Source organism: Telmatherina bonti, assembly GCF_933228915.1.
Source record: "Telmatherina bonti genome assembly, chromosome: 17".
Classification (NCBI taxonomy): Eukaryota; Metazoa; Chordata; class Actinopteri; order Atheriniformes; family Telmatherinidae; genus Telmatherina; species Telmatherina bonti.
The window spans coordinates 12,774,684-12,918,862 of record NC_136615.1 but is presented as its reverse complement, the minus strand read 5'-3'; the positions used below and the strand labels follow the sequence as shown (position 1 = coordinate 12,918,862).

Sequence of the window (144,179 nt, the reverse complement as noted above, 5' to 3'; positions counted from 1 at the left end):
ACTACTAACCTTTTTCATCTTTATTTTTTTTCCATAAACCAGTTTTGAACTATTAAGGTTTAGTGTGGTTGACTCTGCTCCCCATGATTTTTAAAAGGACCAAGGTGGCTGGGAGGACGTTTTTATTCTTTATTTATTTTATGTTTTAACATGCCTCGGCCACCATGACACACATTAAAAGTATAAACCAAACTACATGTGTAAATCATGCCAATGAAAGGAAAGGTTTTGGACCAGTGTTCTTTAATAAGTATGTTTCTATTGCAGAAATTTCCACAACAGTTACCAAAAAGTAAAAATCTGATGGAGCAGAGTAGATCTTAGACAAGCAGATCACATCTTCAGCACTAGAAAATATGATGGAGAAATTTTTCTTGTTTGTGGCAAAGAAGCTTCAAAACTTGAGCCCATCACCTTTAATTCACCTGATGATGAACTGCTGTGTATCCTGCTGATATTGTCTCTATTTGTCCTGGACACACTAAGTCTTTGATCAAGCAGAGACCCTGACATTTTCCTGTTTTTATAAGCATTCACACCTCTCCGAGTCTCTGTGACATACTTTTCATCTTTCTATGTTGTACCTGGAGGGGGCCCAGGCTGGGGAATTCATCACCCTAATACACCGTGTATAAGCACTTGTTAAAAACCCCCACGCTGCATTTTTTTTCTGTATTCATTATGGTTGTAATATTTCTGCTCTGGGCGCCTGAGGCAACTTCTGTAGCCAGCCAAAGAGCATCAATGAAAAGCATGAAATCAAGCAGTATCTGGTGAAATTTCCATATCTGAAAGAGGTGACTGTTCAGGAACAGTGTTTTTCGCTGGATGAGACGGCCAATACACACACAGTGTTTTACACTTGTAGAAGCACTAAAATATATTCAGAAAAAAATTATTGTTGTAAAAGAATAGTTATTTTTTTTATCTATTTACTTAAATGTGTGGAAAGAATCAGTGTCAGTTTTGTCTAGAGGAAGAGTCAAATTTTTAGTTTGGAGACATTAAACAGTAGACTCAAGTGGTGTTAAAAATAATACCTTGTCTCACTGAACACTGATGAAAAGGGTCATCCACACTCTTAGTATCAACAGTAAAACTAAAAGTTGGATGATATGATGTATGGGATTGTAACTGTGCATTTGAAAAAGGTAATGTACACTTCCATGATGATGAAGAATGTGACAATGATGACTTAGAGTACGTTTGCAAGCAGGATAAGACGAAATAAGACTAAATGTCCTAATTATTTTTCTGTTTGTGTTCTTTTCTTAACCACTTTGTCTAATTCAGGGTCAGGGTGAGCCCCTCCCAGCAATCACTGGGCGAGATGCAAGTTATACCCTGGACAGATAGCCAGTCCAGCACAGAGACAAATTACCATTCCCGCTCAAACTCAACTGAGGGACAATCTAGAGTAACTAGTTAACCTAACATGCATGTCTTTGGATGGTGGGAAGAAGCTGGCGTACCCAGCAAATCCCACACAGAAAGGTAAATGTTCAAACCTCCCCCATTCAAGGCTCTAACCAGTGACCTTTTTGCTGTGAGGCCACTGTACCAACCACTATTCCACCATGCAGCTCTGGACACAGATAGTAGGTTAAATATCAATAATACGATTAAGAAACTATATTTTTTAGCAGTTGCAGGGTGTAATCTATTTTTGCTTTAAATGACTTCTCATGTTGACATTTATTATGAGAGTGAATTGTTTGACCTGACACCTCTTGGTTTGAATGCCGCTGAATCTTCAAAAGGGTGTCCAGGGATGTCATACAACAAGGGACCAGTAGTAGCTATGAGGTCTTATTCGGGATATTTTTCCAGCATTTTATTCTCAAGCTTGGGCTGATCGAGGTCTCTGGAATTCTAAGGCCAAGTCAAAACCTTCAAATCCTCATCATATGCTTCAGTCCCTTCCTCTACAGGTCTTGCAGTGTGGGTGGATGGGTTATTCTGCTGAAAGAGGCCACTGCATGCCAGGCCAGCACAGATGCAGCATGCAGTTTAGAATGACCTTGCTAAAGCATGTAAGGCCTTTTCTGCAAAACACGGGAGCAGACGTTGCTCTGAAACTGTTTTTCATCTCCAAATTATGCTCTTTTTTTATGCTTGTCTTGTTACCTGATGGTCTGCTGTTATAGTCCTGCTCCACTACATGACTGTTGTCTTAGGCCCGGTCCAAAGCCTCGATAAGAGGGTTGCATCAGGAAGGGCATCAGGCGTAAAACGTGCCAATTCGCCTGTGCAATAATTTGCTGTGGCGACCCCTTCAGAGGGACAAGCTGACAGGGTACAACAACGTGAAACTCTCTGGTCCACTGACCTAAAAGAGCAGGCTTCTGTGTATGAGTGTCGCTGCTTGGTAAGATAAAATGAAGCAGATCCATTACATGACCGAAAAGACAAATGATCTTTTTAAATGTAGTTAAAAAAAACAACTATTAGCCAGTGAAGAGAAGTCAAAATGTGTGCTTAAACTAATTAAAAACCTTTGGTCAAGCTATGAGATCAGGTTGATTCCAAAAGAAATCCATCGTAATAGTCAAATTGAGAGGTAATAAAAGCATGAATTACTGTTTCAAGGTTGCATTTGGACAACGGCGGCTTAATTTAGACACTAAAAATTGATACTGTAATCAGTCAAAACGAGCTACTGAAAATGACTGACAGTTTATGAAATAAAGAGAAGCTAGTGGCAGAACGCAGATTCACTGCATTAACTCTAAATATGAAAGTACTTGTACGCCCTGCAGGTTTTTTTCCTCCCATTCTGTGCTTTTTCATGTTACATTTATCATACAGTCACTTTGCAGATTACATTTATTAAGAAAGCACATCGGCAGCGACATTCGTTGATTTTAGAAATGCAATATGAATTGCTCAGCCTGCAGACTAGCGTGGACTGTCAAACCTTCTGAAGATGGGTCTTAATTCAGCTGTAATACAGCATGCCAGCAACTACACACTTATCTGGCTCGAGGTATCAAACAGTTACAATTACTCCATAAAGTCACCACCTATTTATTATTTCAGGAGGCTGCACAGTGAAGAGAGTAAATCACCATAACCCTCCAGAGCTGCCTTCTGACAACACATATATATTTTATTCATTTTATAGGGGGAAGTTGTGGGTATCTTACTGACATCTCTATATATCAATGCTGTCTGTGAGCAGAGTGCTCGCCTGACTTAGATTTGCGTTGACAGATTCACACCGTGTTAGAGTGCACCGCTGTGCAGATGGCAGGGAACGGGTAGATGAATTTTGCTCCAACTGGACATAGTAAATTGTTTTATTTTTATTTTTTGACAAAGAAAGGGAAAAAAAAAAGCCATTGTTCTGTAAATTTGATAACATGAGAACAAGGTAGGGAAGAATTGATTTTGATGTGTTCACAGAATCACCTCAGATCTCGTATCCACAGCATGCAATATTAAACCACACAAATATTTATCAGAATTTTGCTCCCTCCAGCTGGCAGGGAGGGTTAAATAGTAAGTGTGATAATGAGCTGGCCAAGCTCTGCAAACTCCTCATTGTGAAATAGAATTAGTAATGTAATTTTAGCAAACATCCCCAGGCTTTAATATGATATCTTTCTGTGTTTGACTTTGTTTCGGAGTGTTAAAATAAATGAATTTGAGCTCCATTGCAGAGCAGAGAATCAATCCAAACATAGTTATGTCTGATTTTTCCACGATCCATTCGATGCGTAGCCCGACAGCAGCAATGGATGAGTAATTTGCATCATCCTGGTCATTATTAGCAGCCTTAAAAGTCTTCAGACTGAGAGAGTGCTGTTCCCCTTTTGAATGAGAAAAGTCTTTTTTTCCCCCAAACTTTGGAGGCTACTAAAGATACAATAACTTCTGCTACGGCTGAGATGATGTTTCCTTTCGTTCTTAATCCATCTCATTTCAGCTGGGGATCCGTTCATCAGCGATATGCAGCACTAAAGCTCGTGGCGCCCTTTTCATGCAACCCTTCATTTTCTTGGACACATTTCTGTGTGCCACAGTTGCTTTTCCTGTTCAGCTTTTTATTCTAGCTGGCACTACACATACGGAGTCCAGAGCTGATCTACTACACAGTGAAGTGGTATTCCTATGCAATACTTTTTCATGTATATTTAATGTTCCACACGCTTAAAGGATGCATAAAATGAGACAAAGACATATGTTTGTTGTCAGTATTCATTTAATATCATCCTGTGCAGCAGTAGCCGATTTCATACTTATTAACTGGATGTATTCAGCGGGAGATATTCGTTTCCGTGCTCTCGTTTTGATCCCTGTAATCTGAACACGTTGGCATATTTAGTGGGATTCTACGGAAGAGGGAGGAAGGCAAGTGCTGTTTCAGTGGAGGCTGTGAAGAATATAAATGCCAAGCAGCATGTTCTTTTGGGAGATCATGGTCTTAATGATGAAAGGATTTGAGCTGCTGGAGCAAACAAAGCAGAGGTAAACGATGAGGCCAGGGCCACAAAGCATCTCACACCAACAGATGTTTAAATATGAAGTTGCTCAGGTGGATTAGGAGGTCGCAGATGAGAGGATGCAAGCGCTTGTTGAACCAGAGCTTCATGCCCATTTCCCTGAGGGTGATGAGGTTTAAAAGACGGAAGGAACAATATCAGTCTTCCAGGTCACGATAATACTAAGAGCTGAAATAAAAGACAACTGGACCTTTTCCTTTGGAGAGAACTGCATCACTGCAACAAAAGAAATCCAGCTTCTTTTCTTTACATTTGTAGTTGGATTGCAGTCAAAAATTCAGTGATCTCCAAGCTGGATTGAAACTGAATCTAAAAATGCTATTTAACTAAATTTATACTCAAAACTTTCTGCAATTTGACGGCGATTTATTGAAAACTCCAATCAATGGCAGATATTTACTAACACTGTTCGAATTCATCTCAGTGCATCGTTTCAAATAAACTTGGCAAAGCATCTTAACCACCAGGCCTAATTTACATAAAAATGAAATTCAGGCAAAATCTTTGTTGATTCCTTCATAAACCTCCATCAAATGTTCACATGGACTGAAATCAGCACTAACATCAGCTGCTGCTTTCAATTTCAAACGGTTCAAATCCTTCATGTGGAAAAGCTACATTATTATTTTGCATTGCGCAACATTTTAAAAGAAAGTCAGTGATTTTCATACTGCTGGTATGTTGTCTTTCATAATTTAGTTTGTTTTAAGTTTAGGACACAAATCCCAACCAGTTGGACACGTGCAATGACTTTACCTCACACATGTGGAGACTTGATAATTGGTTTGGCTTGTCGACTTTCAAAGCACGTTACATGAAGCAAAAGGTTCCTACATGTGATACTGATTCACCAAATGCAAGCACGCACAAAAAGCATCACATATCAGCAGACAATAACCACTCCCTGCAAGTATCACCGTTTGAGTTCAACACTCACAGCTGTATTTATGTATTTTGGCTTGACAAATTTAAAAGCCCGTCTTTCTGTCACTTCTCCAAACACGTTAGTTGAATGAACATGTCACCGTAATATGAAGCAGTCCAAATTTTGACAGGCAGGCTGTGCTTATACTGGAACTAAGCTGTGATTGGACAAGCGCTCTTCAGAGGGATTTAGAAAAAGCTCGATAAGTATGCAGAAAAGGTTCCACTCCAAACAGAAATAACAGTAGTTGGTTGACTGTGCATTTCTTGGGGGAAAAAAAACAAAAAAACCTGCCAATCATTCATCCCCCAAGCTGAAAACTTTTACACACGTATACACACTGACAGAGATGAAGATGGTGTGAATGCTTTTCTTTATCATCCCGGACGATTGGGTATTTGCCTAGAGGGTTGAAAGGAGTAAAAATGAGGATTTGCCTGGAGTGAGAGTGGACAGACTATCCGCCGCCTTAGGGAAACTTGAGATTTCCCTCTTTGCTCTCAGGACGATGCAGCTTTCAACCAAGTTGTCTCTTATATTGTGTTTCCCAGCAGGAGGAAACACCGGCCATCATTTTGCTTTGTGCTAATGCGGCTCTCAGCAAGCTAATAGAGGCACGTGACATCACTGTAAATGAGCGCTTCAGCTAATGCTGTCTGAAGGAGAAATAAACATGTTACAATAAGAAATGCTTCTTCTTAAAAAAGAAAAAGCCAGAGGTTGGTTCTTTTCTGTCCGGTGGATGTACATTATTAAAGAGCTGTACCAGTGGTTGGCAGAACTGGAGTTTTGTGCATCATCACAGGATGATCTTTTTGACACAGCTCTCTAAGCCTGTCAGGTCTTCTCAACACCATCAATAATCAAAAATAGTAAACACAGCTGTCCTTGTCTTGAACAGTCTGACAGGCAGAATGTGAGAAAATGGATAAATAATGGTCATAAAAAAACACATAGCAGTTCTGGCGCATATGAGATCACCTCGTCTCCTGTCACACTCGTTTCTTTTGACAGCTCTGATTTGTGCTTCCTGTTGCTGGTCATGATCTCTAAAAGTCAGTGAGAGCACTTTTACTGCAAAACATGGTCAGCCAATTAGAGATCAATCCTTTCATGTCTGTCTAAACCTTATATAACCCTTTAGACTGGGTGCCAGCCAGGGTTTAAAAGGGCTTTGTCCAGAAGTAAATGTGCTTTCCTTTGTCCCATGGAGGGAGAGAGATGATGAAAGTAACACCTCAAAAAGCTTTCACCAGGCTTGTACTATCCCCAGTTTATTTTCTGGGCTCAGCAAAGTATCTCCACATCAGCAGCTTGGGCAAGTTAACTTCGGAAACTAACAGAGAGGCTTCTTTTTGAAACGAAGCTGCCATGCTTTTCCAGGTCAAAAAAATGCAATTTGTTGTAACTCAGCTGTTTTTGTTTTTGTTTATCCAGGATGTACTCTTTCCATTTAGTTGATGTGGTACGCTGCATTCCAATATCAAATGCTCATTTGGCCGTCTGAGACAGACGAAGCCCACCCGAGCAAAGGAAAGGGCAACAAAATACACAGAGGAAAGCTGAAAATCACAAGTTATGGAACATAAAAGAGGTGTGGGAAGAACAAATGATGGCGGGTGCAAAAAACTGCAGACAGGGGAGGTAAACAAAGACACAATGAAGTGGAGAATATGTAGCGCAATGGTAGAGAGACGGGGTTTAAATTCAGTGGAGCTATAAATGTTCACTGGAAGACAAAATAGAAAAAGCACAAAAATTGTGTGAGTCAGGGTGGAGGAGGATGGAGCGATTGAGCAGAGTTAATGGGAAAAAGGAGATGAGTGACAAGGATGGAGCGTACCAGCACTGTTTTTCTTTGCCACCCCGCCTGTATCAAAACATGATAGATACAAACACACAATCGCATGGTGTCACCTTTATGACAGTCTGCGCTGAGCCAGTGATGAAATTCAGAGTGAAAACTAAAACAGACCTCCTCTCTGCATGTTTAAATTAGATGACCGTAGCATCAATAGAATCTGTTCAATATTTCAGGTAAAGATATTCACCATTCCATGCAGTAACAGCAAACTTAACACTGATTAGTACGGAAGCCGAGAGAGGTCATTTTCCTCTGGTTTTTTTTTTTTTTTCCAGCAATTATCTCGAGATACCAGAGTGTTTTCTCATGATCCCATGATCATGAACAACAAAGTTGGTTATCCCATGGTAACAAGATCATGTTTTTTGTGATGGAGATAACGGTGTTAAAATAAATATACAACCACGACCGCTCTAGGATTATACATTGGACGACATTATAGTACCATAAACAGAAATATATAAAACCTGAAAATGTTTAACCTAAGCAATAAACATAGCCACTCTGGTTTTTTTTTTTTTTTTTTATTTAGTGCAGATTATTTGAATGTTTAGTTTAGATTTAACGTTGAATGACATTAATCTATAGTCATGAAAGAAAAGCAAATGAAGTCAGTTCAAATGAAGAAGATTGTAAAAGTTTGTGAAGTGATTGAACAGATACTTCAGTTTTGGGAGAGTTTTATCACCTTTACTTAGACACCTTAATGACACCTCATGATGGCTTAAGGTAGATGTTTTAACTATTTTATGTGTCTGTCTGTCTGTCTGCCTGTCTGTCTGTCTGTCACACACACACACCTGTCCAGGGTGTACCCTTCCTCTTGTTGCTGCGACAGGCTCCAACCCTGAATTGGATTAAGCAGTTTAGAAAATGGATGGATATTTTTTTTACTAAATTTAATGAGAATGACTGTTTATCACTCCAAAATATATTAGTAAAGATATGTGTGATAAATAACTTCTGTATGTCTTTTAAACATCAAATCCCTTCCTGACAAATTTGCTATCGAATCACTCATCTACATGCTGCATCTGTTCTGTTGCCAACTACAATCCTAAAACAGTATTTGTATTGACATCTAAACTGTGGCATTGGACACTGATGGAGTGGCTCCCTCACTTAGCAACAACACTACTATATAAACTGATACATATTTTGACCCAACTGAGAGGGATCTAGCTGTGCTGTGGGAAGTTTATTCAAATTTCTGTGTCAAAGGACTCTGCACAGTTGCAGGTCAGGATGGATGGGAGCAGATCACTCTATTATTGAAGGTGCTCCAGTCAGAGCTACAAGAGTGGAAACAGCTCCCTTTGTGCATGATAGACTCATACATTTAGCAACTCTAACTGGCCATGACTGACCATTTACTCACACAGAGAGGATGTAAAGCAAAAATTAATAGACAAAGACGTGAAAAAAGGCAAAGAAAAGATTGAAAGCATTTGCCGGTTTATTTGATTACTTACTGACCAAAACTAAAATTCTACTATAGTAGATGTTTATCAGACATTACAAAATTTAAACAATCAATTGAATAAATTTTTTCACCTCTACCATGTGTTAGCATGACTGAGAGTCCCCCTTTAAGCTTTAGTCCTGCTCAGATTGATCAACATGCTGATACTATAATAGCTTCAATGCGTACAACCTTGGATAATGTTGCCCCCCTAAAGAAGAAGAAATTAGGTAAGATTATGAAGGCTCCCTGGTTTAATTCCCAGCTTCGAGCTCTAAAACAGGCGTCAAGGCGTTTGGAAAACAGATGGCGTTCATCAGGACTAGAGGAGTCTCGCTTAACCTGGAAAGAAAGTTTAATTGTATACAAAAAAGCCTTACGTACGGCAAGAACAGCTTATTATTCATCATTGATGGAGGAAAACAAAAACAACCCTCGGTTTCTTTTCAGCACTGTGGCTAGGCTTACTAGGAGCCGGAGCGCTGTGGAGCCATGTATTCCTTTCTCACTTAGCTGTGATGATTTCATGTATTTTTTCAGGAATAAAATTGATACTGTTAGAGATCAAATTCACAATACTCTTCCTTCTACCTATAATGTTGAGCCTGTTGTGGTCTCCGAAGCATCCTTAGAACCAGGATCTGACTTGTGTCTAAATAGTTTCTGTCCTGTCCAACCCTCTGAATTAACTAAAATAATAGCTTCATCTAAACCATCCACCTGTATCTTAGACCCTCTCCCAACGAGCCTCTTTAAGGACATTTTCCCTTTAATTAATACATCACTACCGAATCTTATCAATATGTCTTTAGTGACAGGATATGTACCACAATCATTTAAAACTGCTGTAATCAAGCCTTTACTTAAAAAGCAATCTCTGGATCCAGAGGTGATAGCAAATTATAGACCTATATCTAATCTCCCATTTATGTCCAAAATTCTGGAGAAAATAGTTTCAACTCAGCTACATGCCCACCTGAGCAGAAATAATTTATGCGAGGAGTTTCAGTCAGGATTTAGAGCTCATCATAGTACTGAGACAGCACTGGTGAAAGTTACTAATGACCTTCTTATGGCCTCAGACAAAGGACTTCTGTCCGTACTTATCTTGCTTGATCTTAGTGCTGCATTTAATACAGTCGACATTCAATACAAGTCTTTGTAACAGAATGTTGCAACAGGTGATTGGAATTACAGGTACAACGTTAAGCTGGTTTAAATCATATTTATCTGATAGACTTCAGTTTGTTCATGTAAATGACAAGTCCTCCTCACAAACTACAGTAAGTCATGGAGTTCCTCAAGGTTCTGTACTTGGACCAGTACTCTTCACACTATATATGCTCCCTTTAGGCAAAACTATTAGACAGCATGGAATAAACTTTTATTGTTATGCAGATGATACTCAACTATACTTATCCTTTAAACCAGATGAAACAAATCAGCCCGATAGGCTACAAAATTGTCTCATAGACATAAAGACTTGGATGTCTAGAAATTTTCTCCTCTTAAACTCAGATAAGACTGAAGTAATTCTCGTTGGATCTGAAAAACTCAGAGCTAAATTTTCCAGTTTTGTAATGAACCTGGATGACATTACTTTAGCTTCCAGTGCTACAGTGAGAAACCTTGGAGTAATATTTGACTCGGACCTGTCCTTTGGCCCACATATTAAGCAGGTTACTAAAACAGCCTTCTTTCATTTACGTAATATAGCCAAAATTAGGGACATTCTGTCTCGGAGTGATGCAGAAAAACTGGTTCACGCTTTTGTTACTTCGAGACTAGATTACTGTAACTCTATTACTGGGCTGTCCTAAATATGCCTTGAAAAGCCTTCAGCTGATCCAGAATTCTGCAGCCAGAGTCCTGACCAGAACCAGCAGGAGAGATCATATTTCTCCAGTTTTAGCCTCTCTTCATTGGCTGCCTGTTGAATCTAGAATAGAATTTAAAATCCTTCTCCTTACATATAAAGCCCTCCACAACCAGGCACCACTATATATCAAAGACCTCATTGTTCCTTATATACCAACCAGAGTACTTCGTTCGCAGACTGCAGGCTTACTTGTGGTTCCTAGAGTCTTAAAGAGCCGAGCAGGAGGCAGAGCCTTTGGTTATTAGGCCCCTCTCTTATGGAATAAGCTCTCAGTTAGTGTTAGGGAAGCAGACACCCTCCCCACCTTTAAGACTAGACTGAAGACTTATCTTTTTGATAAGTCCTATAGCTGGGGATGGTTAGCATCCCTTAGTTATGCTGCTATAGGTTTAGACTGCTGAGGGACATTTCCTGATACACTGAGCTTCTTTCTTTTTCTCTCTCTTTTACCCCCCCCCCCCCACAATAACAGTGTTGCATCATTAACATGTATGTCTCCTGTCTCAGCAGGTCTCCCTGGCCGGGAGTAGCAGTTCCTGTTGTCTGTTGTCTTTCTGTCCTCTTCCCCCCACACAGCAGAGGCAGATGGCTGCCTGTCCTTGAGCTGGGTTCTGCCGGAGGTTTCCTTCCTGTTAAAAAGGAGTTTTGTCCTTCCCACTGTTGCCAGTGTGCTTGGTCAGGATGGGAGATTGAGTTGGACTCAACTCAATCTGTTGGTTTCCTTATATAGGCTATAATGAATTGGCTTTCATTATATTTTCCTCTGTCTGTAAAGCGTCTTGAGATGGCATTGCTGTGATTTGACGCTATATAAATAAAGTTGAATTGAATTGAACATAACTATAAAATTTTTTGGTCGAATTTACTGGCATTACTTCAAGTCAATGTAAACCAGCCCTTCAGTCTGGTTTTGTGAGTGCACCCAAATTTAAACAAAACATTTTGTCTGGTATTAAAAAAAAAGTGATGAAAAAGGATCCAAAACTACCTAATAAAGAGCAGGATATGGTTGGAAGCTATCCTTCTTGCCACAACGTGACATCTGTCAGACTGCGAATATTTTTCAGTCATCTCAAATAAAAGCATTTTGATAATGAATTAATGACTCATCTGCTATCAATCTGATATTGTCCTGATGTCACCTCCTGTCAGAGCAACTCTGCCCAGCCCAGACACTGGGCTTTTGAAAGTGTCATGTGAAGACTGCCAGTAGGACCGTGGCAGCAGATCCTCAGATACTAAAACAAAAATGCCAGATGCTCAGTCAGATTGGAATCAAGGGATCAACAGAGTTTGGAAGTCAGTACAGTGCATTGGACTCATTATATTCCTGAAGCACTTTATGTCCTGTCGTGGAGGCAGCTGAGGTTGGGGAGTGATGTTTCAGTAATAATGTTCAGCAGTGTTGTCCAGCAGAACTCTGCAAATGATGCCAATCAAGTGCCACAACTCTAAGTTTCCACTGGAAATTAATTTTTTATGCTACCTGTCAAGGCAACCCTGAATGAGTACAGTACGTTGTGATGGATTACAGATTACAAGCCCTTTTGCATTGTTCTTGGCTAATGACATACTGAAAACAGCCCTGCTGGTGTTCTGCACTGCCTCAATTAATTTTTTCCTTGTTGTTTTTGCCTTGTCTAAGATGGCATCTCTAATTAGAAGGAGGATTAGATGGTGAGGATAATGTGTTATCAGCTTCTGTCTGCCTGTGCTTTTGTTAGCTCCGCTCATCGTCATCTTGGATCGGGAAAGAGTTGGGAGGCAGATGTAAGTATTGATGGATTAATGCACTCTCTCTGAGACACATTGAGGTTTATGCAGAACGAAGTTAAAACCAATGTGCAAATTAGTGCATGTTTCAAAAGCCATGATGATCTACTTAGTATAGTAACCATGACTGGGACGTCAGCTGCAAAAAACAGCAGCACAGGATGTCCAACACCTCAGACGCGTATGACGTTTGGGTGGGGGAGGATTTGGAACATGGTGGGCAAAGTGTGACGGCTGCTGAATTGAAAATCTTTCACATTCTCATTTCGTGACATAATAAATGATCTGACGGCAGGAAGTGTGAGTCACAGCCAGCACCATGACTAGCCCCTGACAGCTGTTTTGGCATCGTCTCAGGGTCTAACATCTCCTGTTCAGTCGCAGGTTTCATGGAGCAACATTAATCCTTGTGAAACATTGCATGTTTTGGCCAAACGCCTAAGGAAACACTGATACACTAGTGTGTGCGGTGTTCTGCCTCTCTCTCTCTTGCTCTCTGTCTTTGTGCATGTTTGTACCATCGTTACTGCAGTCCTGCCATCTGTCCAAGCTGAGAATCAGGTGCTGAATGCTTTGTGACTTGGCTTCCAGCTAATTCTATGTTCCCCAATCTCATAGCCTCTCTGAGGCCAGTTTATGCCTAAATGAGCCCAAATGAAATGACATGGATACCATCGCTGAGCTGCATGTGTCTAATGTGTATACTGGAACGAATCAGTGTGTCTGAATGCAAATGTATGTGTTTGTCCAAAACTGTAATGTAGAACTCTTCAGCTGCATCTTTTGCCTTCAATACATTTTATTCTGTGCATGAATAAAATAAAATTAAAAAAAAAAAAAAAAAAAACAATTTGCATAAGGAAAGATATTGTTTACATGAGTTCAGATATGAAATAATAAATGCAGTATCAAGCCATCGTCAGTGTGTGGCATTTTGTGTCCTTGCTCATCCTGTAGCTACTGGACACTTGCAGTGTAATCACAGTATCATTAATAATGCATTGGCTGACAGTCATGTGCCACTGTGCAAAAGCTATTTTTGTCTGGAAAAAAAAAAGTCATATTTATCTTTCATATACAGCCAAATTTGAGAACAAACAGCCCCAGATCAACTTTCTACTGCCTTCAGCTGCTGTGCTCTCAGCATAAATGCTTACAGATCATGACATCAATACGAAGAGGGTTTTGCCGTTTACAAGTTTATCTTAACTCAGGATCTGTTGTTACTGGTTTAGAATCACTCCCACACAGTATGCTGCTCAATCAGTTACTGCCTCCTACATATAAGTTAGACTTTATGGCTCCTGCAGCCGGTCATCATCTTGCACAGCGGCTCAGCTGGGCTCTCTTCTCTCTGTAATGACTGATACCCCACCTCTTTGCACCGATCTACTGTAATAAATGACATCACACAGCCTACACTCGTTCCCTCTAGATCCAATTTCCTTCCTCTGTAACCCCAGGCTATCTGACTGCTGTGCAACTAATTCCCCCAACCCTGTGCAAATCATCTCGCCCCCTTCTTCTTCTCATTGAATCTGGCGTTAATGGGTGAATGCCTGCGAGTTGCATCAGGTGCTGGGGCCCATCATTGAGGAGAAACGGCAAATTAGAGAAAGAGGAGAGAAGGAAAGTGGATGTATGGGAGGAATGAAATGAGTCAAAAAAAGACAGATGGCAGGAAGACAGCCAGACCTCCTACTTCCAGAGCCATGCCTGAATTTCAGAACAGACTTTTTCTGCTATTAGTGTGGCTGTGGATTACAGTGACCCCTCTCCCTTTATTTAAGTTTGTTTTCTCGAGCATGTTGTACTCAAGCTGTTTATCACAGGAACACACAGTTGCACAAGTTAGTACATCGATGTCCACACAAAATAATGTTTAACAAAAATGTGTTTATTGCTCAGTGTATGGCTAATTATAACCATGGTTGTTATGTATGCTTTGACACAGATTTTTTTTTTCCCCTCTGTAGTCACAAGAACATTTACATCTGTTTTATTTAACTCAAATAAACGGGACCATGATGGAGCATCCAAAATATATTGTACAAGACTAAAAATGAATAAAAGTATTTGATTACTGCATTGTCGTCATGTCTTAAATCATACAAGATCACAAAATCTGTAATTAATAGTTTGAGGTTTTTTTGTTTTTCCTTTATTCTCAAAGTACTGGGAAGCTCAACAATAGTACTGTTTCTGAACACAAAGCATGAATGAGTTAAACTTTATCTCCATTTTGTTTCGATCTTGAGATGAATAATAATAATATTCAGCAATAACTCAGTTAGGTTTAAAGTCATCATCAGGAATGAGACCAATTCCTTTTCACTTTTAAAAAGGAGTGGTCGCACAACAATAAAGCTGTGGCCAAAACCTTATTTTATCTCATGAATTACTCATTTCTACAACTTTTACACTCCTGGATGTCCAGTTATGGTCGCCGTAGGCCACTGTCTTCTATGTTTAGAGGTTTCTCTGCAACACACCTGAAATTAAATGGATCCATTAACTGAAATTAATGAGTCATTAGCAGGCTTGTGCAGAACTTAATAAGCTTTAGGCAAAATTAATTTAATTTAATGTGTTGGAGCAAGAAAGCATCTAAAACCTGCAGGACAGTGACCCTGAGGACTGGAATTGGATGTCCTCTTTTTGTCACTGGTGACCAGTATTTCCAAGCAAGCTCCATATAATTTAACCTAGATTCAACCTTGAGGTAAATGTTTATGCCTTTAACATGAAGCAGATTTATAGTTTGCTTAAAAAATACTAGAGTGATAAGGAATCTTGCTTTTCCTAAAACACTAACTGATCTCTTATCACAGCATAGTTGTTTATCAATGCCAAAACTATGTAACTGTAAGATAAGATCACAAATATAGGCTTTCAAAGTTGTGGGAAATTTATAAGAGGCATGGATGAATTGTTCTCGTGATGGTGACTGATGAGCCCAATGCTCTGGGAGTGTATGAAAATATACTGAGCTACATGTCTGTACTGAGAAATAATCACTATTAAACTGACAAATTTAAAGAACCAAAACAATGAACATGTTGATTTTAATTTTTTTTAAATATTTTTTATTTAAATGTCTTCTGACCTCTGACCTCTTACTTGGGTTTTATTGTTGTTTATACCCATTTTATTGTGTTTAACCTGTTTTCATAGTATTTTCTTTTAAGTCAAAGATATTCTTTATTGATGTTATCGGTATGCAAACTTTTAACTTGATTTAAATTTTGTTCAGCACTTTGGGCAAAAGAGGTTGTGTTAAACGTGCATTATAAATAAAATTTGAACATGTTTCACAACAATGTTGAACATAGCAAAAAGCCAAAAAATATTCAAACTAGGAAATTGGTACATCCGTTTTCTGTGGCCACTTTATCCAGTAAGGGTTTCTGCTGCCTCTGTACAAGAGGTAGATCATAAGTTCATTACAGTAGACATTCAAAGACAAACAACCCTGTATGTTCACACTTATGAGATGTTATTCTCGAAGAGGAATATATATACACATATATACATATTGTATATACATATTGCATAAACACACACAATGTACAGTATATACATACACACACACACACACACACACACACACTCTATTTGTTTAAAATAAATAAATACATATGAATAACCTCAGTGCGCTGTCATGATCTTGGCTGGTATTACTTTGCTGCATCTCTGCCGTCCCCTTTTCTCCTTAACTCATGTTTTTAGAAAGTTTTTGTCTACTTTGTTGTGTGTTACTGACAAGGAGTGGCGCTGTGCCCAGACCCAGTAAATACACTGCTTTAACTAGTAGGGTACTTCTCATTCTTCGGCCAGCTTTGAACCGTGCACCGAGTCTGTTTGTCTTTGTGACTCTGTTTAAAGCCAAACTGTTCTCTGATCAAAAAGAACTCAGCTTGTCAACCTTCTCCAATCCTGCACTGTGCCTCAACTCGAGGCACAGAAGTAATGTGGACGTGACATATTCCTGGTTTCTAGGAGAACAAAATGACCCCCACCCCCTTCGCAGTGACTAGACTTCATTAAATGATAACTACAGATTTTAAAGTGAGAAACTCAGGTTCTGGATGTAATTATCTGGCTATTTTTGGGGACTCCTTGCAGAAGTTCATTTAATGTCACCACATATTATTTTTACATCCATCTTTTCAACTCAAACCGTCCAGGGAGAGATTACGACTACATTTGTCCTAATATGTATTGCCATCTTGTACATTTGAACAGTTCTCATTAGATTCTCAGCTATCCCCCCCCCCCATCACACAACTCTAACTCGCATAGTGAATGCTTGACCTGGACACAGGAGGTCTTAAAGACAGAATTTGTTGTAAACCAGTGATGTTTGGAAGTAATGCACAAACAGTTTTCATGGTCACGGCTATCACTCTCAAAGCTCAAACTGGGTCTGATTCCATCCTGTCAGCAGTTGCACCAGAGCAAATGCTGTAGCTACCAGCCACTGCTGGAAACATGGCTCCCATAATGATCCCCCCCCCCCAACTGCTGCAGGGTTTTGCTCTCATCAAAGCTAAAAATCCCCCCAATGAATTGGATGCAAGGTACCGAGGAGGCCTGGCAGCTGTGGATGAATATCATGCCAAGCTACACACTGTCTGCTAACCCTGTCAGACAGGTGGAGTGGTGGAATTTTAAAAACTGGGTTTAGTAATATGAAGATCTATTAGATCTAGATCTTTTATCTATATTATAAATTGTTTTAAAGTGAACTTTTACTTTGGGTATAACTTTGCTCGCCTTGTTTTAAAAAGTTTGTGCAGGTTTTTTAGGCCTGTGGCTCTTAAACTCCCCAGGTAATGTTGCCTTTTTTATTATTTTGTTTTCCTTATGATACATTCTACTCCTTTGGCGAAGTGACACGCATCAAATTTCTACTTGTTCATGGTATTTCAAATTGTAACTTCAAACACTACCCCCTATATTGACCAAGCAAAAACAACTCCTCTGCACATCCTGTTTTTTCTTAAAAAAAAAAAAAAAAAAAAAAAAGCTTTTGAATCATGTTTGTCTTCTGACACTTTTAGTGAGACATCACAGAGTTTTTGAGCTGTCAGAGCCGTTCTGCATCTGCCTCCAGTTGCCAACTGCACACCTGTGCTGGCATCTACATGTCAGGCAGGCATGAATGCACTCTTCTCTCTGAAAAGCAATTGAATTGAACAGTTACTGACAACAGCAAATGGTAAGGAGGGATGCTGAGGCACGGAAACACATCTGGAATTTGCAAACAATCTGCCACTTCATGATAACAAATGACTAACATTTTTTTCAATGTAATGATTAGCACTTAAAATAAAAAAAAAATTAAAAAAAAAACATGCTTGAACACATTTTTCTTTCATGCAATAAGAAAATAACTGAGGAAAAAAACAGGAAAATCTGAATGATTTTGTATGATATTATAATCCAGCATAACGGGACACAAAGCGAGCTTCTTTACACTTCTTATGTTGGAAAATACAAAAATTAATGGATTTGTGACCAAGAAGAAAGGGAAAAAAAAAGAAAAAAAAAGAAAATCACTAAAAAAAGATAAGATCAAAAATTAATTTGCAAACGGAAGAATCTTTTAAGATTGTGCAGATAACACGATATGGACTTTCTCCACTGCTGCTTTTTTGTTGGAGATGTTTTCTTGCAACATCACTAAAAGTAAAAAAAAAAAAAAAATTGTATTCGGGTAAAGAAGTTGTTGCTTGCGTCAAAAAGAACATGCAGATATACATACACACACACACACACACACACACACACACACACACACACACACACACACACACACACACACACAGAACCTAACGTGCTAGATACAGTATAATGTTAAAATGGTGTATGATTGATGTACTGCTGAATTCACACATGAATACTTGCCATTTTCCCGGACTTCTGGCTCAGTGGCTGTCTGGGTAATCTCCATAACAAGTCAGGAATGAATATGAAGACATTTGCATTCCCCACATGCAGCCTTTTTGCAACATGTCAACAAGTAAATGCTCCAATTTGCATAACCAACCAAGACTTGCATAACTGAATGGACAAATGTCCTTAAAGAGAGTTTCTCTGAAAGATTATTGGCCTTTCCATCCGTCTTGCATAAAAAGCTGCAGAGCACCGTTCACTCAGCTTGAAAGGAGTATATGTTTATGTTAAGGCCAAAGCTAAGTAACTTTAATCTTTTATCTTGTTTAAAGTTACTATGAGACAAAGAAATTGGTCTTAAAATTCACAAAATTCTTCAGCAACAATGATTTAAGAGATATTTTGAATGATGAGATTAAGATGTTTTCCCATCTCATTTCTTTTCTCTCTTTGAGCACCATAACCCAAATGCCATATCTAGCATAATCCCCTAAATTCAGCAATTCAAACCGAAGCAACTCAAGAAGTAAACTGGTGGAAAAACATCTGTACATCGCTTTCAAAAACTGATTTTTTTGGTGTGTTGCAACATGACCAAACTGCTGTTTAATATACATTGTGTGTTTCGCACAGCCCTGCATATAAAGCAGGCCAAATTAATCTGAATTTAAATTTGCTGAGTGGTCATTTGAAGATGTGCATTAATATTTAGCAGGCAATTTGTAAGCATAAAACTGGAAAGATATTCAAGCTACATTATGATACATGGAGCATTTTTAGGAAAAGACTTCACAGCAGGTTCTTTTCATGTCTAACATGACAGTAGTCAGAGTAAATGTACATGTGCCAACTCTAATGGTTAACTTACATTTTCAAGTTGTATGCACAGGATGAAAGATTTGTCCTCTAGAGTTTGCTAAAGTACTTGGAGATAAATGGCTATTTTAAATAGGTTAGAAATTAAATAAAAGGTCAACATGTAAAACACTCCAAATTCTTACTACAAGAGTGTCACAGACTGATAACCCACAGTGTGAGATGACCTAAGATTATTTAATCCTTAAAAAGTTAATCTTTCCTGCTACCTTTGGCAACTTAAAGATTCATCCAGCTGGCTTCTGATGAAGCATCTTTGTTTTACTTTTAACAAGGTGTGCTATGCATTTCCTAACCCTGTTGTCATTTTGGGTGTGAACAAGCAATGACAGCTCCAGCAGGCTAAGCAAACATGAAGTCAGTCATTTGACTGATCAGAGTCGTAAGTTACTAAGTGGAGACATTTTCAGTCTTTCACTCAGTGCTCAGTAAAAACACACAAACACAGCCTAACAGTTCTCAGACTGTGGTTTTTATACATTTATCTATTTTGCATATGTGAAACATTGTCAAATAGATGAACTCTTGTGCAAACCCTGAAAACTAGGTCAGATACTCCATTGAAGTTTAGGCAAAGTTGAGTGACAGGATAAAACTGGTGTTTGGAAGTGCAATAGTTTCAGTCTGCATGTGTAAACACAAGGGGAGCCAACAGTACAGGCTCCTGCTGTTTGTTTCAGGGAAAACAGCTGATGACACCGGCAAGTCATGTCAGCTCAATACCATTAGATAAATTATTCACCCCATCAGTCAGTCTGGCTTTGGACATTATGTAACTCAGGCTCAACAAGCTGCAGTCCACTAGGTTGGGCCTCACCGCTCTTCTCAGAGTGTCACTAATATAATTCCAGTGTACAAAAAGGGAAGCATTTCCCTTTAGAATAGGATCATTTTGTGCCACATTCACCAGTCACCATGTCTGATGCATACAGTAGGAAGAGAAGCATGCATGTCAGTTTATCTCTGATTAACATCAATTGCACATATTCTCAGCATTAGTCCAACAGCAAACATGCTTGAACTGAATCAGCAGCAAAAGTATGATATCCAAGCAAAAACCTTTTTTTAACAGAGTAAGGGAAAAATAAAGAATGTGCTGGAGAACTGTAGAAACACTGTAGAAAACAATATGGATGCCATATGCCACCGTAGTTAGATTACCTCTTAAAGTCCCCAAAGTCTGTTCAAACTCATTTTCAACTAAACAATGTTTTAGCACAGCACGAGTATTTGGAGCCAAGCTGACAAAATGTTGCAGAAGTTACTCCCGAGTCTCAGTTGCTTTCACCTTTGCTATGCTAGAAAAGAAACAAACATCGAGTTAGTCCACTTGGAAACCATTGTTTTCTGAGCTAATAAAGACCTCTTTGGCATCTTTGGTTGGTGTAGATAAGTTGAGAATGCAGGCTCACAGAAGTCTTTTTTTTTTTTTTTTTTAGATAAAACCTAAAGATAAAAACCTAAAGAACTTTTTTGGTAAAGTTTCCAAAGCTCTCTAAAAACAACTCCACACAGCAACAAAAAAAGACACTCATGTGGTAAGGAATGAAAGTAGTGAAATATGCTCTGTAGTTTTTCATTTGTAATTAGTGCACAAATTCAGCAAGAATCCCCAGAAATCCAGAATGTAACCAAACTGACCAATCATAAGTGAGTATGTCTGCGTAAACTGGGATGCCTTGTTGGGGTGCATGTTGGGACTGGAAAAGGGCCATATCATACCACCATGGACCACACGGTGATCCCTATGTAGACATGGCTTGAGGATAAATTCAGCTTGCCACCAAACAGGTGACTGGGAATCAGTAACGGAACGAAGGTGCAGAATAAGGACAGGAAGCAAAAATACAAACAGAATGGTTGATGAGCAAAAAGTTCAGATTCAGCAGAAAAACAAACAATCTGGTTAAACAGAAGAGTTGTACATCAGACAAGTCTAAAATTCAGGAACCAAACTTCTTGGAATCTCAATTGCTGCTATTTTTGCAACGGGAAGCAGCAAAGTGTATCTTTAGTTGATCAACCTCGTAAACCGAACTTATATCTTTAAATTAGTTTTCTTATCTGAAAAGATTTTTCATTTTTCAAAATCCAATAATAAAATTCACATCCGTTCATAATGCACTTATTACCTTTTGGTTAAACAAAAGCATTCATTAAAGTCAAATTGTTGTTACCGTCTTGAACCTCATTAAATTAGCTAAATGAAGCTCAAGGAAAAAGTTTAAATCATTTGAATGGTTGTAGTTGTAATTTTTGAAAAGACAACCAAGAAAAGCAGTGTTTTCACAACATGAGCAATGTCCTTTCACTTGTATGGACATCTGACTCATTTTGCAGACAGCAAAAGAAAGCCACGCTGCAGGGTAATGATGCTTCACTGGTTTGATTATATGTGACATTACTGTCTTCGGTTGATGTTTAATCAGAGGAAGCTTTTTGACCTGTTGTTGAGGTGTTGATGTTGAAATGACAGTGATAAATTACCTCCATGCGCTGTGACCTGAGGTGGTATATTTGCACTTCGGTAATTCAATCTTTTCCTTTTTGAGCCTACACCTATTTTTGGCAGGATGCAGTGAGGCTGGATGAATCCAGGTGACTCAAATCAATGACAAAATCAAATTTGGGAAGGTTGCTCTTTGGCATTTTTTTTTAAGATTTGAAAAAGGTACAAAAAGCTGTCAAACACTTGTATGAAAAATATGAAATAGACATTGTGATATGACTTGAAAACAGAATAAGTCAGATGCACGTACAATCAGTCTAAATACGGCTACAAGGCCCTTTTTTTTTTTTTTTTTTTTTTTTTAAAAGGCATATGAGGGTTGTGTTTGGTGCCTGCAGAAATCAACAGAAATATACATTGGCGTTCGATTTGGAAAAGAGTTCTGTGATTTACACATGCATGTGGATGTCTATATGTTAATGTATGCACATGTTATAGTGGCCCAGTTTGCATCTACAAATCAGCGAGCTTTGAATTAATATTTTGTCGTCCCAGAAATGATTTAATGGAAAGTGAAGGCACAGGAGGTGAATGCAGGATGGCGTCGTTTGATTTTAACACCTTCATGAAATATTCAGTTGAGTGCACAAACACTGAACTGATTTTATCACTTGAGCCATTTGAATCTGTCGGACATGTGGCGATGCAGGATGAGAGATGTGGCATCACACCCAAGGAAAACAGGAAGAGCTGATGTCTGAATCAAAATCATATATTCCAGCAGGTGATGTTTTGCCTGGTTTGGAATGATTGGCCTTTGAGCAAACTAAACAAGCATTTCTTTCTTTGCTTTTCTTTTAAACACAGTATTATGTTATGATTACTCAAGCTGGGTGGTTATAACTAAATTACATATGATGCCATTAGCGACTGCAATTATTTCAGTATCAAGAATACAAATGTGTGATAGGTCAATTTTTCCTAATATTGCAAAAATTTAAGTTTTTTGAGATAACCAACTTCAATCAATAACGAGATTTGCTTTTCAAAATCAAGGTGATCAAGACAAGTTTTTAAAAAAAAGTGTTTATTGGATATAAGCTTTTGATTTAATTGTGTTTATTGATCATAGGGAGAATTAATGCTACATTTTTGATTACTCAATATGTTTATATTAAAATTTAGTATTTATAGAATATATTCAAATGCAGTGAAAGTAGAAAAACAGTTTGTTTCCTCGTTTGGATCTTTATTGTAAGATGAACAATTGTTTTAGCTTTAAATGGAATTCATTCAGTGGTTACACTGGAAAATATATGCTCACAACATAAACACCAGTCTAAAGATGCATTAGTTTTATCAATTAAAAAATATAAAAATCGATAAATCGATTAAATTAATGATGGATTAATTATGCCCATGTCTAGCTTTTGTTTTTAAACTGTTCTTATTAGACCCAAAATTTAATGCAAACTCATTATGTTCTGACACTTTGAAAAAGCCAGCTCTTTAAAAGTTCATAATGTCATCACCTTATGAGCCGATGCTAGGTCTCCTGATGTTGCTAAGCAGCACTGATACTGTCGACCAAACAGCCTTTATTTCTTGCTTGGAACATTTTCCAAGTACTTTCCAGACTCGCTTTAGGTTGTATTTGACACACAGCTTCTGTTATGGCTGGTGATGCTTTGCCATCATGTGTCTTACTCTCCTTGTGGTGTACCACAAGGCTGTATTCTTGGCCTCATTTGGTTTACTTTATACATGCAGCTGCAAGGATCGGTCATAAACAAACGTAGTCTGCTTATTGTTATGCTGATGATTAGCATGTTTGCGTATGCAGCCCAGTAAAAGTGTGATATGTAGCTCACTGCTATCCATCATAGTAAGATAAAACTATGGCATTCTAAAATGTTTTACATCTGAGTAATGTGCTGTCTGAATGCATCACATTTTCTGCTCTTCACCTGTCGTGCTGTCAAAATGTTGGTTTTCTGTCCAAGTGAAAAATCTGATTTGACAGGTGCATGGAAATTGATGAAAAGATTGAATTTGTTGTAATAGCAGGCTTTCAGGTTCTTCTTCTGGCCAATGTAAGCCTTTTCTCACTGTTTGCAACCTAGAAAAAGGACATTCAGACTTTTACAAGTCCCAGGCTTGATGCACTTTGTCCCGTGTTTGTCTCCAGTTAAGACAAACAACTGCACTCCATCTTTTAACAAACTTATACTGACTAGGCCATATCACCCCAGTGCCCTTATTGTCTCCCAGGTAACTTTATAGTTCTGTTGAATGTTTTTTTAAAAACCAAACAACCGTGCTCCAACTACTCTGACAGAAATTTTTACTTTCCGTAAACACAAGGGCGCTCTGAGGTCATTGGATCAATATGCCCTGGAAATACCAAGGTCTATGTATGAACAGTGAGCTGATTGCTATTTTTCTGTTGATCCTTCCATTACTTGGAACTAGTTACCCCTAAGCATACACATGATTGATTTTTTTTTTTTCCTTCTCAAATCTGAACTTGTGTATTTATTCAAATTTGGCTTTAGTACTTTGTAGTACTGTATTACTTACTGATTTTATTTGTTTTTACTAGGATTTGTATTATAATCTGTGTTCAAGTTATGTAACTTGCCATTTAAAAAAAATAGACAATCAAGTGATCATATATCAAACAAATATAGCTTATTTGTCTTGCATTTTGTTGTTAGTACTAGTTTTTACTAAGATTTTATGCAGAAAAGGAAATGATGGCTCCAAAATATTAAAATATAGACTTTTGACAGTTTCAACTTTAGCCAAATCTTGATTCACACTTCTTCACATTCTACGTGTCTCGTCTTCCACTGCTCATATAGCCATAATACCTCCATCATGTGTGTATCATGTGGGCTTCCAGCATGTGGGAAGGATAATGGCATTTGCGATGACAGAAATAGTAGTAAAATAAAAAAAATTAAATCTGCCACAAAGTGAATAGAAATTTATGTGTTTATTAACTTTCAATAGGAGACCTTCCTCAGTATACATCTCCATTTTTTACTCTTCTTACTCAAAATGTCAAGCCTCAAGAGAGCTCATCTCCTTCCCAGAATCCAACACAAAACCTTCTTCTCTCTAAGCTTTTGCGTCAGCCTCTGGAGAGACTAAAGATTAAGGGGGAAAAAAACTCCCATGAATTAATTTCACTAAGATCATATCAGTCTTTTTGTCCCAGTCTTTCCCCTGATAAATAAACATTCATAGGTGCCTAGATGCCTTAGTTTTCCTGCAGTTTTTCAGGATTTGGTCACAATAATATAAACAAACGCAATAATAATGTCATGCTTTTCCTGCATGAAGCAGTGCAATCTTAAATCATATTTTTAGTGAGTTATATTGAGTTTTTGGAGTCAAAAATATAAGATGGATCTGAATCAGAGTTGAATGAGCATTTGCTGGCCAAGGTATTTAAACTAACATTTTTATAGCGTTTGGGTTGAGAAACAACTCAGAAACCGAACAGCAAAAATGCATCTTTTTACTAAATAATTTACTCGGTGCTCATTTGTCTCCCTTGAATGACATCAAGAGAGAGTGAAAATAAATAAATAAATGAATAAAGACACTGTCACACTGAGTTTAGGAGAAGTAATTAATGCTGTTGATGTGGGCCTGTCCTTGGCTGTTGTTTGGATGCTGTATCACACTGGTCTGTTTGACCCCATCTCTCTACAGGGGAGCTCTGGCATGTGGAGGAGAAGCCCGAAGCTTCAAAGCTGATACTCCAGGAGCCTGAAAATAGAACAGAGCTTCTATATGTGAGTGAAAGGGAGGGAGAAAAGTGCAGGACCATATGCTCTTCCTTCTGGACGTGAAACAAGATGATCTAATTAAATCAAGTGCTAAGTTTTTACATGAGTGGGACAAAGCTTTTCCTGCTGGGAGATTGTTCAAAGTCATATTGATAGCTCCTTGGAAGCTAACTACATCATTCCTTCTTTTTTTTCTCTCCCATCTAGCCTTATCGCTAGCTTTACCACCTCTATAACTACATCATTCCAATACCGAGGATTCTTTCAGGAAGTCATCCCATTTCAGATCTCCTCCACCGAAACTCAGATGCAGTATAAAAACAGGTTTTCATGTTAATGTGGAAGTCTTTAGTATTTCTAATTTCATACTTTGAATGGTTTTAATTCTGAAGACATCTGAGCATTTCCCCCCCCAGATAATCTCATCTTCTGAGAAACTGAATTTAACAACATCCCAGATGTTCTCATCCCCAGTGACAATAGATGAGAGGAACAAAGGACGGTGATTCTAATTCAATCACAGCATGCTAATGATATCTGCTGACACTTATTAGAATATTATTCTAAATGTGAACCAAAACTCATGCGTTATTCACCTGCATGCCTGCAGGGAAAACATCACTGCTTGTGGTGAATTCACACATCAAACACCCCCCCTTGCTTCCAAATGACTTCTTTCCCTTTTTTCTTTTTTTTTTTATTCTCTCCCATATAGCCTTATCGCTAGCTTTACCATCTCTTTAATCCTTTTATGCTGCATTTTTTCCATTTTCTTAGAATATTACCAACCAATACCACAACACATCCTCTACCTCAGTAATCTTATTTAATAATCTCAAATTTACATCTAAGTAAATTTCGACTTTTTTTTTTTTTTTTTTTTTTTTAACATGTGCTTTAGTATTTCTAGTTAAATTTGAGTCTTGAAAAAATAAGACTTCTGCACTGTTATGTGGGCATTTACAGTGTTTAACATCTTCCTGTCTACACTGGCAGTTTTGTTGCTCCTCTGAGATCCTTTTTTTTTGTATAGACAAGGAAAATAGTCTCATTTCCCTCCCACAGAAAAGTCTTTTTCTAAACTGCCTGAAACACCTTGGGAGGAGTTCAGGCTTTTCTTCCTTTACTGAGGGCATCATAATAGAAAGTATATTTGCATAAAACCTGCCTCGAAATGCAGTTGAAATTCTTTAAAGCCCTCAAGGTTGAAAAGTTATGCAATTAGTGCGGCTACGTGGACTTTCTACATTTATTAGCAGATCGCCCGAAACCATATCAAAGGATTCACACACATGCATGCATTAACGGTGGTGACAGTCTGAAGCAGAAACTGTCAGGCATTTGAACCAGTTTGTTGTCACAGAAACCAGTGATTTGCAGATTTGTGGAAGCAGAAATACAGTAATAGTCTGACATGCTAAGTAACTCTTCGTTTTGTGGTGCAGTTGCTGCTAAAAGAGCAAAATGAGTGAGCACTGGACATCATGGGGACACTTAAAGCATTGATATAAAATGGAGCCACTTCAATAGAAAGGGACACATTTCTTCTGGACTGAGCATGTATTAAAAGAAGCATGTTAATCTTACATCTCAGACTGGTTAAGACCAACCCTGGGGGCAAATCCTTGTGATTAAACCTCATTAAGCAGGGTTTTCTTTTTTCTTATCTGCCTAAGTAATTAAATGGGAATGATACCAGAAGCAGCTACAGTCCAACCAAATTTTGGAGTGAGAGGTCAACAATTTAGATAAGCTTCTGCTTTATTTGAAAAATAAGACATCCGATACCATCTGATATTGTCCCAGCAAAATGGTTTTGGATATTTTTTGGGACGAGGAAAGTCATGTGAATGCACCACATAAGTATAGTGTGGTTTTCATGTGCCAAAACATGCCAAGCGATCAGATGTAGCAACCATAGAACGGTTTGTGCTTTCACTTATTTCTGTGGGAACAGGTTGCTTGCAACACAGTTGTTGTGGGTAAGGTTAGAAAAAAGAATTCAGTTTTGTATTAGTCATGCTCTGAGCCAACTAATGTACCTCAAAGTACACAATGAATAGACTTTTTACCCAAATAAACCAGTCACTTTTCTTAAAAAGCCATTTAAGGTATAATCTAGAGACGAAACAAACAAAAAAAAAAAAAAAAAATAAGCTGGAGGAGCACCAGTACTTCAAGACTGATGGGGAAGAAGCAGGTGGGGAGGGTTTAGGGAGCTTTTAACCACTCTTCTCAGGTGCAACCAATTAAGCTTGTTAAGATTAAAACCCTCAGATAGAGACCACAGTCCTTCCCAGTGCTTCGCTGGTCTTAATTGGCTACATCTGTAAAGGTGTGAATCTTTCTTTTTGTTTGCTTGTTTAAATACAAAAGGATATAAGTGCTGTAAATAGATAAATGAATAAATAAATTAATTAATTTAAAAAAAAAAAAAAAAGCCCTTTATTAGTTTTTCTTTTCTTTTGGTAATAAGTCACTCATCATGCAATTCTGAATTTTCAGACATTTGTCACAATACAATTGGAGAAAAAATAAAAAAGAAATTGGATTTAAATCAAAGCCAGCTACGATTCAGGTACATATAAGCTACGTCCCATTTCAATATTCCCAATACCCAAAATAAATTCCTGGCAAAATGAATCTTATTTGTTCCAGGATGACTGATGTCAGTATTTTACATTTAGTTTCTAACAGTAAGAAATTATATTACAGACATCAGCTTTCCATAAAAATGTTGAAGAAGATTTATATACTGTAGTCGCCGTTACTGATACTGAAGTTGTGTCCCTGATACTTTTAAAGAACAGTCTCATGGTGGTATTGGAGTTGCTCTCAAAGACTTAAATTATCTCAAGTTTCCTAAACTCAGGGCCACACGCCTGTCAGCTTTATTAATAAATATACATTTTTTGTTTTGTTTTTGTTATTGAATGAAACCATAATTTTTAAAACACAAAAAGGTTGTTCTATAATTTGATGGTCTGCTTGCCTGAATGAGCTGTTCTTGTTCTACATAATGTCAGTGATGAGTCAGACTGAGGTACACTCAAACTGGCCTTTTGCATGATCTAATTGAATCAGGTAATGACTGAAGGCTTGCAGCTGTGAGATGGTCAGCAGTCAGTCAAAGAAATACAGAATGCAAAGACATTACTGAAGGCTGATATGAGGAAGCGCTTTATGTTTACCAACTGAAAGGGGGGATGGCTACTAAACTATTATGTCTTTACTCTGTTAAGAGGGATGCTTTTGCAGTCCTGTCATGATTGTTTTTATTAAAGAACAGAAGCAGACGCGTGCTTATTTTGATAAATGTCATTCGTTGTACGAAGGTGATTATGTGGCCCGAACTGCAAGCGCATACAGAAGTGGGGTGATATTTGAATGGTGCAGCCATGCGTTAATGTTTGTGTGGCTCGCTCTAATCACATTAGAAAGCCAGCAATTTGAACTACAGCCACTCTTCAATCTTAAAGTCTATTAGAGCAGAAAAGCCTGGTATTAATTTTCCAATATGTCAGTTCCTGTGTTGTAACACGATCTCTTTCTCTCTCTATCTGATTCACATGTAAGTAGGTCAGTGGTGCCGGGGCCTAGCGATGAATGGGCTCTGTTAGCTGAAGATCCACAGGCTCAAAGCAATTACACATTAACACAGGGGCTGTGTCCCAAATTTCCATTTAAACGTCTGGCACTCGACCCTTCAGCTCCTCCCCGACAAGCCCAGACCACACATTAACAGCACTTTTTCCACACTTAATAATTAGTCTAATGTGGACAATGAGAGGTGTGCTTTTATATTAAAATGTTCTCTGAAAGACCCTTTAAGTGTCGTTAATAGGATAAACCGTGCTTCACATGCAAGCTCCGTCATTCCTAAGCAATCACATGAAGGAAGTGTGAGCAACACTCATCAAATTATAGCAGCAGGGAGAGGTTTCCTTTTATGACCATGACATTCAGACACACAGTGCACTGCGTGTCTGGGGTCTGACGGCTGTCCTGAGGAACAGGATGATTCTGAAATGACCAGCAGTATTTCCAGACAGAGACATTCTTTGTCCCTGAATGACAGGACATCAATATAAACCCATGACACATTCATGGTTTGACCCAGCCGTCTCTCAGCCGATTTAGTTTATGGCTAGCTACGTATCTTTCATTCATCACATGGTTTAAAGCTGGGGTTGGTAATCTTGTTCAGAGATATTTTTTTACTCAGGGTGAAGTGGTTCCTCGTTCTGATAGTAGTCTGTACATTTTATAATCATGAACAATTAGAAATATAGTTAGACCCCTCAGTTCACTATAAATCTATAAAAACTCTGTACAATCCAAACATTTGGACTGAAATGGAGTGGTTAATTTCTTATATTTCATAAGCTTTTTCTCCCGGCTCCCCTCCTCCCCCTTGTGCAGTGCATACCTGATAGCCACACCCTGCATATAAATAGCGTGTTAGGATGAAAATACAAAGTAGGGAAGAAGAAACTCGGAAGGCAAACATGGCTGAGAAAATGCAGGAAGGATTTCTCCACCCCGGCTCGGTTTATTTGCCTCCTGAGTAAAACCAGAGGGGGAGGAGCCAAGACAGGGCGCTACTTTCAAATATCGCTAACATTACCTACTCCAGCTTTAAACGTCTGGAGAGATGACCGATGACATTTTGCACAGCAAAACTCATGTCTTTGAAATCTCTCAATTTACGGCTGGTAGCAAAACGTAACTTTTTTTTTTTTTTTACAGCTGAAATGTTTCAGCATTTATGCAATGCGCGCTGTATGTCAACTGATTAAGATATATAAGTGAACTTTCAATTTAGATGAAATTTCAAGCTGGACTTTCTCTAATCATGAAGTGAAATGGTCACAAACAAAAATTTTTTAAAATGCATGCAGCTGAGTTTATGTTAACACTGTTATGTTTTTGTTCATAACTTTTTCTATTGGGTGCAGATGTTTTTTTTTGTTGTTGTTGTTTTTTTTTTAAATTATTTTTAGATTACAACAAACTGTCACCGAAAATGTCCAAAATCTCATTTTGTCTCTTCCCATCCACCTTTCATGACCCTGTATGAAAAAAATCAGGCAACATAAATGTGTGAGGAAGGGAAAATATGGCTGTGGCATAAAAGCATCCTATACCTCATACATGACTTATTTACATAACTCCATGTTACTGCAGATGTATGATGATGAATAAACTCTGACCTGGCATTTTGGAGACATATTCTGTAGATTCAGGGCAGAATTCATGGGTGGCTGATGTTACTTGTGATTTTTCTTGTAACACTGTGCAAAGTTTATTCCTCAAGCATTCACAGCAACAAAATTCTGATGTAAATGTTTGCCTGCTATTGTTACTAATTAAAAGTATTTCACCAGCTCATATATGGTCTATCTCCCCAATAAAGATATATTTCCCCTCTAAACTTCTCAAATTTTTTTTTTATTTAGATCCAGGATTTTATTATTTATATACACTGTTCTGATAATATCTATTTAAACTGATTTGGCATTTGATATATGTAATGTTCAAATGAAGGATTTTCGCTGTGTAATTTGGGATCATCGTACTTCTTAGATCTACCGCAGAGCTGTTTGACTTCAGCTTCTCAAATCTTACCCGGCATGCTTTGATATTCAGGGAAACATTTCCTCCACTTTGTAAAATGATCTCTTTTCCTCATCCTGAATCTCAATATAACCTGCATCTGCCCTCTGCGAGGTATCTCTCTTTTGATTTATCACCTAGATTCGCAGTTAGAGGGAGCTGAATCCCACCTGTTTCTCCCTCCATATCCAACCCACTTAGATGCCCCACTTATCACTACAATTGTCAAGTATTTCTGTGCTTAAATGAGGAATTAGCTTTGGTTTCTCTTTGGTTTACTCACCCAGGATGCTACCTCGTGCACTGCGGTTGTCCCATATCCATCCTGTAAACACTGCATTAAATATTGATCATGGTATCATGCAGTCAACTTTTTATATGTTTATTTATCTATTTGCTGTGCTGGGCTTAGTGCACACTGTACAAGGTTTTTTCTCCTAATGAGACCCTTGAAGTGCTGCTAGTCATCTTTCCCCAGCACATATCTGATCAAAGCAGATTATTGAAATTATTGGTGCACAACAGGGTTAAAGCACATCTTTTCTTTTAATGATCAGTGGGGAAGACTTGCAGGAAATGCACACAGCGGGTCGTACTGTTCACATAAATACATATTTTCTGCTTATCATGATAAACTGCAGGCAAAGTAGAAAAATGAGCTGGAAGTGATGGAAATACATACATAATTGGTCCACAAATAAACCCAAGAAGATCGGATGGAAGCATCAGCAGGGACTTGTCAGCAGATGGATTGCTGGTCTGATCACGAGATGCAGTCTGTGATCGCCCCTCTTGTGGCGTATCTGTGGATTTAGAATTGTGTCACACTTTTATCACATATTGCAGGTCACTCGATACGAGTCTCAACCCCATGTAAACATGTTAAGAAGACATCCAGTCATTTGGTTAGCATTGACAGCATTAAATTCCCCTTTATGCACACACACACACACTGATTAGAAACAAGAAAAAGAAGATTACTGAGATGACTTTCGATCAGCACATTGAAAAATTCTCCATTATTAGGATTGTTTCCACCACTATGTAAAAGAGCATTTTCCTTTCCCATGGATATGTAAAGAGGGGTCCTCTTACACTTACACTATGGTATCATTTATTTTTTTTATTTTAAATAATACAATAAATATACTACAAATGGACATTGGCTTTTAGCAGAGTTACAAGTTCATCATTTTCTCTCCACTTCACAATATTGGACATGACTGTTTATCATCTGTAGCATTATCCTGATGAATGCAGCGTGGACTGGAGATCATGTGGCTCTACAAACTCATAACAAGAGAAAAAAACTTTACAATTTCATGCATACAGATAGGTTTTAATGCTTTAAAAGACATACAACAGTGGATGGCCACAGTAAACTTGAATTTATTGACATAAAGACCAATATAATCTTCTATCCTCTTATCCTTACACAGGTTTGACAAGACTGTGAAAACAAACAAGACACAGAGACGGAAATCTACAAAATAGAACAAAAACAATCGCAGCATCATGCTGGTTCTGGAAATTTACAAAAGAAAAAAAAATGTTTGTCCATTTTATAAAGAGCAAAGTGATACGTTCGGGTGTACTGCAACGCAGTGAGAAATAAAGCCAAAGAGCTACAAGCATTTTGGGTTTACAGAAATGGTTCAAGTCACATATTTGAAGAAACAAAAAAATTAAACAAAATGTACGGAGAGCGCTAAAAACTCTATGGGAGATACTAGTGGTCATAAGCATATGGAGTGCATAGTTCCAACAAAGAGCATTATTACATGAAAAAGAAAATAAGTAGGCCAACAAGCAAAACTTTTACGTTGCATGAACAACTTCTCCGTCTGGCTACTTTGGCGTCTTTTTAAGCTGTTTCCAAGCAACTTAAAGCTATTTGTAATATCTTTGGTGACAGCTCAGGGTCTCATGCACCAAACAAAACTCTCAACTGTATCCGTTCGGCCCCGTCACAACATGTCCACTTTGCAACTCCATCAGAATGATGTAGTAGACGATCCAAATGCAAGAGCCAAAAGAACCGCAGAGTCACTCTGCAATAATATGCAAACCCAAAGACGCCTTGCTAGTTTCTTTTCGTCATCCCAACATTTGGTACAGACAGACTTTTTCTATCTGCGCCGTCTGCTGAAGCATAGGGCGACATGCAGAACTGTTCTGACAGTAGATATGTAGAGAAATGACATGCAAAAAAACAAAACACAGCTGACCATATAAAGAGAAATCCAAAGTGGATGCAGCACAGATCCACCTGCATCAGAAGGGGGCGGTGAAGCAGGTTCAAGGGGCTGCCGAGGATGGAGGAATATCACCACAAAATGTTCTTCCATTCAAACAACACAAACTAGAAATAATACATAGCACCACAGAGGAGAGGAAATAGCACCTGGGTTTTGATTTCTTTGTGTTTTCATTAAAATGTGACATCATCTCCCACTGCATAGTCAGACAGATGAGTATGTCAGGAAAAAATACACAAGCTGTTTATTAAGTTAATGATATCGCCACCGAGGTGGATGTTTGGTTCAATGGGGACCAAAGAAGGAATGTTTTGTTTTTTTTTTCTTAGCAAACCAACCGTCACATAATATCACAGAGCAGGTTTTCGTCTTTTATTTCCATTCTGTTTTTAAATTACAACAAAGTGTGCTACGCAGTCAGGACTTCCCAATTACCGGCGGTACTTCTTTTTGTCTCTCAATTTACAAGTCGAATATCCTCACCTCTGATATGTTTCAACAATTTCGATGTTCCATGGTCTCCTACCTCACAATTATTAAAGTCACATGCATGTTTTGAAGCCAGAATACAATAAACATTAACAGGAAAAATATACAGAATGTACTTACAAACATTAAAATCATTTATATATATTTATATATATATTTATATATATATATAAGGTCCATTCCAAGAGAATGGTGAAGACAATTATGCACAAACAAAGCTCCTGTAGTGGATGAGAAAACAAACCTACAAAAGTGACAGAAAGCAGGGACAGAAGAGGAAACATGAGATAAAAAAAAAAAAAGAAGCCAAATCAGATGGAGTCCATGGTAAGTACTATGACCGTCTGGAACGGCTGTAGCTCTCAGGGTTGCCTTTGTTGTTTGGGGCCAAAAGTCAAACCAAAAAAAATAAAATAAAATAAAATAATAAAAAAAAAAAAAATATATATATATATATACATATATATATATATATATATATATATATATATATATATATATATATATATATATATATATAAAATCAAGGCTAGGTTGTGTGCAAGGGTGTTTTATAAGAGGAAGGATCTGACATCCAGTTTCAAAACTTGCATGTGATGGAGAAGTTTATCTCTACATGATTTCATTTTTGTACTTGTTGCTTTATGGAAAAAAGTTTTTTTTTTTTTACAAACAGAATTGTCCTATTGTTTTTTCAATTGTTTTTTTTTTCTGAGAAAACAAAAATATGCTTTTTTTTTTCTCCATCTGCACAGTGGAAAGTCTTAGCCGATGAAACAGACAGGCCCCACTTCGAATCCGAATTTCTGCGTGGACCCGCCAAAATCGTTGAACATGATGTCCACAAAAGGCACCTGCTCCACCTTTGGTGTGTTGATCTCAAGTACTGTCTTTTCATAGCCCTTTTTCAACTGTCAAAGAGAGGAGACACAGGCGGGAAGGCAAATTAGTGCGTGGAAACAAAGCAAAGTCCGAAAATGAAACATCACAGTTCAGAAACAACAGAAACATAGTTTCCTGGCAACGCACATTCGTCAAGCATCCGTCAACACGCTCATTCAATCAACTCACCGCACAGCCATCAACCACGGCACGGATGAAGGGGTTGTTATCATAAGACATCTCCTCGTCGTTGGAGCCCAGGAAGCGGATGGCCTTGTCGTAGTTGTCCTGGTCCTGGTCGTACCAGGCCACTGACTGGTAGCAGTTGTACGTCATGTTCTGCCGGGCTGCTGCACTTAGCAACCGCAGGAATGTCATCTGGACCACGCCGATGGGGTTCCCCTCAGCATCCACGTAGGAAAGCTGCAAAAATCAACAGAAATAAGGTTGAGCATCAAAATTTGACACCAAGTGAGTGGAGGATAAAAATGAAGGGAAGAAGAGGAGAATATTCTGGAAACACGAAGCATTTTCTGACTTGTTGTCATGACTATCCTGCACACTGACCTGAGTCAAACTAAATTCATTTATGGCTTTCAGTTTCTCATTTTTGCCATAGTGGGATGTGTAGGACATATTTACCATTGACGGGAGTGTCAATAAGAGTTGCCATCTCAGGATCAAGAGTTAATACTCGAGCATGTCACTGACAGAATGAACAGAACTTCATTTGACAACATAAAGCTGCACGCTGACTGAATCCCTAAAACATCAAACTGGTTTTCATCGACTATCTCATAAAAAGACCCAGTATCACCTTTTCTAATGTTTTCTACATTTTTTTTCTGCAACTTTTCATCTTCTGCTGCGGTTCTGAGGCAACTCAGTGTAGAAGTAGTGACATCACCTGTTTCATCTTGATCTATAAAATTTCCCATTTTCAACCCAACACAGTTTGATGAGAATTTTTATAATAAAAGACATGAATTTATGAGAATTTAAAGTTAAACACCAGGAAGTACCAAGACGTGGTCATAAGTTGGCTTTAACCCAAATGCAAAAACTGGGCTTATTGTTTTGGTTGAAGGTGTTGAATTTGCAGAAAAAAGCAGCACTGATTAAATAATTATTACAATTATTTAAAAAACAAACAAAAAGCATCACTGCACTGTCTTGCACTTGGCAAAGACATTTGCACTACTAAGTTTAGTTTATTTCACATCCACTGGGTGGGATCAGTTTCTAAACTTTAGAGGGAAAACAAATATAAATCTTTCATTGAAAATAAATATCAAAATATTTACTTTGTTATTATGAGGATGAGTTTTCTGTGCATTACTCAGCTTTTAACTGCAGTGGCATAAAATGAACAGATAACATGCTGAAATAATTGTCTGTATGACAACTGATCTGCACTAAAATATCAGGATTGCGATACACCTGTAAACTTTTAGCCAATTAATTCCATAAAATGATGAAAATCTTAGAGAAAAATTGGTCACAAGTGTCTAGTCTAACAATTTAAAAAATTTTTTAAAAGAAATACTTTTAAAAGAAATACTTTTATTTCTTATAAAATTATATCAGGTCTTCCATCGGCTTTTAATCACTTTACCTACTGGTGCGCCAATTCCAAGGTTTGTTTTAGTCATTTATGAAATTTCCTGACATGTGAACACCAGTAAGTAATGTGTATGTTCATATTTCTAAAAAGCCTTGAATAGGAGGCCTGGTGTTGAGAATAACCAAACTTCCAACACCTGGAAGTCATTATAAGGCTTTAAGACTTCATGTGAAACCTCCAAAGCATGGGAAAGGGAGCGCTTAATACCTCATTTGAATCCTAATTAAGTAACTGTGTAAATTATAAAACCAAGATGAGAAAATTATCATAAAATAATAAAATATAATCCCCAAATCAGGAAATATGGGGGAGTAATGATTTGTTAATTGTCTGATAATTAACCTAGAATTCTGCTTTTCATGCTCATATTACAGAAAACTGAGTTATATCCCAGTAAGCTGATTATAATGCTTAGTAATCCTGACTGATTAGACATATTTGGAACCAGTCCCAGTTTATTTCAATGCTCATTAATGACAATCTTCATACCAACCATCAAGAATCCATTAGATCCACACGGCTGCTTCGCCTTTCAAACAGGACTTACTGGGAGTAAAATGCATGCAGAATCTTTGCCATGCAGCTAGAGCAGCAAACCTTTGGAGTCTGGATATGTTCTTCCTCCAGTCATTCTTGCACATAAGCATTTGTGCATTCATGCATTTAAAAAAAAAACAACATCACTGACACTTAAGGTTAACATTAACGGCGCATGAATCCTCACTTTCATATGTTTGTGCACCAAGTTGGTGTCATGAACTGGTTTACCAGGTTAATTAATCACAACATAGAAAGTCTGTCTTATATTTTCTAAGTGCCGGTGATGTGGTTTGTCTTCAGTGGTGGCTGGGCAGCCTCATGCGTTCTACGTTTTCCCCACCAGTCTTCATCTCTTCACTCCCTGCTCCACACACTGAGAGGATGCAGCCCCACATCTCCCCAGAAACATTACCTCTTCATCATTATAGTTACAAGTCAACAGTGACTGACAACCCAGAAGCCCCTGGGTGGTGACTGAGTGCCTGGCCTGTTTGACTCTAACACACTGAAAAAGCGAGTGCAGCAGAGAGGGAATCTGTTGCTCTGTGTAGGGGGGATAAATGACCTGCTGGGGCAAGAACTTATTGGGGGGAAAAAGTGTAAGAAAGAAGTTTTAAATGATGAAAGTTTGAAAATCTTTTTCTCACTCTATGAAATTTTGAAACACAATCTTTCTCTTTGAGTCACGGGAGTCAAGGCACCCAGTCACGCTTACGAGATGCTCTCCTAATGCAGCAGAGGTATGATAGAGTTGAAAACAGGGCCAGGAATTGGTTAAACTCCATTGGATGCCAAATACATTCCTCCACCACATTCAATCCTTGCCTTTTGGCTCCACAAACCTCTTCTCCATTTCCTTGCAAGAGCATCACCCACACGTAGCTGGACTGGATTTATATCTGGCTGAATCATGCATCGCAATAATGTAACAACCCACAAGCAACATGCCAGACTTAATACATACTTCATACTGCAGAACCAGAACCATGCAGAGCCTCAGGCACACAGAGTCCCGACCTCAGCCAAGACTCTGGAACCACAGGCAAGGCCACTTACCAGGGAACCTCTCTTGTAGTGACTATACCATGTGCCTGGCGAGTCTTTGGGCCATTTTGCCATTTTGCTCTGTAAAATATGAAAGGCATTCAGGAAGGGAAAGGGAAGCGGGGAGTTCGGCTTACCAATTTACCACGTTTGAATTCACTGAACCAGGAACCGGGGTTCTCCTTTACCCAGGATGTCAGCCTAGCCTGGGGGCATGGATTGACAAAAAGGCAGAGGAGGAGGAGGGGAAAAAAAGTTGTGTTAAAGGAAGGAAAGAGATTTGACATAAATCCCACACCCCTTGAGCTTTTTTTTTTTTTTCTTTCTTTCGTGTTGTCCTCTGTGGAATCCTCCCCACCTGAAACAGTATTCAATGACATCAAGTAGACCCGCTAGACCAGGGCAGAAGATTTTCTTACCCCATTACACCATTTTATACAGTACAAACTGTAGCTGGCAGCTAATTGCTGCTGAAAAATTCATCAGTACACAGTGATTAATTAAGAAATAATCGCCTGCAAGGAGTTCCTATACTGCTGCTCAGTGTTAGCGCTGTGCAGCCGGGGGTTTACTAACTGTTTTTATGCCATTAAGAGCTGTGACTTGGCCTACGGGACGCAGCTCTAATGGTCTCCGCCGTGACAATGATGAATTTCTCTATAATTAGAAAGCAGGGTTTGATATGAAGCTGTCATCAATAGCTTAATGTGCTAATGAAGGATGGGCCGAAGATGGCTTATCACTAGGAGATGGCATACATTAAACCCATGCTGCCTTGAAGGTAACCTTCACTTGTTTTCACCGGGGAGTAGCAAAACAGATCCTTGCTTTGACTTTCTGCTGTTCTGGACTCCAAAACAGCATCTGTGGCTTTGTCTTCGAGTTTATTCAGCATGTGGACAGTCGAAGTATGTGCTCTTATAATAACCCTTCCCATCTCAAAAACGCATGTGGGAGTGTTTTTTAGTCTCAAAGCCAAAACTGACAGCATGGGCTATTCTTTCTACGCCTGACACAAATGAGAGCAGCCCATCACCAGCACGCTATAAAAAGTCAGCTTCATTATTCCGAGCTTAAGCAAACCCCTGCTCCTCTGAGGCTTGGTGAGTGGGATCATTAAAATGGCTGTAGCACTATGCTATTACACAACCCTTGAGTTGTCAGAGGCAGTGTTTCACCAGTCTGCTACTCTCCTTTCTTCTACACACTCGTGCATAATGAACCAAAAATCTTCTCAAAGCGCCTGTCACCTGCCAATTTTTAAAAAAAATTTTTTTTTTTTTTTACATGCAATAGAGCTCTTGATATTCGATCTAAAAATAGAGCTGAAACAACAGAGCGTGGATAAGTTAGAGTGAATGTTTGCACTTAAACAAGGAAGCTGTCACCCTGCAACTCCCATCGAAAAATAACACAATACAGCATGCGATCACATGGAGCCTAATTATGTTGGTTTACGAGCGGTGCAGCAGAGTAACCGTTGCAAATCTTCGTTCGGGCTATTTATACAGTATGCACAGCAGTTACTCCCTTATATGAGGGGGAACAAAATCAATAATTTACTTATCTGCAGTATCCTGCACACATTGCTTTAGTGTCAGGCTGAACACATGAAATTTTGTTCCCAAATATTTGAAACCTTTCTGCATACAGTGTTTTAAACTGAGCCTTGTCTTGTGTGTGTGTGTGTGTGTGTGTGTGTGTGTGTGTGTGTGCGCAAGTGGTTGTGCTACCGCGCATGCAGCCAGACATACCCCTTCTGACTTCTTATCTGGGAAGATGCAGCTCTCTCCGCCTGCTGTGAAGTTGCAGTAAACCTTGAAGGAGTCCCGCGAGCAGCCCTGGTTGGGATCAATCCAGTATTCACCTACAGAGATAAAGAGAAGCAGGAAACACAGAGAGAAAGAAGGCACAGTTACAGAGCGACTTTTTTTTAATGCCTATTATGTAGTGAGACGGGTTAGGATGTTGTCCAACGCTGAATGGCGTGTGCGTGGGCATCAACCATAAAAATCACATTTTCTTTAACACATACTGCGTCTGTTTTAAAAGGAAAAAGGAAAAAAAAAAGAGGAGATTTATCTCGCATATATTCTCATTCAGTGACAGACCCAGAATGATATATCAGTGAGATTATCATTATCAGATGAGTTTAATCAAATTACCTGTGATTTTTCTGATTACTTACATTCACTGAGCTTCTTATAATATAAAAAAAAAAAAAAAAACATTCTGGGATGGTTTCATGTTTGATGATTGATCTTTGATTAATATGCCTGCTGTTTGATATTAAAATAGTCCAGATGATGCAAAGAGAAATGTGAATACTTAAGCTAACTAACCAGTGAACCGGTCCATATGTTAGCAATTCCAAATGCAATCTAGCCATGATGGATAAACTGCAGATATGTCTTAAGATGCAGCATGTTGTGATGATTGATGTTTGACTTCAGGGCTGCAGCTAATTAGCATTCTCATTATAAATAAATCTGTTGATTATCTTCTCAAAACAATTAATCATTTGGTGTATAAATTGTCAGAGAGGATTATCTTAAGCTTCAGGGAATGTTAGAAAATAGCCTGTTTTGTCTCAGTAACACACAAACAACTGCAACTAGTGACGCTTTTCGTCTCATACCAATAAATTACTTGCTTCTTCTTCTCTAGTCAGAACAAACGTAGTTGTACCTCAAAGTTTTGTTTCCTGATTTTATATACTGCCAGTTGCATCGCTGGCACACCTAACCAGTTTATTATAAAATATTCTCAGCATTACTGGTTATGCATGTAGTTTTAGCCCTTTTGCTCTTTAAAATCAACTATGAATCCTCTTCAGTTAGAAATCACGATGCACAAGTTAGACAAGGTTTGTCTCATAAATACCTGGTTGGTGATATTTTGCTCTGATTTAGACTTCTCACATAAAGCATCACATTCACTCTCCTGTGGTTAAGATCATTTGAAGCTAACAGATTTTTTGTTTCATAATTCAGATTCACAGTTGCAGCTGCTTTTGTGGTACATCATGTTTTAAGCAGTTTCTCCATGAAGCTTGAATAAAAAAATGAATCATCTAATCTAAAACTGTTCAAAGATGATTGGTCAGTCTGATCGAACATGTTTCTAATTGCTCATAAAAAACAGGATCATACTTATGTATGGCATTATGTCAGATTTCTGACATGTACTAGATGGTAAGACCAACTCCCTCCTTAAACAGAGGATTTGAGTCCCTCACTGTTAGTTTATTAGTTCGACTTACTCTTCATCAGTCTACTTTGGTACTTAACATGGGTTCAGTGTAGTCATTTAAATGCCATGCACATGCATTTGTAGGTTGTATAATGGTTGGGGTATGAGCTGGGAGGATTATATCCATGTTAAAATTGTGTGTATGTGTGTGGTTTTTACTCCTTGGACACAACTAATGTAAAGAGGGAAAGCAAATTTAGCCTTTCTGGCATTGCCATTCACTATTACAGTGCAAGTCACGTGCTAAAACTGTATATTTATCATTAAACTCCCAATTTTCTTGCGTTTAGGTTTCCACTGATACTCTAAACTGTTTGGAGTCAACTGCATGTCACTTTGATGCACCTGCACAGCTCACTTTACCATTTAGTAGTGTTTATTTAAACATTTCTAGTTGGATGGTTTATAGCTGATAATTCAAGAGGAAGCAGAGAACATGGAACAGGGTTTGTCCTTTAAACACAATGTGATACAAACCATCAGGGAAATCAGGGTGGCAGAGCTGCAGGTCCTTGCAGGTACGAGCAGGGTTGCTCTGAGTGCCCAGTGGGTGCTTCATCTGCTCGATCTCCAGCTTAAGAGAGTTCAGTGAGCCAAAGATTTCCTCCATGCCGTCGTCGTAATCCTTATAGTTGGCATCCACAGCTGCATCGTCCACCAGTTGGCTGGCGTCGATGTTCCTACGCGTTCTGCCTTTGACGGGAGCCACGATGGGGAGTGGGTGGATGACATCACCAGGAGGGCCCTGTAAGGCATAGATGGATTAAAATGAAAACAAGCTATAGAAACTATGAGGTTTACAAAAAATGTCATAAAATAACAAGGGGATAAAGCAGATAAGATATTTGCTTACAGGAGGACCAGGAAGTCCAGGTGTACCAGTCTCTCCCTTTGGTCCGGTTTGACCCTGAGCAAGACAAACCAAACACATGCTTAGTTAATGTGACCTGATATGTAACTATTATTGTTTCTGTTTCAATATAGCTTTTAAAAAATCACTTACAGATGAACCTTTGGCTCCTTTGGGACCCGGAGGACCCTAAAAATGCGAAAATAATCAAATAATTGATTCTGGATCATAAATTACACACTGTCTGTTGTGCAAAAGCTATACATGAGACAGACTTACAGGTAATCCAGGAGGGCCAATGGGACCTAGTGGACCTGTAGGACCGGCAATACCCTAAAGGATAAAGGAGAAAAAGCAAATCTATTGTTGGCAACAGAAGAAGCATGTATTTCATCCCTGACTGATCAAAATTGTCAACAATGACAGATATTATCAGAAGTTGATACTTACTAAATTAGTTTAATTGAAAATAGTATATAAAAAGCAGCTCATTTCAAGCACTGCTATTTTGTTTTCTTCCTTTTTTTTCCCCTTATCTTTTGCTTACATTGTCTCCTTTAGGACCAGATGATCCTGGAGGACCTGGAAGACCTCTGTCACCTTTTTCTCCCTGTTCACCTGGGGGCCCAATAAGACCAATAAGACCTGGATGGCCCTGAGGGAAGAGAACCACATATGAACAGATTATCAATACAATAGTCAATAATGCACCAGCACAAACATTCATGCATCAACCTGGCACACAATCCAATCATTAGGGTACTGATTTAACAGCCAGAGTCAAACACATTTAATCAATCAGTAAACAAGTTCATTAGATTAAATATTAAGTCGATGCTCTGAGTCATTCAGGTCAGTGTGATGCATGCCAGAGTGACTCACCTTTTCTCCTTTAACACCAGAGTCTCCTTTTAAACCAGGCAAACCAGGAGGGCCCTATGAAAGAAGTATGAAAATAATCTTTCCTATCAAATAACTCATAAAAATATATATGGGAGATTAAACGCAAGAAATATCTACCATAGGTCCAGGAGGTCCGTCTGGGCCTGGAGGACCAGGCAGTCCTTGTTCTCCCTAAAAGAATGACCAATTATCTGCTGTTAGGCCCAGCTGATGCATGTAAACACTATCGATCATTAACTGGAAAAGGTTTGAATTAAGATTGTGAGAAGCACGCTACTTACAACAGCACCAGGGATGCCTCTAAGCCCCTCAGAACCAGGCTTGCCAGGTGATCCTTGAGGGCCAACAGGGCCCGTCTTTCCTTGAGGTCCTTCTAAGCCAGATTCTCCCTTTCAGAAAACAGCAATCCCACAATTTTTTTTTAAATTGACCTCCATATTTTATGGTACAAACTGAACAAGAAAAATAGAAAATCTTTGGTCTGGTTACCTTGGCTCCCTTTTCTCCTTGTCTTCCTTCAGGTCCAGGTGGTCCAGGAGGGCCCTGTTTAGGAACAGTGAACAATCATTAATATCATGGAAGACAATCATTTTAGCATTGTGACACTGACTGTTCTTGTAAATATAAGACAGAAAAACATAAGGCCGTACTTACTCTCTTCCCTGGTGGTCCAGAAGGACCAGATTCTCCAGTAGGTCCAGGTGATCCCTGGTTAAAAACAAAAATGGATCAATATACAAGCTACTCTTTGTTCCTGTTATAACACTGGACTGTGGAAAAGCAGCACAAACACTCACAGGCTGACCAGACTCTCCATCGTCTCCCTTGTCGCCAGGTGGACCGTCTAAGCCCTGCATTACAATGGAGCACAAACTCAGCATAAAATATTTTAAATTAAAATATGGTAAACACAGGGAATTATTCACAAACAAAATGACCATTTGTAACAAACTTACAGCTGGACCAGGCTCTCCGGGTGGGCCAGGGTCACCAGGGAATCCGCTAGGACCCTGACAAGAAACAACAACTGCATTAACGGATTTAAAACCGTTGGGCGGTACTAATTTGTTTGCTGATTTGCACCAAAATATATTGCTGGAGCTAAAAAGGAAGAAGGAAACTTACTGGGCTTCCTTTGGGACCATCATCTCCTGGGGGGCCTTTAGGGCCAGGAGGTCCAGCAGCACCAGCAGGACCAGATTCTCCCTTTTCTCCACGCTCTCCTCTTGGGCCCTAGAATTACATGCATAGTTGCAAGCAAGGGAAAAATGCCAGAGGGAGCCTCAAAGAAAAGTAAACAGGCTGTTCTTTCCTCATGGCCACTATAGGTATACTCATTAATACTTCAGCTTTTGAGCATCAGGGATTAATTCTCTCCAGCTGAGAAAGGATTGTTGGTATCTACAATATCCTCACATGCTGTAAGTTCTTCTCATGTAAAATGAAAGAAAAGAGAAACAGATGACTCACCGGTGGGCCAACTTCTCCCTGAAGTCCTGGCTCTCCTGTTTCTCCAGCATCGCCCTGAAAGAAAAGGTCGGGGAAAGGTATGAGTGGCCAGGAGAGAACCCATATATTACCAGTAAGGGGATTTGTTGATCCAGCGTGGTTCTGAAAATCCCATCATTTGCAGCGGCCCCCTGCTGTCCTGGTGCCCTTGTCCCCCAAATGGGAATAGAAAGAGATGACACTAGAGATTTCAATCCATCAAGTGCAGGCAGATTGGGTGGCTAAAGCAAAGAGCGCGCTGACCTCACTGTTCTCTCTGGACCCTGCCCATACATCTTGTCCTGTTCCTCTTGCCTTATTGAATAGTTGGCCTGTTGACTCACCTATACACCATTCACTATCATTATTCATTGCCACATAAGCCTGCTGTCCTCCCTGCTGGGGTTTACAGCAGATGCAGTCTGCCACACCTGTCATATTAGCCCATGTCATGTTTGGAAGATGAACAGCAAATCTGTAACACAGTTCTGCTATAATGTGTTATTAGAAGCATGCCCAGAACCCATCAGCCATGAATATCTACAGTTGTGTTCATATGTATTCATCCCCTTTCATTAAAAAAAAGGCTGAAATTTACAACAGTCACTCAAATAACAGGAGACTTAAAAAAGGAACAATAACTAAAAATTTGCAAAAATATAATTTAGTAATATAAGACATTGTTTTTTAAATTTAATTGAGTTAAAGAAAAAAAACAAACAAACAAACAAATGTGTCCTGGACAAATTGGAGCACTTTACTGTTGAACAGTGGGACAAAATACCTGTCAACAGGTGCAGAAGTCTGACTGAGAGGAACAGAAAACACCTGACTGTAGCAGAAACATTAAAGGACTGTTCAACAAAATATTAGTTTATGAGTGATGTAATATGTAATAAATTATTTTATTTGTTTGCTTTTTTTAAAAAAATATTTCTATTGAACCAGAATTAGAAAATAATGTGATGATTTTTATACAGTTTTCATTTATTATTACTTTAGTCAATTTCAGCTTATTTTACAGGCAGCTGTTTTTTTTTCCTTCTATAATGAAAGTATATGAATAAATATGAGCACAACTGTATGTATTTTGGACATGAGCACTGAATTTAAATTAGTGTTGGGACATTTTCTCAATTTTTCTTTTTTTTTTTTAGAATATAGATCTGTCAAGATCCGTATTAAACAGATGGCATGACCGACCCCCCGTGTTTTAGCAACCCACACTATTTTTTTATGCCATGTTGCGTCTGGGAATATAGGCCTCCACTCCATCCTTTCTGACAACTTGCTTATGTCCACCCAAGGGTTGCAGGAAAAATCTGCTGAGAACGGTAAAAGCAAGAGCAAGAAAGACAGCTGCTCATCACCGATACATGAGGGGTGTCTTATTTAAAAAAAAAAAAAAAAAAAAGAAGAAACAAGAGCCCTGTTCCTTGCCAGCTTTCTGGGCTGGCTAATAAAATGCCCGATCAGCTGAAGTGCGATTAGCCCAAAGAGCATTGTGTATGTTTGCATGGGGGGAGGACAGGCTACCCTCAGGGAGATTATAAAGGAGCAAAAGGTGATTCTATTGACTGAAGCAGATAAAACAAATCACAGCATCACTCCACACAGAAAGTGATGAGAAAGCACATTGCACTGCCTTCCAGCAAGCTGCCAAAGTGGGCATTTTTATCATAAAAACAGCAGCAACAAATAAGAGCTGCAGCTGATTTTATGAGAGCCACCTTTAATAATGCATTCATCAACATGAGGCCTTCGACTATTTATTCATGCTCTCTGTCCTGTTGGAGACGACAACCTCTCCATTAGATTTGCTGTGCATCCGTCACTTTGTGGTAGGAAAAATAATTGCGCCCCCTTTTTAAAAGAGTATCACTTAGATAGGAATGTGAAAGATTAATGGTTGCAAATGTAAAGACGTATCTATTAGATTCTTTACTAAAAAAAACCGCAGAACATGGTTCTTCTAAAGTGATGCAAGGCTAAATTCTCTTTGGAAAAAAAATGCTCAAAAACACAAACAAGCTAACCAGAAATGTGGTTTGATAGGAGTTAAAGTTCAGTATTCTCATGAGGTGTTAATGTTTTTACTTTAAATTTACTCCATAATTACATCCATAAAACTGGTTTGTGGTCGATGAAAAGACAGGACAAAGTTACCTTTTCTCCAACAGCACCTGGATTTCCAATACCACCAGGAGGTCCTTGAGGGCCATCAGCACCTGGAGGTCCCGAGGGACCTCTTGGACCAGGGGGGCCAGGTGGACCCTGTAAGGGAAGAGAAAGGTAAGTTTAATTCAAATAAATCCATTCTGCTTGCTGTTTTTAATCTGATATGCTAAATATTGAAGGCATGATTAAAATAAGCTCTTACCATTTGACCGACATCTCCGGTTTCACCTTTCTCACCAGGTGGACCAGGCAAGCCCTAAAAAGTTAGCAGAAAACTCAATGATGTTGCTCTGGTGTCGACTAATGAAAACATCCGACCAGTGTCATGGTCTCTGTTCGTCACTGTCGTCCGCACCTGCAGCCCGACTGGGCCTGGAGGTCCGGGAAAGCCTCTTGACCCTTCATCTCCCTTCTGGCCAAACATGCCCTGCTGACCTCTCGGACCTGGCTCACCGTCTGCACCCTGAGGGAAGGAGCAGATGTTAACCAGTAGATACATCACGTAAAAGCCCTGTAAAGTAAGCTAAGACAAGGATAGCCACAAAATGTACACTTACAGCAGGACCTGGTGCTCCAATTGGTCCTTGAGGTCCAGTAGGACCAGGTGGACCCTGCAGAGAAATCATCAAAATCCCTTTAATTTAACTCTTCACAACATAAAACAAGAATTTTACAATAAAAAATGGTTATTTTAAAAACTCAGGATGTGGAAGGATGAACACAATCATGACTTTTTTTTTTTTTTTTTTTTTACAATGTCCCAAAGACAAACAACTTACATGTTCTCCTTTGTCTCCTTTACTTCCTTTCTGTCCCGGCTCTCCAATCTCTCCCTGTGAAGGTGAGAAAATAACATTATGTAAAAAAAGATAATAATACATTCTTCAAAGGATACAATCTGAAAGTGAAGGATACTGCAACATCATCAAGCATTTCCAAACACAACATGGCAAACTAAAGCACTCGTCACTCAGCTGTTACATAAACTACCTCTAAAAAGAGATTTTTGAAGGCTAGCCTTTGGATATTTGATTTAAATCTTGCATCCTCTGACAAATACATCTGAATGGACTTCATGAATCACCATCAGCCAAAACAGAAAAGATGATTACTCCCATCTGAACCTGTTTGCACCAAAATATTTTTAAAAAAACTAAGACCTCAGAGGCGTTTCTTCAATGCTTCTCCATGAGAAATAATGCTAATAACTATCAAAGCTGAAGGCAGTTACTTTTGGGTTTTAGTCAATGCCCTTTGTCTCTTAAAGAAAGCCCTCAGAATTCTCCATTCCCCACAGACTGGACTTGTAATGAGGAAGTGTATGAATGGGTGTAAACATTAGCTTGTAAGATCCTTTTTAATCTGCATTGCCAATGCAGTCAGTATTCACTGTGTCCGTCCGTCAACACTGCAGGGACCGTTGTAAGGCCAAGTTAAGAACTGAGGCATTCTTCAAAGGATAAGAGCTTATCCTCTGAGTATCTCTGTGGCTGATCTTCCTGCAAATGTTTTTGGAGGGGATGAAAGGGAGTTGGTTTTGCTTCTGCATGCTTAAGTGTCACTTCAGTGATTCTGTCATTGCCACAGAATTCTACCGCTCTCCTCTGTCTGTTTGCACAGAGAAGCAAAAAGCAGCAACAAGGCCGGTTAGCCTTTTAAAGCTCCTTTAATCGATGCAAACTCTGTCAGACAAATTCCCCTTGCAGCGTTTAAGGTCACAGAGGAAGAGACCAAAGGATTGGCCAGCTGAGATCTCAACTGCAGTGTTTAGTTTGAAGTGATGAGTCTGCAAATATGCGCTTTTTGTGTGAGAGGCGAAGAGATACAGACTGCAGAGAGACAACTTCAAAGCAGATTTACTGAATTGCGTTAAAAAATTATTCCCTTCAATGTGATCAAGAAACTCACCTTGTCACCATCCTCTCCTGGGGGTCCAGGAGGTCCTCCAGGTCCTGGCAGACCCACAGGTCCCTGAATACCGTCTCTTCCAGCTGGGCCTTGGGGTCCTTTCTCTCCCTGAGATTGTTTTTTGGTATGACATTGTCAGGCAGGCGAACATCACAGTGCACTTTCCAAAATAGTTATTTCTGTAATGTGATCTTCTTACCGGTCCACCTTTCTCCCCAGCAGGGCCTGGAGGGCCCTGAGGGCCGGAACGTCCAGGGGGACCTGTTGGTCCAGCTGGGCCTGCAGGACCCCGCTCACCAGGAGAACCCTGCATCAGCACCACACATCAATGTTAGTTATCCTAACAGCAAAGCAAAAATACACATCAAAGCTAAAGCCTAACATCAGGCACATCTAGCCTATCAAATAGGTCAGAGCCTCTTATGTAAGCAGCGATCCGTGCATATCATTATATTACGTAACAGCTGAGGATTAAAAAAAACAACTTTCCAATGAAGACAATTTCTAGAGATGGAGAGAAAATAAGAAATTGTGAGGTTGAGAATGCATTAAAATGTACTCACAGCAGGGCCAGGTGGACCAGGTGGACCCTCATTCCCTTTCAGGCCGTGAGCCCCCTGCAGAGCAAAATAAAACAAAGGCTTCAGAAAACAAACACATTTGTTGGGGAAGCACACATCCGGCCTTACAAAGGACTCCGTATCTTTAAACCGGCTCAGCATGCGGCGGAGAAGCTGCGGAAGTCTCCAGAGCAGATGCCGAGCAGATAGAGCAAACAATTGTGTACCAGAACTGCAGCAAGCCTCCTTTACATTAAAGAACAGCTGCTGTATTGGATCTTATTTTTTTTTCATATTCCTCAAGTTATGAAAAACAAAACTGTTTCTACAATTGATTTTCTTGTTAACATGCTTGCAGTGAGAAAATAGAATAAATTGTGTAAGCGCCAGGACCTGAATCCACAAGGTTAAGTTAAACTCTGAAATATATAAAGAGCCCAGAGTGTGCTGCTCCTCCTCCGATGCCCACTCAGAGATCTGATGTCATCTCTGATACTTGAGGTTTTAACACAACCTTAAAGCAATTTAAAAGCCCAGATATATTATGTAATAACCAAGCTGTGAGCGATATTGATTTTGTCAGAAGGTATTATACAGCACTGAACAGAAGCCAATACTAACCACAGGGCCAGGCAGACCTCTCTCTCCAGGGAAACCTCTTGGTCCAGGAGGGCCATCTTTACCTGCTGGGCCAGCAGGACCAGGGTCACCCTTTGAGCCAATGCACAAAGTCATTTATCTCATATAATGTTAATACACAATGACAAAGAATGGATGTGAGCTTGCTCATTAGATGTCGGTTTGGGGTGCTCTCTAAGTTTTACCTTAGCACCTTCTTTCCCTGCAGCTCCAGGCAAACCCTGCTCTCCAGGTGGGCCTGGGGGTCCAGGATGACCCCGATCTCCCATTGGTCCAGTTTCACCTGTTGGTCCCTGCATTAACAAGAAAAAAAAACAGTTAAAAAAAATACTGTGAAAACAAAAACTTGGACATTAAAGTGCCAAACTAGTATGTGGAGGAAGTGTGAAGAACACAGACTACAGACAGAAGTAAGCAGAGGACAAAATGAGCAAAATCAACTACTTCAACACAAAAAAAAGATGCAAAATTTTCTTTATTTCTTATCGGAGATTGTGAGAAGAAACTGAGCATTTGCTGTGTGGGAGGCCTGAAGTCAGTATGGGCCCCTACAGCTCTGTTTTCATGAATGATCTCAGCTGACATTAGCAGAGCTGCTTGGAGGGAAAGTCTGTTAGACATTCATGCATAATGGATGAAAAGTCCATTGGTTATATGAAAGAGGAAAAACAACAGCTAGTCAAGGCTCTCAGGATATAAGCAGGACAATCCATCTATTGTTGTTGGACTAACAAAATCGGAAACATTTAGAAAGAGCGCTGGTAACTTTCACATTTCTGTTTCACTTGCATCTTTCTGTGTGCAGATGTTGGACGGTGCGTCTACAGATACCAAACTTCAAATATCTGCATAACTTAGGAACTTTGGAAGTGACTAACCTGAGGTCCTACCACACCTGGAGGTCCAGGTGGGCCGGTCTTGCCTTGGAATCCCTTCACACAGGAAAAGAAACAACAACAAACATCAGACAACTAATTCAGTTGAATCTGCAGTTGACGGAGACGTTAGGAACCAAATGGCTTTCTCACAGTCTCTCCTCTCTGCCCAGGATGTCCAGGCAGTCCGTCTTTCCCTGGAGGTCCCTGGAAAAAATCAGAAAGTAAATGTAAGAACTAACAAATAAGAAGGCACAATGGGATTGTAAAAATAAGGAGTTTGAACTCACAGGAGGGCCCTTTGGTCCTGGGAATCCTGTTGGTCCCTGAGGTCCTGGCAAACCCTGAAAAAAAATGTCCATTCAAGATAAATTTACACATATCATGAGGATAAAACAACAAATGATGGAGTAATGGTACATACCCTTTCACCGGGAGGTCCTGGTGGGCCGTCATTTCCTGAGTTACCCTGACACGATAAAGAAAGTGTTTCGCCATGAATTAGATCTAAATAAATTAAAAAACATGAAATGGCAAATGAAATATTTCACACACTTTTGGTCCAGCTTTTCCTGTCGGTCCTCTTGGTCCTCTCTCTCCTCGAGGCCCCTAAAGCAAAAAAAAAAAAAAAGAAAAGAAAAAGAAAAAGAAAAGAGGTGATTAAAATCATAGACAGGCTCCTAAGAGATATTGATGACCTGAAAATGCTAAGATTAATTATCGGATTTCCCTCAAGAACGCAGAGGTTCAGGTGCCAAGTTCACCATCTGCAGATAAGCTCAAGTCTGCTGAGTAAGACTAACCGTTGGTCCTCTCTGTCCGCGTGGGCCTGGCTTTCCTCCTGTTCCCTGTGGACACCAAGAACACACACAGTGATCAAAGGAATGGCACTCACATTATTAAGAGGCTGCTTCTTGCAGAAGAATGAATCTAATGCCAGAGGACAGTAATATTTGCAAACAGATCTCAACAGAATTGGGCCGTTACGGAGATATGAGATCGTCTGTTGTCATCAATTAGGGGTCACCTGTTTCGAAACTGCTATTGACATTTATCATCACTAATATTTGCACCATTACAGCCGGAGGTAATGACATTTCTATAAACAGTAAAGCATAACATCATTTTACAGCATTGCTAGAATTAAAGTGGGTACATGCAATTTTAATGAGGAAACAATTGCATCTTTTGTGTGGCTTTTAACTTTCAAGAAAGTGCCGTAAAGCTGTGTTAAAGGCATCATTATCCCTTTTCGGTGCGAGAGCTTGGTCTCATAAACTTCACAAATGTTCTGCGAAGATGAAAAGCTTTATGCGCCTTGCTCCACTGGTGGTGACAAACCATTACTCTTTCAGGGAAGCTAATGGCCCATCCCTTAAACAAAGCAAATGAAACATTGCTCAAGCGCCACAAAGTGATAAACAAAGTTTCTGCTAGTTTGTGAAGAGAGTTGTGTGAGTGGTAATGAGGAAGGAACGCAATCGTCTTTCTGTCCTTGGGAAAATCAAAAAAAAAAAAAAAAAAAAAAAAATTCTGTTTTCAGAGCCATGCAACTGGCACTTCGGTTGATAAATCTTATCTGAAAGAGGAGCCTGTCTCTGGAGCTTCGTTCATGTCCAACCGTCGTTGTACTGATATGAGGAAGAGAGTCTATTTGACATACCCGAGTTCCTTTCTCTCCATTGGCACCTGGGAAACCTTGGAAACCCTGAGATCCCTGTGTGGGAGAAAGACAAGTATTTAATCTTCAGAGAGGAAAAAAAACGTAAACATTTATCCTTTGTTTATTTCAGTCCATGAGATATCCCCAGCTTATAACTGTATATGCAGCTTGAGGCTTTATTGTTAACGTATCAGCAGCTGAAGGCTGACAGCAAATAGCATATTTAAATCCTGGCCTCTTTGATCAGGAAGCTTCAAGCATGTCCAGTTGTCAGACTGCAGCTTTGCCTGTGAGAGTCTAAAAGATGAGCCATCCGAAGTTCGGCACGACAGCTTGAGATGCACATGCTAACATCTTTCCATTTTTAAAAAGAAATAAACATTGAAACACTTGAGCGTACTGACAAGTGGGCCAGCTTAACTGCTTCCATTATTATTAAGTAAATCAATAAACACTAGGATTTAGAGGATTGCGTGCACTTGCCTTTGGTCCTTGTCTTCCTGGGTAACCTGGCAATCCGGGAACTCCAAGTTTACCCTACAAAAGAGAAACATTTAGTTACATTTATCTAAAAGATTCTTGGTACTCTTATATGACAGCTCCAATCAAATCCAAACTCTCTTGAGCGTGACACAAACATCGACAACAGATATGTGATCCACTTACACAGGGCCGGATTAAAAGTCCACCGGCCCCTGGGCCCTGAGTGTTCCAGGGGTCCCTTTCCCCACCGCAACATTGTGAAAATTGTGAATGATACACTGTGAAATGACATATCTAACATTACACTAACAATACACCAGATACTGTGGTGTAAATGTCTGGCTTTCATGTACATTTTGTTTAATGTCCAAACTGCTGGTGTCTGCTCTATGTGGGCCCTCAGACCTGTGCCCATAATGCCCATTGGATAATCTGCCCTTGCACTTAGACACCAACAACAAAACCTTGAATGATTTTCTGTTGTAAATAAGCATCTCATGATACCAAGATGATAATAATGATGTCTATCAAACCGCAAATCACTAAAGTAGAACTTTTAAAAACTGCTTAAAAATATGTGTTTTTTTTTTTTTATTTATTTGCAATTTCTTGAGTTTTGAAATTTCTATTTAGCATAACAGCCTAATTTCCTTAATATAGACACATAAGAATACAGTCTTTCATAAAGCAAGATTAAATTGCCATTATCATTACATGAAGTTAAGAGAAAATGCACCCAGTCTGACTCTGGCTGCAGATCTGTGTTCATATCTTGCTGCTCTGCAGCATCCAGACAGTAACATTTCCTGTGGAAGCACTTTTTCATTTGCTGAGCTATTGTTGCTAAGCTTCCCTGTGACTGGCACAGCCTCAGAGCCATGAAACTGGTGATGCAATGCTTTTATTTAATAACCACACCCACTGATTTATATGAAACTTTATCCAGCCTTTTTGCACTTAGTTCTGCAGCACCCGAATGAACCAAAACAGCAGATTTGCTTGGCGGCGGTCCTGCAGTCCAGACAGACTTCTAAAATTATCTGAACTGAATCTCTACACAGTGCTGATCTCCTCATATCAGCAGGAGACATTCACAGCTTCAATGCAAAACAAGCAGACTGCTTCAGTCTCACAATATGCTATTTTTGAGGATGTAAACAATCAGAATAGAAGCAGTATAAAAATATTTGCATGTGTACAAGTGCTACTGCAGAATTTATTAAACACAGGTCATTTTTCAGCAGATTACAATTAGATGTTGACTGATGCCTAATTTTAAAATGGAATGCAACTACTAAAGCTTAAATTTTGCATTCAATTCTGGTTAATTACATTGGAAAAAAGACACTTTATTAAGTATGCTGCTGCCAAAATATCTCAGTAAGAACAAGGTGTGCATGACGTGTGAGTGTGAAGTGCGTTTGTTCAAGGCCGATTCTTCAGCCTTTTTTCAAAGATCATAAAGAAGCTTCCTCCTGCATCTTTCAAAAACAGTGAATCAAGTGTCTTATTGCACAAAAACGGTACTGTCATCAGCTGCAGAATTGCTGCAGCAGCCCACTCAGTGTTTGGTTGATTCAGTATCTGAATCCATTAATGCTCTCAGCAGGCTGAAGAGGAGCAGCAATGAAAACTGGGTTGTTCAGATCAGAGCAAATGGGAAAACTATTTTCCTTTTAAACCTTGCTGTGCGATCATACAACATCAAATATGACTGGAGATACAAAATGCAGCCTTCCTTTTAGTTCTTTTATCTGACTGTGGGATTTAACAGCTGAGTTTAAGTAAAATGCAAACTCACCTTTTCACCAGTGGGGCCAAGTGGACCTGGATCTCCTGGGAGTCCTGAGCGACCTTTTGGCCCTTCAGGACCATCTTCTCCTCTGGGTCCTGCTGGTCCAAGTTCTCCCTTAATGGCAGAAAAACCACAAAAACCACACATCATTGCCTGCATAATTAAATATGGGCCTGATTATGGTGTTTTTAAGAAGTACTGGGAATTTTGTCCCATTCACAAGATTCATTCATTTCTATTTAACAAGTCTGGCTTGCTAAACAGAATTGTAAATATCACATATAGATTTAACTTTTAGCTGTAACTTTTTTTTTTTATCACCACAAAATTATATTTTGTTGTTCATGAGAATGAACAAATATGAATAAAAGTCATTTTTTGGCATTCTTATGTTTCTCCATGTATTCCCTTGGCACTGCCTTTTTCACTACATTATAAGTCAAATCCTCTAAAACGATTTCTTATCATTTGCTTTCTGACATCATTAAAGAAAACAGCCCAACTCAACTTATTTTTGGGAAAAATTCCAACCACAATTCGGATTTCTTTTTTTTTTTTTTACTTGCAAGGTCTTGCGAGGAAGTCTTTTATGGGTACCTTGTGCTTCTTCTTTAAAGGTTTTTGGATTATAAAGTTGCTTAAAGAATCCAGCGAACCAGTGTTCCACCTTTAAAGCAGTCAGCGATCCTATTATTGCTTCTCTCTCTGTAAGTGGGCTCTGATTCGAGAACGACACACACTAAATGACGGAGTACAAACTCGCTCTGACAACCAGGCAACTGCTGCATAGGCTCGCCGCTCTGTGAATGGTGTCTTTTTAAAGGACTGTGCAGAACTGCAAAGCAAGCAAGTGCGTGCACGCATCCACATAAAACGGCATCAAGCAAACTGTACTTGACTCCCCGCTTGAGGGCTCATCAAAGAGACCACTTTAAATTGAGCTCTCTCTCACGCGCGCGCACACGCAGACTTTTCACAGGCCTGCGTCAAAATGAGTCATTTACAGTCTGGTCCATGCGTGCATCTCCACAGCGGAGGGCCTCCTGGATTTCTTGCTTTCATCTGAATCTGCAACATCTCCAGAGGAAAACTCGGATGAAGCCATGTGTCTCTCACGGGCTTGAAGGGGGGGTTTAAAGTGCCATTGATTTCTCCCTCCTCTCTGTACTCAGCTAGAGACAGCCTGGTCAGGGAGAGGAGATTTGATGTTTGAAGTACGGGCCGGTGTGAGTTATGTTTCTCACTGCACAAGGCATTTTTCCCAGAACTTGACAGTGTAAATCCCTGATGCACTTCAGAGAGGGAAGCTGTTGCAGAGTACACATGTCAAACCACTACTTCTTTTCTCCAAGAGTTGGGAGGTGAAGACTGACGGGCAAGAAACAGATGAGACAATCGAAAACCGCTCACGTTAAAAAAAAACAAAAAACAAAACACTCAAACAAAATAACAGCTGGCAAGTGGAACAACACCTTATGTTTGCTCATTACCAACAATTCCTTTACACTCAGAGAGGCTTAGGCAGTAGCGGGCTAACATAACAGAGGCGGTACGCTTTTACCACTTCGGGCAGGTAAAGGTCACCTCCAACAAAACTTAAAACAACTCCAGAAAAGCACAAGTTAAAGCTGTGGAAAGAGAGTGATTTATGTGACGGCTGCACCCAGCAGCCAAGGCGTGATTGACAGATGCAGCTGAGTGAAATGTAAACAAACAAACCTTACCCTATCCCCTTTGACACCCATATCTCCCTTGAAGCCGGGGAAGCCATCTTCTCCCTAGTGAGAGGATCGAGAAACATCATTTTAAGGGAGCAATGAAGAAGGAAACACTCTGAAATCATGATGGCATAAACACGTGTGAACTCTTGGCAAGAGCCGTCGCTTACAGAAACTCTTGATGGCTGCTTTTTTTTTTTTATTTGAAAGCAGGAAAACCTGATGGTTTATTCATTTAGTCAGTAATTTATCATTAGCATGGGAAGATAATCGCTCACCATCATCAGCTGAACTCATGCAAGCTCTGTAATTTCTGTCTCTTCCTTCCTTTGTTTTCGTCTCTTTTACCTTTTCACCCTTGTGTCCTTTAAGGCCACGAACGCCATCGGCTCCCTGTGTTGCAGCAACAGACAGAAGTTACAGGTCAGTGGGGAGCGTATTCAACAAAGAATGGGTTGGTATTGCAGAGCGTTCAACATGATGGGAGGAAAATTTCAGCATTAGTTTATTTTTTTCCCTTAAAAATTGAGCTCTAAAGCTACAATAATAATCTGGTAGGGACCAACTGTCACTGTTTACTACAGAGGGAAAAAAAAGGGTCCTCGCATTTCTTTCCTTCCTCTATATTCCTCTCATCTTCTTGGAGAGCAGAGTTGAGCCATGTAAGAGGGGGAAATTGCTGGCTAGAAGTCAAGACACCAGTGTGATCCCCTCTCTCAGTGGAAGTTGTGATGATTGGATCAGTCACACCCTCTTACCAAGAATTATTTGATGGGATTTCTTTTGTCTCACTGCTGTCAGCTACTAATGACACTAAACAAGAAAAAGCGCTGTGCGCCTTGAGCCGCTACCAGGCCTGGTGACTCGCCTTAGAAGTGATGTGCGGAGAGTGGCAAAAGACGAGCTGTTTTCATGTCGTGATGAAAACAGATAAATCAATCCAAATGGTTCTTTTTAACCAGAATAAAGATGGACGTTTCTTTCATGTTACAAAAGCCCAGAAATTTCCAGGAAATGCTTCTCAGGCTTCCCTGAAAATGGGTTTTTCCTCGGAAGCCATTGGGCTTTTCACCAAATGGTTTCACTAATGATGGAAAAAGTAATTGTAATAAAATATTGCCGTCTTTAAATGCAAAAATCTATTTCTTATTATTGGTAATCAACTCACCTTTACACCCCGGGGCCCAGGATAACCAATAGGTCCTTGAGGACCAGCAGGGCCCTAATGAGAGACAGATGTTTGATATGAGCTTGCAGCAAACACACACACACCAGCATGGTTAATGACGTCTACATTAATACAGAAAATTTTATGTAAATGTGACTAACTGGGACAGGAACAAAAAAAACTAATACAGCTTAAATAAATAAATAAATACCAAATATAGGCTGAAGTAGGAGGAAAAGAGGAGGAAAAAAACCCCTCACCATGTGTCCTTTCTCCCCAGAAGGACCCTCTTTTCCAGGGTGACCCTGTAAATTATTTAAAGTAATATTATTGCATAGCATTTCAGGATAATTACCGCCATAAATACTACAACACCCCTATAAGTGAGGGATTAGGTTGTAAAACTGCTGGAGGACGAATCTAACAAGAAAAAGGGCCTTTCGAGTTCAGTCTCATTTGGGATTTTTTATCCTTAATGCTCAGTATTGCAGAGGCACTAGCAGCTATTACCGGGCTCTAAAAGCCAAGACTGCTGCTGTTTTGGGACTTCACAATACATTAAACAGATACAGCAGGCATGTGAACTAACACACAATGCAAAGGTCACGAAAACACACATCTTACACACACGTGTGGATGTCCGGTAAAGAGAAAGCTGGAAGGAAATTGATTGAATTCTCATGAGACAAAGAAGCTTTGCAAAACCTCTGATGGGTTTTTAGTGTGCAGAAGGACATGGATACAAAAGGAGAGATATTAAGGGCAGAGAAGAGCAGTTGCAGTTTGCTGTTCTATGAGACAAATGCATGAGCATAAAAGCCAACGCTGTTAAGAGCTAAGAGTCATTTTCATTCTAAAATGAAAGAAAGAGGAGGGGCGGCGTTGTGTAATGCATGGTGTTTTATAGTGTGAGCTTTTCTCTTTAACGGATCTTGTTTTATTCTCTGTCATCTTTTTTTTTTCAACACCATCTTTTTCTCCATTCACATCTCACAGCCTCTCTTGACCCATTTCTCTTAGGTGCCACCTGGTGCTTTCCAGGAGACATCTGTCATTAGCGCAGGTGTCGGCATGGGGATGTGAAGGGGAGTGTTTGCATATAAAGTGCGACCGCCTTGCTACGCTGCTACCCAGCTGAGATGAGGCGTTGAATCATGGATATGTTTCAGGTAAGTAATTATAGCAATGTTTTGCACCGTTAATATGCAGTGCATCCAACATCTAAACATTAAATTAAAAAAAAAATGTGAAGGGAAAATATTTTCTTGCACATTCATAACTTGTCTCATTAACAGACAGGAAGGGAGCGTGTGCGGCTGGAGATGAGGGGGAGGCATGGGAACTCACTGGTGGTCCATCAGCTCCTGGCATTCCCGGCAAACCTGGCTTTCCAGTTGGACCCTTTGACAAACAAAAGACACAATGTGTTACCATGACAACAAAGCCAAAAGAGCACAGTCATGATGCTGTTAAGCACAGACTGATAGGCTGTTCATATGCTGATATTTCTTCCCTCACACAATTCATTTGAAACTAAAAACCTAAAATGATCATAAACTGGACAACTAATGATTGAACTAAATACAAATTTACCTAAAATCCACATGTCCAGAAGACTTTGGATTGGATTCATCCTCTGTTATTAAATTATAAAATAATGCTCATTCTACACATATAACATCCCTGCCTACTGATGTACCCATTTCAACGCTGTAGGTTTGCATCCAAACCCTGAACTACTGATTACCTTGCTGAACCAGCATTTTAGATAGATGAGTATTTAGCCTGTATTCAAGCTTTTCATATTTAATACAATGCCATGGTTCCATAATAGTTCTTTTAATATCAGGGGTATCATGGCACCTATATAATTAATTTTAATATACCAGTGATAAACAGGATATTATCCACCTAAGCTGGTAAATGTGATTTAGTTGAAATTGGATTAAAATGAATCAGGATTAAAATCTGTCTGTACCGTCTGCTAGGCAGTGTTCTGTCCTTTGCTCAGGATGTGTTTGCATAATAAGGTGATAAGCTTGTGCAGCTGAATAAGATAGCAACTTGGCTTGTTCCTCATGCAAATGAATGAGGTCAATTCTTGCAATATTACAGATTCTGTGTCTGGATTTATTAACATTTTATGGAGCCGGCAGGTTTTTCTTTCCTTTTCTTTTTTTCTTTTCTTTTTTTTTTTTTTGAAAATGGTGGAAGGAATTGTACTTTCAGCAGTTGTGATATTGTACCTTCTCTCCTGGAGGTCCAATGGCTCCTTGAGGCCCTGGAAGTCCCTGTAAGGTGAATGGACACAGTGTGCTTAGAGCGTCGTCTTTAAAATGTGAGAAAATCTAAGTGACATTACGTGTTCGTCACTAACCTGAGCACCTGGGTTGCCTTGCTGTCCAGGTGGACCTGGCTCTCCTTGAGGTCCCTTGATGAAAAAGCAAACAAATAACTTTAGAAATCACATTAGATACAGAAAGACTGACACCATCATATATTCGAGCAAAACAGCGCGTGTGCATGTAAAAGGAATTTGTTGCTCTAAATGTAGCACAAAACAGATATAAATTAGAAGATGCTGAAATGCATATGAACAAATTACTGCCTCTCTGCAACAAAATTCACCATAATTTGTGGATAAAACTCAGTATTTTGCTGTCGCTCTAAATAAAAGACACACATATACACACACACACATGCATGCATAACGCACATTCTCCCATCTTCTTCCCTAATGAAAGAAACTGCACAACCACAAAATGACTTCCCTCTGGGATAACTGGCAATCAATTACATCGTCTCAATCTAAAAGTCCGGGAAAGTTGTTGATCTTCTCTACCTTGTTGGAAAATTCCCAACAGAGCAAACAAGCTGCTCCAGTTAGATATTATCTCATTACGCCCAGCGCAGGCAGAAAGTGAGCTGGAATTGTACAACTGGTCATGGTTACATCCTCTGATTCTATTGATGTATATGTGTGTGTGTGTGTGTGTGTGTGTGTGTGTGTGTGGAGCAAATGGCAAAAGAGGGCTCGTGAGGCCTTATTTGAGGATTTTGGTGTTAAAGAAACCAAAACAAATTAACTTGGTGCATTTTTAGACGTATTAATAGTTGCGTGTGCAATTCAATCAGTGTAATCTTCACTTACAATATTTCCTTTGGGTCCAGGGTGGCCATCCATTCCAGTAACACCCTGCCGTACAAGTGATGAAGAGGGAAATTAAACACAAATAAGGAGGAAAGTAGAAAATCTATGATAAAATAAAATGAATTGTAATTTAAAGGCATTTCACTGATTAAAATGGCTTAATTAGATCATGAAAATGTGTTTAAAAATCTATCCCTACACACATAAATATTAGGTTTAGTATTCTCTATAATGCATTTTCAATGGATACTGAAGCTAGGCTCAATAACATGTTGTTTTTTTTTTGTACATTCTCTCTGAGATATATTGAGTTTTGGATTTCCCTGCGGGTGTTGTTTTGCTGTGTTCTTTGTTCTTGCTGCATTCTGCTCTCAAAACACTAAATCTATGGCAACAAGTTGAATTTGAAAACAGAAAAAAAAAAAAAAAAAACATAATCAGAGGTACAGGGAGACTCACAGGTGGCCCAGGAGGTCCCTGAGGTCCTTTTGGTCCCAGCAAACCACGTGGCCCCTTAGAAGAGAGAAGGGAAATGAGATTGAGTGTGATATCGCACCTGTGAGAGGACTATTGAATTATTAAACATCCTCAGCTAAATCAAGTTTTAAAATTGTACTTCTGGAAATAACTTCCCTTCCCACATGTTCTTGAGGATGTTGTAGAGAGTCTGATAGTGAGTGAAAACACTTTTTTTTTCTCTCTCTCTCTGACTCTACACTTTCATTCCCCACAGCTGCACCTATCAAACAATGCTTTGAATTTAGTGCTACGCCTCAACGCTGCAGTTACCTAACCTTGGCAATGAGAATCCAAACCAATGCAGCACACCCTGGTGGACACAATAAATCATAGCAGGAGATGTCAAATGCGGTTTCACCTTTTGTCTTTTCCACCTTTTGTTGCAAATACCCTTCATATTATAATAACTGTGATGGGAATTGCTGAACTTTCTCACCTTCTGATAAGAACGAGACCTGACTTAAGCCTGATCAACATACAGATTCCATCAGGCTAGAAATCTTTTTAAGGATATGGGAAGTGAGTGAAGTCTGCAGATGATACATGACACCATCAGATCATATGATTGTTCACTAACACAATTACATGATGACAGGAGGATCTGAGCTCTCTCCTCTGTGATACAATCTCTCAGCAGAAGACTGAACGATAATGCATGCGATCACTCACTGGTTCACCAGGAAGTCCCCTGGGTCCGATCTCTCCGTCATCTCCCTGCGAAAGAGACAGACTGGGTCAGCATGTGGAGCAGACAGTGAATGATAATGGAGGAGAAAGTGAGGATGTTTGGGTCTCAGAGAGTGAGAGATAATGGGAGGACAGGAGGGGAAAGGCAGTGAAAAGGAGATCGGGTTGCATAAGCTGTGGGTGATGAGGAAAGAGTGGTAGACTGGACACTTATCAAAGTGTGCAGAGAGGAAAAAAATAAAGAAATACTCATTTAAAAAGAGGAAGCAAAAGTTCATGTCAAAAAAAAAAAAAAAAAAAAAAGCTCAACACAGAAGTGTTTTTTTTTGTTTTATGCAGCATAAAAACTACAGGAAAAAGACATCACACTAGTGTTTATTAGGCTGATGGAGTATAATGAGGTGTCAGGTGTGAGATTTTTTTTTCTTTTATTACCCTCTCTCCATCCTCTCCAGGAGCACCGGGAGGTCCAGAGGGACCAGGTTCACCCTATGAAAATAAACAGTGAGTTAAACAGACGTTCACGTCAAAATAAAAGCAGCTCACCAGAAGAAACCAACTTACTCTGTGTCCTTTTTCACCTGGTAGTCCAGCCAGACCATCGAAGCCTCTGTCTCCCTGAAGAGCAAAACAAGTTCAGTCTTGTGCACACTTAGAAGAAACTGATTCTAAACTGGTGTTTTTATATGTGATGCACTGAGCTGAAATCTATGATACCTTGGGCCCAGTCTGTCCTGGCATTCCCCTGGCACCATCAGCCCCAGAACGACCCTATAAAAACAACAGCAGTTGTCTGAAATGTCTCATAATACACACATGCACACTCTGGAATGTAACTGATTAAAAAACGTCAATGGTATATTTGTTGCTCAGTTTTTTTTTTTCAGTTAAAACGTACCCTTCTACCAGGCTTTCCAGGGGGTCCAGATGATCCCATAGGTCCACGTGGACCCTGAAACAAGACAATCATGTTGTCTTAAGTCTCTGATATAAAACAAGAAGATTTGCTCATTTCTGTACAAATTTGTGACGGATAATACAGTCCAACAGTGTTTTAATACGCGTTATACCTGAGGTCCTGCCTCCCCAGACTCTCCCTTCAGTCCTGGTACACCAGGAGGACCCTAGGATAGAAGAAGCTGTGACTAAGAACTGAGACATGCCAAGCACATTTAGGTTTCTCCACACACAGTCAATCAGTCTGGATTTGTTCTGTGCAGTGTGGACTGCATGATTACATTTCTATTGATCTCTGAGTGTTTTTGCTGAGAGGTGGTTTAGAAATGCTTACCAGTGGACCAGGTCTTCCAGTCAAACCCATTGGACCAGTCACACCACGCATGGCCAACTGAACCCAGAGAAGATAATTGATTAAATAAATATAGTAAATAAGACATTGAAGCAGGACAGGAAAGAATCAGCTGACTTTATTGCGGCTGATTTGCAATAAAACAAACATTTTAAAAGCATGAGCCGTACATTAGAAGTGTATTTATTTCCATTCATGTGCATTTGAATTTCTATGTGAATTATAAATGTGCGACTCGTATGGCCACTGGTAAGATGTAGCAATAATGATGATAAAGAAGCATAACACTGCATACACTGGGCTATAAATATAGAAAATATATTTGCTGAAATGAATAAAGAGAAAAATATTTGAACCACAGAAGAATTATTATGGAAGTATTGGCGTGACTGTTGTACTCTAATGATGCTGTATGTTTAATTCTGAATCATTACCCTGGCCTGCTGCATGATGGCTTGCATCTGCGCCTCCTGCGCGGACACAGCTGGTCCCTTCTGTCCAGAGTCACCTCCAGAACTGAATCTGAACTACGGAGGGAATAACGGATATTTTAAGACTTAATATCTGAAAAGATTAAAATATCACAAAAGATATAAAACTGAAAACCCTGGCAAGCATGTTGTTGCAATGATATAAAGATTTCTCTTTAATTCCCAATAGAAGCTTCAGTATCTCTTTAGTACAGTCTTTGCTTTTGCAAAAAGCCCAACAGATGCAGCAGCTCCAGCTGTTAAACCAGAGCCATTAGTTGCTGCTGGAAAGCTACAAGGGTCAAATTCTACTGCCATCTGGTGGTCACAAGCTTGCATTACACCGTGCCTGAAAATGCAGTGTTGTGGTGGAAACCGTGTTAATTTAGGCCAGACATTTCAGGACACACAGTACATGGCAAGTTCGCATAAGCTTGACTGTTGACTGGGATACAGATGCACAGCAACAAAACAGCATTTGATTAAGAACAGTAGAGCAGTCAGATCTCCTGCAGCCCGCCCAGTATGTGCAAAATGTCTCCCCATCCAAAACTTTCATGCCAAAATCCAGCATCTTCTTCTGTCTAGCTGTCAAGTTTTCTGCTCAGTTGGATCAAGTATTGACTAGCTCTTTAGTCTCCCTCACATCTATTTCTCAGCTTCCAACCATGACACTCTCACTTTGCCTGTTGACGTTTCTTCTCCAGTATTGATTTCTTTATTGATATTACAGATCAACATTAGCAAAGTCTCATCAGTCCAGGACTAAATGTTCTGCTGAATTGGACTCTCGAATAACACGGCCAAGAAAAGGAAAACAAGTTGATGCACAAAAATATTACCAGAGGCTTTGTTTCCAGCAGGAAGATTAACCATGTTGACTTAACAAATTTTAACACTGAGTGCCAAAAACCTTCTGCTGAAACAAGGACTAAACAACAATGCATGTTTCTCATTAGGCTTGGAGCTAAAGGATCGGATTTAAAAGTGGATACATGAGAACAATTTGGGTCACTGTAGAGACAAAGCTTGCCACATGGCTCAGCCAGACATCTTTGTGGACCATTGAAACCACAACTTCACATCTGTACAACTAATCATACCCAAGATCTTCTTCCAAGTACAAGAAAAAGAGAGTGGAGTAGGAAGACACCATAGGAAGTCGTTAGGACGGCCGTGTAACTGTGGCTGTTGGCTCAATACATGCAGCTGAGGGAGGTTAGCAGTGAAATTCAGCTTCGATTCTTGCCTGAAGTCAGAGACTTTTTGGAGACACATCTGAGAGCTTATATTTTGACCACAGAATGTCGATTTAGTAAGAAATGTAAAGATATAGATCGGGTGCTGGAGTTCAAAGGGAATATCACACACAGTGATGCAACACTAAGAGCTGTTAAAAGGTAAAAATCACATTATGTTTACCATCAAAGATGGTTTCACAACCAGTCTTTTGTGTCCTAGTACATTGTGTCGCCGCTAAAACCAGAAATGATGCATCACAATTGCAGTTTCCTTACCGGCAACATCAAGACAGTTCCAGGGGGTCCTGGCAGACCATCAGCACCAGGAAGACCAGGACGACCAGGAGGACCCTTAAATGGAACATATTACATGTGAGCACATGGAAACAGGACTTGTTTTTGTGCATTTTTAAATCATTAGAAATCTGTGTTTTTATGCTTACCCTCTCTCCAGACTCTCCAGGACTGCCTGGTGGGCCAGACGCACCTGGGGGTCCAGGTAGACCCTGTTTTTAAAAAAAAAATCTTACTCGACTCCCAGATGTAGACAGGAGACACCAAAGTCGTTGCAGGACAGGAGAAAGGAATTCATGCCGCAATATGGGGCAGCTTGTTGAGTTGTAAATCCTTTTATGGTGTTCTTTATTTGTTTATACTATCACTCATCAGGGTGAATGACTGGCCTCTGGAGGAATCCATGAGTAAGGGTGTCAGTAGCAACTTTGCCTTAAATCTTCCACATACACTCTTCAAAATTGACACCTATGCAAATGTCGTCAGTGTCACAGCTTTCGCATTACGAGTTCAGTAGCTAATTGTTTCACAGGTAGGCATTCAAATTTAATTTCTTTTTAAGTTAAAAGAAGTGACAAAAACCTTTTATGATCTGTTATTGTTGGAAACAGGAAAGAGGAGCTAAAATGGGGGAGAACTAGGAATGTGGAGCAGTGAAAAGTGACAGAATTTAAGGTAGTTCTACTCACTGTTGGCCCCTCAGGCCCGGGCGGGCCCTCCACCAGCATTCCCTGGAACACACAAACACAGAAATCATTACACACTGCAGGAGTCAACACAGCTATCTCCTGACCTCATGTATAAGCATGACAATAAGATATTGTGCACTCACATGCACGCGCACAGCGTTGGTTAAAGGAGTTAAATATACATGAAAACATGTCCCAACACTCCTTCCTATTAAGGTTTCTTCCTTCCAGAGCCAGAGCACATTCCTGCCTGTCATTTTAGGTATGCTGGCAATTAATCCAAAACGAACAGGAGGGGAATGAATGCTAACAAAGGCAAAGACATCCTGACGTGCTCCCCCAAACGGAGAAACCGAGGGAAGCACTCATCGGATTTAACACAAGCAAATGAGCTTTTTCTTCAGGTGACTATTGGGAAATCCTCTTTATTCATGGGCTTGGCTGCAACGTGCGCCGGTGAAACGGCTACGACCCATCAGACAGACACAAAAATGTGTGTGCATGTTTGTGTTAGGATCATATGTTGCATCTTTTGCATATTTACACGAGACAAAAACACACTTGTTGGTCCTCAAACGTGCACACACTCACAGGGTCATTTAGGAAGTGGACTCAGAGACACACACCTCTTTTGGCTCTTGCATGTAAACAAAGACACTTTCAAGCATGTATACTTAGAAGATATCTGTGGCATTTGTTTGACATGAAAGCTGAATTTGGATGCAATGTGGTTCTGTCTGTCCCAGATTTAAGTTCAATATCGACACTAATTAGTATCCGAAATAGGACAGGGATGGCTGTAATTTCGCAGAGGTTCATGAAAAGTCTTTTATTCTCTATCTGTCTTCCTCGTGTTCCATTCCTCCCCATGTTTACACACTAGCACCCTGTGTTTGGAGATTATTGACAATCCCTGCATGGCTATTCTCCAAATGTTTATCCCGTAAGTCCTGATGAACAGTCAGAAGTCAGGACTTGCACAAGGATTTTATGAGGAAGGTCTAATGAGCCCTAATGAGTGTGTTTGCTGTGGATATTCTAATTCATTAGAGAGATGAACTTTGTTTGTAAATGAATGAAGAATATGCACTTCCATCTTCGCATCGTGCCCACATTCAGCTTCCATTTGCTACTCAGAAATGTTGTTCAAACAGGAATACTCACAGGCTCAATAACAGCAGGCTCTCCCTTCTGTCCTTTCTCGCCACGGGCTCCGTCTACCTACAAAGCAAATGGGTAAAAAATGGCAGTTTTAACATCTCTGTCTCACCCTTATAACGACATCCTCCTCATCTTCAACATAATTTCTTTCGGCCGGGTTTTTCACCTGTCCATAATACTCATCGGTCTCGGCAGGCAACACTTTGTCAGTGTATATGTCATAGTCATCCAGATCGGTGTAGTCCAGGACGTCCTCCTCCTTGAACTTATCGAGATCTGTATAGTCACCATCGCCTTCAATGCCCAGGCCGGTCCCGGTGGCAGTAGATTGGTCAGTTCCAGTGCCAATGGAGACCGATGTGCTTCCACCACTGGAGACCGATGTGCTTCCACCACTGGAGACCGATGTGCTTCCACCACTGGAGACCGATGTGCTTCCACCACTGGAGACCGATGTGCTTCCACCACTGGAGACCGATGTGCTTCCAGAGGTGGAAGAACCTCCCACAGACACAGAAGCGTCACCGGTCGACCCACCTCCGATGGTGATGGTAGAGCTACTGCTGTCTCCACCGTCACCAGTGGAGTAGTAGCTATTTATTCCATAATCGTATCCATCACCGTAGTCACTGTAAGAGGTTTCCACCTATAGAAACACCCAGATTTTGTTATGAAGATACAATATTACAAGCTAAAAGGTGAAACTGTGATGAAACATTTTACATAACGAGAACACATAAATGGAAATGGAAATTCGTTTTACGTATGAACTCCAGAAAAGGGACAAAAGCGTTTAAAAGTACAAAGCAAACAATAAGTAAAGAAAAAACACACACATATGAGTGTGTCAACCTACTGATGTTTTATTGCTTGTTATTGTTATTGAAGTTCCTCCACCACTGGTGACAACCTTGCTCTCAATCCCAGTCCCTGCTTCCAAGTCTACCTTTGCTCCCGCTCCCAGGTCCAGCCCACCATCGATGCCGATCCCGCTGATGGTAACACGTCGAGTGGTGTCGCCATCAGGAGCGGCCGTAGACTGGTCATAGTATGTTCCGTAATCACTGTAGTCACCGTAGCCACCATCGTAAGGGTTGGTGTCCTCTCCATACGTATCGTCTCCTCCTCTGGAAACATCTGACCTTGCTGAAAATGTGTTGTTTGAGCTGGAGGATGTCGAGGACAATGAGCTGGTGGAAATGGAGGTGGAGCCGGTACCGGTTACCTACAATGTACAGGAATATCGTTATGATTAGCTACAGTGCTTTTTACAAAGCAATTTATCTTTGGAGCATAGTCCAGTAGATTGTACTGGCAAACTACCAGACTACTGACTTTTTTAACAGTTGTCTCAGCATCTGGAGTGGATTCATAAGGCTTGCCATCCATATCATCATAATAGGGGTATTCATAATAGTAGTTGTCCTCCTCTGCAAACTAAAAGAGAAAAGCATTATGGGGGGGGGGGGGGGGGGGGGGGGGGCATGATCAAGAGACAGAGAATTACAATCAATGATTAACAAAATGATTTTTAAATATGATCTACTGCTCTGGCTGGCTGATGTATTTATGATAGGTTGGCCATCGATCGGAAGCACACAGGAATGTAGAAACGTCGGGCTGCATCACCTTGCAACTGAATGACTAATTACTCCTCTAGTTTTCCTAATGAGCCTGTCATTTCAAAGTAGATCAAACTTTCTGCACCTTACACGCCCACCGGCAAAGGAATAGGTCAAGAGGGAGAGCTTCCAGTTCATCTTGTAACACTTCTGTGACTAACCTATAATTAGTATGCAACACAGTGTAATAGCTTTTAGCATATAGTGCAGGAATGCAGGATAAAGCAGACACCACATCATTCTTGAGCTTTATTGACTAACTGCAAAACTTGATAATTCTGTTCCACCCATTCAGCATTTTCCTCTGGCAGCTTATAGTTCCCTTGCATGAGCCAAGAGGCTCCTTTCAGCACAGGAACCAATGGAGATCCGATTTGAGCACTGGAGGCAATTATAGATTTTAAGGAAATAAAGTTACGTAAGGTCAGCCAGAGGAGCACGCTCGCTTGGTTCTACAACGTACAGCATTATTTAATATGAGGAAAGAACATCTAAAGTAAACATATTGATTATTACACCGAAGAAGTGAAGGGGGAGAACGTTCATTTTACTCACATGGTCGTCTGTATTGGGATCCTGGTTCTGTGGCTGGTCTGGCATTGGCACTTCACAATCGGGGCTGTAGTGCTCACAGTAGTCATGGGCAGCACGATGGTCTGCTACAATCATTAGCTGCTGGATGTCTCCCTGGAGAGCACAAGAAATAGGGGAATCATCGGAAACAGCCCAGCGTTACATATGGCTACATACAAACAGGAAACAAGGAGAACGGTAATCCTCCTTGTGGGGGGAAAATGAAATCATCTCCATGTGAACATGCGATATGTTTCTGTTACAGAACAGTCCTGAAACTAGGTCAAGCAGAGGGTGACTAAATGATGAGGAACTTTGTACCGGATCCAAGAGTGCCGCTTCGCATCAGACATAAGCACCAAGTTTTCAGACACATAGCATTGTGTAGTTTTGAGTCACTGACTTCTTGTGAGGACAACACACATAAACACATTTGGCAGGGGTGTGTTTCAAATAGGATGAAGGATTTTAAACAAAAAAATGCAAGTTGCACTTTGATCTGCAAGGGAAGTGAGTGATTTTGTATGGAGATAATTGAGGATGAGGTCAGCTCTGCATGTGCAACAGGAAGAACAGGAGCAAACCTGCAGGTGGATATACTCTACCTAACCAGGGTGAGAGGGCTGGAAGGATGGAAGAAGAATGGAAATTTAAGAGTGAAAAAAAGAAAAAAAATCACAAGATGGAGACAAAGCAGGCAAGATTGATGAAAAGGAGCCGGAGAGAAGAAGCAAAGGTTCAGAAGGATCCCCAGGCTACATAGGGAGCTGGGTGTGTTGGCCACATGTGTCTTTTAAAGAATGCGTATGGCACTAAAACGCTTTACTGTATCTATCCAAACACTTCTCGATCCTACTTCCAAACCCAGTGATGTCACTCCACATCAATCAAATACAGAGTCAACATAGCTGAAGTAACAACATTTTCAGAGGGCAGGAGAATCACGCAGCGACGCAACTGTGAGAACACAGCGCCACGGAGGATAAAGTGTTTTTAATTATGTCCAATTGCCAAAACTTTACAAACCCTCAGCACGCCCTTCCAGCTGAAATCCTCCATGGATAGCTGTCTTTTCTGACAAACAGAAAACAGAGCCCGTGACAATTCGCTGAGGAGCAAAAACCACAACTACACTTGAATGTACCACACTAAAAGTGGCTGTTTCGGATCCTTCAGTAACCTTTTCAAGCCCTCACAAGACGATGTTTCCTGCTCTGCGATTGGATTATGTTATCAGAGGGGTTTATGACCGAAAATCTGCCTCTCCCTCCAAAACAGAAAAGACATGAATAGCCATTACACAATGCTCTCGCATATGAACTCAAAGCTTCCAGGAAGCTTTCAGATGTCTGCCTGTGAGCGGCTTGCCTGAAGTGGCAATCCATCAAGAGGCAGGATTTGGTACCAGTTTAACGCTCTGTCTCACTTATTCTAGCGAAACCGTATGTCAGGTCTGCATTGAAAGGGGATGACTGGTGTTCAGTGTTTGAAATGAGGTCACACTCAATAAGAAATAAGCCCCGTCTGCAACAAAACAGCCCCTCTGTCTGATGCAGTGCAACTGCTTTTCTTTTCAAATTCCAATTCTTGTGGTTTTCTTGTTCTTCTCTCTTTCCCTGCTTTTCTTTTTTTTTTCTCCATCTCCCAGAGCAGCCAGGGGAATGTCAGGGTAGATTATCCTGACATGTGGCGAGATCCTAAATTCGGCAAGATGAAATAATTAATCATATACCTGCGATTTAATGAGAACACTCTGAGAGCATCAAGGGAGAATGTGGTTAATTATGTGTGATGTGAACATACAGAAAGAAAAGAGGCTTGTGCAAACCTGTTGCAGAAGGGAGAGTGCTGATAAAGGAGCCCTACTGAGGAGAGGGAAGATGACTGGATCTGATGCTGCTGAATCTCTCGCCAAAAGTATGCGAGTGGAAAAAGCATTGGGTACATGATTTGATTGGAAAAATATGCAGCATTCTATTATGTTGCATCATCTTGCAATCTGAAGATCAATATTGCATGAAGAGTTTGCATGAACATTTTAACTCCAAGAATGTAATCAGTGAAGAGCAAAACTGTCATTTATCTATTGATCTCTAAAACAGTAGACAAATGAACTTTTGTTTCTATATCGCTAGTTAGATGTGCATGTTTCTTATCTGGCTTTGATATAATAAGCACAATAATGAGGAAACACATCAGCTATAGTGCAGGATATTCTGAAAGTCAACCTTCTGTTGTCCAAATGTTGATCCATCACAACAAGACCCTAAAGATCTTCACAGTGTTGAGCTTCCCACCACACATCCCTTGACTGACTTTAGTGCCAAATATTCAAATATTATTTAAGATGCTGTTTAACAGATGCAGGAAAGCAGGAAATAATCTTGTACTGTAGTCCAGCTGTGTTGTAAGAGCCACATTTCTCATTTGGTATTCAGCCTGTGAGTGGTTTAGCAAACCATTACAGGAAGAGGTATTGATTCCATTACTGTAAATTGAGGTTGCATTCCCTCTGAAACTTGGGGATTGGGGTATTCAGGATGTGATGGGGTTGATTGTTTAACTCTCATGCTTTTTTAAAAAAAAGAGGCTGACTAAAGAAATGACTGCAATGTTACATCACATGTACAACCAGTTCTACATACTTAAAGGGGTTAAAAAAGCACCCTTGAATTATAGCATCACACCTAAAACTCTATGCAAACCCCAAAAAAACATGCAACTGGCCTTATCTGGTACATTTGAGTGATGAAGGCAGAGTTTTTAAACAACAGGAATGGTGATGTGAGCATCTCCCTGGGCTCAGCTGAACTTTGACTCAGCTCCTGGCCACTGCTCTTTGGTAATAAGCTCTGGTGGAAAAGCCATAGCCTGTGTCAGTGAATAACACCTGACCCTAATTGACATGCTTAATATTCAAGAAATTGTGACACGTGGATACACGCAGAACATGCACATAATTGTTTATAAGTTATGAAAGCAAAACATGCTTAAAATGTTCGTTTTGTTCTTTTGTTCCTCCGCAAATTCCACATCATCTGTTAGGCTTTCATCCCACTACCTCACCCTGTTTTGACCCCCCACATATTAATCCCTGCTGGACTTTCAGCTTGTGTCCAGATGGGGGCAGGAGAGTGCTCCAGTGAGCATAATGCCAAATATCTGTCTTCATCTGAATTTGACCCACTGTCAAGCAGGGTGGACTGGGTTCATTGTGTTCCCTCCTCTGAATTAAAGAATATATTTCACATGAGGAAAGGTAAAGTTGATTTTAGAGGCAGTAGGACTTAATAAGTTGGAACAAATCAGGCAAATAGCCATATAATGGCTAAAAATTTAAAACAAGCACACACACTCATGTATATTCTTTAATTTTTTTTTCCTGAAAGCATTTTAATCAAGATTTACTTTGGCTGGAGAAAAGCCTTCAGCTGATATGATTTTTCCATTTTCTTGAGCGTCAAGCAGCATACCATGAAGTAAACAGCCCAAATTATTTCTCCACATCCTCAATGACAGCTGATAAACTCTCCTGACCTTTTACACCTCTAACAAGACAGAGAGCAGCTAAAAGATTAAAAAGTAAGTGTAGCTTTCTGAAAGGGGTAAGTGGGAGGTCTGAGCCCCTGCTGTATTTCTAATGGGAGTTGCTTCCACTGCATATTTACACAGACATCCATGAGCTCTGAGCCAGGCCTCAGTCTCACTGCCAGGCCACACCGGCACAGTCCCAGCACCTGGGCATTCTCCAAGCCGACCAAAGAAAAACCCAAACATCATGCTGCAGAGGTTAGCTTTCTGCACGTGGGCTATAAATCAGCACCGACACACAAACAAACTGGATATATATTGTCCATGCATTCATACAATGATGCGCATTCAGAGCAGCAAGGTCACAGATTTAAACTTTCAGCAGACATCAGCTACATTTTCAGCCACGCAGATTTTCCCGTTCAGACCGTAGCGAAATCTTAATGCTCAGGGCTGCAGCCAAAAGCAACAAGGCCGTCTGCCACTCTACTTATCCACCGTCCACCACCTTTAACATTCCCTCACCTCATTGCTACTGTCTCTTTCAGAGTTCTCTAAAGTTGTAACCCCACAGCACTCCCCGTTGTGTGTGATTGTAATCCCACGCCTCTGAGGAGTGTGGGCAACCATAGTCCCATTTCCTGTTCTTTGGGGAAAGATGAAACCAAGGCGACTCCCCTCACCTCAGAGACGTCGGCTCTCACTGTTTGCATTGGACATTTGCTGAAATCTACATAAGAAGTGCTGAAGGCACACCTCAGGATTTGCTGACACAGTGAAGGGATAGCAAGGAGAAGAAGGGGGGGTGAAAGACAAACATCTCACATGAGTTATGGAAATTCTCCTAATTGTCCGAATTGGAAATTCCATCATCCCTGGAGCTACTGAAGTCCGGCATAAATGCATAAAAGAAGTGTGTTCTTGTAGTGAAGCATGTCTTTGGACAAGACCAAGCACAGAAATGAGATTACGATGCAAACTTTTTGCATTAAGACAAGGTTGATTCTGTTTTCTTTGTCTTTTGTTTTTAAGTATCTCATCAACCAGACTGCTTTGCACTTTGTTGAGAAGTTGTACAGTCAAATAGACAGTGGTTAAGTTCTTCACTTTAATCTTTAATGAGTCTGGTCATGATCCATCATTAGCTTCAAAGTTGCAAGCAGAAACATCTGGATTACAGTAAGTCTGCATCCAGCTGGGAGAAACTGCAGCTCACGCACAGAGCCAGCATTCCTCTCAAATTTATCTCAAATATGTTGCTTCCCCGCTGTTTTGATTTTTTTTTCTGTGGAAAAACTACAAATTAATAGTAAAACAACAAAATCAAACTGTTAAAAAAAAGGCCACTAGTTTCACTTTTAACATGGCTGAACTTGTGGTACTGCTGCATTTCATACTTAATTCTGACAAATTTCTCATCATATCAACAACATGTATTCGTAAAATCTGGCGAAATAGCAGAAACATTTGAGTGTATCGTGTCAAACAGTTCAAATGCACCACAAACCACAACCTTACCAATGAGGATCAGTTGTTGCTTTTAATAAAAGAATAACTAAATAAAACATCTGTATATTTTAATAAGTAACAAGAGTGGCGTCTACAATGTCTCGGACTTCTTTTAGACATCAGAATGTCGTGTAAGGTCATTGAAGTTTATTTATTTTAATGTCAGTGTGTTGCAATATGTAGTCATCTATGTAGAACAGCAGTCATCTCATTTAACTGTGACAGCAACAACAGCTAATATGGACGTGTGAAGACAACCTGAAGCTAAATACAGTGTGACCCACATCTATGCACCAACCACTCAGAAGAATTTAAATTACCTTTAGAAAATGCACCATCTGTTCTTTATTGTCATTATCACTCATTTGCATTGCAGTGCCATGATTCACTACATTTTGCATGGGCAAATGTGCCTAAAGTGGCACTTTGTTCTTTGGTTTTATACAAAAATTATGCGTCCAACAAACAATTGTTGCTGTTCATTGCTGTTTTAATTGGTTTGTTTATCTTCACTGCATTCTGCACTGAGAATACTGCTTACATTGTCCACATGAAAGCACATCTATAGCAGTCAGCTAAGATATATTAAGGTTATTTTTCTGAAACAAGGTCTTAATGCGGTCTCATAATTTCACACTGGAGCTGCCATGAAGGCCCAAGCAGGGCATCAAATTTCCAGCTCCTATAATAGGGCTCCAGGAGAGAAGCCATTATCCATGCATTAAACAGTGAACTAACTGTGAGTGCTTTTTGACCCCCTGCAGGTTTTTTATTGCAAAAATATGGGTCCAGATGAATTTGTTAATAGTAAAGACACCAATTCAAAAGCTAAGGAGTGTAACGGTTCGGAGGTTAAAAGCAAACCTAAAACATGAGCCAGGTCAAGGCTCAGCAAACTGAGTCAAAACAGCCATGACAACTAAACATGAAAGAGCTTGAATATATAATACATTTGGAAAAGTCTACAGCAGATATAACACATTTCATCTAAATGTTTACCCCAGATGACTGAAACGTGTGCTGGAAGAAGCCCGGCTGAGCAAAGAAGGCAGAAAAATGAAGAAACATCCTGAGGTAAAGATGAGGAAACAGGATGTGTAAAACTCATCAGGCTGTTACAATATAAAAGCTCATTACGAGCATCAAGCTCATGTGTTGCACGTTTTTACTACTTTTTCCTGGCTCTCGTTGCACCGTGGGAGCCCCACAGCTTACTTCATCCCAGTCCTCTTAAAAACTTCCCAGCTCTTCGCACTGCTCCCCGAGTTTTACCATTTAATTCCCCACACATCCCATCTCTAAGCTGTTATCATGTCAGCCTCATCTTCTCATCCCCAACGCAGTTTTTTATGCATCCTCCCAAACATATCTGTCACACACATGCACATCCAAACCCCATGCCTCTATCTCCCTCCCATCACACCATCAGCCTATCAGTGGATAACAAGGAAACCTCTGGATGATGTCATGTGGTACAGCTGCTGTTCCAAAACTGACATCAGAGGGGGAGAGAGCGCTCCTCATACTTTCCAGAGTGTGATGCAAAGTTTTGGCTCATCTTGCCGAACCTACTGCCCCAACTTCTTCACTCCTTTACACCGTCTCACCCCTAAACACTGCATCTTGTTTTGTTTTTGTTTTTTCTCAAACCTGAAATCTTTTTGAAGTCTCAAAACATTCACATGGTGCATTTTGTTTCCAACTCAAAGTATATATGTACGTTCATAAAGAATAAGGATTCTTTTTTTCTGGTCTGGCTAAGATAACAGAGGCCAGACAAGAAGTGCTGTGTTTGCACAGCTCCACCTCAGCTACCTCAATTCAGTCGCTGTCCCCTGTGGGTAACCTCTAAGTGAGGCCAAGCGGTCAGTGTGTCCTGCTTGTGTTTCCTCAGACCAACCACACACAGCTATTTCACAGCAGAGAGCAAAGGATGGCATGGAATTATTTCTGCTTTTGTTGGCAAAATCTCTTGGACACAACAGTGAGCAGGGAAATCAAGGGGGAAAATCTGTAGATGAACTCTGTCAAATAAGGTTCACTTTCTGAGCAACAGAGGCTTCAACAGCCTGCAGTCATGAGGAAAACTGAAATTGGAGTTCACTGCAGACAATGGCACATTTTTTACATGGGTTTATTACTTCATTTATGTCAAATGAGCATTAATTACCTGTCTGATCACACCTAAATGCCACTTTAATCATTGCCAAATGGCAGACTCACAAGTACAGCTCTTATGCAAGCGACAAAGGAAAAAAAAAACATTATGGTACTTATAGAGGGTAGACAGTCTCTCTTTTACCACAATAAGCTTGTTAGAGACCAAACCACAAACCACCTCAGCATATAAGTACCACTTATCCTCTGACTGCTGCACATAAGAAAAAGACACAGCCTCCTGTAAGAAAACTTAACAGACAGATGAAACAAACCAGTCGCTGTTCGTCGGCTACTCTTTCTTCTGTCTTTAAATGTGATAAAAAATGTTAGTTTTTGATCTCTGGAACATTAATTATTACTAACGTTGTTTAACTTTTAATGGTAAGAGAAAATTTGAAAAGATAATACATAAAAATCAGCTGTGAAAAAACTGTATTCCTAAAGGTTTTGAGAGGAAATCACTGGTCTTTCAGTCTACTGAAATTTAACCAGCCAACCAGTAAATTGTGTGTGTTTTCATGCTGGCCACCTCTTGGTGGTAGCTGACTCTGGTAAAAGTCAACACAAGATCAGACTAAACTACAAAGAGGGAAAACGGAGGAAGGGGCGGAAAGCAGCGCAGCCTGAGCATAATTTGGAAACTATGTGGCATATTTTCCATTTTCTGCAAGCACTGGAGCCTGTCCTGACTCCCAACTGGCAGACACACAGCAGGAGGGCTTTCAACATCTCTCACAAACTATCTGTCCGCTCCCACGGTAACCACTGGGCTGTGGCCGTGCCGCTGATAGTTGGCTAGGATTTAGATTGCTTCTTTATCGCCTCTTGTGAAGTATGTCATCATTGGCAAGGAGTAAAATTAGACCAGAATTGTAACTGAGTAAATGCGGCCATCTAGTTGGAAACTGGAGGAATTAACCAGCAGCCATTGTGGAAAATAAAAACTACAAAGACACTCATGCAAAAGAAAAAAATCTGTATTTACGCCTCATTAAAAGACCCTCTGTTTCACTAGAAATGTGAACACACACTGAAGGGCCTTGCACTTCCTGTTTCACTCATAAAGCAGTTTCCCATAATGTTCATTTAAAAGAAGAAGGTGAATATATGTTACATACATGCATTTTTCATGCCGCAGGCTGCAGGGCAAAGGTTCTGAAAAAGGGCAAGATGTTCTCACTTTGGTTTCATATCCCATCATATATCTCTCACTCCTAGAGAGACCAACTTAAAAAAATTGCAGGGGAAGGGGGGGTGATGTCATATTTCTTTCTTTTTTTGTCTGTTCTCACTCAGCAGCAGCAAGGTTAAAGGTCAGCTGGCTCAGCATCAGTCACATCAGTCAGCCTCTGTTACTAATTATTATTGAGGGTCTCGGCCTCAGAGACTAATCCTCCCTTAAACAAGCACAACTCCGAGGGGACAAAGACGACACTATTTCTTGTGCTTGTGCTCTCGGGGTTTTGCTGTGTGTGTTCCTCACAGGGGTCACGTTTAAGAGCTACCAATATTCACACAAAAGCTTGCTTTAGGAACTGTCCAAAGGAATTTATACACGTCACATAAGGTAAAATAAAATGGTATTTCAGCCATATTTGCTATCTATCTAAAGTAAATCCAAAAAAATGGCTTCCAGTGATCAGTCACATTACAGTAAATCTAAAATATCCACCCACAAAGACTTTAAAAGCATAAAAAGCTCTCATTAATTAAAATCATGTAACTGCAAGAAAAATATATAACATACTAGAGCTTGCTCAGACAAAGGATCCAGACGTAAAGTCGGCAGCAGGAATAAAACAGTTTGACTTGAAGCTGCAACCACCAGCAGCCACATTGAAGCCAGAGCTTTAAAACAGCAACAACACAAACGGAGTTGAGCAGCAAACATATACAGCATAACATTTGGAAATGGAACAAAATTATGGGAAATGAAGTTCATTTGTGGAACATGTGGAATACATAACACCTAAAATTAAGTTTGATTGGTGATTGTGTGCTTGGATATAAGTGGGTGGCAGAGGTCGTTGGATTAGATGCTGGGGGGGTTCCACAAGCCAAATCCGCACATCTAAAGAGGATGCGGCCACAACCACAATCCTTCAATTTATGAGCCCTGAAAAGCAGAGTGGGCACTGGGAATGACCAGCACTTGCACCGCAGCCACATGTGTCTGTACTGACATTAAAATGAAGATCATTACTTTGCTTTTGCTTCATTATCTAAAAGCAAAGTCAAAGCCAAGCTGGCTGAACTCAGCATATTGCACACAGTGAAGACTGTGTATGTGTGTGTGTGTGGGTGTGTGCATCAACCATCCTAACTTTTAGATCCAACTTTTAAATGAGTAAAACTGACAAGTTACCCCACAGATAATCCATAATAATGTGTTCAGCTTCTAAATTATGTAATTAAACTATATAAAAACGCAGATTAGGTGTAAAGAAAAAAACAGTGTAAAGCCTACCTCAAAGACTTCTTCATCAAGTATTCTAGTTCCAAACACTATAATTCCTTTGGTATCAATGATGGGGTGGTCGCTTCGGAGCAGCTTCTGGGTGGTCTTCTTTTTACAGTCCAAAATGAGGGTGATGGTCTGTCTGTGCACACTGATGGCCACTCGATGCCACCTGAAATGAGAGGTTGAGTTAATTCACACACGTACTGGGTTACATGGAGCCCAATTACTTGCCCAACAGGCTAATGGCCTCTTTTGTGTTTGTCTGACCAAATTCAAATATATCCCATTCTTATCGTCTAAAGTGAGTCCTAAATTTGAGCTTTTGTTGATATGAAGATAAATCTACCCCGACGACAGGTTGAAGTTACAATTTTGGGGATTTAAAAGACCAGTTTTATCAAACATAAGCTGAAAAGGTGGCGTTTTGCATAAGAGGACAATAAACCACTTGAATGAAGGAAATAAACTAGTATGAAAGGCCAGCATGTTCACCTGGAGTCTGATTAGAGGGAAGGATGCAGAAACATAAGCATTAAGCAGAGCCTGCTTGTTTATTTTGATGCATTGTACAATGAAGATGGCAGACTTCTGGTTGGGGCACCTACTTTCCATCAGCAAGGTTGACCCCTCTGAAGAGGGGGTAGTCCTCAGGGTCTGGTTTGCCAGTGTGGTCTTCATACAGGAACACAGGAGAGCGGCCTGCTTCTAGGCCAAGCTGCTGGATGCCCTGTTCATTGTACACAGACAATAAGAAGGACTGACTGCCCTTCTTGGGCTTCACTGTGGCCAAGATGGAAAAATCCTCCGGGAAGACATCACCTGGCAGGATGGATGGTGGGTTGGACAAAAAGAGAGATGTTTCGAAGAATTACGAGCAGCAGCAACCATTCATCATCATAAGGAGACTAAAATATTGATTTGTGCTTTGAATGTAATTGTATTATCATTTCAGGAGACAGACTGTGATCCTCGGTGTCAAGAGGGAGAATAATGTTTTCACTGTTACTTAAACAGACAAGGATCGGTTGAATTCGAGGAATTGGTAAGATGGGCTCTGAGCTCGGAAAGGAAACAAAAGCAAAGTGTGGAGTGCCCAAAATGTAACAGGATAGGATTAATCTGAAAGGGGGTGGCTCAACAGGCTGGAGGCCAGGCAGAGGAAAAAGAGCTGCGAGTTACGAAGAAGAAGAAGCACAAAGTGGACTGTTTCCAGCGCAGCACAGGATGAGAAGCATTAATGACAAAAACATGCAATCCTGGGAGACTTTGTCAAACTATTCGTCAAACTCCTCCTCTCCGTTTCTTTCCTCTCCCACAGCTGATGCATCGCACAGACGCTGAGGCTCTCCAGCGAAGGCTTGGAGAGGAGCAAGAATTTTTACAGGAGAAATAATCAGAGACACATTTATTTGGAAATGGAAATACCAACAATATATTGGTATGTGAGCACATAAAAGATACGAAAGAAATGTGTTAATGTCTGTCTGCATGGTTCCACTAAGCAGCTTCAACTATTTCCTCCATTTTGCAAAAGTATGGAACCCATCTGCCAGACAAATTCCCTCAGTGTGGGGTACATGGAACCCAGAAAGAGCTGGCTTTTCCAACTTTCCCAGCAGACTGCTGCTGGTTAACGCAGGGTTCAAACTGCACTTCTGCTTTCTGATCTTTTGGTTTTTGGGAAATTTAAGATAATCAAACTATACTGAAGCTACCATTGTTCTGAGAAACCAGTTGTCTGGGTTATGTTTATTAAAAGCAGAAAAGCCACTTCAAATCCAGTAGCAATCTTTTGCTCTTTAGCATCTGCAGACAACCGATTTCCAAAGAGAGGCTTTGAGGCTAAAGTGGTACCATCAAAGTCCCTTACCCTTGATGTCTTTCAAAAATAACAAGAGACAGGCTGGAAAAATGCGAAAATGTGGGAACTTCTAAATGGTTGCTCCACCTCAATAATGGGCTGGAGAGGAAAAGATGCCCTGGTAGAAACATGATGTAGATTAAGAAGAAAGCAAAGCTGCAGCAACAAATTTAGCAGCTGTCACCCTTTCACTTCATTCCTTCTTTTCATCATTTCTGCTCCTGTCAGCATGTGGACGTCTGTTTGCCTTCCTGTCTTCCTTCCTGTCGTTTTCTATCATTCCTTCATTAATGCAAGGCATCAAATCACATCATGCGGGGAGCACATGGCTTGGCAGTGTGCTCCCTCAGGAATTCTGCTTGGCATCATATGAGAAACATTGCTTTAATTGACAGATGCTTCGCCACTGCAGGAGAGAAAAGGGCATCAAAACGAGGAAGACAAGAGAGAGGCGAGGATGTGGAGAAGTTTGGTTTCAACAAAAAGAAAGTAAAAAGAAAAATAGACTAGTTTAAAATTCTATAGTAAGCTGAATGTAAGTAATTCAAGTGCTGAACGGCTAAAAAAAAAAGGAAATGCAATACTGAAATAAAACTTTATTGCTACACCCTTTTGAATGCAAGCCCAGTCTGTTACAAGGACAATGAATCAGTTCAGGTCAGGCTGTTTGTGTGGAGGTGAAGGGTCAGTGGAGGGGTGAAAGAGAAACTAATGCACAAAGAAAATCAAGGAGTGTGAGAGTAATTAGAATAAATAATCTACAAATATATATAAAAAAAAAACCTAAACAATGTTTAAAAATATGAAACTCTCTTGTTAGTAAGTTGTACATTTAATGCAAAAGTTCCTATTTATGGTGTTGTGTTTATAAGTTGCACTATTGACCTGGAAGAACCTCCATAAAGATGAGGAGAGAACAGAAAAAAAGTTGGAAATGTTAGGATTAAATGAGGCAAGGGGGGGGGGGGGCTATGTTTTCTCTGGAATGTGTCTTTAAAGGTGCTACTTCAAGCCACCAGAGGAGAGATACTTCCTTCTTTATTCAGTATCAGAGTTTATTTTGCGAGTGTGTTGACACAGTGGGAATAAAAACGCCGGGGCGACAGAAATCCGGAGAGCGTGCGGTGGCATCACCACTACCGTCAAGCTAAAAGAGGACTGGGAAAGGCAGAAACCCAATGACAACTCCAAACATCTGAACCAGCAAATCTGATACAATTCTGTATTTTCTTCCAGACTGAATAACTGAACAAAGCTGCTTATTTTAATAAAATACCTCAAGAATCTCTTAGACAAATGTGTGGTATAGCAGCACTAAAACTGAAGGAGTTACTTCTCATCTGCGTCTAGTCACGTGCAGCTTGCATGCACCCTTCAGTTATTTCCCCTTATTTATAAATCCTATAAAATTTCAACGAACATACAAGAAGTCGGGCAAAGGCAGGAATCATGCCAACACCTCAACTGACCCTCTCTGTTTTCTGTCAGTGTGCATACAAGCAGAAAAAATGGGGTAGAAAGTCATGAAACAGTCCTAACTGTGAATGAGATAATACGCATTCCTGTGCTTGTGATTTGTGCTGTCGATGTAAGGGTATAACTGACTCTAATGGCAAGATAAATCAGGAATAGTTGAAAACTTATTTTTTCTACCTTGCAGCTTAAAGTCTGAAGCTCAAAAATAAAACATTTGTTCTATTTTTATCCTTTTAGTTCTGAAGTGAGATGGTGGTGTAGTTATTTCTTTAGCTGAAACTAAGTAGAATGGAAGACACTTAGACATGCAGCAGCCTGCAGTCTACCATTCAACACTGAACCTGCTCTAACTTCATATTAAAAAGGCTAACCATAAATTATTTAACACTGATGCATTACTAATTTAATCTGAAATTAGACGTCTAAAACCATTTTCTTTATTTCTCTCACAAAAATAAAGTCACAAATCAGCCCCGTTATCAATAATGACATATTATGGTGCTTGTGTGTTTTGTAGCCAATATGTTTTGCCATCAGTTGTTTATTATGTAGTATTACACATGTTTAAGACTAAATCATTGTTAAAAAAAAATTATTCAATGAAATGTTTTTATGCATCCTCCCAGGCCAGGTATTGATAATCCTACATTCAATGAGAAGCATAAAAATGGGAATATAGTCACTATCAATAAATAAGTCAACATATCAATATATTTTCCATGACTTTGTTCTAAGACATGTGCAGTAATCCCACTAAATGGATCAGTCTACAACAGTAGCTCTCACCATTAAGCTGTGATTGTTAATGCAAACACAATGAGCATGTAACTGTAGATACTGTATGTCACTAAGATTTCACTGAATACTGCAAGAAAAAACCCAGAACTGAACGGCTGATGCCTTCACTAGTTCTCAGCTGAACAGTGATTTACTGCCAAACATTTCCAGGGAAAATACAGTAGCTGCTGCTTTGCTCTTTCTTTGTTGGCCATTTTGCTATACATTTATATGGATGGAAAGTTTTCAGAACTGGACAACAGCAGCACGAGAAGCTGAAGAAAACAGACACGTTTCCTTTTCTGTTCATTTCTCATCCGCATCCAGGTAAAAAAAGGTCCCCTCTGTTTTCCGAGCCGCAGCAGTTACAAATGAATCATCTCTTCCGCATGTTTGACTAATGATTGCATGTCTGCACTTGCTCTTTTCCAACACATCATCACAGACTGTCTGTGGTTATGGGGTCACAGGCTTGTGCGTTCCCAATCAGAGCTGCTGTGGTTTTTATTACCAACATTATAGTCATAACAAAAGGAGTGTGTTTGCACGCCTTTGATTTTTTACAGTACACTGTATGTGACTTTATGTCCAACCTTTCAGAGTCAGGATGCTGTGTTGTTAATTTAGGCAAACTACCGCCAGGCTTCAGGCCAAAGTCATAGCTCAGTAGCAAACTTAGTTAAAGGGAGAAAAAAATAGATGGATGAAATGATCTCACAAGCTGCCTGTTGGAATATATTAGCTGTACATTCTTGTAACATCCAGGCAAGAAAAGGGCCACATTAAAAAAGAAAAAAAAAAAAACAATGAATGGGTTTGAAGCCTTCAAGTCACAGACAGCTAGTTACTCTGTTTGCACCTTAAGACTATGTGGTGCCTGTTACAAACCCCTCCAGTTGGTTTGTTTTATGAAGACTGTTATTTCGGATGATCTAAGTTGTGTGTGTGTAATTATAGAATGTGTGTCTAAACAAAGACCAGTATGAGGCTGTACTGTCATACAGCATCAAAGTGAGTGGTATTTATTTGATTGGAGAGCATGTATGAGCATGCAAGCCACAGTAGCCTTTTGGCTCTATTTTAAGCCCAAGGGAAGATGGATCAAAGGTCTACTAAGGCCACAGCAGGGTCTGAGAGGACCATGAATGAGGAAGTCATCCAATCTAAGCTTTGAGAATGCTCAGTTTACTGGAAGGTTTGTTATTTCTCTCTGTTTTCCTATATCTAAACTGCACAGCTTTTCATGTATGTACAGTACAGAGAAGTGCTCCGCATGTTTCACTAGACACACATCAGATCAAACATTAAGGAACAGAGCATTGCAAGGCAGCAGCAGTCATGGAGAAATGATAGAGAGGAAAAAATATGAAGCCCGAGGGCAAGAGAAAGGCAAAAGTACAGAAGAAGGAGGGAAGAGAGAGAGAGAAAGTACTATTGCAGTGCACCAGAGCAGCAGCTCAGAGCCACGTCAGCACAATAGAACAAGGCAAAAGTGGAACCCCAGACTTCCCTCCCCTCCACCACCCCTATTTTCACCACTTTTCCATCTTCAGGCTCCTCCTACAGCAACAAATATTACAGGGCTGGATCTCATACAGCTGCTGTCTTTCCAAAGAGCATGAATTATCTTTAACTCTCCAACGTTTTTATGGAAGACTGTACATTAAAACCAGCTCAGCTACAAACACTTCTGCCTCTTGTTTTAAAGAATACAAATAAAGATATGGAGACACCAACAGTAAATATTGAGAGGCCAATCCTGCCTAAAAGTCTCTAAACTCATTTTAAAGTTGACATAAATTAAAAGCTTGTACATTTGTAGAGCTGTAAGGAGACAAACGGCCAATAAAAATGGCTTTTCAGTCTTTTTAAACAAATCAAAGGTCAGAAAGCCAACATTAAAAATGGTTTGAACTCAGAGACTCACCTGGGTACAGCTGTTTGGTGGGGGCACTGAGCTGGGCATCTTTGGATACTCTGTAAGCCACATCGGGTCCTTGTGTTGACCTCCTATGTGAGCAGAAACCCGTTGTTTTTGTAACACCCTCAGGTAAACTGTGAAAATCTAAAATCTTCAAGAGATCAGCTGGTTCCGCTGCAGAGAAGAAAAGAGAAGCAAAGGTCAAAAGATGTCAGATTCATTTAAACTGGTTATAATAGCAAATCAACAGCTCAACAGAATGCCATTTTTTAACTGGTAAGAAGCTATTAAATTATGTTTTTCTGATAAAATACATACACTCTAAGTACATTTCCATCATTCAAAGTTCATAAGTCATCTGAACATGTGCACTTTATATATAAAGCTCTTTAGATCTAATTATAGCTGAAATCTGTTTTAGCATGCACTTTAGTGGATTCAATCAACTTGACAAAGTGTAGTTTTCAATGAAATAAATAAACTTAATTTGTTTGCTCTTAACCAATTAAAGTAATTCATTTAAGCTGCTTTTTTCCAGAATTTTGCCGTTTTTCTGTCTTCTGCTGACTCAGAAAGACTAGTTACTCAGCAGGACACATAGCTGAGGTTCAAAGATTTATGTTATCCATTTAAGCACTAAAGAGAGATGTGCCCATTTATAGATCACCATGATCATGGGTTACAGCTACACAAAAACCAGTCCTTCCATTCACTTTGCTGCAATGCCGAGTCCAACGCTGCCTCTTTTTGACCACAACCATGCAATTAGCACACTCTCAAGCCAGCCGTCTTGGCTGTAACCAGGCCACCACAGAAGTACACTGGGTCACAACAATGTGACATGAAGTTTGACCCCGGACCGCGCCGTCACATGCCAAAACCACCCAGGACAAACAGCTGTTTCTGCAGCCAGCTGTACACATAACAAACGCAAAGCTCTGCCCATGCACAGATCTTAACGGCAAGAGGGCACTTGTTCATCAGGAATAGTCCACAACTAAGAATAGCTAAGGAGGATGACAAGATTTATCATGTTTTTTCTATGTTTAAATATTATATTTACATAAGTTCATTCATTCATTCATTATCCTAACTGCTTAGTCCAATGAAGGGTCGCGGGGAAGCTGGTCCCAGCAGTCTTTATGTGAAAGGCAGGGTACACCCTAGACAGCTCGCCAGTCCATCGCAGGGCCAATTTGATATTTACATAAGTTTTATATATTTATTTATTTATTCATTTCTTTTGCTACAGAGTCTCCAATATGACACTTGTGTAAATATCCAGTACCAAATGTGGAAGAAGCAACCCCCCCCCCCCCCCCCCCCCAACTCCCACAGCACAGGTAAGCAACTCCTGTGTCAGTATAAAAAGACCACACACTGTTCCAAAAAGTCACCTTTTCATAGCCACATCCATGAAAGAGTAAAAAGGCTCCTCTAAAGGTGAAAAGATGAAGGGGCACATGGAAATTGTGCTTTAGTTCCGTCTCCATTGCCCTGGCTGCAACCTCCAGCTGGATGTCATTATGCATGACTCACGTGCACCAGAGCTCAATTAAGAAAAAAAAAAAAAAACGAACGTTCTTGAACAGAGGTTTCCATTTAGGAACACTGCACGTGTTTCTTGACAGCTGTTCAGTAAAAACAACAAAATTTCCTCCTCATCACTTGAAGTCTGATTGCATACTTCCTACATTATCAAAGAAGCCAAGTCTCAACGAAGGAAAGCTGAAAGTCACCGACCAATGAAACGCATCCATTGTGGACCACGGAGGAAAAACTGTCAGATGCAAAGTGTGGGGTAATATCCTAATTCCGATTGCAGTAATTCTTTGAGGGTTCCATTAAGCAGATGGACGTGCATTTGTAAAGAAATCTATCGTCCATCTGCTTGAAGATTGACTGAGTTCAGCATTCCAGCTTGCCAAAAATACAGCTACAGTTACACTCCTGTCAGTCAGTCCCGCAAGATGACAGAGCTTCTAAGTGGGAAAAGGGTCTCGACAAAAAGACAACTTCATCTGTCATCGCCTCACAATGAAGAGACAGACAGAATATAGCCCACCAGCCAGAAAATGTCTATCATTCACCATGATGACAGAGCTTCATTTAATGAGACCAGCTCTCAGAGCTCTGCAGCAGAGCAATAAAACAGTGTCAGACTGTCATCTGATGGGAACTACACCTGTTACAAATGTCCCAATGTGTAATCAATTTACTTTTTTTCTGAATCTTTACAGCACAGACAGATCAATAACTGATTCACACCAGTCAACACCAATTCAACTAGCATTCAAGTAGCATTTGTATACATTATGAGCACTTAAATGTCTTTTTCTGAAATTATTTATGGCTAGGTATAGTATATAGTCAGATGGTAAGAGTAATTGATAACCATTGTAGCAATAATCCAAAATTATTCCCATTTTTATTGGATTTTACAAACAATATTTGTTGGAGTCTTCGAAAATTATGCCATAAATATCCACAACAAGATAGGTTCTGCTTTACAAACACTCCCGATCTCCAAAACCACCTGGGGTGTAAAGGTTTTGCAAACAAGGATCATAATTTCAGTAAACCCAAAGCACGTTTTATATCATGTCAGCGATGAAAACTTGAAATCTCACTAGAAACACAGTAAATTATTATTTGACAAACACACAGTTCCTCCCAGCCACTAAAACCGACAGCAAAATGACAAACTGACACAAAAAGCTACATTTTCATTTGAAAATAGTAAGAACCAGTGTTATCTAAAAGCAAATATTTTCTTACATAGCATCAGATAAAAGCCACAAAAAGTCTGTTTTGCCGCGACACTAATTCCCTCTTAACTTGGCAAGATCCAGAAGCAAAGCATCCCTTTGGAAACATGTCAACTGATCACTAACAGTAGCACCAAGGCCATCCATACAAGGCATGGAAATAACCATGTTACAGCGAACACAGTGACCTTTATCTAAACCACAGAGTTTAACTATAGTGTGACAGTAGTTACATCCAGGTGCTTTTAACCTGGCTGCCATTTCCGTCTTTATTCATCTTCATATAAGCAGCATCCTTATGTCCTTATATTGATGTAAAGAATTGAGTATTTCAAAACCATCCATGTCAACATGAATCTACATTAGCTATTAGCCAGAGTTAGATCTAACATCTTTATCATTTTCCCATTTTTTTGCAAGGTTTGTTTTCTTAAAATCAAACTATAACAGCATAAACCAGCTGAAGCCGCTGGCAAACTACCTCCACTCATCAGCTTTTTTATTAGTTTACAGATCATAACGACACACACATATTGCTAAATGATTCAATAAAATATCTTTGGGCAACAGAAAGCCCCATGCTCACAATGCATCATAACAATTTCTTTGTCACAGCAGCAATAACAGAAACATAATAACGTTCAGCTCAGTGCCACAGCTGGGAGGGCAATAGGGGGAGGTTTGTAAGGAGCATCCAGCCGATGTTAAATGTGTCGTGACCCACGCTGAGTGTGTGTTGCCATTGCTAATCTACACTGACACGACTCAATCCTGGGAAAGATCATAGCTTTAAGGGAAAGGAAGCAACTGTCATCAGGATTCTTTTCATCCCTTATCAGGTGACTATAATTTACAACTAGTCAGACTCCTCCACCTTTTCATTTCCTTTGTGCAGTTTCTTTTTATTGTACAAGAAACCCCAAACTTCACCAGGTCCTGGATCCCCCATGGGGAAAAGCGATTGAATCATGCAGGTGATGCAAGGAGAGTAAAATAAGGACATAATCCTCAGCAATAAAACACACTCAGGCACTTAAAAAATGCCCAAATGCAAGCATTATCCCTCCCTCATTTGCATATTTTCACATACTTTCATTTACGGATTTCTGTCACCGGCAGTCGACCTGCCAACGGAGGCTGTCCTGACCACATCCTAAACCACAGGTATGGGTCTCAATCCCACCTTGTTAAAATGAGATGTTTAAACACTTAGCATGGCAGGTCCCTTGAGAGAGCAACACCTTTGCCACTGGATGCTAAAAATACTTTCCCCGCTGACCACAGCCCCTCACATCCGAGAGGAGAGTTCACCACAAATACACAGAAACTGTTTATATGACACGGTCTTGTGTACATTCGCTCTCTGCCAATCTGCCGTCCCTTTTATGCTGCTTTAACTACTTTCATGAGAGGGAATGTGACACAAATAAGGAGGAAATTAATACAGTGCAGCCTTTAAGCTTCAGCGCTCCACGGAAATGATGTAAATAAAGGAATCTTTTCTTTTTATCCCTGTGCCTCTCATGTTATTCATGCATTGCTTTCATCAGCACACATGAACACTGTTCCAGGAGTATGTGGTACTCTCCTCAGTCACAGGGCCTCAGCTGTAAACAAGCACATGCAATCACAGCATTTACCAAATAGTGCAACCAAGGACATCCCACATCTAATTAATATCTGAAGTGTGAATGCGGTTAGCATCCATTAGCACTGACACAGGATTTATTCATATCACATTGGTTCATAAAACCTGCAAAAGTCAACTTGCAAGCTTGCACATTCAAGTTATCATCCTTGTTTCATTTGACATAGCCATCATTAAACAGTGTATATCCGCTGCCACTCCAACAGATGGGCCTTAGTGAACATTGTGCATGGGGGGGGGGGGGCTTAAATAAAATGTAAATTAAATGTATAAAAATGATGTATCTCCACTTTCACATGCTAAAACATGAGTGTCTAACTTTGCTTTTTATAGGATTGTTTGTCAAATATGGAGCTGGGCGAGCCTGCAGCATCGTAAAGGGTAATGAATTCATAAAAGTATTGTTTAAGGGTGCCTTAATTGAAAGGGTGGGGTGATTATATTATAGCTTACTGTTGCAGAAAGGAGGCATGATGTGCGTTTATAAATATCCCCCTCTCCTTATCATTTGTTTTCTACCTTTTGCCTCTCTGTGTGCGAGTAGGAGCGAGAGTGCCAGATTCATAATCCCACTTTCGGCTCAGTGCCAAGACTGTGGTGGATCCCATTCTCCTAAGCAACCATCCAACGTCTATGTTCACAAATGCACATATTCTTATACACAGCCGCTGTAATAACTCTCCAGATGGCACCATTTCATTTGACAGGAGGAGGGGTGCCGGACCAGTGAGGATTAACATTCTTCCCTGTTTCGCTGCCCCCTATCGTCCTCGAGCCCTTCCCGAAGTGAGGCCTAACTCTCCACGCACATGCTTGACCTGGTGCTGAGGACAAGGAGTAATTAGCAACCGTAAAGAGGACCCTGCCTCTTCTGGAAACCAGCACAGCTGAATACAAGAATGCCCAATGAGAGACTTCCCCCTCCTAGAGCGCATCACAGACAGGAAGAGTGTGAGAGACTTTTTTTTATTTCACCTGATTTTGTTATAAAACTTGAAGCCAACCGTTCTGAAGCTGGAGTCTCGCTGTGAGTGCAGCAGGTTACAATTACGGTCCTGGCTGTAATTACTTTAAACAAGACTATGTAACTTTTAAAAGTAGAAGCGAGATGTTGGTATCCTTTCGTATCAAAGGTGGAAAAATGGAATATTTAGCAAATAGGAGAAAAATTTCCATTTCAACTACACATCACTCAGTCTAACATGACTTTTACGTCATACTTCACAACGTTAGCTCAGCAAGTATTACCTGTGTGCTACTCACTCTGATGTGCTGTTAGACTTTTAACATGGTTGACACAACACAGCCCAATATACACTAATACTCATTAAGAATAAAATATAGAGAACGCTTTCTTTAATATTCAGTCCAGCTTAAAGTGACTTCAGAGGTTGTGGCTTTTTATTGGCTCTAGGTTGCTTTTGTTTTCACTGCAACATCTCATTGAGACTATGAAACTGGCACCAGTGACTTTCTAACCAAAAAGAGATGAGACTGATCAATTTTACAAGTTTGCTCAGACACCTGGAAGATCACTCTCATTCCTCTCGGCTTATGCCTTTCCACCAGTTCAATAAATTATAAACTGGTGTTAAATATTTGAAAAAGTCTGAATTATCTAAAGGTTTTGTCCAACATAGTCTGCAGAATAAAGCAAAAATCTTTTCATTTTGCAATGACTGTAGCTTTCTTGCATTTCAGTGAACTAAGGATAAAAACCCTATTAGTCCCAATACTTCAACATGCATACTGTTTTAGAGGCTATACCTGCATTTAAAGACCTATTTTATTCTTTACTTTTGGTGTAAGTGATTCTGCTTTCAGCAAGTTTTTCAAGGGAAGCTTCAGCTGAAGCAGTACAACTGTTTAAAAGAGCAAGAAATCTTGATTAAAAGTAACACTAAAACTTCAAGATATGAGGGGAAGAGGCCTAAGACATGTTCCCATGAGCAATGACGTTTGCTTGCTGCTTCAGGGTTTCATGTGACCAGACATGGGAATCATACTGCTGGCATTATGCTTATGCTACATTGAGCACAGCACCGCGTGGACACGCATAACTGCATACATGCAACACATGAGTAAACTCATGGAAACATCTAGAAGAACACAAGCAAGAAAAATGGCAAGTGCTCGCACATACCTAAGCACATAAAGCCAAAATCACACTCCAAGACAACATCTTGCCTTTACATTACAGAAGATGACAGCAGCAGTGGGAGATACATTGGTCAAACTTGTTGATTCCCTTTCAACAAAAATGAATCTGCCCCCCCAAAACGAACAGATAAACGTAAAAATTTCACAAGTGACACATCCACCTAGCTGCTTATTTTGCACACTGAAAACAGAGTTGGGATATTAGCACATACTTGTAATCATCTTATGCCATTTCTTCTACAGTTCTGTTTAAACAATTAACACAACCTTTCTGAACACTCCCTTTCCACTGAGCCGTTTAGTTCAAGACAGTACACTGAAATATGCCTTTCCATGTGCTTGTATTAAAAAAGGGGCTCCTAAAACCACACCAAAACACACCACTACAGGGCCTTCTTTGGCTGTAAGACAATGAATTGGTACAGAAGAAGCAGAGCTACAAGCAACACACATTACAGAGATTGGGGGACAGAAAAATGTCACTTCTCATGACAAGAGCAAGTGCATTGCTCTTGTTAAAATGTACATTCCAAAAAAACTTTAAAAACTCCTACAAGAACTCCAAGACCTGACAAAAACCTTCTCATAGTTGTCATAAGATATGCATTCAAGGCGTGTATTTGGCTTAATTTATGTAAACTCAGAAATGCATGAGAATGCAATCTAAACAAATGCAGAGACATCTTCTATGCTTGACGAAAGATGCAAATTTATTCGCTGCCTTATTTACTCAGATTTCATTAGTAGCTTTTACCTACTTTGTGCAAACATTTTGTAATTGAATTCATGTCCCTAAGTGCAATGACTGCACAGTACTTGGGTTTCACAGCAAAAAGGCGGTAATCACTTTGTTTCCAGCTGCTATCCTTTCACCAAAGATGTAGAATGAAAGTAAAGAAGCTGAAAGGGTCTAGACTACATCATTGTACTATATTATCTTAGCTGAGGTTTGCAAAAAGCAATGAAGGGGGGGGGAGGGGGGATGCAAAAGTTTAAATTAGTCTCATTTTATCACCCAGATTCGGTCCAGACCTTTCAAGACACTGACCCAGTGACCTGGACTGAAAGTTGCACATGGAATAAGCAGCAGGGTGGAAGGGGGGACAGAGGAGGAACTTGTAGAAGTGAGGTCATTTTACGTGAACATGTATTCATCTCCTGGTTTTCATCAAATCATGCTAATAATACTACACGATTTTCACCCTCAGTATACAAGGACAAACACAAAATCGTGGGCAAACTCCACAAAATCAGAACAGAATCTGCAGTCCTGCATATTTAGAGTCATAAACACAGACAAGTGATTCTCATACACAAACACAGACAAACACACACACCTGAAAAGTGATCCGAGGAACAGAGAGTTTTTTTCTGTCCAAATGTCTCCTGTGTTCTTTGAGGCTCGCTGCTTTAAACGGCCTCTTATTGCTTTAACAGTGGGAATACCAGATGGTTTACTTCACTGTCTCCACGCTGCAGCTCACAGCAGCGAAGATAAATCACTGTCTGCCGCCCACCACAGACTGAGATGGAAAAACTGAGTCAAGATTCCACGGTGCACCTCTGAATGCTCATTTTACAGCAAGAAAATATAGGAACAGTAATTTTGAGGCGCATATGTGATCACTGTTATCTCTATCATATTATCAGCACCTCTTATTCCATCTTTATAGCAGTTATCTTCCTCTTCCTCACCAGTTTCTTTCAGTTTGGTTTTTAATAAGTATTCGGCATGAATTTTCCTCTCCCTAGCAAATATGGTTTTAATGGCTGACTGCTGAGACATTTATGATGAAGACAAGGCCTTGCAGCATTGATATTACAAACCATTACTCATCAAACTCATTTTTGCATAACCGCTATTGCAGCACCAATACAATGGGACAAAACAATGAAAAAGAATCTAGTATGTATTTTGTCTTTGTTGAGAACCATCCAGCACTAACACGAGAAAAACTTTTCATATCCTCATGCTGTGCCTCTTATGATGGGAATCAACCCAAATATGACATGTTTTCCCAGAAAGGAAAATTTAGATAATCATTTGTGAACCCAATGACCCATAAATTACAGTAAACCTTGAAAAGAAGTAAAGCTAAACATTCCCCATTCACAGCAGAAGTTGTAGAGGCTGTACCTGGAGTATGAGAGAGAAATTAATGAAGTGGATACTGTGCAACATAAACAGAATTATTTCATGGTTCCCTTGCAATTTTGGCAATGTGGTTTTTTTTGGGGGGTTGTTTTTTTTTTTTTTTTTTGTAGCCAAGGAAAATTCTGAGAAATTACAGTAATTTGGGGAGGTGCAACAAAGTAGGAATAGAAACAACACCAATGATTATCAGTGGCTGCTTCTGTAATAGTTATTGCACAAACTAAAACTCAAGTCCGACAAACAGCAAGCTTGCCTTCTTATGAAGTGCCAAATAACAAGATACAGTAACACCCAAGTCATCAATTCATCTCCAACTGACACTAACCAGTGTCGTACTTGAGCAATATCAACTCTGTGGTTGAACAAATAAACATCGCCTGAATCATCCACAATAAATCAAAATCAGCTACCAACTTCTTGCCACAATTGTAATCAGATTCTTTTTTATATACATGTGTACATGTATGTATATATATATATATATATATATATATATATATATATATATATATATATATATATATAGAGAGAGAGAGAGAGAGAGAGAGAGAGAGAGAGAGAGAGAGAGAGAGAGAGAAAGAGAGAGAGAGAGATTATTGATTATTACTAAACTGTAAAAACAAAAAATAGCAGTGCTGCCAGACTTGCAATAAATAAGATGTCTTGAAATAGTGCCGAGCGATTAATCAGATTTTTATCTCAATTCTAATCTGGGTTTTTTAATGATCATAAAAATAAGAGAGTGAAATTTTTCTTTTTCTTTTTCCAGTTTACTCTCATGCCTTCAGTTGCCAGTCTAGCGTCACTAGCATTGCTAGCTATGCTGTAAACTCCTCCCACCGCTGCTTTGGTTTTATTCAGTCACTGTTGCCAACTTGGCGAGTTTCTCGCTAAATCTGGCGACTTTTTTGTTAAAAGCCACTAGCAACAAATCTAGCAACTTTTACTGGAGTTATTGGAGACTTTTCTGGTGTTTTGGCGACTGACTTGAAGGCACATATTGTTCTGCAGTTACTGTAACGAACAAGAAGCGGGAGCCTCTCCCCATCCTAAAGCACTCACAGGCGGCCATCCTCACAGTCAGCTCCGGCTGCAGGTTAATGTAGAATAATTGCAGTAGGTTGTGTAAGTTCACTACAACATAGTTTATACCATTGTCAATGAGAACTGACTGCATTATTTTAGTATAGACGCACATATATTTCGGCGAGTTAAATCACTGTAATATCCCTCCCTGGTATTGCCATGGGATATTACTGATACAGGGCGTTACCATGGCATTGCACTGATCAGCTGCTTCAGATCAGCTGTCTTTTAACAGGTGAATGAGAAAAACATGCTGTAGCTTGACAGCGTTTTTTTGGCACAAAACGTACATCGAGGCCAACATGAAATAGTTCCTATACTTCAGCATATTTAGCAAGTGTTGTAAAAAAAGAAATACAAATTTGTTATAAAATGTTTGCTGTGCTGGATCTTGGTATAACCAGATTAAACAGACGGTTATAATGCACAACACGGAGTCGAAAACACCACAACACGCAGTGTTGTTTAAAAATACTGGATAATTGTGCTAATTGAGATCTCAATTTCAGTCAAAATAATCGGGATTATAATTTTTGCCATAATCGAGCAGCCCTATCTTGAAATTGTTATGAAAGTGTGCTTAATACACTATTCATTTCTACTGGCACAGAGAGACAAAGCTTGAAAATATTTGTAAGTTTTGCTTTTGTACTTGGGCTTCAAACAAACGTTCTGTATATGAATCTGACTGATTTCATAGTTGCAATATTGTTATTTAGATACCAAATTGGGATCCAATTCCAAAAGACAATCAAATGGTCTTTCAATTACCCCAGCTACTATCTTTATTTAGCTAATTAGGCTTTATGAAGAATACTAAAAATGCTTGGCTCTAGTGTTGCCAAATATATACTGTAGCAAAAATCATGAAATACGACTAATTAGTCATCACATCACATTATGCTTGTTACCAGCTCTTTATGTATGTTTTCTCTCCTGCTACTTTCTGCACAGATTTAAACACAGATAAATTTCAAACCAAAGAGCTCTTATTTCCATAATCTTATGACATGTTATGACCAGCTGCACTCCATCTAAAAGCATTGTAAAGCGTTCTTCTCTGCTATAGTGACAACTGCAGTTGTAAATCTAAGAGGAAGTTTGAATTGCAAGCATATCATCTGAAATATGCACCGCCTGGCCAAAGAAAAAGCCACCACCTGGATTAAATAAGAAAATATGTATGAGCCTCCTACTGGATAATTACTGCATGGGTGATTATCTTTCAGCTGGCAGCAAGTTTAACCCCAACTAAAGCAATGTGTTGCCTCTCATTTCTTAAACAGCCATGTCGAAAGACACGTCCCATGGTCATGGAAAATATGTTAGTCTTATTAAGAAGGGTCAAATCAATGGCATGCATAAAGCAAAATAAAACATGTAAGGACACTACAGAAACTACTAAAATTGGGTTCAGAACTGCCCAACACATTATTAATAACTGGAAGGATAGTGGGGAAACATCTTCCAGGAAGAAATGTTGGCGGAAAAAAAATCCTACATAATTGTGATCAGTGATCATTTCAACATTTGGTGAAATTAAATGAATGAAAATCAACAGTAATCAGCAGAGCCATGTTTTATAGTGAAACTAAGTATTTCTACGTGAACAACAGCCACAAGAAACCACTAATCAGTGAGTTTAACTGGAGAGAAAGGCTTCAATTTGCTAGGGGGCATAAAGATTACATTCTGGAGCAATGGAAGAAGTTCATGTGAGTCTAATGAGTCCAGATTTACTCTCTTCCAGAGTGATGAGAGCATCAGGTTAGGAAGAGAACAGATGAAGTGATGCACTCCCATCATGCATTGTGCCTACTGTACAAGCCTGTGGGGCTAGTACATGATCTGGGGTTGCTGCAGTTGCTTAGGTCTGGATTAAGCAACATTATGTGGCCAAAGAATGAAGTCAGATGACTACCTGAATATGCACAGTTTATTCCATCAATGGATTTTTTTCTTCCCTGGTGGGACAGGCATGTTCCAAGATGACAATGCCAGGACTCAGACTGTGAAAGGGTTGTTCAGGGAGCACGAGACATCATTTTCACACATAGGCTGGCCACCACAGAGTCCGACCTGAATCCCTTTGAGAATGTTTGGGATGTGCTGGAGGAGACTTTGCAAAGTGCTCTCCCATCATCAATTCAAAATCTGGGTGATAAAATGAAACACTGCATGGAAATTAATTTTAAGAAATTGCAGAATCTTATGGAAACAATACTAGAACAAAAGCTGCACTCATCAAAGTTAAAGATATTTCAACAAAATATTAGCAGGGTGTTCAAAGCAGGGTGTAGCTATCTGCCAGACAGCAGCTTCCTTGATGCTCAGCCTTTCTTATGTTGCTCACTCACTAGACCACACAGCTCGCGCAGTTGTCTAAAAGCAAGGGCTTTACCCAAAGGTCACTGGGTTTGATACCAGATGCTTTTATGTAAAAGTGTGGAGTTTGACAGAACTCAGCAACACTGTCTGAGTTATTTACCAGCCCAGTTTCACATCAAATCCCACAAGCGTAATACTAGGTATCATATCAGTGTCAGGATGTGTTAAGAGTCACAATACTACTGTTCGTTTTCATTATGTTAGTGGAAACACTAACAGTCAACTCTCTAAACTGATTAGGTTTCACTGAAAGTATTTTTAGACATATTTTCCAAGTATGTCTCTGCTGTATAAGTACTTTTTTGTCTATTAAAGCAATTCTTTTCTATGACAAATAAATAATTTATGTTGTTTATATGTCCACAGCTATGTTGTTCCTAAAGCTTTACACTGTGCCAGGTCCATTACCAAACAACAGACCTATTTTCTGTCAGAATTTTCAGCCATTACATTTGTAATTTAAGTATCCTGGTCTTTTATGTTGTGTTCGCCACAATTAACAGCCATTTTCCGTTAAAGTTTAAAGTAAGTGGAACAAATGACTCCGTGCACATTAACCATTGGTTTGTAGACTGATTTTTAAGTCATTTAGTAATAGCCATCACCAGTTGTTGCAGTCAGACATTGCTGAACAGGATAGATTGGGACAACACTAAAGGACACTACACATCCATTAGGCAACTCCAATTAAAACAAATCCTTTTTGTTATCCATATTTGACCAATTTATAATAGTGTTCATCTTCCAGCAGTGTCAATTTTTGGACTGGTGGGGTTTCCCAAGCTGCTAACATACCGTTTGTGGGATGCATCTCCATGGCAACATGAAATATGGCAAAGCTTTCCATGGTTAAACAGTTATATATGTGTGTGTGTATATATATATATATATATATATATATATATATATATATATATATATATATATATATATATATATATATATATATATATATATATATATATATATATATATTTATATATATATGTATGTATATATATGTATGTATATGTATATGTATATGTATATATGTATATATGACCAGGGGACTTTATACCTAACCTTAAACAAGTGATAGAGCAGACTGAATGCAGTCTAAATAAAAACTTGACATAATAGTCTCAACATAAAGTTCTCCTCTCATATGATGGGAGAATTCCTGCTTTTTCTCTCTTATCTCCTTATCCAGTCTGTTTAACTTGTCCTATCACCACCTATAATCTACAGCCAGTGCAAAACTCAATGCTACAGAAAGATAACTTGCAAGATGCAGCAATAAAGCACTTCCCTGACAGTAAAGTAGTTAATACCCAAGGTGTTAAAAACTGGCATGAAAAGCTTTTGACAAAGCAGGAGCATGTGAAAAGATAAGAATGTGATTTTGCTGCCTAAAGCCTGCTATACACGTGACAAGCGAGAACTTTTTTTTCCTTGTTCTCAAGGCCCCAAAGAGAAAATCATGTAATTTTGTTGTCGTAGTTGAAGACGGTTCTCGACACATCGGGCTGGCAGAACTTTTTTTTTTTTTTTTTTTTTGTGGGGCTCTGAGAAATATTGTGTGATTGGTTGGACATTTTAGGTGAGCGTGGTTAACATGGACAAGCACAAAGCGGACAGTTACCGCTTACGCTTTTCTGTTGATGCAGGTTAAATAGATTGTTTTGATAAAAAAAAAAAAAAATGCTGATCAAGTTGATGAAAAAATACATTTTTCACAGCATGTGGCATTTAAACAGACGGACCCACCTGCATGTACAACCCGCCCAGCCGCAGAAGAGGTTTCTCATTAAATATGCACATGAAGCGTCTTGTAGAGTATGACTTGACCAGACAAAAAATATTTTTTTTCTTGTTCTTGCAGCTTTGAGAGCAGGAAAAAAGTCCTTACTTGTATATAACAATCTTGAATAGAGAGTTAAAAAGAAATGTATCTGTTGTCATGAAAGGGCATACATGGGATGTACTCAACCAAAAGATTGGTGGTCTTGGCTTGACTATAGAGAAAAACACAGTGTAATACAGTGTGTCTACATTATAAGAAGCTCTATATTAGTTTGCATAAATGAGTGAATTGCAAACAGTTTGTAAAGCAAAACCATTTTATAGCAGGCTATAAACATGTTTATTTTTGGTTAAAGCTGGTCATTTTAACATCGACATCCATTGGTTCATTTATGAAGAAAACCCCAAGTGGCCAGTCAAAGAAGTGCAAACCCACTGTGATTCTAAGATTTTTGTGATCACGTACAGCATTCAACCATTTCTGATTGCAAGGTCGACTATCGGAAAAAAGCTTGAAATTTGCATTCCAGAGAGCATTGCTGACTTGTGCTGGCACCGAGTGCTTTCTTATGTCTAACACATCTCTGCAAGCTTGCTCCTGCAGATACTAGTTTGTGGTGGAAAAACTACTTCAATCCCTTGTGGTAACAAGACTAAATTAATTAGGCTTCTGGTTTCATAACAACAAGGTGCTGAATGGGCAAAAACATTTCCTATTTAAAACTACTTTTCATGCAAATGTTTGCTAATTTTATCAACTACTAAATTAAAAATAGAATACAAATGACAACAGTAAAGTTTTTCAACTGACCAGAAACCATTGTGTTTTTCATCATTGGGGGAAAAATGCTTACACTCAACATTTCTGCTCCCAAGGCTGTGGCTAAGCTCAGGCTGGAGAAGGGGGAATGGGGTTGGAAAGGATGACTCATACGTTGCTTTCCATGCTCAATGATTATAATACCCAATTACAGAGAAAAGGACTGTTTCCCAACTAAAGTGAATACTCAGCTTGTAAGCCTGGACCAGACTTCTTTCTTTTCGTTTAACCATGCACCGCATCCTGCAACATAGCATCTTTATAAAAACCAAATGCAGTAGTGAGGGCGCAATTGTGGGGTAACAAATCCAACTTTTAAACGACTGATGTTTTCAAGATGACATTCCAAACCAGCACTGTCTCCACTTCATTTTCCTTTTGTTAGAGCAGCACACATTGTCCCTTTCATTTGTAAGCTGAAATCCTCTCTGTGTGTTTTAAACAGATAGCAGGTTTGAGAAATGAAAATAAAAAAAACAGCACCTTTAGAGAGAACTTGCAACTGGCTTCAAATCAAGTACATTGTGTCGTGAGTACAGAGCACCATTGAGTAGTTCAAAACAATCATTTGACTCTTAATTAGTCTGGAAAGGGCTAGACGATATACTGTCCAGAATACGGCAAATAATGCACTGTTTGTGCTGCACAAAGGATCGCCTTAACTCTGACATTGGGTCAAAAACTTGTCCTGCATATTTTGTTTTATCTGCTATGTTATTATCAGGCATTAGAGTTGATTTACAGCGTCCCTTCCACAAAGGCTGCATTTAGAGGCTGAAGTGGCACATGCAGTCGTGGGGTCACTGCTTCTCTCCACAGCCCAGATTCCTTCCGCAGAGCCATGGCAATAGGCACACACAAGAAGCCACTTTCTCTCATTACCACTTATCTGATTGAGTAGGACATGACCTCAGAACTGCTACTTAAAGGTGAGTAAAAGGAAAACTCTGCTTACATCCCATGTAAAAGATTATAGTCACATGTCTCACTAAATAATGATTACTCAGGGGACTGAATGAGTTGTGGTTACGCAAATAAGTGTCTCACATTACATTTTTATGTCTTTGTCCTCTGAAAAACTCTCAAAGTCACAAATATGAATGAACATCATTTCATAGTGGGCTTAATTACATTGCGTCCTTTAGGGCAAACAGCTGTTAGAGTACAGTAAAATTCACAAATACAACACAGAAAGGTATGTTCTGTAGTTTTTTTCTAGTTCTGACTTGATTCAGCCACTTTTATGAACGTTATCAAGTGGCACATGGAAAACCTTTAACACAGGGACAAAAAGGCACATTTGATCAATCCATAAAAATCCTTTTGAAGAAGAATTGTCCATATAAAAGAGACTAGATGAAAAACAGCTGTGGACCAGCTGTAGTCAACCTTTAACCCTGCCATAAAGTTGGTCCACATAAACAAAAAGAACCTTTTAATGACCCTGAATGCAAGTAGCGATAATACTCACAGAGATCTTTAGGAGTCTGTTGCTATTATTTCATTAGGAGTACTTTCATAAAACCAGTGCAGAATAGTGTATTTTTCCTTGAAAAAAAAAAATGCAGCAGTATTTTTTTTTCATGGTCCCTGTTCCACCAAGAATGGGAAGAAAACATCTGGAAGACATTTTTTCTGGCTTTTTGGAGGGCTTAGCAGACAGCACAATGGAACTTATCGAATCCAGATGGGAAGGCACTCAGTGAAACAGCAAGGCCTTTTTTCTGTTTATCCCTTTAAAACTACCATTAGGATTAGACAAAAATCAACTCAAAGCATAATTCCTTAAATCATGAATGTATTTTGTGATGTCTTGGCATAACAATCGCTCCATTCAGTACTGTGATGTATTACCAACAGGGGCTTTGGCCAAAATCCATCCTTGTTTTCATTTGCGCAAGGTATTCAAAGAATGTTGTTTTAGTATTTCTGATGACTAAAATACTCTGTACAATTGGGTTGTGGTCTCGCGTGAATGTCTGTTTTGAATAAAGACCCTCCAAAAAGAGTTTTGGTTAATTAACAAAAACAAACTTCAATGAAAAAAAAATCAAAACTTTTTTTTGAGACGTGAAAAGAAACCATTGAAGGAGACTTGCTAATAAAGCAACTCAACAGAAATGCAACAGAGCTCTGAAGGGTGACAAACTTGATGTGTTATACAGCAGCCATGCTTTCTTGCAGATCACTGAAAATATCCTTTAACTACAACCTGGACAGTCTAAACACCTCTATAGTCTGGACCAGCTTCACTCTAAAATTTGCATCTAAAGCAAAAGACTGGATTGAATAAAAGTGAGAGTAAAAAACAAACAAACAAACAAACAAACAAATAACTCCTCTGCAGGTTATTCTGTTAAAGCATGAATACATTTTGCCATCTCCCTTTACTTCCGGGGAAGCCAAAGGAGAATCTAATGAAAGGAGGACAAATGGACTGACAAAGGAAAGAATTCCTCTCTTCAGGCAATGAAACTGTAAACCTGACAGACATGTTGAAAGTCCTGACCTTCACCTCTCAACTCTGACCCTCTTCTCATTCTTCACCTTTATGTCTAAGAAGCCCTCCGTTATTACCACTTTTCACAGAGCTTTAATGTGTCCTCACTAAGACCACGAAAATATGACCACCCAAACACTGTGTACTAGGACTACCAACATAACTTGAATTCAATGCATTCGGGTCATTTGCTGTGCAAATTTTGCTTTAAACTAAAAAAAATAATACTTTTTTTTTTTAAAAAGTCATGTATTTTAATTTACAAGAAATTACAAGAAAGTTCTTTGGGGCAAATATATTGTGAGGCAGATGTAGGTGATTCTCAAACTGTACGAACTGTTCAAAATATATTCTTTCATCTAATAACAAAATGCTGAAGAATGCAAAAGGTGGCATTCAGAGTTAAAATTGCAAAAGTGCTACGTCCAGACATAGCAGCGACCTCTGGCAGTTAAAAGTAAAGTCTATGCAGAAGTGACAAAATTTGCAGTTCCCCCCCTCATCCACTAGGGGCTCCATAAACAGAGCAAATTCCCAAAGACTCCCATGTTAAAAAGACCAACTTCACAACTGAAATAAACATGTTTATACCCTGGTACAAAAAAGCATTTTAGGTTTAATAAGTCAAGTTTACCTTCATGAAATCTGTGGGGGAGTGAATTTTTTTTCTAATTCATCATTTTAGAAGTAATTTAATGTCAAAATTTGGTATATTTAGGGGCATGCCCATTTGATTGACAGGTACCTGATACCTTACCTCAAGAAGGAGGAATGTAGAAGAACCACGGTTTTTAGCCGGTGAACAGCGTTACTTTGCTTTAGCCCGCTTACCTCTGTTAGCTAGTTAGCTCCTGTTAACTCTGAGTTCGCTCGATTAGCTCTTAGCAACAGGCAGGTCAGAGATTGCTAGATGTCAATCATCCACCCCCATGTACAAAGCCCCCATCTCAGCTCTACCTCTTTGCTCATTTTTGTATTGTCCGGAATAGCAACACACGTGACGCTGCCAAGATGGCGACGGTGGGAACCGCCCACTGAGCTTTGATTTAACTCTTCAGAAACCTATGGGTGATGTCACAGAGGCTACGTCGATCTTTTATATATATTCTTTGGTCTGGACGGTCTACGTTGGGCACATAACACATGATGGCTAAGTGTAAAATCTGACTGCTACCTCCCTTGCATTAAAATCTAGCATGTGGCAGTACTTCAGCGTCTATGGGTGGTTCTTTTGTGCATAAAGCCTAGTACATTTGGGACAGTGTGAATGCACAAATGAACTCTAATGCATCTTAAAGAAGTTAACTCTTAAACTTGTGGTTATCGGCAAGTGAACGAAATGCAGGAATTGGACTGCAATGCAAAATGAATTGTGGGTTCAACCTAGGCCATTGTGGGTAAACACATCCAAAACATATGTATAGGATGATAGTTGGCTCTGTCTATGAGAAATGGCGGTCAAACATGGAAGAATGCAATAAAAGTTCTGATGGAATATGATCGATCTAGGACTGCTAGGACATCATGCAGCTCTATGTTTTGCACTTATCTAGTGGAAATAGAAGTTGTCCTGCTTTCACCAATAGATGAGCCATTTTTCTTCTTTGTTGTTTGTCACAAGAAATATGAGAGACCACATTACATATTTTCAATCAGAAAGTAGCTGTTGACAAATAGTCACAAAGGAAAAAATATGCGTAATTGTACAGTTGTATAAATGTATATAACTATTGCATGGTTCATTTTCCGAAGAGACTATGAAGTGCTAACTAGTCAACCTCCCTGCCAATCAAGCTCCCAAAATTAACTCCTACTTCTGAGCTTTTTAAGGTTCACAACACCAGTAGAATCTCAATTTATATTTTTACATAAAATGTTTAAGGAGATGACATTGTACTGATCATGTTACAACATTAGCTTAACTAGAGTGCATTTTAGCATGTGTCCCCTAACTTTTCAGGTTACATTAAATTTTATGCTCAGTTTCACCAAACCTGTCAGCTTTTGTAAATAAAACTGCAGCATGTTATTGATTTCTGTGGGAAAATTGAAGCAAGACTTACTCCATACTACCTGCCTAAAACCAAATGTTGATCACCAAATTAGCAACAAGCTAGTTAGCACAGTGCAACTTTTATCAAGCTAGTTGACATTATGTCCCCTAACTCAACTGAGTTTAAAATTAATCTACATCTGCAATATAGTTTCAAGATTACCAGTCTTTAAAAAACATTGATATAATTTTAAAAAAAAACTGGTATCAGTGTTTAAATATTCTTACATGACATATGATTAAGTTACATATAGACGAAATAAATAAATACCATAACGTTAAATCAACAGAAATTGCTGCAATCTAATTATTCTAATCTAAACCGAATTTTAAAATATTCACTAAGCAACCTAAGAGGCAAACATCAGCTTTCAATTCAAATATCATTTTATTACTTATCTATCTTATATACAAAGTATTTGTATTGGCCTACTTAATAAAATTGGTATAATAACAGTACTCCATCTTTTACTAGTAAGAAATATTAAATACATTCATACCAACATGCTTTGCTTATTTATTTACTAGATTTTTATTTATTCATGTCATGTCTTTATATATTTTTGTTTAGGTTTGTTTTTTTATTTGTTTGTTTTGTCATTTGCCATCGGTTATCTCCAAAGACACCACATTTGGCACTCACAAGTTTCTAATAATACTATTAATGTGTCTGTGAAGGCCTCTGAAAGGCTTTAACTAAATCTACACTAAGGTCGACCCCTCAGGCAATGAGGTCATGAACTTGGGTTTAAGATCTCTTTTTTTAAGCCCAAAAAACTCCTAGCTGCATGTAATTACTGTTCGTCAACCATGCTGGTGAACAAAAGGTATTTCCTAATTTATTTTTTGGGGTTTCTTACAGCCAAAAAGCAAAACAGCAGATTGAAAAGGGCAGTGTCAAATTTGACGAGGGACATAATTGGTTTACACAAATTTTGCATGCATTTGGCATGTTGTTCACACCCAGTAATAAAGTATTTCCTTTTTGGCATGTGTCAGGTGTCAGGTTTCAGGAAGTGTCCCACAACCCTTGAGGGTCCTTTCCATGAATCTACCTCCTTACTAACAGTCTTGAAAGATGATTAAAATTTAGATTTACTGCATCAAAATGAATTCAGAGTTGTTAACACCCAGGCAGAACTCAATTACTCCTCTGCCCTTAAAAATGACTCAGATCCAAATATGAACTGACCCAGGGTTTTGCAGAGTTAACAAGCCATCTTAATAGGCAACATGAAACTAAACAAGCTGAAGTAATTCCTTTATGGTAAGCCGTATAAGAGCCACTAAACCCACTTTCATTTAATCTGTTTTTGTGAGCAAAATGACTTAATCTCTACCGTGGAATGAGCTTTCAATTGATTATCCAGGATCTGCACAAAAACACACCATCAGCACAATCTTAAAAACTTTCAAAGTGTCCAAAGCAGGCAGAAGATACCACCTGTTCACCTCAAAGGCCTGTGGCTTAGCCTTACAGCAGACAGCAGACCACCAGCCAAGCCTGGCAATTTTAGGATGCTAATAATACATAAAGGCCAGACCCAAGCCCTGCTGCCTAGCCTCTGGTCTCCCTGGGACAAAACTGTTATATTTACCCTCACCTTTTCCATCAGGTTCATAAATGAGCCAAACTATGAGTGATATTTAAATCAAATGCCAAACTTTACACCCAAAATTACAGACTGTGTTATGTAACCAATGAGGGGCATGATGAGACTTTGTAAAATCCAGCCAGTGAAATATGGCCTTGTCTGCAGCAGACCCCAGTGTGTTAGAAACCGTGTCCCCCTGATGTCTGAGTCCTTCAGGCGGCTCCACCCTACCACTTCAGACAGGCTCAGTCCCTCCCTCTTATGAAAATTCTGCTCATCTTTCTCATCCCGAAAAAAGAAAGCAATAAAACCCCTTTTTGAGCCTTCTTTAACTGCACCACAGCATTTTGCAACACTTCAATGAGTCTTCAAAACTTTTTTCTTTCTCTCAAAGATATTAGCTTTATATGTATACATGTGTAACATAAGCTACCCCCCCCCCCCCCCCTTAAAAAAAAAAAAAAAAAATGATAGACATGGTTCATAATGCTCATCCGGCGTCTGCAGATGTTATTTTCACAACTTCACATCAGATCACACCCCCTACTTGCAGAAAAGAGGGACCACATCATCAACAGGCTTTCCCAAAAGAAAAAGCTTTCTCTGAAAACCTTCTCAAAAGCAGCCTTTTCATACCTTGACAAGTCCCATAGTTTGGGACCGAGCAAGCTGAATACATTAATGCAGCAGTAAAGGAGGAGGGGCGGGCATCAGTGATCCTCCACACACGGAGAAAAACTTTTTCAGCTCCAAAGTGTTTCCACACATCACGGCGGCTGCCGCATCTTACCTGAACTTGCACGCGATGTGACAAAAAGCAGAATCACCGCTAAAGTGATTTGGGCGTCCCTTATCCTCCGTTTAACTTTCCATCTTATATGCGTATCCATGACCGCCTGCGCCGTCCACGGCAAGTGGATTCACTTCTCAGCTTGGAGCAACTGACTGGACTTGCAACAACTTGTGGTCAGGACAAAAAAAACTAAAAGTCAAAAGTCCCAGAGAAAGAGAAAAAAGGGGGAGGGGGGGTGTATCGTTATTTATCAAGCAGCCATAAGGGTTTTGTTAGTGTGGGATCCTCCAGCTGGTTGACGGATGAGCACCGTCTCTCCCGCACTGCTCCTCTCCTCTCTGCTCTTCTGAACTGTCCCGCACCGCTGCGCCTCCCAGCTCAAGTGTTGCCCCCTTCTCCCAGTCGTCACGCAGAGCCCCGTCAACCCAACGGAGCAACACGCAGGGAAAAGTCTTCCCCCAGGCTGTCACTCACTTCACGGACCGGAGACTCGGGCAAATCAGAGGACTCGGCATATTACAGGCTGCCCTGTTATTGGCCGGGCCACAGAGGAAAAGTTGAAGGGAAAGTTTCACGCCTACAACTTTTTGCGCGGTGAATTCTTTTACATGGAGTCCGTTTTTTGTTTTTTTGTTTTTGTTCAGGGTCAAAGCGGGAAAAGCAAATAGTTTTTAGAAACAAATTATGTTCAGAGTCATGGTGTTTAATCAGCTCCAGTTTGTTGTTATTCTGAAAGCTGGTTCTGATTCTCCAGGAGTCTTAAATAAAGTGTGCTGCATCACAACAGGTGTGCACTGCAGTAGTCTTCTGATCAGAGCCATGCTTTTTTTATTCTAATATATCGGAGACACTAAAAACCCTTTATATCAGCAGTTTTTCAGGTGTTTTGTCAATTCAGCTTTTGTTTTAACTATGTGCAGGAGTTCAAGTGTCCCAAATATGCCTGCAGAAGAAAGAATCTTTCTTTCTTTCTTTTATTGCACATGTTCCTGCCAGTCAAATCAAGATGCTTAAATAATCACAAACAATTATTTTTCTTAAACTTCACTGTTAAACACATGAGACAATCCAACACTCAATATATACAATTAATATATATATATACCTGACTATGTGCAAAGTGTCCTTGGGCAAAACACTGAACCTTAAGTTGCCCCCCGATGTGCCTATCGGGCTTTGAGTGTGTATGTAAATCGCTTTGGATGAAAGCGTCTGCTAAATGACTGTAGAATAGAATAATAGACTGGTTGAGTGTTACTGTAAGCTGCTATGCAACAAACCTTCATTCACAGTTCTTGCTGCTGCTCTACCAGAATCAGCAACTGTCTTTTTTAAGCTTTTTTTAATAGCTGAAGAGGCTGTGGAGGGGTTGCAGACTTTCATTAACAGCCCAGTAAAAGTGGGATTTAGATAGAGTAAATAAACAGCTCTGACACTGAAACCATAGTCATGTACTGCGTAAAAATGTGTTTGAACCTGGATGCATAGTGCAGTCATTTGAAAGATACACTGTTTTATTCAAACAAATGTGTGTTTTGGTTGGTTTCTTGGGTAGATCATAGTCACCACTAACTCCTTTCACCTCAAAAAGCAGACTTTCTCTTCTTTATCTGTTACTCGAAAAAAGAAAGAAGCACAACAAAATAGGCCAAACAGAAAATGTAAGATATCTCAAATTTGATCGATATTTTGGTAAAACTCATTTGTTTTAGGTTGTGAAGAAACATCACAATCACACTGCTTAATTTGAGACCGGGTTGGTTGTATCTCACAGTTACAAAGAGAGGCCTTTAGTAAAGCTCAAAGCATACAGGCCGACCCCAAAGTCTGTCTTAGATGTCATCGAGTAAGAACACTGTGAACTCCTTTGATTTATGGATTCAAAGACTTAAAGTCTTTCACTCTGCTGTGTCAAATGATTGTCTTCCGGAAAAAGGGGCCAGAAGTTAAGATAAAAAATGAAAGCAACATTTAGATGAACACTTTCACATATATCACTTAAGTGGTCAAATATAAGGGTCAAATTATGGTCCAAGGCCTATGTTTAGGGTAAGTTTATGTCTACACCACAGCGGTCTTGAAGCTCACCAGCTACTCCTTTGTAAGTCTTGTATGTGGGTTGTCTTGCAAACTGCAGTGTCTCTTAATCCCTTAACCTTGTGTCTCATGAAATGCAACCTAATCATACTTTTCCTTTAAGCCTTACAAATCATCTGTCTTTAATGAGCAATATATTTTATTCTGTTTACAGTAGTGAGAGCACACACAAATACAGCCATAAATTCCCTTTTGCCCAGTTACCACTGAGCGGTATGGTTCAGGTTGGTATGGTACGGTGCAGTTAGCAGTGGTCTGGCCTTGTGAGAAGTGCTAGCATACAAAGTCGGACCATCTCTTCATTGGCAGGGTTTAGCCAAAATGTCTGGAACAGTGTTGTACTGGTGCAACAACAATAATCAAGACATAACTAACAACATTGAAATGATCTCTTTTCTTCTTCATCTTTTATCCTTCAAATGAAAGGTGAAGTGAAAACGCTGAAATTCTGTGGAGATGTCTATCTATTGTACTCATTTTTGTCACAAGAAATGCCATTTTCTGTCCCTCAGTCAATGGGCTGTAGCTACTGTGTGTTATGTGTGATACCAGTGACTAAGGGTATTTTTTCTCCTATGAACCTACAATTGAAGGGAGGCCAGAATCAGTTGAATTTGGTTGTGTGGGAACCATTTGTAATGGAAACACTGTAACATATATATACCCAAACTGCACCTTTCAGTGGAAACAAGGCATTAGAAAATCAGTTTAAAATTAAACTAATTCTGTCAGGTCTCTTTTATTCCACTTTTTGCATCGACCCTTTAAAGCCTGACCCATGAATAAATCATTAGAAAAGTCACATTCTTTTTAAACAGAAGGTCTTTATTTGACTTTTTAACAAAATGTAACAAAAAAAAAGAACTATTTTTTCTGTTTCCTGGTATCTATTAAGGGGCAGAGGACGAGTATGAGATGCTCTTCAGCATAATTTTGAGTCAAGTTTTTACCTTAAAGTGATGCAAAAACATCTTGGAAACTGAATGTATAAAATATGTCACATTGGGCTCCATAGAGTTAAAGCCCTGACACACCAGTCTCTGCAACATGCGAGTCCCAGACCTGTATGTCACTAATGGTTTCCAGTTGGCATTTCTTTTTGTTTCACCCATTTTTTGATCAGTTGTAGGCATCAGAATAGCTTTATTTGAATACTGATCCAGAAATCCACAGTTTTGCTATTTTGACCAGAAGTCTTCACTCTACATCTGCAGTATGGGACACAGGTAGAAAGACTGAGTATTTATGTAGTCTACATGGACATAAATTTTCTTTTTCCACCACTGTGTGCCCACGAGATGACATAACAACACACTGCAACTGACAATTTTAACATTTTACTGGTCCTAGCTGCTTTGAAGAAAAGGCAAAGCAGGTTCATTCGTAAATCTTTTTTCATGTACAAGACAACAGTAAATTAGTTCAGCTACACATGTAATCATATTGAATCTACATTTGGCCCTTTCAGATGTTAACCTTTATGACTGTAATAGATGCGTGCATCTGCATATTTTCCCTCTGTTCAGATTCTCTATAAACTGGCATTTTGTTTGTTTTAAAGCTTGTAAACTTTGTACAAGTTGAATTACACCTATTCAAGCCTGCATTTTAGATCTTTTCAACAGCAACCAATAATTTTGCACAGGCCCGTCAAAACATTGCGCTTCTGTGTTGTGATAAAGATGAATTACAGAACGCAACTGATAGTGTGGTTTTGCTTTAATCACCAGCTCATAAGGAGCTTGAAAGAAAAAAAAAACACTACCACTGCTAAATGACATGATAACCTGTGACTTCTGGAAGTGAACAAGTCCTGGCAGCTCAAACATTTAATTTTTTTAAGCAATGTATGATGTTGTAAGACCAAAGATAAGTTTTAATGTAGACATGACTTTTTCTTCCCTTTTTTTTGTCTCAGTAAAGGAATAATTCATGTAGAAAAACAACTGCAGGAATGAGTCACTACAAGTTCAAATTCAGATTTTTTTTTTTTTTTTTTTTGGGGGGGGGGGGGGGGGGGGTTTGTGGTATTGCATTACATACTTCATTATTGTGTTATTGCAGAACATGATATTTAATCTAATTTTTATCAAAAGACTATTTTCTTCAAGGTAACTAAAGAATCATATCCAAAATTTGCATCCAGTTCTTTCTTTGTCAGCTGCAAATGTTGTTGTTATGCATTGTCAAGGCCTGTTTGGCATGATGCACCATGGCAAGACACCATATTTTCCATTCCACGATGTGTGACTCCCTCTCCTGCCAGGTTTTATCATGGAAGACTTCATTACTGAAGGGAAATCTGCTGCAGGGAGAAATAAAACTCTTAAGCTTCCACAAACACTTGAGTATGACAAAATGCCGTGTGCCATCGGCAGGGAAAAACTCTGGAACTGAATGACTCACTCCCACCTATCTGCACACACTCCCAGCTGCTGCTTATCTACTTCACCACACTGTATTGGAAAAAAATGTAAGCACAGATTTCCTCTTGAGGAAGATGAGGCCAGCCAAAAATATGGATACCACTCATGAATCAGTCAGAAGGGATAAACTAAATTAAACACAACAAAACTCTGATGCGTGTACGGTCTTGATTTGCTCAAATGTGCCAACATGTGTCAAACAGGTAAGTTCAAAGAGCAATATAGCCAAATGTTGCTGCTCTGATCATGAAAAAAAAAGCACCTGAAAAGACAACATGTCTTTTTTTTGTATTTGAGAGCAACAAGGAGTTAAGTTCATCTGCCATGTGGCAAACTCTTGTGTTCAACACCATCCATGAGTTCAATAGGGCTGCATTCTTCCTGTTTCAACAAAACTGAGGTTGATCCAGCATGTGCCTTCCAAGAAATGCATCTGCTTAGTCTCCACAAAAGTGTTAGCATCTTAATACTGATGCTACCATCAGCCAGTTTTTTCCCTCAGTGTTTAGGTGGTCTCTGTTACATTTTTAGTTTTCTTACTGTTAGTTTGATTTTTCTCTAAATTTATCTACCAATATCAAACACACTTGTCTGTTGCTTTAAACATTTAATAACTCAGATCTGTGATAAAACTTGGTTCATCATTGTTTATGTGATGTTGGCTGAGCATTAAAGGGCTCAACTGATTAAGTGCATATGATCTTACTAAAAAAAAAAGGGAAGTAGATGTTGTTTGAGTGCAGAATGATTCTGCAAAAAATAGCTTGAAGTTGAGTGCCATGATCTGCCTTCCAGCTGGGACCATCACCTGCAGAATGGTCTTCCATGTTGCTCAAAACTCTGTCATCAATGCCGCTCTTCAAACTGATGACTATTGTTTTGCTCTTTGCTCCTGCAGAATAGTGGAATATGTCTTGACAAAAAAATATTCCTATAAGACATCAGATTTTGTAAAATCCTTCTTATGGAGCTTTGCAGCCATTAAAAACAAACAAAAACAAAACAAGGACGGCATGACTAAATGAACAATTTAGACCTTCACCAACTTAGCAATTTTATTCATTTAGGTCATTTTAAACCTATAAAGCCAAACATATCACATTTGGCGCACAGAGTTTCTGAGACCCTGAGAACATAATATGGTATTATACTGGTCTCTCCCCCCTTAAAGGAAGCAGAAGATTGCAGTATTAGAACTTATATATATAATATAGTAATAAATGGTACATATCTCCGCCAAATAAGGATTTTTTTGTGACATTTTGTTAAAGAGCAAAATAAAGATCTCAAAAATTTTAAAAATCTGGACTTTTCCTACCATTTTTTAATTGGTCAGGCCTTGAAGGGTTAAACTTATTTATTTAGAAGCCACCAAGTCATCTACAGGAAGAATCAGTGTGGAGAATGATGCCATTAGACCAGTGACTTTCAACCAAATTCAGAACCAAATAATTAACAACAACTATCTTTCACTTCACTAACGCCACGACTTACTAAAACACTTCTCAGTAGTAGAGCATATGCAGCAGTATAACTTGATGTGATCCTTTGGCTGGTTTCATGAATTGGCTTTATATGACACCAACTAAAATTAACTGGACTGGTTATAACAAAACTGGGAGACAATGAATTGGATTAAATGGAATTCTAAATAGTTTACAATTCGATTATGTGTGGCTTTAATTGGTCTTATATAAAATTAGCTTGTATCTTTAAATGAAAAACTGGCCTCAATAAGTCAAATTGAATGGAAAGGTAGACAGCAAGGCTTATATGAGCAGAACGGATGAATGCAAATATCTTTTTAAGACAGCAGCAGATGAGAACGTGTCAGATGAGTGAGATGCAACTAACACAAGAAAAGGTGTCTTTCTTTGCTCTTTAGATACAATGAACCCTTTAGAATATGAAGACTTTAATCAAGTTTGTTGTTTATTCAGCAACAAATGTAAAACATCTAAACATTCTTCCATAACACAAAGTCTTAATTACTGATGAATGGATATAAAGTAGTGGTGAATAGCAGAGGTGTAAATTGAGCAGCCAAATATTCAAGATGATAAGGGGTGGAAAAAGCAAGACTCCACATGTCTTTTTTCTTCCCAAAGAGTAAAAAGAAAAGATAAATGGATTAAGTTTTGCGCTTGGATTGATGCTGATGTGAATGACTTTAAGCAGTCAAATGCCTTCCTGTGACCCCTTTTATTTTGTCGCTGACTAAATTATACTTTTTACAACACCTTAAGAGTGTTAATTTTAGGTTTAATTTGCTAAATTTATGCTCTGCAGTCTGAACTTGTCATAAAATTTTTAAAGCTTGAGCATTTATCTTTTCGTGAATGTCTGTATATCTACTGCATCTCACAAGGTCTGTTCAGATTCAAAGACTTAACATCGCCCTGGAATAAAACATTTCACTCAAAGCTGTGGGAATAAAAGTGCCAGATCTGTCGCCCGTCATCTAAGAAATTAACTTAGCATGTCTCCTTCCCCAGCCCAGCAAGCCCAGCTCCGCCCTGTCGGCTGTTTGTAGTGGTGACTGTAATTATGGAAGGCAGTTCATAACCATGTATTTTAACTAGATGCATTTGTTATGCTCCTCTCTCACGGTTGTGGGCGGCTTGTCACACGAGGGCTGACACAGCACAAACAAGTTACCAGTCTATGTCCATGTAATGATCCAGGTGTATCATGACATTTATACAATAAATACTTTGCAGTGTAAAAGGCATAAATGTGAACTGACGGTTTCCAAATCAATTCTTGGTCAGGTTTTCTCAGGAATAAACAGTCGACTTCATGGACAAATGAATATTTAATCATATTTTGTTACATTTTTGAGGTAGAATTCAGAAATCCTCATAGCTGTTATGAAACTAAAACCATGTGCCTACATTTTGAAGATGGAAAGAAGCACAGTTCTGCTCAAGAAGGCCAGAATTCGACTCAGGAGAATCAGAAGAATGTAGCCCAGTTTTTATTTCGCTCACTTCTTCAGACCTTTTTCCATCCTATTGAAGTCAGAGAAGCAAAGGGCTGGCAGCTCATTTGTCCCTCGCTGCAGTCTTGCATCATAGCTCAGTAGAAGACCTGAAATAAAATGGACTTGCTATCAGTGAAATGAATAAACAGCCTTTAAATAAATAAACATTTGCACTTTCTCACGGCTTTGCGTCTATAAATGGAAACTTCTTCTTTATGTTACTGCATAATTAGGCAGCACTTTCTGTATTTCTGTTGACTTTTTTGTATAAATACGAGGAGGGGATGGCAAGTGTTAGCGTAAGAATTTGGCTCAATCTGTTTATTTTGTGTTTCCCTGTAAAAAGTTTCTGATGGCTATTTCAAGACACCTAGACAGACAAAAGTAAACTCACATCGTACACCCCCTTCTTTTGGAGTTTGTTTTAATCTTGACGGTATAAGTGCACAATACACAGAGTGTTTCTGTTGGCCTGTAGTTGAAACTTAACTCATATAAATATCATCATGAGTGCATAATGATGATATGAAAGTGTTCAGCGGCTGACCCCAAGAGTACAATACATCATATTTGACCATGAAAGCATGAATATGCAAGCACACTCCATCTTACACCCTCTTGATGAACACAAACACATACATGCTCTCTCTTCTACACCCACCCACCCACACACACACACACACTTGACACGTTGTCATGAACTCACCAGCTGCCAGTTATCAACCGAGTGTAAATCCCACACTGGCAGTGTCCCATGGCCTGGGGAGTGCTTGCAGTGCATAAAACCTTTACAGAATGAAACGGGAAGTTTTTTTCTCCTCCTTGTATTTTTTTCTGTGTATCGATCAATAGTTTTGGTTTATTTTGATCAATGACAATCTCACTCTTTAAGTTTGCAAGCAACACAAAAAAAAAAAAGCTAAATAAAGACTGGTCCAAAATGAACGAAAGTGGCACATACCTGCAAATTTTCTGGTTTTTCAGCAGGTGGTTATGTTTGTTGTGAGATTTGGTTTCATTAAGGAGATCAAGCATCAACTCCCTTGGCTCAAAGTGTGTTTCATTAACTCTGCAGCCTTCTGTGTGAACAGCTTAGTTGCACTCTTGTGCAAACATGCTGAAATACAGAGAACACAGGGAAGAATCACCATGCAGATGTTGTCCTTGTCGAACTCAGTCATGTTTTTTTTATTTTTTTTATTTGTGAGCAACTACTTTAGTGTGAGTTTTTGTTTTTCTACCCAAAACTTCACCTTTGAAAAAGAAATGCTGGCAGTTTTGGTGTCTTTAAGAATGATGGTGCACGTTTTACTACAAAAGCATGCAGGTTAATTGTAGGTGATTATTGATCCAGGACGACGTGCAAGCATCGGTCGAGTAGGAATGAGATAGTGGGAATAGTTGGTTTGCAGCAGTAAGTAGTCTGAAAGAGGTGGATGCAAGCACTTGAGTTAAACATGTCATGAGACAAGGTCTGAAGGCTAACTTTATCAAATAAAGTTCTTAATGTGATGAAATTCTACTAATTCAATCCTACTTGTCCTGAAAGGGGATTACTCTGCATTACCCTTTAGTAACTTGCAACACATCATCTGTCACTGTTCAAAAACTGATCACCTTTTGAAAGATTGTGGCAACTACAATCTGCTGTCAACTGCAAGCAGCTTAGTATTTACATGAGGGAGTAAGAAAAGTTAGCATCAGCTTCCAGGATGTCCACAGTGGCCTCCATCAGCCCAGGATTGGGAGTAAAAAGTCAAACTGGGGAGGCAACCAAAGTCTGAAAACCTGCAGCTACCCCATGGTTAGACATGAAGCCCCAGAGCAAATGATTTTTAAATAGCTCACATTGACGGGAGTACAACACTGAGGATACCAACAAGAGAAGGAGCATGAAGTACCTTATCAGTGAAGGAACTAATGCATAAAGAAAGAACCTAGAAGTGACCTCAGAACTATGACAGTTTCTAAAATAATAAACATTCAAAATAGTTAAAAGGTTTAAATGATGGAGTGCATACTTGGGGTGTTAAAATTGAACTGAAAAATCAAAGATCAGAATTTTTTTGTTTTACAGTTTTAAAATTGATTTTTTTTTTTTAAAATAAAAAATCAATTAAGAAAATCCATTATAAAATTTTTGCTTCTATTTTTTTATTTATCTTTTTACTTGTCTTCTTGGGCATTATAGCAGCAGAATGATGGTCTAGTTACTGTGTTGTTTTTTCCTAACTGAAATCAAGAAAAATGATGAGCAAAAAACGGTTTGTAAAAATGTTTTGTTTGTTTTTAGTCTACAAAATTCAGCAATGTCAAGGAATTGAGAGATTGCAAATTAAATCGAATCGGTGCCCAAAAGATCGGAATTAAATCAAATCAGGACTAAAGCATATCATCAGAGCCCTACTGCTCTCAGAGTGGTAAAGTGAAAACCTGTACTTGAGCTCTTCATCCCTGATGCCATGAAACATTGTTGGTAAGGTGCAACAAGGTGACATTAAAAGGTGTTGATATTTGAAGAACTTTCATGGTAATCTGCCTCTGATTTTCCATACACACACATCTATTCTTTATGTGTCAGCAGCATCACAAAGTTTTGGATCTAGTGAAATCTGTATGAAAAGTTGCAGATTGCAGCCAACTATATCTCACCTGCGTCAGTCATGCTAAGAAAAACTAAACAAAAAAAGCAATAATAAGAAATAACTAGGGGCGTAACTCAGTTAAAATAAATCAGTTAATCACAAGCTTTGCAATTAATTCATCTCTATTAATCATATTTTGATCATATAATAAAATTTGCCCCAAAAAGCAAAATTTTTTCATTTAAATGGATTTTAAGGTAGCTAGCTGCAAACGGAAATGCGAAAACTAAATGTTCTTTTAACTTTTCTCACCAAGAGTACCAGATAACACCAGCTTGGTCTTTAAATGAACTTACTAAAGGGTCTGAAACATTGCTAATTATAGTGCTAAGTTAGTAGCGGAGGTACCGTGTGCATCAGTGTACCAGGAAATTATGCACTGATGAAGGTTCTGTGATAAAATGCATTTTTCAAATGTTTTTTTTTTTTTTTTTTTTTTTTTTTTTATGTTTCTGTGATTATTTAATCATAATTAATCCATTAAATTCCCACCTCTAGAAATAACCAAATTAGAGCCTGTTTGTTTTTCTGCCCTGGTCAACATGACAAACATGGTTAATGGATCATGCCACATAATGACTGTTAGTAATATGTCATAATGATTAAAAGAAATGTCTTTAATAGCTACTTTTTTCTTCTTCAGTTGCTTTCTCTAATACAGCTCCCATCTTGCTGTCGATAACGTAACTCCTGCCAGGACATGGTAATGCTCAGGTTTGCTACAAAAAGATTTTGACTGTTCATACTTTTAACTCTCATTGAAGGGGAAGCTATGGGTTGGTGGGAGTTTAAACTTCTTGCCCTTCAAGGCAGAGCTGGTATAAAATTTCTCCAGTCTTTTCCACAATCTGTTTAATTTCTTTACTTTCTCTGTACTTTACTTTCCTATACACTGGCTTAAAACTATACTAACTTAAAAGTGTGTGGCTTTTATTGTGTGGCATGACACTAGGGCATGTGTTTTAGTAAAATGTTGTAGTGACAAGAATATTTCAAAAGATTTAAACTGTTTTCACATAAGCTCATCTTATTTCGTCCAACTATACATATACAACTGAACTTCTAGGGGTTAAGTCTTTCTTCACATAGTCATGTTTAATGTAAAATTATATCCTTGTATGACAACCTGTGTTTTATCAGTGCTATAATTGTAGACATTGTGGGGTGGGCATTTGTATTAAACATGCATAACATTTTAATGAATACCAGTACTAATAAAAAAGAAAAAAAAAAGAAAAAAAAAAAAAGAAGGGACACGCTCTCATTGCACAGCAGACAGAATTCATGTCACATGTATTTCTGTGACACACCTGCAACTTGTAAAACTGCCTTGGTGGTTCTTTTTTCGTGTAATTGAATGACCCCATTGACTTTGTCAGGAGCTGAGAAAAACCTTGGATTGCTCCTTGCCTGGAGGCTGACTGTACACTCAACTCAGGCAGGGAAACATTCAGATACATTACCTTGGTCTCACATGTGGCATGCAGTCCCTGTTCTTGGCTCACGTTGGTCCTGCTGTTCTCAGTCCCACTCACTTATTTTTTGTGCTCTTTGGAGAGCTGATGTCATAAATTAAACATCACATACAGGTTGTAATAATTAAGAGCCAGCAGGATATGCTAATCAGATACTCCAAGTGAGAAGTTTAGTGTTAAGAGATAGAGGACATGCCAGCTGCGGCCAGGGAGGGTGTGTTTCAGCTGAGGGGAAAAATGCCCACAATACAATTAAAGTGGTGTTCTTGAAACATCAGTGATGTCATCAAGGGCAGCAAGGGGTTATCCCAAAATCTGGATCGAATCTTTCGTTTAAATTTCTGTTGGTTTGTTGGAGCTTTGATGAATGTGTTCCTACGCCCAGCTGGTCTGCCAGATGATAAAGCAGATGTTGTCCCTTATAAACACAAAACCTAGGTGATTGTGGTGAAGGTGACTCATCTAATTTCTTACAAAAAAAAAGTAAATTTTTCAAAGTAAGCCTTTAAAACTCCTCCGCTTTTGTCAAAGCAAGAAATTTAGCATTTACAATTCATTTTCTCTCTTGAGAATAAATTACTTTTATGTTCCATCTAATCAGCACATTTGCTGTCATTTAAATGCTTAGAGCACTATTATATTCCTATGATTCTCTGTCTTGTTCTCACAAGAAGGCTCTATTTTTTTTTTTATACACATATGTTTTATTCTATGTTTTTTTTATTTATGTATTTATAAATTTATTTCTTGCTGTCATCAAATCAGCAAGAAAACTTTCCTCAAGAGTGCTCTCAACTGTTTGACGTCTTTTTTTGTAGCTGATTTGAACTGTGTGAAAACCCTAAATGTGTCTGAATTTTGCTGCAGGCTGTCATTGCTTTGCCACCAAAATAAAACTTTATCAGTCACTGATATACATGTCTGAGAGTTTTGGATTAATGGGTGGATTTTACATCATTTCTCGCTTGAATTTTCAGCTCTTATACTAAAATTGTGCCACATCAAGTTAAGAGTTTGAGCTTAAAGAATCTCTCTTTGTATGGAGTGTTGTAAGATCTTCAGGAATGTCTGGAAAGAAGGGAGGTGTGCTGAGTCAAGCAGCCTGTGGTCATCTTTTTTCCCTTAACTGGTCATGGTGCCATTTGCTGAGATATCTCTGACTAAGAAATCAAATCTGTGTGTTTGGATTCATTCTGACAATCTTGAGGAGAAACTTAGAGAGACAGAAATAAAGGTTTTTACTCAACAGTTGATTCCAGAATACAGGACCACTCCCTTCAATGGGGAAAATTATTTGTTTAAAGTACACATAAACCAAGGCTGGTGCCTCCCTGACCCACCTTTTTGTCTCATATCCCAGAGCTGTCATCTCACATACATGCTAAATTGCTATATACTTTTGTACTGCTGCTTGTTAAAGGACCCCTCCAGATTTCAGGAGAGCCCATCTCAGACATGTAAACTATTTGCTTGAAGTGACTTATGCCTGAGGGTGGAATCCTTCTCACTTGGTTCTGCTGCTCAAGAAAATCCCACATTTATTGTATGCATGAACGAGCACATTAAAAAGAAGCATTAGCAACCAGGTGGGGGTGCTTGCAGACACGTGGGCTTGAACTACACATAAACTTGATTTAAACCCACCAGTCATGCCCTCCTCCTGTTTCACTTGAAGGTTTTCATAAAGAATAACAGATTTGATGGGATAATGTATGTTTAAATAAGCATCTTTTCTCAATGGCATTCACTCAGTCAGAGGCAGTCATGTGAAGCAGAAACTAAAAACTTTTATTCTAAACTTTTATGTTTCATAATAAAACCCTAAATTTGGAAAAATACAACCTAATTTAAGGGTCAGGGTGAACAATTGCATATGACACTGGGTCATCAAATATTTAACAAAAAAGAAGTCAGAAAGCAAAATTAGTATGTGAAAAGTATACCCCATGAAAGAAACAGGTCGAACTGCCTTTTAGCAGCCGTATCTTATGGTAATTGTCTTAAAGTTATCACTCTCTCACATCATTGTGGAGAAAGTTTGGCCCACTTTGCTTTACAACATTGCTTCAGTTCATTCATGATTGTAATTATTTCTTCATGAACTGTTCTCTTTTATTCCTGCCACACTATTTCTATCAGCTTGAGGGGATTGACTGGGTCATTGCGACACTATCACTCTACCTTTTCATGTATTTATGTTGTTGTTGTAAGGCGGCGCCGGTGAATCTGGCTGCGGGGCCTAAGTTTGGTTCGGACCTGTCAATAAATGTTGATTGTCTGTCTGTCAAATCTTGGACAAGCTGTTTTTGAACTTTGAATTTCCCCTTGGGGATGAATAAAATATCTTTGACTTGATTTGATATACTCAGGATTGTTGTTTCATTGCATGATTCACATTGTTAAGTTTGTTTATCTTTGGACTTCTGCCCACTCCACTCCCTTTCCTCTCACACACTAATGGTTGAGACGATTATGGTTAACCCATAAGAACCCAGCATGACATATATGATACATACAGTTACTGAAACAGTCAGCATTGCTTTATGGCGCAAACTTTGCTCAGAATCCTGTGGAACACAATCCAATTTTTGTCTTCTGCCCCTTAATGAACACCAGAAAGCAGATGATCACACTATAAAAATGTTTACATATCACGTGGTAATAAATGGTTAATATTCCTAAAAACTTTGGTACTTTTTTATATTGCATTTTGGTAAAGGGACAAATAAAGACTTCATATTAAAAAATGGGACTTATTTGATCTTTTTTTCATGGGTTGGGTCTTTATGGGTTAAAATAATTTGGGTTAGAGCCAATGAACTTGCGTAACTTTAGATGTTCAAGTATCTATGTGTGGACATGCCTTATTTTACAGATTCTGGTTCTGCTGGTGCAGCTACAGGGTCGACTGAACAACTGAAGAGTCCTGTAACTTGCACTTCATCACGTCTCCACCACCATGCTTGACAGTTGGTGTGATGTATGGTGCTGATGTACTGAGTCTTACAGGATGAGGTGGTTGTTTGGTCTAGTTGGACCACTATGTCCAACAAGTTTCTTTTGCTAAGATCATCACTCATGTGTTTTGCATCATCAAACACACATCTGAAATGCTTCAAAGATTGTCTGATTAGTAGTTCTGAGCTGCTACTTGCCTTAAATAAAGCAGTGTACTTTGTTGTTGTCCATAGGTTTTGATCATCTAATTTTCAGACCTATTTATTATTATTATGCTCTGATGTGTAAAATCAACTTTTTCAGCCCACTGAACACACATATACAATGCTTACATATAAATGTCTGTTCCATCTTTTTACTGGTAGACCCGTGCGCAGACCCGTTTAATACTCTTTCCATTTAATGCATTCGTCAGAAACATCTCACTGAGGTTTGGCAGCATTCTTATGGAAAATCTTAACACTGTAAGTCATGCCAAAGTGCATAGTGGTCTTGATAAACACATCGCCTGGAAAGGGGACCAGAAGCTCAGCGATGCCTTCCCGTGAATTTATTTCTCAAATATATTTGGAAATCATCATGTCTTTTTTTTTTGTTTGTCTGTTTGTCTAATCGCAGATGAAAGGAGCATAAAAGCCCAATTTGCTCATTCATAACATGCCCGTTACAGTAATGCCTCTCGTTGGATGTCTGTCATTTTATGGCTGCTACTTCTCTTGCTAAGGTCATAAAAGCTGGAGCTGTTACCATGTAATGGTTTGCAGTTGAAATCCAGATGTCTGCTGGTGAATTGGAAAAATAACAGGAGGGTCTTTTCTCAGTGGAAAGAAAGAAGATGGAATGAAAGAGGGAAAAGGGAGAGAGTGAGTCGAGAGTCGGAGGGGACAGACCAAATAGATTCATTTGGTGAAAATAGACATTGTTCGGTGGGAAAATCAACACGTTTAAAAGCGTTTTGGTCTCTTTTTGAAAACTCAGATGGGCGCAAAAGGTGCAGACAGCCACAGGTCATGATGGTCTCAGAAAAAGAGGCAAAAGGGGGTGAAGTGTACGTCAGAAATCCCAGTGTGTCGGTTGTTTCATGTGGCTGATGACACACTCGCGTGACCACACCACAAAACTCTGCATTAACAAAGAGTGTCTGTAAAGATTTTCCTCTATTACATCTCCAGACTAAAACAGGCGAGCAAGAATTAGGTCATTTACCCCATAAACAAGAGCTGAAGTATAGATGTAAATATTAAACAGCAAGACAAATACAAGCTCATCCATGGTGTTCAATGGAAGATTCTATTTCCTGTCTGTTCAGCTAGAATACGTCAGTCTTGTCTCATCATTGGTTCCTGAAGGCTGGAAACCAATGGTGAGGGTTGAGAAGAGGAAAGGGAGTCGATAAGAAGAAGAGAGGGGTTTCCTGCTGATCCATTGTGTATTTTGGTCCTTTTTCCATCCAAACTCTCAATGTTGTTCACACTTCTGGATATTTTAACTTCTCTTAGATCAAAATAGCTGCATGATTCAATAGAGAGGATTCAAATTCAGTTCAGAAAAGTTTATTCATCCCGGTGCAATTCCATTTGCAGACATTGGTCACAGCAAAAGACAAGACATTATACACACACACATCCATATAGTTTACACATAGTGGTCAAAGTCAATGTGCAGGACATAAGACCATGAAAGGATGAAGCCATTTATTGCTGACCTTGTGTACTCTTGTTTGGTTAGTGCTGATTGGCTTTAAATGTATTAGTGGAGCAAGGAAAGGTGGTGAAGGTTGCTAAGAGACTAATGCTAATGTTTGTGAGGATTTTGAAATACTTGGTTTGATTAAAGAAGTAAACGTTAGATCTTAATACTAGGGCTGTGACGATATGCTTATGTTCCGATTTGATTCGATTCTGATTTTTTTTTTTTTTTTTTTTTTGGTGCCAATTTGATTTAAATTGCGATTGTCACGATTCCTCGATATTGCTGATTTTTGTAGACTAAAAAAAAAAAAAAAAAAAAAAATGTCCAAACCTTTTTTTGCTCGTTATTTTTCTTGATTTCAATTAGGCAAAAAAACAACACACTAGCCAGACAATCATTCTGCTGCTACAATGCCCAAGAAGACAAGTAAAAAGATCAATAAAATGACAAAAATCTTTTAATAAATTATTTCTATTGATTTGAAAAAAAAAGATTTTTTTTTTTTTTTTTTAATTATTTTAAAATTGTGAAGCAAAAAATTCTGATATTTGATTTTTTTATTTGATTTTTCCACCCCTGGTTAATACACAGCTTAAATGTTACAAGCCTATAAATGGCTATGGTTTGTGCCATTTACTATTTGTGAACTATACAGGTAATTCCTGTCATGTCACATGAACAATTCCCAACTATTAAGCAATTTATGACCATAACTGTGACACAACTTTTGGTGAGTTAGACTTTACCAGAAAGGCCTACAGACAGAATTAAAATTAGTCTATGTGATCGAAAAGGAAGCAAAGTCCAAAAAGAGACGGATAGATGGAAGACAGGTAAACTTAAAAGACGTGTGGAGTAGCCAAAATGAACAGAGGGACTGGTTGGTGTAATAGGAAGAGTGTGTCTAGACTGTTCCAGGCCTGCCTGCACTCTGCTCTTTGAAGTGTGTGTTAGTGATGCGTGCTGCGCTCTCAAGACATGTGTGCAGGGCTCTGAGGAGGCTTACTCCAGATCTTCTGTTTTTAGACCATCATCTCCGGGTTTACCGTCTCCGTGCCCATCATACTGCGCTCCCTCTTCTTTCCCCCTTCCATTCATATTCCTTCCACTCATCTCTTTCGTCTTTATTCCTCTCTCCCCCCTCCTCCCTCCTTCCTGCTTTCCCTCACGCTATTTTCCATCCTCGTTGCAATTCTGGACCCCACGACATTCCAGGCAGATGTTAGATGAGTGTGTGTGTGTGTGTATGTATACACTTTATGCTTTTGTATTTACAAGACAGCACAGATGCAAAGACAGGACTCAAACTTGCATGATCTAGATTTTCTGTTATTTGCACTTGGAAAAAAAACATAAGACACAAAAACTTTAAATGTCAGAGAGAATGAGTCAACCAAAGCCCAGGAAAAAGAAAAGTAGACATTTTTTAACATTTGGTTCACTGTTGTGTGGTTGAATAAATGAACAAGAGTCTAACAATCCAGTGTGAGCTACGGTGGAAACATTTCAACAAGTCACACATAAAGTATTGCCCTGTTGTCTGGGGGTTTATAGAACGAATGAGGTAGCACTTTCCAGAATCTTCAGAAAATTACAAGAAGGGTGGGAGGCCAGAGGGAAAGGAAAGGTGGGGGGGCAGGAAGCATGGAGGTTTGTCTTCTCATAAGGGAGCTGCTGGCAGTTATTAAGCTATACAGCCCACTGAGAAAAATGTACACCCAGAAACTTGTTAAAGCACACAGAGGCAGGTTAAGCGTGCACTTTCAGAGAGAGGGGGAGGGAAATAATGAGCAGAGTGAATTAAACAAGAAGACTTAGTTTGTGGGTCTAACTTGCAGTAGTTTGGACAAAGGCTGAGGAGATTTGTTGTGACTCAAGAACACACTGGAGAGATGGGTTCTGAAGGAAGGATGAGGAAATAATACTCAGCTGTACACACAAGTGATTACAGTAGAAAAATGGCTGAAATTAATCAAATATTCAGGAAAATTGATTTTTAGCATTTAGGAAAGGATGTCTGAAGATACAATAGCTAAATAGTTGGACCAAAATAGATCAAAATGCCACTTAAAGATAAAAAATTTCGTAAATTTCCGCAGTCAAATGTTGAATTTTGTGAATCATATCAAAAGAGACATGACAGATTTTCTGATGTGTTTAAAACCATCATCTTGTCACAGAACCCATCTTTACCTATTTTTTCATTCATTATAGACACTGTTTTTTACACAAAATTAGCATGGGTAAGATTTGAAACATTCTTCCTGCTATCAATAAAACATTCCCTAAGCCACCGGCTGCAACAGCGGTTCAAAAAATAAACAAACAAGCTCTTAAATTTCCAATAAATTGTCTCCTGCAAACATACTTTTGCTTGTTGTGCCCTTAAAGACCTTTTTAGGTTTGATAACATACTTTTTAGGTTTATTAACAAACTTCTGACCCATATAGACAACATGACTCTTGTATGAATGTCTTATTTCAGAGGGTGTGTCTGTAACTTTTGCAATCAAAAGCTCTGGATTTGCCTTTCTAATAACGCCACAAGTCAGCTCTTCCAAAATGTATTTTTGTTCTTCCAGATTGCATCTTGGCTCCTGTCACTCCTGTTGACTGCTGTGCCTTGATTAGATTATGAACTGAGGATGAAAATGCTTTGCTGTCTTTCAGCGCCACTCTTCAGCATTGTTTGCATCAGTTGCTTTGATTTCTGAAGTGCTGGTCAACTGCTTACAGGCGGTCATGACTGCGGATTAGTTTAATAAGTTTGACCATTTCTAAAGGTTGGAAATAAGTGTCAAACAAGCTATTGTGACAACAAAATTTACAAAATGTTACTGTGACTTTTACTTTTTCAGCAGTAGAAGCAATGCAATATTTTTTCCCACTGCAACAAGAGGATGCCCAAACTTTTGCATTCTTCTGTGTTAGACATACAGTCATCCTTTGTGGTACAAATCTATGCCTCAAGCGCTCCTTGGCACACCTCAGTGGAATCAGCCGGGAACCGTATGATCTTCATTACACTGACAGCCCGGCATGAAGGGAGGAGGTCACTGAGTCTAATGTGGCACGAAGTTTTGCCGACATCCTTCCCCTCCCACCACTACCTGCAGCAGTTCCAGGCTAAACCCAGTAGACAGATCTTCCTCTAACATCCATTCAGCATGTCAAAGTGCTGGTTGGAGCAGAAGAAAACTTGAGTACAATGAAAGAATCCGAATGATCTACCGTTTACTGGATCAGTCATTTTTATACGATGCCAAGATTGACTTCCAGTGCCAACATGTGACTACAAATATTGATTCAAGATTTTGTTTTAGGTTTAATGGTGCCAAAGAGTTATCTTTGAAATTCAGTTAGGGTTTATATCAAATAGTTTATATTTTATCAAATTTAACAATTTAACTATTCAACTACATAATTTAACTATGATCAACTGGTGACCTTTCCAGGGTTTTCCCTCCCTCTCACCTGGTAGTAGCTGAGTTGCAGTCTGTGTGGTTTCCTTCATTTAGCTCCTATTTTATCTCAAATATGGATCAAATTTAAAAAAAAAAACAAAAAAAACCCATCTTTTAGGTTTAAGTTTCTATTTGTAATAGAATTTGAAGTCAGAGTGACCTCCGTGAGCTGTGTTTCTAAAACATTATCTAAACCACTGGTTTCCAGCTTGGTATCTCCTCCCCTGTGCAGGGAACACCAAAGATAACAGACGGTGTGTGTGTGTGGATTTTATTACATAGAAGTTGTCATAACTAGTTTCTATGCCTTTACAATCACAGACATGTCATGTGAACAAGATATTTTATGTTTCAGACAGCAGCAAACATACGAATGCTTTTGCATCAACAGGCGTTCGGTTGAATCGTACCGACACATAAATTAAATGGGACCAAATGTTCATGCAGGGCTCAGAATCAAACATCAAGACACTCTTGTTGCCTAAAATGGTGAAAAAGGGGAGAAAAATGTCAAACTGAGAGCCATGAAGATTTTAACGACATCTCAACTGTAAGCATTGTAAGCACATCTTTTCAACCATTTTACCTTGCACCAATTAGTGCACCAATTTATGGAGCATAGGAACATGCATCATGATGATATTATGTCTTGTTTTATCAATATTAACATGCACAAATAAATCATGAGCAACAGATCCCTAACTTTCTAGCCCTGAGCTGAAGCATTGTCAAAAAAATACTTTCAGGAGAATGCATTCAGAAAGTTTTGGATTATTAAAGGGCATGCTGCAACATCCAGACCCGCCAAACATGCAGTGTCAAGTTAATATCTCATTCAGCTCTATCGCTAATCGGAAGACTTTGCAAGCATGTGCACTCATGTGCATAATGTCAGGACCTGATGAGGTTGCATTTATTCAGACTGCGGTTCGGATGCTTTTATATATTTTTTTTCTTTTTTTTTTTTTCTTTTTTTTTCTTTAAAGGTGGAGTATGTAAGATTTTCAATTTTTTCAAAATAAATGAACTAATAAAATAACTACAATCATAATTAGATAGTTTTCTGAACATGTAGGTTCCAGTCTGTCCATATTTGATGTGTTATTAAATGCAAGTTTAATTAATGACAAATGACAAAAAGCACTTTTGTTTTTACTGGTAGGCAAACATTTAAGAAGGGTCTTTGTCGTTAATTAAACTTGTAATTTAATAACACATCAAATATAGACAGACTGGAACCTACATGTTTAAAAAAAAACTATCTAATTATGATTGTAGTTATTTTATTAGTTAATTTATTTTGAAAATATTGAAAATCTTACATACTCCACCTTTAAAGTTGATCACTACTCTGAACAAATACTGACTGTTTTAGCTGAAAATCAAATCACATCATGTAGCAGTTTCACTAATGGCTAAAAGGTCCATTAAGCTCTTCATTTATGGATATACACATCCAATGTTTGATGAGTTTAAGATATTACTTCATATTAACAAGGTTTGCAGTCTTTGTTTCCACCATATCTACTGTATGAATACAGTGGATATAGTGCTAAATAATGAATCACTCTGCAAGCAGAGGCCAGTGAAATTATTTTAATCGGGATGTTCACTGTGAAAAACAGCTGTGTGTCTTCATTGTCTGACTGCAGCACTCAGCCAGCCGAGACAGAAAACAGTTTATACTCTCTGCTTTGCCACCAGTAAAATCTGTCTGCTCTGAATCCACATCGCTTTTTTTCTTTACAGTTTCTGCTATTAACTTGTCATTTTGCTAAAGTGAGCCACAGCCAAGCAGCAACATTAGTGGCAGTTTTGCAGCTGCTGACTGCTTAGTGGTGACGCCATGCCACTCGGACAATGCAAAACCATCATGACTTTTAATCTATATGTCTCAATTAAATTACTTTTTATCCGTTTTACAAGTTGGGCAGAGAATTAACCCGTCAGATCCCTGCTAACCCTTTAAGAACGCAGTCATTTCAGGATCTTTTTTTTAAAAAGATAAAAGGCCCTACAGCTGTAACATTCCTGATAACAATCACAAATCAGACAAGTTTTGTAAACTGAGAGCTGCAAAGCTAAGTGCCACCTGTTCAAACTGGTTTCCTGATATCAGACAGACACAGATAAAGAGACAAAGAGGAGTCGCAAAGATTTATTTAGGATGGTGGAACTGTCCAACTTGACAAAGTACTTGCTAAATATAAAGTTTGTTGACAAAGGAATCATATAACCCAGCTCACCTTTTACTGTCTCTTTGTCACCTAAGCCCCTATAGACACACGCACACACACACACACACACACACACACACACAAACATGCACATGGCATGTTTACAAGCCACAATTTTTACAGCAGACATAAACACATTCCTCTTTTCTAAAACCTATTTGTACATTTGCATACTAATGCTCAACATTTGTAAACACAAAACTCATTCATGTTGGAGGTTTTCTCCCTTTTCATGCTTTCTGTCTTTTTAGCTTTCAGTCCCACACACAGTTTGACACACCTATTAGCTATGAGTGGATGTAAAAAAGTGCTTTCTCGTCCATGCCTCAAAGGCATTCAAGCATTAAAGCATGTGAAAGATGTAGGTACATTCCTAGTTTAAAGATTAGCTGCTGTTAATGATTTACCACTCATGAACCGTAATTCATCGTGAGATGTGTTTCTGTACATAAAACATAACTTTGAAGTTGATCTGATGAAGTCCAATTGAATTTATGCTTCAGTATCACACAGATCCATTAGCTTTACAGTGAATTCATCGCTTCTGGTGTGATGGGTTCCTTCATGAAAACAAAGACAAATGCTCTGCTTGAATATGGCATCACGTTACTGATACGTTACCGATGCCTTCCACAACCAATGCTTTGCCTGTTGCACTTTTATGGTTTTAAAAGCCACATAAGCCTAGGTACATGTTGTATTCTCAAAGATCTCCCCTGTTTTCTGCTTTGCTGTGGTATCTCTAAAAAGTTATGAGCTCCCCACGTAGCCTCCTCAGTAAACAAGGTCTACGTCCAATAACTTCATAGTCACCATCATTTGAACAGTGTCAGGAATCCTGCAGACAAATAGGACTGTTGGGGTCTGTGCTAACAACTGACACAGAAAGACGTTGCTGTAGAAATGTTCTCACAGGGGTAAATAACTTATTTGCCCTTTTTCTGTCACCTTATTTCACCCCAGCATTAACCGAAGTGTATGCAGTTGGCCTTGGAAGTGCAGCAATTCAATCATCCTTTATGACATCAGATGACAGAAAAATGATTTAACTAAGGGTTTAAAATGAGATGTGACAAATAGCATTATCTGAAAAAGAAAAAAAACAGGTTGAAATGTTGCTGATGGGTCTGGCTAGTAGAGGCCATGATGTCATTGTTCAGGGGGAGAAGAAGCAAGAAGAGAGGAGGTGGGACAAGGCGGGGTCTTGGACCATGGCTGGAAAACTTCAGACATATGAAGGTGGAGCTCATTGTTGGAAAGGCAGTTTTGTCAGTATTACCCCACCCCCTTTTCCCCTTGCCCCCTCCCAATGCACACACAGATACGGTTTTCCTATATTTTCTCCACAGCCTATCGTGTAATAGCAGAAACATATGCGCACTGGTGTGCTGACATGTGCACGGACCGTGGGTCCACAGGGAGGATGAGGGATACATGGTGCACCAAGAAAATACTATTAATTCTCTTCTCCTTCTGTCTTCCTGTTTAGCTTCTCCTCTGCTTTGTTGATTCTTTCAGTTTTGACTTGGCGCATAAATCTCCCCACTTTCCCTCCTCCACCACTAGTTTGTTCCATATGTAACCAAACGTGCTGATCCTCGGCTTTTCCTTGCGTCTCATCTTCTGTTACTTCTCGCCTCAAGTTTTTCTTTTACCGTTTAAAAGTTCCCTTCTTTTTACACTTTTTTTTTTCCCCTCTGAGCTTTGCATTTTTAACTGTTTCCTTCTGCTCAAACAAGCTCCACAAAGAGCAAGAGATGTTTTTAAAGAGAACAAAAGTCCTTGACAGCTGCACATTTGCCTTGGCTCCTACTTTTGAACAAATTCCATCCCACCCATTTGCATCACTCTCTGCTCCGCCTGCCTCACGTTCTCACAGCTCCCACATTTTAACTTTCCATCACTTTTTTCTCCTCCACTCCCTCTTTTGTCCCTCTTGCTCCTCTCAACTCTCCCCTCGTTTCATTTCCTCATATTGTATGACCCTTTCTTTTTATATTTCTCTCTCCTACTCTCTCACCTCGCTTTTGTATCTGTTTTTTCTCTCACTCTCGTCCCTCCATAACCCATCCTGAAGATTGGTCATTATGCTTCCATTTCGGTCTTGGACGACAGAATTGTCACGTACTGTGACCCAAACCGATATTCTACTGTCAGTGAAGTTTAAGCCAATCAGAGCGGAGAGTGGGGAGACTGGGATTTCAGGAGAAAACAGAGAGGAAACAAATATCAAGAACTAGAGGAGACAGACATACAAAAACAAACCAAGAGGTCATCAATCCAATTCTTCACAGCTATGTCTGACACAGCCTGATGGAGGTTCATTTTCTTTGAGGTCTGTCCCATGAATGTATACTTTGACGGGGTGGGTGTTCACCAAAATGGGAGGATGACTCTAGTCTCTCGGATAAGAAACAGACATGTCCTCCACTCGTTCAAGGGAAAAATGTAAACAGCAATATTTTACAAGGGTTTGTCATTATTTTCTCAAGACTTCCTCTCAATGAAGTTAAATGAGATGATAATAATAGAAATTCCCACATCCATGATGGCTAGAGGGGAAAAAATAGAGAAAAACTAATTACAACAATACCAGACTGTAGTTGCTACGGATGGCCTGAATGATGGGAAACTAGTAGTAGCAGTAGGGGTATCAGCAGTATCACATTATAATTAACTGCACAGTAGATGCCAGCAGGCTAAAAATAAACAGTAATAATAATAATAATATTACTTTCATTATTAAACTGCATACCAAATGCGAAGTGAAAGAATAAGAATGCAAATGTGAAGAATAAGGTTTTAGTCTTCTTTAAAATTCAAGAGGGACCATAGGAAAACAAATGTTGGCATCTTTGTCATCATTTATTCATAAAACTCTGTCCAGGAGTTTTCAGGTAAAGTTGCAGCTGTGCAGATGCCATGCATTTTAAAAAGATCTCCTAAAGAGACCCTGTGATGGACTGGTGACTTGTCCGTACCCTCTCGACCTGAGACTGCTGGGATAGGCTCCAGCTTCCCCGCGGCCCTTAATCAAATTAAGCGGTTCAGATAATGAACGAATGAATGAATGAATGAATGTGCTAAAGAAGATAACTTTCTTTCTGTGAAAATTATTTAAGTTTGCAGTCATTAAGGGGAATAGAGTTCATGAAAATAATGTATTTTAAAGTTAACCCTGAGTATGATATTGCATCAACAATGCAAGGAAATAAAATAACTGTTTAGGTCAAATTTTATTATTCAGTATGGCAGAAAAAAACCTAAACATATTCTTTTAGCTCATGTATACTGGGTATTTAAAATTCATGTAAATGTAATCATATAGAAATACTAGATGAACCACAGTGATAACCTCAGATAATGTGGTTGCAGGTGGACTCATTGCTCCATTCATACATTCAAGACTGAACTATGTTTGCGTCTTATTTTGTAAAAACAGGACAATGTTTGTGTTTTATACAGCATAATTTACAATAAACCTGCTTTTATTCACATTTTCATTCCCTTGATGACAGCTAATTTAGTATCCACCTTGCATCCTACCTGTACTCACTCTCTATTATACATATGACAGTGGTCCAATTAAATGGCTGGTCGGGCTGCAACAGCAGCTCAACTTAACTGTGCATGTGATACATGAGTGAAAACTGGTCATAGCATGGGTCACAAGCAAGATCTTGTCCCAAGTTACTAAATATTTGTCTTGTTTTTTAAACATTAAAAAAATGCCCTCTGAGACTGATTAAATGGATGCTCCTAAGTTGTATGTAAGGATGTGATGAGTTACTTATCTGGACATATTCATTGGAGGACTTGTTGGTATGCAACCTATCATTTGAAATAAATAAATAAATAAAATCAGATTAATTATAAAAGTTATGGTTGTTTCATAACTATTCGAATTAGTCAATAATTCATTTTTAAATTTTGCCAAATGACTGAAGGACATGTTTATGTGAGACTGAGGCTTCATGTCTGAACTACTTTTAGCACCTGGAATGAAGTGAGAGTGTAAATGATGCGCTTGTGTTCTCATCTTCACACCACTCTGAAGCTGTGGTCACGCTGAATGGATGTGGCCAGGATGCTGCCTGTTTTGTTTTGAGCCACAGCTTCTGGTAACTTACTGCCAATTTATGTGTCAGGTGATATCAAATTAAATTTGACTTATGGAAACCTTGGGCCTAACAGGAGGATTTCTTTTTTAGGTGGGTCTAACCAAAGCTTTAGAAAATGATGTGAAAGCCTCTTCACGCTTGCTATAAAAGGCAGGACAGATTGGATGTCATTACAATGTGGCGAAAGTCTCGCCCTTTCTCTAGCTCTTTTTGAGTTGAGGTGGATCTTGGAAGGATCCCAGGGCTCCTTTCTGCTCCATACACTCTAAAAATGGCAAAATTGGGAGTTCACATTTTTCCTTAACTTACCCTGCTTATAACTTCTGACTTAAACTGATTGGCATTTTGCTGCTGCATAGTTGTATCATGTAATGTGGCTTTTTGTAACCATGTCGTGTCCCAACTCTGAAGGACACAATATTCAGCACTAATGAACCTCAACTTCAGCTGCCTTTTTATAGCCACCAATAAAGCAAAAAACAATAAACCATCAATAATCTTTGTCATGAAATAATGACATTTTCTCCAGTTTGTAACTAAAAACATGTTTTTCTTTTCACACACGATTTTAAACTTTTCTTGCAGAATCAGATTCAAGTTTAGCTGCTAGATGTAAAACTAGCAGCTCACAATGTGTAATATCATTCTATAACAGCATGGCCAGAGAACAAAGATGCTAAGTACATAACAGATAAGGGGAAAATATCTTATTGTTTTTCAAAGGCTGATAGAAAACTGACAGTGAAAGGCCCAGTCAAAATGTGCCCAAGGTACATTTATATACAAATGTGTCCAGCTCTTGTCACACTGTTCACCTACGTCTATGATGTAATGAAAAAAAAAAAAAAACAACTCGTTCATGGTTATATTGAGTGAGGATTATTAAAATATGTCCATGAGTTTCAGAATTTTGCTCCACTTTGCAGAAATAGCATGCACAAAGTATCTATTTTGTTAATACAGTATTTAAAAATAAAATAAAATACATTTGTAGCTGAATTTTGCAATAATATTTGTCACAAAGTCCAGATGTTTTGGAAACCACTGGTCCAGCCATGTTGGTAACTAAAGTGACATCTGCATTTAATGCCTTTAGCTTTATGGTACAAACTGTGTTAAACTGCACACACTTGATGACCATGATGCTTGTGCACAAGTAAATTAATGTCACTGCAACACAACTAAACTGTGTTGGCAGGAATGGTCTATTGCCATTAGAGAAGCAAATGTGCATGTACATTTTATAATACAGGAACTTCTTAACTTTGGGAAAAGTCTGCTGTTCACTGGCCAAACTGGAAAGTGGTTAATATAATCAAGAAGAGGCATTACCACAAGGTGGGATATTTTTATCATATGAAAGCAGCATAAACTCATTATGTCACTGTTCATGAAAAAGCGCATAAAATGAATTTTATCTCAGTAGATTCTGGACTTATTTTACTGCTGAATCCAGAGTTAACTTCTGTACTGTAGTTAGTGTAAAATGTATCCAATATCCTCCAAATCTGTCAGGGAAATAACAATGTTAGGGGGTTCAGGAACACTTGAAATACTTGATAACCATTATCAGTTAACACAGTTTGTTAGCATAACCTATGTATATGCATACACATCTCTTTCATGTCCTGGTCTACCATTTGGTAGAGGTATATTTACAGCAACTCTGACCAATTTCTTTTAAAAACTTTTAGAAACTAACCTGCTCATGTCTACCAATTGGTTTGTTTATGTAAAACCCAAACTGTTTGTTAAAACACTACTGTTTCAAATTTCAACCATTTCACTGTTGTTAGATTATCATTAACTTCTTCTTTGTAGCATCTCAACCATTTGCTAAAAAAAAAACAAAAACATTTATTCTGTTTATTCTTGTCCAAAACAAGCAGAAGAACAAAGAAATGTTTTTCTATGGTCTTTTTGTTAGAGTGAAAGGATGTACTGTACACCTTCACACACTGGCCACAGATAACCTTTGTATATGCAGCATGATCATCACTGCTGCATAATCAAAATTTAAACTTCATGTTGTATTTACATTTCAAAATTGCTATATTGAGTAACAAGAAAGTAAAGTGATCAGGAACTCTGGCAGAAAAAAGTGCAGGGATCATCTCGCCATTAAGCATCTCCACAGTTGTAATGTTTGAGTGGGAAAGCATGTCATAGAGCATACTAAAAAAAATAACCTAATCTTGTTTTAGCCAGGACAATTTAATGGGAGAAATGCCAGATCTGCTCAGAATTATGTATTCATCAGTCATCCAGTCTTTATGCAAAATCCATTTCTACTTAAAGATTGTTTTTATAACAGTTCTGAACCATAAGCTCCAAATATTTGAGGGTTTGTGTTAGGGTTTTTACTGCAAAAAGTTGTTGTTCATTTGTTAAAAGAGAGAAGTCAAGAAGACCATGCAGGTTATTAGCTGTTCAAATGGAACAATGCTATTGCTCCCCTACTGGGATAGTTGATTCACCAGCTTATTTCCCCCAAGATCAAACAGAAAGCTTCTCTATGTTATTGTCTGTTTTGTTCAGTTTTAGCAAAACTCCTGAACAAACTCTACCTGATTCTGAGCTTCAAAGCTTGAACATTTTTTTTTTCAAATTTAGGGAATCTTTATTATTATTATTATTATTAGTAGTAGTAGTAGTAGTCGTAGTAGTAGTAGTCGTAGTAGTAGTCGTAGTAGTCGTAGTCGTAGTAGTAGTAGTAGTAGTAGTAGTAGTCGTAGTAGTAGTCGTAGTAGTCGTAGTAGTCGTAGTCGTAGTAGTAGTAGTAGTAGTAGTAGTAGTAGTAGTAGTAGTAGTCGTAGTAGTAGTCGTAGTAGTAGTAGTAGTAGTATTATGAAATATCCCTGCAGGTTCTCATCAGTGTAAGAAAACCTATTCTATTTGGAATAAATGATTCCCGAAAAAGTCCAGTTTGTTCTGCTGAAAAATCTCTGTTGATTGCTACAAGTGTAAATTTCTTTGGCTTAAAATTCAGATTTTGCAAAAGAAGAATGGAGACGGGGGATCAAGCTGGATTTGGACGACCGAGTGGGATTGTGATGATGATGAGGGCTGCTCGGGAAGACAGGAAGCTGTGTGATGTGGGGTGCAGAGCTAAGCAGTTCAAGGGGCTGAAAGACCATGTTTACCAAATCCACAGTCTGTGAAAGACATTAGTGCCCAACCCCCCCGCTATCAACACATCCAAGAACATCTACATGAATGTCTGTCATGCCAACCCAGATTAATGCTCTATGCTTTCACACACTCCTGCCAGCAAGAAGATTAAACATTTGCAGCAATATGCATCATATATATGATGAAATATAGAAAAACTGGCAAGAAAATAGATAAGCATGTGAAGAAGGAAAGCCAGCCCAGACTTTAAGTGCCCAATGGGCTTGTGGGAGAGTGCTGACGTGGATGTTTTGCCTGAAAAGAGATGCTTTGGAGTTGAGTCATCTCAGGCAGAGGAGCCATATCCTTGGCAAGCTGGACTCCCCTGATCTGTTCTCTGGACATCCTCCTCTCAGCCTCTACTGAACACTATGTTTCCAAAAGGGATGCTTGGCTGAGTCGCTATGCACCCCGATCTGGGAGGGTCATTCCAAACCGTAACAAGGAGCCCCCCCCCCACCTCCACCACCACTACCAAGTAAGAAGCTGACTCCTTATAGAACTCGAGAGGATGTCCCCTACTGGACACGGAGGCTGACTATTGGCTGCTGCAAGAACCAGCAGACTGGCAAACAGGTGTGGATCTGTTTCCTATAAACTGCTTCTAGCAGGGCCACAGACCCCCAGAGGAGGCCTGACACTTACGCATGTGTGTGTAAATGCAGGCAAACACACATGCACATGTCACACACAAGACAGACTGAAAGCTGGCTGGGTGGGCCTGCTGTTTGCAGAAACAACAGGAAACAGCAACATTTCAGCATCCTGATTTCTTTCTTCTTTTTCTTTTTAATTTCCATCAACCACTTTTTAAAAAAAAAAAAAAAAGAAACCATTTCATTCAAAACAAAAGAAACACTCGTAATCAGCATAAAGAAGTCAGGAACAGTTTCAGGCTCATCTGAAGGTAGTTTGATATGGCCATCTGTAAAATTCCTGGCTCAACAAAAGAGCTTGAAAGAATTTGGAAAATGTGTCCTGGCCAATGCTTTAAAAAAAAAAAAAAAAATGAAATAAATAAATCATTGTGACGTTCCAGAAACACTTTCCCTGATATATAGACAGTATTAAAGTCTCAGTCAATCTTTTAAGTGTTGGCAGGAGTCAGTTTTCCATCTCCAAGAGGATTTTTTTAGTTTCCCGTTCAGTGAGATTTCTACTACCTGCTCAATTTTTTTTTGTTTGATTTTGTCATAAATTTCATGATAACTAACTCTTACATCAAGTAATACTGCATGAGCGACATTAATCTGTGTTAAAGGATAAAAAAAACCTGTTACAAATACATTATCCAGTGTTTGTAGCTAACAGCTGCTACGGATTGTTTTTGTCATTTATTTTAGATTTAATGTCATGAAAAAAAAATAGAATATAATATATAATATTATATATATTATATATATATAATATTATATACAACTTGCCAAACAATACAGATGTGTCAGTGAATATAAGGGCCTCAAGCTGTGAGCGTTGTATCATATTTCTACTATACTTACATTTTCAGAGTTTTACATTATGTCTGAGAGAGTTTTATTTCATTAAGATCCCTGAGGACCTCAGAAAAGATTTATAGACAATCATCAGGCTAGAAAAGCTTACTGCACTGTATTTTAAGAGTTTGTGCTGCATTATTTCTCAGTCACACAGATTCAGCACAAATGGAGGAAATTTAAGGCCTCCACCATTGATGATAATTCCAGTAGCAAGATATGTGGTCAAACTTACACAACTTCTATAGGCCAGTCTTACATTACCTGTCCAATGGGATTCATTTGTCCACCCCACAGAGTGAATAAGATGTTACTGATGAAAAAAGATAAAATTACTATTTTTCCCTTTAAATATGTTTCATTTTAACTGATCTGAGATCTGTCAATGAGGGTGCTCCACAGAAATGCCTTCACCATCTCACAGTAGAGAATGTTTTGTTGTTTCAGAGATTCTGTGACCCAATTTTCTCCTTTTTTGCTACTAGTTATTGTTCAAAACTATTTTAATTAATTTCACAAACAAAAAAAAAAAAAAAAAATCAAGTAAATTTTATATTGTATTTGATTGCTCAAGTCTGTTTTGCTGCTCTGAGTGTTTCTTTCATATTCTAGATCATATCTATGTGAAAATCCAAAAACAGAAACAGGCTTTTGCAGTGTGAGGTATCTCTTAAACAAACTTTCATGATCTTGAGGGCATATCTATCCATTTCCAGGAGAGATGGAATGCCTTTAGAACGAGGAAAGGTGACACTGATCCGTCTATTCATGAGATTACGAATAATTGTGGGAATGCTCCTTTAAAGTATTACATAACTCCTTATGTCTTGGAAAAAGAGTTGATGCTGGCATGTGTGCAGAAGTCTCCTGAGCTGTGCAGCAACCTGGCTGCCATCTTCTCCACGTTTGCCATATGGCTGCATCGTTTTACCACTGTGTGCCTTCCTTTCCTTATATTTTTCTTTTTTGCCTCCATGTGTCTTTGCGTTGAAAATTTAATGTTAAAATACTGTTTCAAAGCTTTTATCCCCATTAAATGTTGAACCGTTTGTGTCTCTTTTTTACCAATCAGGATCTGTTCCATTCCTCCGCAGTTTGCATTTTCATTCCCCTCCTCCCATTTCGCTTCTCCTCCTCCCTCCATCGCTCCTCCATGTGTAAACTCGTGGTGAGGGGGTCTGGGATGGTGGGAAAGCTGCTTGTAGGAAGTTTTTTTCTCCCTCTGTGTTAACGTGTTCACCGGCTGGATAGCACATTCTTTCCACCTCTGTCGGCCTCATGGGTCAAGCAAAACCATACCTCCTCTACTGCTCTCATCCTCCCCCCTCCTCCTGGTTAATACACTGATGTGACTCTGCTACGCCGCTACAGTGAGATCCTCAGAGCAGTATTGGAGAAGGATGGAGGGGGGGGGGGACATTTTTGGTTGAATCACACTTTCCAGCGGTTTTTCCCTCTGATGTTTTTCAGGTGCTCCCTCTCTTTTTGCAAAAAGGGTTAACAAAAAAACAGAAAAAAAGAGGAAAAGACCTTAAATATAAACATATGTGGCACACTGGTAATGTGAGTGTTTCCATTCCAGACTCTTGATTTACGTCTGCCTGTGAAAACACATGACACAGGATAAAGAGGAGGGGGTGGAAGAGATGGATGTGGTCAGAATGGAAAGACTGAGGATGAAGAAGAAGAAGGAGACGATGGAGAATGCTCGTTAAATGCAAGCTTTTTAGAAAACATGTCTCTTTCTGTCACTCAAAGACATGTGCAAACACATGTTCACAAATCCTCTCACAGCTGAACGCTTGCTAAGACAAGATCTGGAGAGTATCTCTGTTGTCGTCATCTTTAAACATCTGTGAAGTCTGTGCAGCCAGTTTGTTTATTTTATCCAAAGTTGCCTTTCTCTGTCGCGCACACACACAACTGGAGATAACGCAGATCTGTCATGAGATGGGTAGCAAACAAAGACATACTGAAGAGAAGTACAACTGGAGTGAGTCATAGTGAGCTTACAGAGTAATTTCCCTCATTGTGGGTTTTTACAGTCTATCACCCCCAAGTAATGATCGAGCACAGACACTGACTAATCCTGACAAAAGGTGATTTAACAGCTGTTTCACTGAAAAAAATCAGAACAACTGTGGACCCTAAGTCCCACTTAGGCGTGTGGGAGAACACTGCCTCCTCTCCAAGGGGATACATCCTGGATTTTCAGAAAAATTGTTTAGTTTTTTTTATAAAAGTGAGTGATCAGGAATCTGTGATGTGGCATCAAAGTGGAGAAGGGATTAATATTAGCACTGGGAGAACTAAAGAAAAACTGAGTACCAAATTTTAGAGGTCATTAACATGAAGAACCCAAAAGATGTGAGGAAAAAAGAAAAAGTGAAAACACATTTCAAACACAACAGCAAAATGGCAAACACATTTACCGCATTTTAAAAAACAAAAGAGGAAACTATAATTTATAAAAACAAAAGCTAAAACACAGCAGCAATGAGACAAAATAATCTAATATCAAAGTCACGCTCTGATAAAAATGTAACTTTCTATTTTCATTAACATATCAATAAGACATAGCGAGCAACATTAGCTATCAATGCTAAAGCTGTGTGTTGCTGCTTTATTATGCCGAGCAGCACCTTCATTTGCAGGACCAGACAACTGATACTGTCTACATAGAAGATTTATGGAACCAGTTCTAAGTATGGGACTTCCCAGGTAATTTGGATGCACAGTGAGGACCTGGTTAAATAAGAATATAAAAGAAGTTACAGGATAAGTTTGCTAGGGCTACGTAGAGAGCAATAGAAGCACAGAAGAGAAGCTTCTTGACAAGTCCTGCTGTTGTTCTGCAGATGGCAGACTGGACATGCTCCATTTAGTGCTGCGACAGCACAAACATCAGATTCTGGGAGGTTTTTTGGCCTTCCCAGAGATGTTAAACTAAAATAAGAGGGTATTCATTTCATTTGGAGATTTTGTTGTGTCCCATTGTAAATACCAGAGGACAAAAGTCGTGAGTCTTCATTTTTCAGGCAGCTGCTTCTTGGTCAGATTTGACCCCAATACACCTAGGTTTTGTCTTTTTTTTTTTTTTTTAATAATAATAATAATAACATGTATCTTCTCTGTGCTGTTCTCATCCAGTTCTTCATTCAAGTTGTGAGTCACTCAGCATGGGAAAACTGCTGGACTTTAAAAACTTCTTTTGATAATTCTGTCCCAGGACTGTATGAACTGCTGCAGCTATAAAACTAAATATGAACTCATTATGTTCTTGTGTTTCATTATGTGTTTAGTATTCCTGTTTAGTCTTTAACCAGTTTCAGACTCTAAGTGCCACATGTGCAGAATTTGCTGATATTCATTTTGGCTCATATGTCTACATATCAGAGCATCTACAACAGCTACATAAGACACACATCAGCTTCAGCTTGAGCTGTGCTGCAGCTGTGGACACCTAGGATTCTGGCATGTCAGTTTTCCATTTTTCACAAATTAAGTAAATGGCAAGGCAGCTTTTTTAAAGCAGCACTACAAAACAAGGGCAGATTTTCCCACTTTTACACCCTCTAATGAAGACCGATGTAGCATGCATCTTACATCCAGTCTCTTCTCCAAATTCTCTCCAGCTATTTTCTGTTCTTTGCTTCCTCTGATAATGTCTGCTTATATTTCTTTGCTGAATATGCCGTGTTAAGTGTCAAAACTGGGCAGATATTGATATCAATTTGCGGATATTATACTTATATGGAGGCATAAAGCAAAACACAACCGTCTGTGATGTACAGAGCTAAAAAGACATAAAAGATAATCCAACATGTGGTTTGACTACTGACTGAAAATCAGCACAAAAATGATGAATAGCGAAGTAGTGCAGGTCAAACTCGCAAACAGGACCTGCATGGGACAACCTATCTTGCATCAAAACTGTTTTTCTTTCCATGACAGAGCAGATTTTTTGCTCAATTGAAGAAAACAACCAAGAGCTGCCAACAGCTCAGACTCTTCTGAATTTACAAAGTTCCAACAAAGGAAAGCTGCAAAAATGTGTTCAAAATATTTGTGGTATTTTTTGCTTTCATGCCAAGAATCAGAACGTCTCAAAATGTGCGTGTATAATCCATAATAAGGGTTTTCACCCATCTTTAAGGACCTGAGAGGAACATGTGTTTGGGATAACAGTCCAAAGCTGGCTGGAGATGGTTTGTTTGCATGGGTCAGGGGGTAGGAGGTTTAGCGCTGTTTTAGATCTTTTGACTGATATCTGAGGTAACTCACAAATGGGGAACAGGGAAGAGGAGACAGTGTGAGCTCATTTGTTTTTATGTGAGGGCCTGAAAAGTGGTGGGGCAGGGGGTCTGTGCTGTCAAGTGAAAAGGAGATTGTTGAAAGTAAAGTACTGAAGGGAGAATGACAAGCATTTATCCAAATCAGCAGGTAATGAGAAAGTGCTGAGTTCCTTTCGTTGCTTTTTATCTCAGTTACAGGGAAGCTAGCACACTATTGCATCTTCACAATCTACCCTCAGACATAAACTCCGTCAAACACACACTTCATTTGCTATAATAACACATACCAGCTAAATGAAACGCATCTAGCTTCTGACCAGAATTGTTTAAAGTAAGTGAGCAAGCTGTGATTGTAGCACAGAGAAAGCTAAAATGCCAGTTCTCCTTTAAGACTAGGTATATTGTGCTTTTGTTTATTTTAAAAAGAAATTAAATCCTGGCTCAACAAGGCCCAACACACTGGGTCAGATGTCTCAGAGCTAAGGGGTCCTACATATCTGCGGGGGGAGTCGGCATAGCATAGAAAAACAAAAATCTCTGAAACAGGAGAGAGGGGTAATTTTATAAAACTTTGGCTGCCTACAGGATTCTGTTCCCTCCGTGTGTATTGATTGATAATGACTGCCATCTGAATTTCTGTGCCAAGCAGAGGTGGTTAAGAAAAGCAACACGCATGCGTCTAAAATGAACTTTGGAAAAAATCAATAGTCCTGTGTTGCACTTAACTTTTGAAACTTTATCAAAAACACAGAGTTAAACAAAAACATCAGTGTGCCAATATGTCTTAAATCTTTTAATGTATGCACAGCAGCGGTGCTGGATTTCTCCTATAATACCGTAACTGACATGAGGTCGTGTTGCCAGGTGGCATTGTAAACACAATATTAACTTCAGCCCCAAAAACCTACATGACATACACGGATCTGTTTATCAGCACCTTTCTCTTCTCTGCTGCATGCAGAAAAGAATACTGTAGAAGTATAGAGGATTCTGACACAACATCACCTTATTTCAGTCTGCAGGGAGACACAGATGCATTGAAAATGCTAAAATGAAATTTTTTAGATGTCAACCTAGGTGTTCTACAAGTAATACTGGAGTTTTACAGCCCCTGGGATAAACAGATAGCTCTATAAATGAACAAATGAATGCACTTCATCCTTTTTCACAAATCAGTGAATGTCAGATTTTCCATTCAATCCTGGAAAAAATCCTCAATATGTACAGATGTAATATGGTTACTGCTCTTTCTACAGTGCATGTTCAAATGCTATGGTCTAAAACTTTTTCTAGTTATGGGATCACTAACATTGTAAACTTAATATGTCTACTAAATGTATGTGTGTTGTTCTTTCAGAAAAGTAATTTGATGGTACATAGACATAGCTCACATAATAGTTAGGAGAGAGAATAGTTTAAACTTGTGTATAGAGTAGTAGAAGATAATTTAATTGTATAATTGTCTTTGCACAGGAAAAGGTGATAATAATAATAATAACTAGAAAAACACTTGGAAAATGGAGACCTCCATCAGTCCATATTGTGATTTCCAGCCTGTGTTCTATCGCTACATTTATTTTATATGTATACACTGTGAGATTCCTAGATCCATTGATACTTAATCAAGGGTTTGGGCTATGTTGTGGTGTTCATTACATGTTTAAATCTTAATTTGTTCTCCTGCATTGATTAGAATTCCAAAGATCCCCAAATTTTTCCTGTTCAGGATTGTAGAATCCAGAATTTTACCAAGATCGAGATATAACTTTGATAACTTGTATCTCGTGCCTGACCTCTTACACCCAGTTCTTTACAGATATGTTTTTGTCGTTGCAGTAGTAAGATAGATAAAATCATTATCTACAGCTACTCGGAAAATCCAATGGAATTAATTTTCTTCCTTTCAGAACACCGTGTCAGATTTCTGGGACTGACTGATCTTTCTCTTCATTTCAGGATTAGACATTGCTGTTTTGTTATAATTTGCTGGCATCTAAAAATAAAACTAAAATAAGGTATGAAATTTTGTTGGAATCATGACTTAACAGTTGTATCTACATAAGATTAAAGAAAATGATGATGCTTGATTTTGCTGCTTTATGTTATTATGTTAAAGCTAGTCAAAGGCTAGTCTGTGTCATGTTCTTTCACAAAGAGTCCAGAAAGAACTTTAGTATGTGATGGTGTCTGATAAACAATATGCTGGTAATTATTGCTAATTTAATATACCGCTAATGGTCAATTGTTCTACCCATGTTGGTTTAAGAGACTCATCGCCTTTACTAGGAACATTATGAAACATCCGATTCTCTGGTCTTTTTGCTGCAAATCACATCCCTGTCAGAGCTCTCCAACATCTTCAGCTGTTCAAATCAGCATCAAGATTATCAGTGGGAGAAATACTTCTGACTGGCTATGTTTAAGAGCAAATGCATATTGTTTTCCCACGTATAAAGCCATGTTGCACAAAGGAAGGAAATAATGGTTTTGAAAAAGTTTAGAAATATGAGAATACCATCAATGTTCTGTATCCATCTACAGTACTGATTCCCAAATAATGGCTAACTTCTTGTGATCCAAAGAGTTCATTGAAGCTGC

General features: G+C 39.1%; 1 protein-coding gene across 2 annotated transcripts; it reads right to left on the bottom strand.

The window, feature by feature from the left end:
• Positions 1–34,324: 34,324 nt before the first annotated feature.
• On the bottom strand, positions 34,325–106,910 carry col5a1 (procollagen, type V, alpha 1). 2 transcript variants are annotated; one of them, XM_079256577.1, is made up of 66 exons: positions 106,522–106,910; positions 84,783–84,950; positions 79,347–79,560; positions 78,748–78,910; positions 69,063–69,194; positions 68,221–68,322; positions 67,742–68,110; positions 67,052–67,531; positions 66,889–66,945; positions 65,725–65,766; positions 65,185–65,247; positions 65,018–65,092; positions 63,465–63,557; positions 63,013–63,069; positions 62,792–62,845; positions 62,620–62,673; positions 62,439–62,492; positions 62,286–62,339; positions 62,157–62,210; positions 61,704–61,748; positions 60,975–61,028; positions 60,516–60,560; positions 59,742–59,795; positions 59,611–59,655; positions 58,712–58,765; positions 57,625–57,669; positions 57,365–57,418; positions 56,545–56,589; positions 56,203–56,256; positions 54,485–54,592; positions 52,684–52,737; positions 52,201–52,254; positions 51,341–51,385; positions 51,093–51,146; positions 50,962–51,006; positions 50,828–50,881; positions 50,691–50,744; positions 50,541–50,594; positions 49,848–49,955; positions 49,645–49,734; positions 49,027–49,080; positions 48,663–48,770; positions 48,464–48,571; positions 47,335–47,388; positions 47,113–47,166; positions 46,911–47,018; positions 46,758–46,811; positions 46,544–46,651; positions 44,360–44,413; positions 44,015–44,122; positions 43,846–43,899; positions 43,687–43,740; positions 43,544–43,597; positions 43,379–43,432; positions 43,171–43,278; positions 43,007–43,060; positions 42,869–42,922; positions 42,534–42,641; positions 42,266–42,319; positions 42,140–42,175; positions 41,990–42,043; positions 41,614–41,881; positions 39,639–39,751; positions 38,022–38,090; positions 34,866–35,099; positions 34,325–34,705 (listed from the first exon to the last, which is right to left on the bottom strand). In XM_079256577.1, the coding sequence occupies exons 1-66, from the start codon at positions 106,619–106,621 to the stop codon at positions 34,559–34,561; spliced, it is 5,925 nt and encodes a 1,974-aa protein (XP_079112703.1). In that variant the 5' UTR covers positions 106,622–106,910; the 3' UTR covers positions 34,325–34,558. The 2 variants fall into 2 exon arrangements, with proteins under 2 accessions (XP_079112703.1, XP_079112704.1); XM_079256578.1 differs by lacking the exon at positions 38,022–38,090 and adding an exon at positions 37,897–37,965.
• Between the last annotated feature and the right edge of the window lie 37,269 nt (positions 106,911–144,179).

Bases quoted from the DNA above. Each gene is read 5' to 3' on its own strand.
- col5a1 (XM_079256577.1), bottom strand. From the start codon at position 106,621: ATGGATACGCATATAAGATGGAAAGTTAAACGGAGGATAAGGGACGCC. The intron at 50,882-50,961 runs GTATGTACCATT...ATTTTTTTTCAG, and splicing joins CAGGACCTCCCGGTGAAAGG to GGTTTGCCAGGACCTCAGGG. The intron at 44,414-46,543 runs GTAACTTTGTCC...CTTTTCTTTCAG, and splicing joins CAGGTGCTGTTGGAGAAAAG to GGCGATGCTGGAGAAACAGG.